The sequence below is a fragment of the Notothenia rossii genome (genome assembly GCF_949606895.1).
Source record: "Notothenia rossii genome assembly, chromosome: 6".
Taxonomy (NCBI): domain Eukaryota; kingdom Metazoa; phylum Chordata; class Actinopteri; order Perciformes; family Nototheniidae; genus Notothenia; species Notothenia rossii.
In genome coordinates, this window is record NC_136909.1 from 34,969,929 (window position 1) to 35,113,068 (window position 143,140).

The window sequence follows — 143,140 nt, forward strand, 5'->3', positions numbered from 1 at the left end:
GTGTTCCAGGCACGTCCAGCTGGGAAGAGACCAAGGGGTAGACCTAGGACCAGGTGGAGGGATTATATCTCTTTGCTGGCCTGGGAGCACCTTGGGATCCCCCAGTCAGAGCTGGTTAATGTGGCCAGGGAAAATAAAGTTTGGGGCTCTCTGCTGGAACTGCTACCCCCGCGACCCGAACACGGATAAGCGGGAGAAGATGGATGGATGGTGTTTTCCATAATTTATGCATAAGTTATTTTAATAACGAAATCCAGCAACCGGAGACATCTTTAATTTGCCTTCACGCAGCTCAAAACCCTACAGATTGGCAATACTGTCCAATTGACATGCTCATTACTCTGAATGAATGCCACCTAATTAGCTTAATATTTTAGCAAAGCTATCTTAACCTTCTGTTAAAACGTCCCATTTTCTGTAGGACATAAAATCCAAAGCTTGCTGCTTCGAATGCAAAGAGAAAGAACCCTGTATTCAGAAATAAAACGTAATGTCTGCAGTACACACCAACAGCTATTGAACCTAATCAGGTTTTCTTATTAGATTAGATTCATTTAAATGATGACCAGTGAACTTCAAAAGATGGTTGACTGTCTGAATAGACTTACTGTAATGATAATTATTTTGGCGATCATTGCCATTCATTTCCAGATCTACTTAGATTCTTCTTTTTGGTGGTGTTGGCGTGCCTTATTATTAGTTAATATGGCCAAATACACTGACATGGATTAACAACTTCCCTATCCCTCACAATTTAATATTGAAAGGGGCTTGGGTTATTCAGGTTGTTTGTTTAAGATAAACATATGTGTAGCCTGCTCATCCAACATTTATGTTGTTTTAAAGGTTTAGGAAAGTGAATGTTGAATTTAGAAAAATGAGTTTTTAATTATAAAGTCAAAGTGGCTGTAAATGGCTATTTTAAACGTAATAAAATTGCACTTCCTGAAAAATAATGGCTTTCTAGCTTGGTCAATAATATGAATATTTTTAAAGGCTGTAGTCATTGTGCTGTTTTCATTACCTAAATGTGTCTTCTAAAACCATTTCATTCCTGTTCTTTGGGACAGACAAAACAGCATGAGGCTTGTACAATGCAGTAGCCCTTCAGTAAACCTCAATTATGTCATGCCCCTAAAGCTCATAATATTCAGTTACTGTTGTGAAAGATGTTTTTAAGGTCTTGTTATTTAACTTGTTGGAAAGAAATTGCTTTACAAATTATTATTATTATTATTTTCATTGTGCGCGTAAGTTAAATGCGTATATCAAAAAAAGGATGGGACAACCAGTACAACAATTGAGTTGCATGTCAAATCTATGACATTGCAATTAAGTTTGACTGAAATGGGTGTAATTTAAAAGATGCCCGTGTGAATTATTAGGGAAATAGCATGTCATTGTTACCAACAACTGTTGTAGCAGTAAAGCATGTCTCACCCCATTCAACAAATGGTTACAGCCCATAAACATCTTCAATCATGATAATGTCCACATACAATGGTAGGAAAAGCAGGTACATGTTAAGTTTGGCTGAGTTTTTTTTGTCTCTTATTTTGAAAAAAGGTTGAGACTGGATGCTTTTCCTTCATGCACTTGGCTCATAGTTTACAGGAAGCGAACAGCAATGCCTGAATTGCACAAATACCAAAGGCATGCTTTACCATATTTAACCATGTTATTCTGTCTTTACGTTAGACATTCCCATTTTCTTTGATATTCTTATTAACAAATGTGTTTGTGTCTTTTATTTATAGTTGAACAAAACCTAGCAAGGTTAAAACATGCAGAAGCAAAACACCTTTTTTTTAAGGCAATCTGTCAGGCGCAGTTCATCGCATTTGCTGCCAAGGGACACAGTAAACACGGCCAGGGCATGGCACATGTTTTTGATAACATTGGATGCACCCAAGTACACATTTAGCCCCATCCTGCAACCAAGACTGAGCTGCTGGGTGGTTAGGTGACTGTAAAGGCAGCCGGCCAGTCATCCATGTAATCAGGAAAAATGCACTGACCGCTGGGCACACACAGGTGACTTTAAGTTGCACATCACAGAGTCTTTAGGCACGAAATGAGGCCGATGGTAAATGCACTTAATATGCCAGTCATTGCGACTTTGATACCAGCAGCCCCTTGGCTATGACTAGCCAGTCGTAACCTTACAACAACCCTGCTTAGCCCATAATATAATGTTGAGTAATACATTTAGCCAACGCCACAGACTGTCCGTGCCTCTGTTTTTGTTTTGTCCTCGTGTGTAATCCATTGACAGATTTTTTCAAACATTTTCAGGCACAGTAGGGTGCATAAAGTTAATGGCAACACAAAGACCAACTGATCGGACTAGCATCCGAACGACAACTGTCAAGCTAAACGGTGACGCTGGCCTTTAATAAATAAAGAGCAAATGAAGAACTGAGTTTGTGTTTTAATATTAAAATTGAATACGTATTGTGTGTTGCATTACTGCTGACATACTAACATTAGCTTTATTGCTGCTGTAGTTGGAAACCAACCTAGGCAAGATGCACATTCCTGCCTATGTTAGCTAACTCGCATGCTAGCAGCGCAGTGCTAGCTACCCGATCCAGGAGGCAACTGTGTATTTCGTGTATCCGAAATCCACTAACCTGTAAACAGCAATATCCTTGGGCTAGAAAGTCGATGATAACCCCCCAATATCTCAGTTACGTTTGGCACTCCTTGCATATCCATGTGTCACAAACGATGATTTACTCCCAAAGTGGTCACTGCTTCCTCTCCTTCCTCCTGGTAGCCATTTCCAAACATCCAAATAAACCAAGCTAGTCCCAGGGTAGATTTTTCTTCCTAACAGCATCCTCCTCTCAGCCCCAGCTGAGGCCGCATCTGAAAGGCAAACCTGACATCTGTTGGAAGAAAGCAAGAACACACCTTATTTTAAAAAACATTAAATCAAATCAAATAAAATCAAAGTTTATTTATAAAGCACATTTAAAAGCGATTGTTGGTCGGGCCAAAGTGCTGTACATGTAATAAATACTACAATCACATAAAAACACATTACTACAATCACAATAAAAGACAATCAATTACAACAGATATATAAAAAACACAGGGAATAGTCAGGATTCGTGCTCCGCTCTGACTAAAAGGCCAGGGAGAAGAAGTGTGTTTTAAGAGTAGACTTAAAAACCCCTAGGGTCTAGGCCAGGGGTTCTCAACCTTTTTTGGGCCAGCGCCCCCCTGTCCATTATCCAGGTCTCTTACCGCCCCCCTTTAAAAAAAAGTAGACTTATTTTCTTCCCTGAATATTAATGTTGACTAATATTCTGTGTTATATCATTTAAAAAGCATGTCACTGAATGCCAAATAATAGATTTGATTTAACTGGGCAGTTGGAATATCATTATCATTAGTTTACCAGAGAGCAGAAAAGCCATGTGAATGTGAATAAAAATGATATTTATGAGTGTTAAACAAACTCAGACAAGAGCAGAGAATACAAACAGACTGCTATGGAACAGCAGCAATTTCACACATGTCCAGTGCAGAACAAACAGTAGGCTACAAAACTGTACATTAGGCCTACAGAACTAATAGGTCGGAAAGGTGTTGCATTTCGCCAAATTGCGGGGGGGGGGAAGGTTAGTGTGAGCCCTGCGCTTGGTGGTTCTCCGCCAGTTTCTTCACTGCGGGTTGCAGAGAACTTAGTTTCAGTCGCAGTGCACCTGAGGCCGTCAAGTTCAAGCGATTGCGATACTTGGACTGCATGTGGAGGACCTGGCTGAATCCCTACTCCACGAGGTATGTGGTTGGGAAAGCCAGAAGAAGCAGCCTCGCTTTCTCCCAGAGAGCCGGGTAACGCTGAGAGTATTTGACCCACATGTTGCCCCAGCCAGAGGTGCGGAAAATAGCCTGGGCCTCATCGTCACTCTGGATGTCGATGAGATGCTCCTGTATTAATGGCTCGCATTCCGCCACGTCCGCCTGAAAGGGCTGCACCACCCAGGTGGGAACATCGAGGTCCAAAAGATCTCTGAAGCGGATCTTCAAGTCGGCATTCACCATCCTCAGGTGGTCTGTGTAAATGAGGAGGCGCTCATCGGTAAGAGCCTCAGACACCTGCAATGAGTATAACCAGGAAATTGTTATCGGTGCAGAATGTTACCATCCGATTTTAAACTGGTTATTTTATTGCTAATTAGTTTACTAATTGATGTTTCTTTATTCTCATAATACATTCAGAACATAAGTTATTTATACTAACCAGGAACACAAATATAGTGTTGCATAGAGTAGCCTACATTTATTACATGTATTATTTATTATTATCATTATTTAGTAGCCTAGGCTAGATCACCTTGGTCAACAGCGGGAAATGAGCAAACTGCCTCCTGCCTATGCTCTGCCGGTATAGATCCAGCCTGGAGGTGAGACTGTGGATGACCGCCTTGCTCTGGATCAGAGTAACTCCTTTTCCTTGGAGCTTCAGCGTGACTTCATTCATTTTGCCAAAGAAGTCTGCGAGGTACATGATGTCGCAGCGGCTGGATGACACCTGTTCCCCGAGAGCTGCATCCACCTCCTCCAGGAACTCCACGATGCTGTCAAACAGCTCACAAAAACGAGCAAGGCAGTTTCCTTTTGAGAGCCAGCGGACATCAGTGTGGAGAAGAAGACGCTCAAAGGTCTCCTGACACAGCTGTCGGAACAATCTGTTATTCAGGGCGTGGGCTTTTATTTTGTTTATTGCCTTTACTGCAACATTGAGAGACTCGTGGAGAGGTGGACTTTTAGATTTGGCCACAAGGTTGTGGCAGTGCAAGACACAGTGGACTGTGAGGACATGCGGGACCTGCTCCTTCAGCAGAGTGGTGAAGCCACGGTACCTGCCAACCATGGAAGGGGCACCGTCAGTAGCACATGTGAGGATGTTGTTGATCGGGATTGACTTCTCCTGTAGATAAGCATCCAGTGCATTAAAAATGGTCTGGCCCTTGGTGTCTGTGACGAGATATTTGGAAAATAAAAATTCCTCAGCCATCTCCTGACTGTTGGAGGTGCGATAGCGGACATAGGCCATCAACAGAACATTGTTGTCAGAAGTGGTTGTCTCATCCAGCTGAAGGCTGAATGGAGTTTCCCGCAGGATGGCACACAGCTGCTCCTCTGTATCAGCGCCCATTTCATCAATCCTGCGTGCTACGGTGTCATTACTGAGTGGGATGGATTTCAGCACCTGTGTGGGATCACGCTCCATCACAGTAGATATGACCTCTTTGATGGCAGGGAGTACCAACTTCTCTCCGATTGTGAACGGCTGCCCACATTTGGCTATCAGCAAGGAGATGTTATATGACGCTATTAGCCCGCTGGCAGTCTGGGTGGTCTTCCTAGCGAAGAGACTGCTGATGGTGCTCCTACCATGTTTCTCTTTGAGGGCCTGGAAGAACGGACGCTCCTTATCTGCCTTATCCGGGTGGATCTTGGTAAGGTGCTCCTTTAAACGTGAGGGTTTCATTCCCTCATTGGAAAATACATGTTCGCAAAGTAAACACATTGGGAATTGTGCATTGGTAGGAGACGGTATGAAGCCATAGCTAAGATATTCAATAGAGTACTGTCTGCATTTTATGTTTTTCGCGGCCATTTTGCTGATGTGATATGATTTTTGTTGTTTTATGATGCTAATATTTAGGGGGGGGGGGGGGTAGTGTCACGATATGGCGGCAAACGCTAGAGGGCTAGCTGGTGACATGACAAGACATCGTGCCGGGAGCGGACCGGAAGTCGTTGTAATTTTGAACAAACAGAGCTCTGTGTGGAGCAGCCTGGCTAGCCAGCTCTTCCATGTCGTAGCAGACATAGAAACGGGTATTATTTTCATAAACTGACCACTTAGTTCGAATCTGTTAGTGGAATTTGTCATATCAAAACATATCAAAATTTAACAAAGTGACACAGATTATTATTTACGTATTTTAAAAAAAAAAGGTTTTTACTACGCTGCTGACCTGCTTATCGAATTTAAAAGAGCTATCGAAGGTCACTCCAAGGTTCGTGACAGAGGCGAGGATATTATTTTTGAGGGAGCCCTCAAACCCAAAAGTAAACCCTTTGTCGTTTATCTTTTATTTGCTCTTATTTTTCATGCGCCCAAAACACCGAGGCAAATCTAATTGTATGGGGAAATCTACCGGATTAAAGTAACTTTAATTCATTCAATTAAACATTTTAATATTATATTTACACTCTTTTCTCTCTTTTATTTAATTTAAATAATAAAATGTTATGCATTGCGAGTTTAAAGTTAGGTTTAATCTCTTAGAATGAAAAAAAGTGCTCTTTTATATTCATTATATAATTTAGTTTTTACTCCAATTTAGTTTTTACTCCATTGTATAGGTTGCCATCAACTTTGAGGAAAGTGTTTTTGGGTTCTGGCTAATCCTCTGCATAGGTTGCATATTTTATTGCTATTTTTCTTTTACTTATCTTGAGGGAGGGTTTCCGATGCCTTCCTCAAGGGCCCAGGAGGTGAACTGGGACCTCTCCAAGTAGCAGTCCACACTCCATATGTAATACTTGTTTATTATTTCCATTATTTCATTTAATAAATATGTTTATATTATTTTGAGGCAACATAAAGATTGTTCATATAATATATATATATACTGTATATATAGATGCTTAAATACAGTTCTTTCTATTTTGCTAGGTTTATTTACAATATAGGCCTAAATGACTTATTGTCTTCCAAGGAACCAAGGAGCTGATTGTGGATTACAGGAAGCAGCAGAGAGAGGGACACGCCCCCATCACCATCAATGGGAATACGGCTTCTACAGGTGCACGCACCATAGAGAGCTTCCTGACTGGCTGCATCACGGCCTGGTACGACAGTTACACCGCCCTCAACCGTAAGACTGTACAGAGGGTGGTGAAAACTGCACAGCACATCACCAGGACGGAGCTGCCATCCATGGAGGACCTTTACTCCCAGCGGCTCAGGAAGAAAGCCGTCAGGATTATCAAAGACCCCCATCACCCCAGCCACAAACTGTGCTGTCTGCTTCCGTCTGGCAGGCGCTACCGCAGCATCAGGACTAAAACCACCAGACTCAGGAACAGTTTCATCCCACAGGCCATAAGGCTATTAAACACCTGAGCTTGCACTCTTTGTATTGTTGTTTTTTATATATTTTTTTTTTATCTTGTAAATTGAAGGAACCTGCAATGTAGTTTTCCATACATTACATAATTACTCCTTAGTTTTGTATATGTTATGACGATAAACCTTTGAATCTCTGAATCTTGAATCTTGTGGTGATCATTTGACTATTAAAATTGCAAAATCATTTAAGGGGCACTAGGTGACAGCAGATCTCCTTTGACACATGCAACACACAACAATCAAAGCCACTGCGTGGGTGTTGTGTTGCTTTGAGCAGTATAAACCACAGCGACCTCAGCCAGTGAAAGTGATACTTTGGTGTCATACATCAGTAGTTTTATGATAGATGTTATTGAAAGGTTAACTGTTTAGGTGTCGCATGACTGATTCATTGTCTCTGAAGAGCAAATTGAAGTGTATCACTCTGGTTGGACTTTAATCCTAGTGTAACTAGAAAGTGCATTTGCTGCTGAAAATGCGTGTGAATGCTTTAAACTGTGTGCATGTGTTACTGAATTTAGCTGAAAATGCAGAAAAAGCTGAATATTTTATTAGCTGAATGGTCTCTGTAGCTACTCTTAGCCACAAAAACCAAGTAAGTGTGTTGCTGAACTTAGCGGAGAAATGCAGAAAAGTGAAATGATTTGAATCAAAATTGTTACAGCTGAAATGCATTGCAATGACTTTGTTGAAAACTTGAGAGTGAAATGTTAAACTGGAAGAGTAGGAGAAATAGTGAAGAAGCTTAATATTTATAAAAATGTTTAAAAAAGGTATACACAACAAAATCTATAGCCTCAATGTCCTGAAATAGCTGAATAAGTTAATAGTTGAATGGTTTCTGTAGCTCAAAGTAGGCTGAAGGAGTTAGATATTAAGTGTAAGTAGTAGTGAATGAATGTTATCAAACACCTGCCTATGCCCAGAGATCAAAGGTTTCCATGGAGGTGCTGTGAAAGGAGAGCCTTTCCATTGTTCTGAATGAGAGATAAACCTCTTACATTTCTAACTATAGTTTAAAAACGGTAGCTGCTTTCGGTAAAATGTCAACGTGTGGAGGATGTCAGGACCGTGAGGAGTGTCTGAGTCTGCTTTTTGTGCACTTTCGGGTCAATAATGTGGCCTTTTTTGGCAGATTTACTAAAGGTGTGCAGCTGGTGCTCTGAGGACGGATCAGGCTGAAGTTACAATGGGCCTTAATGGAGACATGTTGAACGTTTTTGTCACTTCATGCCCTCAAGAGGCATTTTGTTTAATTTCTTTGCTTCATTTTTTTTTTTTTTTCAACGTAGGAGAGGTTTTCCTACGCTTTTCATGAAAAATGATGTCCAATGAGAGTAGAGTTTGGGAGTTTAAAACTTTTTTTGGGGCAAATAAGCTATCCTCCACTCTGTTTTGAGATCAAAGCACTTCAGACTTAACGAGCTGCGCAATACACATTAATGTTAAAATCTGAAGATGGCCTCTTTACCAAGCTCCAAACTAAGTCTCAAAAAGTGTAAAAAATATGAAAAGTCTGAAAAATAAGTTTTATAGCTGAACGCAGGGCCGTCCCTCCCTACAAGCAGATCACGCAGACTGCGTGGGGCCTCACCTTGTGGAGGGGACCTCATCTTGCGGAGGGAGCCCCAACTGAGCCCCAACTGAGCCGCAAATGTGGCGCACCTATGCGGCACAATTAGTGTGGCGTGGCCTATGGGTGTAGCACTAAACTTGAAAATCGACCTTATTTTGGCGGTTGGGGAAAGAGCTCATCCATTGTTGCTCATTCAAATGAGTAATAGTCTCCATTAAGTTTCTATTTCTCACTTCCTATGTATATAGAAAATCAATAAAACCATTAGGGTGGAGCATATTTATAGCATCATATTTTACTTTTAACATTCACAGTTTAGATTTTTTTCATCAACAGGAATCTAAATAGGGTAAAAAGTGAACATTTATTCGACTTAAACAATGTTTTGAATGTTGTGTATTTTTGCCCTTCTTTACATTAATATAAAGACATTTAACACATTCATAAGTGTATTTAAAATGTATTACTTCAATGTCAAAAATACCCCTTGGCAGACAGAAAAAAAATGCCTCTACCTGAGGAAAGCAGGAGGCACCAATTTTACACTAACAGTTGTTTTTTTACTTCTGCAAGCTGATAATATGTATTGGCATTGTTAAACTGGAACAGGGCCCTCCAAAGTTGCTGATAGAGTACTCTAACCATCTACAAGTTTTGTATTTAGACCCATGGATGGATTAGTAAACATCCCAAGCAGGAACAGGCCAAGAGTGTCATGGGGCCAGCTGGCCTTTGCCTACAAAATGCTACAATGACTACAAAGACACAAAAACTACAACAAAGGACATATAAAGACAAATATAAAAAACACAAACTGATTGTAAAGAGACGCAGAAGAACACACAACTGTGTCTGCGGAGGAGACTGAGGCCTTTAGGAGTGCAGGCCCTTCCTTCCTGCAGCATTCAGACTGTTCAACCACCACACCTACTCCAAAATACACTGTAATATCATTGTTGTGGAATACCACTCCTGTAAATACAAAAACTAAATACCACTTCGCAATATACACATATTTACGCAGTTTTTTCACGATATAAATATAATTTATACTGTATAATTTGTCAATGTTAACACCTGTTGGCAACAACTCAATTTATGTGTACGAAGCATGAGGATGATTGCCATATTTTCAATTCCTTAATACTGCCCTAAGTAAACAAACTGTAATCATGGAACTCCAAACTGTGGCTCTAAGCCAGTCATCTACCAGAATCATCTGTGAAACCTTGGCTGAAACATCAAAACTGTTTTATAGGAACAGAGCCAAAAATAGGTAACTTCAAACTAAAGTTACTGAATATGCTTCGACTGAAGCGTTCACTTAGTTTAGCACTGAAACAGGGGGTTACGTATTGTAACCCTAGTTATATTAGCACAGGCGGAGCCCTCTACTGGACTCTATGGGTACTACTCTCTATCATGCTGTGCGTGCTTTCACCTACTGAGTTTACGTAAACGTAGCCGGCCAATCGGGGCGAGCCTACCTGAATGTGCGCGCAGGCCCACAGTATATAAAGGCGGCTACACCCGCCGCCCACTATCCTATACACTCTTCTGCGAGCGGACTAGGAAAGACAGGGCCCCCTCCGCCTGTGCTAATATAACCAGGGTTACAATACGTAAACCACTGTTATATTTCACACAGGAGCCCCGATGTATACACGCCCTGTCATCCAACAACATCGACCCACCACACCGTCCCTGACCGGCTTTTGGCTAACATCTATTGCATCCCCACTTCCTCCCATCTGGTTGTATCCGTAGAGAAGTCGGGGCGCAATTTGGATAAGGCACACTCACACACGCTTACTTCGCGTAGAGTGTGCATGGAAAAGATCTGTGCGGAGACTCCGTCTGGAGCCTACCGCGCACCATGTTCCCCAGGTCCCTCAGGAGCATGGGAAAACATAAGTGCACCACGTCCCCCACACTCACAAACGCTCTGTGTAGAGTGGGCATGGACAATAGTGAGGAAGGCTCTCCCAGCCTGCCTCCAGCCCTGTATGGGGCTGATTGCACACCATGTCTCCCGAGTCCCTCAGGAGCATGGGAAAACACAAGTGCTTTATGTCCAGGGGGGGGGGGTCAGACACCTGCTGACCCACAGCCACCCCCCCTCTCACCAGTCATGCGTTGCCTCGGCAAGCACAGACGACGAGAAGGAGCCAGACATGTCCAGGAGATAACATTTTATGAAGGAGCCTGGCGTAGACCAAGATGCCGCCGTGTATATATCTTCTACACTCACGCTGCTGGATAAGGCTGTTGACACAGCCACAGCCCGTGTAGAATGTGCACGGACCCCAGTGGGGAGGGCTCTCCCCGCCCGTCCATAGGCATGTATAATGCACCCGCATAGCCACGCTGTTAGGCGCTTCTTGGAGAGAGCTTTTCCAGCCACACCATCCCCAAAGCACACAAACAGCTGTTCAGTGCGTCTAATGGCAGCCGTGCGCTCTACATAACATGCTAGCGCACGCACTGGGCAGAGGAGTTGCAATTTAGCCTCCCTGGCCTCAATATGGGGTGGAAGATTAAAGCCACGTAATTGAATAGCCCTTGACCTGAACGAACTCCTTAGGCTTTGTTATGAACTGAAACACAGGACGCATGACCCAAAAGCAGGACTCGAAGACAGTTGTCCAAAAATAGAATGTTCTTTAATAATAAAAACTAAATCGTACTTTCAGAAAAATAGAAAGCAGTTAAATAGCCAAAGCTAAGTTGTACAGCAACACAAAAACTCACTTGGCACAAGGTCTAAATCTCAAGGTAGGTATCAGGAGTAAAAAAAGGCCCAGGTTCTCACGACATGAAACATAACGAACTGACAAAGGAACAAAGAAACACCAGGGCTATATATAGGTGAGGGGGATGGGCACAGGTGAAAACTATCAGGGCAGGGCCAAGCAATCTCACGGGCGGGAAACACACAAAGGCAGGAAATGTGGGATCTGGAATGAGAGGAAAGATTACTTTCAAAATAAAAACAGGAAGTGACAAGATCCAAACACAAAACTAGAGTAAAAACATAACTAAACCCCCCCCCCCCCCCCTCTAGGGACGTCTCCTGATGGCCCAGGCAGATTAGGATGTTGCCTGTAGAAATCCCTGATCAACTCCTGATCCACAACGTGGCGAGAAGGGATCCACATCCTATCCTCTGCTCCATAGCCTTTCCAATCAACAAGGAACTGCCTGCCACGTCCCCTTCTCCGGACTGCCAGCAGTTTCTTGACCGTATAAACAAGGCCACCATCAACAACTCTGGGGGGTGGCGGAGGTTTAGTTGCGGGCACCAAACTGCTTTCCTTGACAGGCTTGATCTTCCCAACGTGGAATCTAGGGTGGACCTGCAGGGACCTGGGGAGTCGCAGGCGCACAGACACAGGGTTCACAATCTTCGTAATTGGAAAGGGACCAACAAACCTGGGGGCTAATTTTCTTGAAGCGACATGGAGGGGTAGCTCTTTCGTGGACAACCAAACTTTCTGCCCAGGCTGGTACACTGGAGCTGGCCGGCGGTGTCGGTCAGCCACCCTTTTCATTGACGAAGAACTCCTTAGAAGGGTTCGACGGGCATCCGCCCAGATGCGGTGGCAACGTCTGACCAGGGCATGTGCAGAAGGGACCAAGACATCCTTTTCAGTCTCAGCAAACACGGGTGGTTGGTAGCCAAAGACGCACTGGAAGGGAGTCAGACCTGTGGCAGAGGTAGGAAGATAATTGTGGGCGTATTCCACCCAGTTAGATGCTTGCTCCACGATGAGGGATTCTGAACCACCAATCACCTCAGACATGTCTCCAACACTTGATTTAATCTCTCCGTTTGTCCGTTGGACTGGGAGGTGATACCCAGAGGAGAGGCTAGCGGTGGCTCCAATGAGACTGCAGAACTCCTTCCGGAACTTGGAAACAAACTGTGGGCCCCGGTCTGACACAATATCCCTGGGAAATCCATGTATCTGGAACACATTGATCATCATCATTTCTGCCGTTTCCTTGGCCGAGGGTAGCTTGGTCAAAGGAATAAAATTAGTCATTTTAGAAAAACGATCTACCACTGTTAGCAGAGTGGTATTACCTTGAGACATCGGGGGTCCAGTAACAAAGTCCATGGATATGTCAGACCAGGGCCGTTGAGGAATGGGCAACGGCTGCAGCATCCCCGCCTGAGACCTGGAAGAAGTTTTGCTACGAGCACAAACAGGACAGGCATTCACATATTCACCAACATCTTTAGCCATGGACGGCCACCAGAAACGCTGCTTAAGTGCGAACATGGTTCCTCTAACCCAGTGGTTCTCAAACTTTTTCTGTCAGGTCCCCCCTTTGGAGAGAAAAAAAAGTTGGGCCCCCCCAAACACAAATAGTCAGGCTCAGTGGCGGCGCCAGAGATTTATTTTGGGGGTGTTGTTGGGTAGCTTGACGTTTCATAGAGGGTGCTCAAACATTTAGGGTTTCCCATTAATGTACCGGTCGCTACAGTGGAATTTTCTACTGCAACAATCCCCACGCATACAATGTACCCGCGACTGTTACAATGAAGGCTCGATAATCAGCTCACGGCATATAGGTGTAAGCAGGGTTAAAGTGCTATTTTTATAGGTGGTGTGTGGACCTCACATAGGGGGGTCCGGGCGCAAGCTCCCCCGGGAAGATTTTTAAATATTTAAGTTAAAAGCATCAATCTAGTGCACCTTGAGAGCAAAATGAAGAGATCTATGGATGCATCTCTCAACACAGAACTGTAAAGAGATTTACTATTTCTTTATGTATATTTTACAAATCACTCCCCTTTTAAACTTTGTTCATTTTTTAATGTCATATAGTATTTCATACCTGTTTTTAATTTATTCTCTTATTTTTTTATAACTATAATGATCATATAAACGTGTGCCTCGGAAATAATTGACAAAAACGTTTGAGACCCACTGAGATCACACTGAGAGAGTCCTTTAGCTCACTGAGTCTCTCAGTCTGACACTTTGTTGTTGAAAAAACTCCTTATATCCGTTAGCGTAGCTCGCTAGTACCAGAAGCTAACATCAACGATCTCCGGTACCGGTGCGCTCTCTCTCTCTCGCTCGCGCACGCACACAAAATGGCTCGTTCCACACACACACAGAGCCGAGCTTTAAGGAAACACAGAGACCCAGACGTAATAGTACTGTATCATATTATTTTCGAATCAATAATTTTTAAAAATATGACTTTTAATTTTTGTTTTGTTATTATTAATCTTTTAAAAAATAATAATTAAATAACCATTTTTCCTCCTGGTCTCTCGCGCCCCCCCTGTCATGCCTCTGCGCCCCCCCTGAGAACCACTGCTCTAACCCCAGGATGACAAGTGAGCAAGGACGTGTGAGCCCAGTGAATGATCTTGGAGCGCAAGGGCACTGTAACAAACAGCCTATTATTAGGCGGACACTCACTAGGTGCTGGGCTCTCAACATTTGCTCGCTGCACCTCTTTTTCTATCTGCCAAGTTACCGCTCCTACCACACGGTTCAGTGGTAGGATGGGTTCTGGTTTCTTGGCAGCAGGCTCAGGGTCAAACAGACGGGATAAGGCATCTGGCTTGGTGTTCTGGGAGCCAGGTCTAAATGACAAGGTAAAATCAAAACTGAAAAAAAGCGTCCATCTAGCCTGACGTGAATTCAGTCTCTTAGCCTTTTTTATGTATTTAAGGTTTTTGTGGTCTGTCCATACCAGGAACGGCTGAGCGGCCCCCTCTAGCCAATGTCTCCACTCCTCCAAGGCTTGTTTCACTGCCAGTAGTTCACGATTGCCCACGTCGTAGTTCCTTTCCGCTGGGGACAACTTACGGGAGAGATAAGCGCAGGGATGGAGCTTATTATCCTTTGCAGCCCGCTGAGAAAGAACTGCCCCCACACCGAGGTTAGAGGCATCCACCTCTACCACGAACTGTCGAAGTGGATCTGGGATGGTGAGGATGGGAGCAGAGGTGAACATCTCCTTTAGGCCTTGAAAAGCGTTAGCAGCTTTGGAGTTCCATTCAAAAGGGACATGAGGAGAGGTAAGTACATGTAGCAGGGAAGCAATAGAACTGAAATTCCTGATGAAACGTCTATAAAAATTTGCAAACCCCAGGAACTGCTGTAGTTTTTTCCTGTTAACAGGAACTGGCCACTCGGCCACGGCACTGACCTTGGCAGGGTCCATCTTTATTTGACCGAGGGCAATGATGAAACCTAGGAACGATGTGGTTTGGACATGGAACTCGCACTTCTCTGCTTTGACATAAAGTTGGTTCTGTAGCAGGCGGTCGAGGACTTGACGGACATGCTGCTGGTGGGTTATGTTGTCAGGAGAAAAAATCAAAATGTCATCAAGATATACAAACACAAACTTATTCAGGAAGTCCCCCAACACCTCATTTATGAGAGCCTGAAACACTGCCGGTACGTTTGTCAAGCCAAAAGGCATCACTAGGTACTCATAGTGTCCACTAGGTGTGTTAAATCCAGTCTTCCATTCGTCCCCCTCCCTGATTCTCACCAAATGATAAGCATTCCTTAAATCTAGTTTGGAAAAAATGTTTGCATCTTGCAAAAGTTCAAAGGCGGAGGAGATGATTGGGAGAGGGTACCTGTTTTTGATGGTGATTGCGTTCAGAGGGCTGTAGTCTATACAGGGCCGGAGTGATCCATCCTTTTCGTCGACGAAAAAGAAGCCCGCTCCCGCCGGTGACGAGGAAGGGCGAATGAGTCTGGTCTGCAAGGAGGTCTCAATATAATTGTTCATGGCCTCCCTTTCAGGTCCAAAAAGAGAGTAGAGGCGACCCTTGGGTATGGGGGAGCCAGGTACCAAGTTTATAGCACAGTCATTAGGCCTATGTGGTGGCCGGGCAGTGGCTCGGGCTTTACTAAAATCTTCCTTCAGGTCCCAATAGCAACTGGGCACCTTGGACTTGTCAGGGAAATCTTGCTCCTGTACTTGGATAGCCTCAGTCATTTCTGTACATGCAATCCGGACAACATCTTGGGTCTCAATCCTTCTAGCATGGGGAGTGTTGTCACCAGTCTTATTGTCTCTCAAACAGAAATGTTTGCAGTCCTCCCCCCCATCCCTTAACTCTCCCAGATCTCCAGTCTATGTGTGGGTTGTGCTTGACTAACCATGGGTAACCAAGAATAAGTGGATGCTGAGCAGAGTCAAATAAATGGAAAGTCATGAGTTCAGTATGTGTTGCATTTACGGTTATTTCAATGGGCATAGTACAATGGGTAACGGTAAACAATAACCGACCATCCAGAGCAGAGGCCTTTAACGGTTGCTTCAAAGGAATTACCACACAGTTCCACTTCTTGGCCAACCCCCAATCCATTAAACTTTCATCTGCAGCAGAGTCTATGAGAACCCCCTGAGTTAAATCATGTCTGTCTACTTTTACTTGTACCTGTGTCAATGTACGAGGAGGGAATCCAGATGACAGTCGGCTTACCAGAGTCCTCCTAGTCCCTGATGAGCATCGATCTTTTACTGTACAAGAAGCTAGGAGGTGCCCCTGCTCCCCGCAGTAAAAACACCTGCCCTCCTGAATGCGCCGAAGACGTTCCTCTGGTGTCAACTTTGCCCGACCCAACTGCATGGGCTCCTCTGAGACACTAGGGAGCACTCTTCTCTCAGGAGGAGTATCGGCAGGAGGTCTCCAGGCGGGACGATGGCTTGGTGTGTCCCCTTGGTGTCGAGACAGACGTGCCACATTCTTGAACCTTTCTTTTTGTCTTTCGGCCAGTCTATTGTCTATTCGAAGTGCCAGTGCAATGACAGAATCCAAGTCTTCTGGGAGGTCCAAAGGTATTAACTGGTCTTTAATGGAATCCGAAAGACCAGAAAAAAAAGGCGTCGAGCAGTGCTGATGAATTCCAGCCACTATCTGCTGCAAGGGTCCTGAACTCAATGGCATAATCCGATACTCTACGCTGGCACTGCATCAGTGCTCTGGCTGCCTCTCTTCCAGGAGTCGTGTGATTAAACACCTTGGTGAGAGTGTCTGTAAATACATCCAGAGAATTACAGGCAGGTGAATCTCTCGCCCATTCGGATGTAGCCCAGGCCGCTGCTCTCTCCGTTAAGTGGCTCACCATGAAGGCCACTTTAGAGTGATCAGTGGGGAATGCAGCAGGGTTATATTTATAATGGAGATCACAATGAACAATGAAAGGGCGACAGTCACCGGAAACTCCGGAGAATCGCTCTGGAGATGCCAGACGAGGCGGTGGAGCATGGAGTGGCACATGGTCAGCTGGAGCAGTTGGTGTGTAAGCAACAGCAGGAGACTGAGGGGATGAACCAGCTTCCAGGTGAGCAAGGACACAGTGCAGCTGTTCGGCAAGGTGAGTATTGACGGAGGCTTGAACATTTTCCTGACAGCCGGTAAGGTCCCTCACCCCCAGGTTGATGGCGCCCAGCTGCTCCTCATGCTGGTGTAGTCTCGTTCCTTTAGCTCGCAGAGCTATCTTCACTGTCTCTGAATCCGCTGGGTCCATATTTTGGTCAGTTCTTACTGTTCTGAACCGAGACACAGGACGTAGGACCCAAAAGCAGGACTCGAAGACAGTTGTCTAAAAATAGAATTTTTTAATAATAAAAACTAAATCGTACTTTCAAAAAATAGAAAGCAGTTAAATAGCCAAAGCTAAGTTGTACAGCAACACAAAAACTCACTTGGCAAAAGGTCTAAATCTCAAGGTAGGTATCAGGAGTAAAAAAAGGCCCAGGTTCTCACGACATGAAACATAACGAACTGACAAAGGAACACAGACACACCAGGGCTATATATAGGTGAGGGGGATGGGCACAGGTGAAAACTATCAGGGCAGGGCCAAGCAATCTCACGGGCGGGAAACACAAAAAGGCAGGACATGTGGGATCTGGAATGAGAGGAAAGATTACTTTCAAAATAAAAACAGGAAGTGACAAGATCCAAACACAAATCTAGAGTAAAAACATAACTAAACCTAACATATCTGTCGAGTTACAACAGGCTCTTAGGAGTAAAGGAGGGGTTCGGTCCGAGTGTCGCCCCGCTACGGTCGCCCCGGATCAAAAGGCAGCTTGGGTGCACCGACAGAGCTGTCAGCTCGGACACTTTTTTGGCCGAGGTCAAGTAGCAATGCTGTCTTCCATGACAGTGCTTTCAAGGAGGGGAGCTCCAGGGGCTCAAATGGTTCTGTGACCAGAGCCTCGAGCACCAACGGGTCCCACTGTGGGGCGGAGGTGTGCACTGGGCGCTGCCTCCTGACCCCCTGCAAAAACCGCGCCATAAGCGGCACTGAAGGCTGACCTGCCTCCAAATCCCTTATGGCAGGACGAAACGGCTGCTGCATATACCATAATTGTGGAATGAGCCAGCCCCCTGTCCACCAGTATCTGTAAGTAGGTAAGAATCAGGGTTCCTGCAGGTTTCGCCAACTCAAATTTAAGACTTTTTAAGACCTTTTTAAGACCACTATGAATCGAATTTAAGACCTATTTCACGGCAAGAAAGTATGAAGAAAAGTTGCTATAAAAGAAGAAATATGTCCCATAATTACTTACAAAGTAAATGCATTCATGTTCAACATAAGAACAATGACTGAACATAACAGCATAACAGTACAGAACTGTCTTAGCGTGTTAGACAAAAATTGTGTATGTGTGTGTGTGTGTGTGTGTGTGTGTGTGTGTGTGTGTGTGTGTGTGTGTGTGTGTGTGTGTGTGTGTGTGTGTGTGTGTGTGTGTGTGTGTGTGTGTGTGTGTGTGTGTGTTAGGGCTATGCAATTAATCGTATTTTAATCGCAATTACGATTTTGGCCTGCCACAATTACGAAAACAACATAATCGAAAAAAATGATTATTTTGCTTTGCTAGGTTGTGACAGTGCACTACAACATATTTGATCTAATTAATTTTAGTCTAATTTATTTATCATATTTATATATGTTAAGTACTGTAGCTTGTGGAAGTGCGCTCCAAAATATTTGTTGATCTTGTTTATTGGTATTTATTATTTTGATATTATTTATTTAAATGTATAATTTATTTAATTTATTTGTGTATTGGTTTTTCAGTTGAATTATACATTCAGGGTAATCAACAGTTAAACAGATACTGTTCAAACTATTATTTGTTTTAAAGTACAATAAATGGATGTTTTCAAAGTCAATGAATAATCTTATTTAATAATCAGGATATTAATTATTGACCAACATAATCGTGATTATTGCCATAATCGAGCAGCCCGTGTGTGTGTGTGCGTGCGTGTGTGTGTGTGCGTGCGTGTGCGTGCGTGTGCGTGCGTGTGTGTGCGTGTGTGTGTGTGTAGGTGTGTGTGTGTGTGTGTGTGTGTGTGTGTGTGTGTGTGTGTGTGTGTGTGTGTGTGTGTGTGTGTGTGTGTGTGTGTGAGAGAGAGAGAGAGAGAGAGAGAGAGAGAGAGAGAGAGAGAAAGAAAAAAGAGCTATATTCAGAGCTCTGCTGCCTTGGCTAAACTATTTCATCGTTGCTGATGTATGATTGGTGTTTAGCTACGGTATTTAGCGTCTACAGCACCTCCGCTTTTAGGGTTGACGTAGACCCAAATGTCTCCCGGAGGTCCCCCGGTCTTGTTGCGGGAGCTGCTGCACTAGCTAACGCTGCTCTAGCTCACGCTACATTAGCTAACGCTGAATTAGCAAAAAAAACCGCTAATTTCTTTTGCAAAAAGGTGCAGCGGGCTTCAAACACGTTCCCTCCAATGGTTTCAACGAAGCACTAAATTAGATGTTTTCCAACCAAATACGGTTGAACTTACACTTCCCCATATTTATTTGTAAGTAGATTCGAAGAGACATGAGTTTCTGACTGCCGCTAGCTGAAACTTGGTTGCTAGGTTATTAGCTGGGTGTTCTCCAATAAGGGGCCGGGGGAAACAAAGTTAGTGATTACTGGTTCCATGTTGATTTAATTCAATCCAAATTGTTGGGGGGAACTGAAAGGCTATTACCGTACTGGTTACTTTGCAGCCCGGACATTTCCCCCAAAACACATTTAGACGCTATCGTAACACAGAAGTACCTTTCAAATCCGATCATTTTTAAGACCTTCTAAAATCATATTTAAGACCTCTCTTATTTTTTTGGTCATATTTAAGACCTTTTTAAGGCCTTAAATTCAGATTATCAAATTTAAGACTTTTTAAGACTTTTTAAGACCCTGCGGGAACCCTGTAGAGCCCAGCGTGCATGACAGAGGCTCTAGACTCCTTCCTTCACACCATCGCCGGAATCCCGCCCACTTTGGCCTGTAACAGGCTCTGGTGGATTCTGCTCTTGCTGCTTGGATAGTCTGAATAACGTTGTCAGAGAGCCCCACCTGTCTCAGCCTGTCCCTCTCAGGAGCCGAGCCTGGAGAGGTTGGCCCAGAGTGGGTAACGCCCCTATTGCACCTGCTTCCTGAGACAGTGCTCCCAGACCTGAGGAATAGCCCAGGGCTGGCCCACCATCATCTGTGTTACCCCCGCGTACCACGGCGCCAGGCGGCGATCTGGGGCCACTAGGATGACTGACAGTTGCTCCTGCCTCACCCTCTCCAGGAGGTGGGGGGGGGGGGGTAAGGTGCAGCGGTGGAAAGGCATAAAGCAGCTTCCTTGGCCATGGCTCGTGTGCAAATGCATCAACCCCCAAGGGCAGATTGTCCCACCTGGCCAGGGAGAACCACAGGGCACAGTGACTGTTGCGCCGATCAGCGAACAGGTCCACCTCTGCTCTCCCGAACTGAGTCCAGACCTGCTTCACCACCTCCGGGTGAAGCCTCCACTCGTCTGGCAGGGTTCAGCCTCCTGACATGAGGTCGGCCCCCCCGTTCTCCCGTCCCGGGATGTGCAGGGCCCTTAGAGACAACATCAAATCTGTGAAACCCACAACCACAGGTTCTCTGCTGCGGTCAACAAGGCCATTTAGCGGACTCCGCCCTGCCTGTTGATGTACGCCACTGTGGCGCGGTTGTCGCTCCTCACTAGCACATGTTTGCCCTGTATTAAGGGTTTGAAGTGCTGTAGGACCAGCATCACTGCTTGCAGCTCCAGGAGGTTGCTGTGCCGAGCCTCTGTCAGAGGCCAGCAACAACCTACAGCTCTCTCTAGGCACGCCCCCCCCATCCTGTTACTGAAGCATCTGTGAAGACTGTGATATAGGAGGTCACTTGCCCCAGTGGAGCTCCCCTCCGCAGATTCTCTGGGGACCCCCAGAATCGGAGGTTGCTCTCTACTGAGTGGGGGATGGTCACCAGACGTTGTTTGTGTCTTGAGATCTAAACGAAGGCCGGTAAACCACCTCTGCATGCGACGTGCATGCATGAGTCCGAGTGGCACTACGGAGTGAGCAGCCGTCATGAGACCCAAAGTCTGCATGATGATCAAAGCTGTCACCGTCGCCCCCTGACGCAGCCTGCAGACTGCCCGCAGCAGGGATGCTTGTCTGCTTTCTGTCAGGGTGGCACGTAGTCTGCCTGCATCGAGCATCACCTCCAGATATTCTATCTGCTGGTGAGGTATGGGGGAGCTCTTCTTCCAATTGACCGCAACTCTTTTTCAACCCAACTTGGTTAGGTGTAGGATCAATTGGGCTGTGCGAAACATTGCCCATTCCCTGGACCTGGCCATGACTATGAGGTCGTCCAGATAAAAGAACACCCTCATGCCATGGTCCCGCAGCGGTTGCAGCGCCGTAGCTGAACGTGCGTGGGGATAGGGAGTAGCCGAACGTCAGTCTGTTGTACTCGTAGGCTGCCCCCTGGAAGGCAAGACCCAAATACTTTCTGTGTTTTGGAGCAATTTCGCCATGAAAGTAAGCGTTCTTCAGGTCGATGGTTGTGAACCAATCGCCTGGCTGCACCAGTCCCAGTAACTGTTTCATAGTTAACATATTATGGAACTTCTTGCATGCAATGTGCTGGTTCAGGCATTGAAGATCCAGAATGGGCCGGAATTCTCCTCTTGGGAAACAGGAAGTACAGGGAATAGTGCCCCTTCTCTCTGACTTAAGAGTGCACATGCCGAGAGGAAACCTATCTCCTCCTGGGATGGCAGATTTGCCTCTCTCATGCCTCTGAACGGAGGAGGGATGCTGCAAACCTGGAGTGAATAACCCAGTCTCAGTGTCCTGTCCATCCGCTCTGTTAATACGCCACTGATTTTCCATTCCCCATAACATTGTGTTAGGGTCGTCATAATGCCGTCTCTTTGAAACGGGCAAGTATTGGTAAGATCAGCGGCGGCTGGTGGAAAATATATTTGGTGGGGCTATGGAAATGGTGACCAAACCATACTAGGGGGGTCCGGGGGGATGCTCCCCCGTAAGATTTTTTTTAGAAATGACCGCTTAAATGATGACTTCTGGTGATGTTAGAGGGGGGGGGGGGGTCCGAACAGTGGTGCTTTGGGAACACTCAAATGAGGGTGAGGAAGTTAGTCACAGAAAACTGAACAAGAATCGACAACTCGACCCACTGCTCACTCCTTTCCTGTAAAATACAGGTCCAGCCCACACATATGCTCCATGGTGCTGCAGACATTGCCCTTTCAACTACAATAAGCATTTAAATGTTAATCTACAGCTCCGGCGATTTACTAGCACCCGGATTCTCCACCTGCAGACGCAGCCATCCTCATCAAGTACTGTAGCATCACCTTGGATACGAGTCCAAACAACTCACAGACTGCATTGGCCGCCGAAATCGGCGCCCAATGACCATCAGATCTGACGACGCTGATTGGCTGAAATTATGTTTCGGCGGCATGGTTTACAGATGGCAACAGTCAGCAATGTGTTGGATGCTGCTGCACTGGCTGAGGGCTCCTTTCTTAGCGCCCAGAAGAGAGAGGGTAATGATACCCACTGCGGCCAGGCAGGAAACATGTGACTTATCAGTAACTTTAGACATCGTAACACAATTTTAATCGAGATTTTATTGTAGATTATACATTTTACTGATATCAACTATATAATATTTACCTTGTTCATTAAAAAAAATATATATATATATTTTTTTTTTTAATATATATTTTTTTGAATGACAATCAAACATGTGGGAAGAGGGGGGGGCGGCGCCCCTATCGCCCCTATGGGCCGGCCGCCACTGGGTAAGATACTTTTTCCAAATAACGATGAACAAAACATTTTCACTGACTAATCTCAGATTGAGATGACAAAAAATTGAGAACAAATTAAAATCGCTCACGTGGTGAGGAACAAAACTTTTCTTGAGCACAAAAGAGCATAGACCTGACCATGGCAAAATACAAGACGAACTGACACTGAACACTGGGAGACAGGGGAATTTAAACACATGACAACAAGACACAGGTGAAAACAATCAGGGGCGGGGCTGGTGATGATGAGCACAGGAGAAACAAGGGGTGGACAATAAGGAAGCCTGGAATGAGAGATAAATGGAGAGTGACAAAACAAACATAAAACAACATGAAAAATGAATCTCTCTAGCATTTCTGTCGGTGCACAACAGCGCTGCTGGCCAATGGAGACCGACGTTGCCACATGGCGGCGATCTTGCCACAGCCATCTCGCTCATTCATAACATTATGTCTATGGTTGAAATAAGATTGCTAAATTTTCAACTAATTTTCAAACAGTTTGGTTTGTTATAAACATGAAAGATGTAGTTATGATACTGCATACTTAAAGTTTTGTTTTTTTCAACATGTCTTGTTGTCTCCTGTATCATAGCCATGCTAATAAAGTTTATAATAAACCTAACCGTTTGTAAATCAGTCAAGATTTCAGTGAGTTAAGAGTATTTTTGTGCAGATCACTCACCTTACAACAGCTGTTGCAGTAGTTGTTGGCTGTGGCAAGATGGCCGCCGGTGAGCTACGCTGGCGACTCCCCCTTGAGCCATCTAGTGTATAAATGTACCTTAGAGGGATATTTTTCAAGTTTTTAATACTCTTATCAACATATGAGTCGACAAATATGCTTTATGCAAATGTTTGTTTATTATCATTTAAACAATGACAAATATTCTCATGAATATTAAACACAACAACCTCCGAACATTACAAATATTCGCCTCAATTCAACCTGGAACCTCTCTCGTACAATACAATAATACAAAGTGTGTGTATTTATGTGTGTGTGTGTGTGTGTGTGTGTGTGTGTGTGTGTGTGTGTGTGTGCATGCGTGCGTGCGTGCGTGTGTGTGTGGAGACTGGAGAGAAACTGTGATGGATTGTTGGAGCTATGTACAACTCAAGGCATATGCTCGAACGGGAGCTGCCTGGACGCTGCAATCATGTTGCGCGCACTATCCGTGCTGAGTGTGCTGACTTTTCGTACAATGCCCCACTGTCTGGCCACCTGCATAAAGTCAAGTGCTCGGCGCAGTTGTCGGCGAAATGTCGCTCCTCTGTTTTCATTGAAACAGGTCCTTATATCCGTTAGCGCAGCTAGCTAGCTAGCACCAGATGCTAACAACAACAATACACGTAAGGTATGCACGTTCTCTCTCTCTCGCTCGCGCAACACATACACACACCCTCCCGGTCCTCCCGATGGCCAGTCCTGGCCTGCCGGTGAGCGTGGAAGTGTGGTCTGCCGCAAGCGGGCGGCAGGAGCGGGGCTGTCAGCATCAGCTTGTAGATGGTATTTTAAACTCGATGCGCTCTGAAACTACGGGGCGGACGAGGACAAAAAATATGCGTTAATCGCGTTAAAATAATTAGTGGAGCCGTTTCCCCCCCCCCAGAGAGTACCGTCCGCAGAACTATCCACCTTGGGACCCGTTATCGTTTGAGGGGTCTGTTTCCGCGGTTCCGTTACGGCCTCGAGTGAACGAACGGGCTATACGAAAGAGAAAAGTAGCAAATACAACCCGTTTCGTTCCCGTGTAAACAGCGCCTTAAGTTTTTGAGGGTTTTTGACAAAAATTGAATGATGGATTTATCAGTATTCATTTCAAAGTGACACAGACACATTGGATTAACCTTCAACAGCGTTTTTATCGTTGCAATGCCATTGAACACAACTTTTGATCAGAAAACAGCCAAGGTAAGACATATTTGCCGTTTTAGCTCCGTAAAGCTATGTTGTGTGTTGTCTGGGTTTGCCTTCGCTGCCCTGAGTTTTGGTCACACAGTGATGATACTTATACTTCTAGAATATGTGGAATCTCAGCTTTAATCTAATATCTATTCAGAGGCTTGGTATTACCCTTGTGTTTCGTTTCGGTAAAATGGTTCATATCGTCAGTTAGTGGAGTTTCTTCCAATTAAAGGTAGGGTAGGTAAGAATGGAGAAACCAGCTCAAGTGCGCTAGAATTTGAAACTACACAACCGTAAAAAATCTGCCCCTTCCTTCAGACTTCCTTACAGAGCCCCTCCTCCAACACACATGGACATGCACATGACCCATGTGGGCACGAGATAAGTTTGTGCACAGATGGAAGGCTGACAGGCAGGTAGGCCATCCAGTATTTGTAGCCGAGCCGGTGAAAATAATTGGTTGTGCTTATTTCTGTCAGCCCTCCATCTGTGCACAAACTTATCTGCGTAGTTTCAAATTCTAGCGCACTCGAGCTGATTTCTCCATTCTTACCTACCCTACCTTTAAGTGGGAATGACAAATTAATAGGTTGTTAAATGTTAAGAAGCCCTGAGAGACAGTTTCGTGAAAAAAAAAAGCCTGTAGCCCCTGCGGGCGGGCGCTATGGGGCTTAACAGGTTAATAATCTGTGTCTAACTTTTTACTTGATGTAAGTCTTTTTCCTTTTACTTTTGCCTTTTATCCACCTGTTATCTGCATCTTGCTGCTTTGATGCTTTACATTTCCCCACTGTGGGACGATCAAAGGCTTTCTGATTCTTATTCTGACAAAACAACAACGACAAATTCAGTGAGGGGAAAAATTACACTTCAAAAATGTTTCAAAGTGACACAAAACTACAGAGGCACAAAAGGAAACACAAAACAACAGCAAAAATAGACTAAATAAAATATAGTCTATATATATAATATATATATTTAGGAGAGGTGGTGGAACCTCTGCATGTCCGCGCACAGGGGGATAATTTTGTATCATTCTACTCATGATCAGCCCATCAACCTTTCTCTTTAAATGACCTACTATACAGATGTAACCTCCCTAAGTAATTTGAGTAGGGAGGAGGTAACCAAAAGGTTTAGCAGTTAGATGAATAATGTGCAGTAACGACCAACAACAAAGCAACCTTATGTGAGAACAAGTCCAAGAGGCCAGGCAGGAAACATATTCTCAAGGAAGTACACAACAAATAGTCAGGACTGAATGTGCTGGTGCCAGGTAATTTCCCACACTGGAGACGATTGAGAAAACACAAAAAAGATACAACAATGCTACCGTAAATGAAACCAGGCGCCACTGGCCGCATGAAAAACCTCTAAAACAAGCCCCGACATGAAGCTTACTGTAAGTGTGCTGCATTGATAAACAATGACAGAAAACAAAACTTTAGGAATTTGCATGGCACTCTATTGAAGATGCTACAACTGTCTTTTGTAAATCCCGTTCCAGTGCCCATAATTGACAAAGGTTTTATTGCAAAGAACTTTGAATAGGTGGATTTCTCGTCAGCAGACAACAAAGACGTTAGAGCAGCGGTTCCCAACCTGTGGGCCGCGGCCCCCTAGTGGTCCACGAAGGCATTGCAAGTTGGCCGCCAATTTTTAATATTTTGTATTATTCATTTTTTGTAAAGTCTAAAGACCCAAACATGGACATAACAATAACTTATACAGTAGGAGATGACATTCCCATCTCAGACACACAAAAAAGAAGAAATAAAGATAAGTCAGTAGGATCACTTCAACATTTCACAAACAAAAATAGGTTGACAACCAAATACCACACACAAAGACACAACAAGGCAAGCATATTTATTGTTCCTTTAAACCCCACTCTTCGTTAGAACTAATTATTTCTCATTTCATGGCGTGTTGAGCCACCCTTTGATTTTTTGTGGCAATCATTTTTTTTGTATTTTGAATCTACTCTTCAAACACCTTAAATTAAGATTACTCCTTGATTGACTTTTAAAAATATGTATTTTAGACAGAAGAATAGTTGTATTTATTAACTGTGTGCGGTCTTCATCTAAAAGCCCAAATAAAATATTAAAGGGTGTAAATGTAAATTCAATATTTGCCGCCAAATAATTTGCAAACATTATGATTTGTGTGGAAACATTTTCATTATTAAGATTTTTTTTATTTTAACCTCTTTTGCTTTTCTCTTTCTTGATCCTCCTTAGCAACTGTCATTACAGTCCTTGACAGCGGTCTGTACTACTGGATTAACAACGCGTCACATGTTCTGAATTGACCAATCAGAACTGTATTTAGCCTCCGTATCTTTTATGGTTGAATGTGGGCCGTGAACATTCTTTTGATTCTTAAAACCTCTTAAGCTCCACGGACCCGCCAAAGGGGCCAAAATCACAACATCTGTAAGCAAAAGTGTCTGAGGGCTTCTTAAGATTGAATAAACTATGAATGTTTCATATCTATGTAACGGGAAAAAAACTCAGCTCACTGATCTTTTTTTTTTTTAATCCAAAAAGAACTCAAAGCTGACGCTGAGCCTCTGAATTAGCCAAAATATTAAGGCTGTTAGCACAGGAACTCTAGCTATACCGATCAATATACTTATTGGATCTGCACAAACAAGTTTAGATAACATCTTGAGATTCCACAGATTATAGAAATATAAGGATCATCACTGAGTGATCAAAACTCGTGACAGGGGAAGCAAATACAGACAACACACGAGTAGCTTTAGGTAGTAAAACACGGAGATATGCACACCTTAGCTGTTATTCTGATCAAAAGTCGTGTTCAATGGCATTAAAACGTGGCTGAAGGTTAATCCATAGGTTATAGCAATGTGTCTGTCACTTTGAAAACATTATTGATAATCTATAATTCCATTTTTATGCAAAAATCGGAGAAGAAAAATTAGCTGCTAATGGTAGCCACCAGAGGCTAGCACAGCTTCCGGTTTTTCTATGCATCACTATCACTCCTTATTTGGTAACCTGTGTGTGTATGTGGAACTTTTCCTCGATTCAATTGGCTCTGATAGTTAGAAAGACATCATCAATCACCAAAATCGACCAAGGGGGGCCAGAGATATGGAAAATCCACCCAAATGACCCCAGAAGTGGGTTTCTTTTGCTAAATCTCTCTAAAAAGGTCAAATGTCACTTGTTTTGCATGAATCTTGGTACAGGGTACTTATTATATGTTGTACTTTGGATTCCTAAAGCTTTTAGTCTACTAACCCATCATCCAAGGGTAGTTTTCACTGTAAGTGAAAAATAAGTTTTGGACGGACACTATAATTTACAGTTTTTACTATGTTCAATCTGAATTTTCTTTAAAATAAAAAACATCTATATTGATTCTGACTCTTCTACATCCAACTCACAGGTTTATCATTACTTTGAGAAAAAAGATTATTAATTTTACCCTTTTAGAAGTGAAGATATGGTCATTTGTTCTGGAAATGTCCTTTTCGAGCCTGAGACCTGAAAAACAGGCTTGGGGCCTAACAGGTTAAGTGGGCCCTGAGTTGAAAAAGGTTGGGAACTGCTGCATTAGAGAATCAGAGTATGAATACATTCCTTAACACATCAGAAGAGGTTGAACACATTTCAAAGAAAAAGAGAGTTAAACATGGAGAGTTTCATTTCAGGCAAAATATATATTTCACATAACTAGATATAATCTACTTTCACTCTAAGTGTGCCCGGCAGGTCTGCTTGATCCCAGAAGTACATCCCGCATGCCGTTCAGTTTTCATGTACAAAATGTTGATGACTTTTCCACTGCCCCTGAATTCCCCCAAATACCCGATTGCTACATGTCAGCAGGACAGATCATTGATATGCATTTTAAAGGGGCCCTTTCCTCTAGTGTGTTATGTAAATGGTCTGCAAAGCCTAAAATCCCCAAATTCCCTCCGGAGGGAGTTCATCTCTGACCACGGCCCCCCATCTGAAACGCCTCCATTGGACTGCTTTGTTTACTTCGGTGCCATAATGACATCACAACATAACACTCGCGCTTCTATTGGCTAGCACTCCAACACATTGTACATGATAGCCTAGGGGGAAGGATATCTCTATGCCGTTGATTCATCACAACAGAGTTGGCCAGCTGACCAATCAGAGTAGACTGGGCTCTGGTTTCAGAGAGAGGGTGAAAACTCACAGTATGAGAAAAATAAATACCTTTTTGAATATTAAAGTATGTAAGCAAAAAATACAATTGTGAACTATTAGCATAATAGGTCCGCTTTAACACCCTCTGTCAGAAACGAGAGCCCGGTCTACTCTGATTGGTTAGCAGACCGGCTCTGTTATGATTGGTCAACCACTTATGGTGCGTTTCCACTGCAGTGCGGAGCTCGCTTTAAGCGTGCCAAGCCGTGCAGGGCCCTTCTTTGGTTGCGTTTCCACTTGGCCTAGTACCGGCTAGCGGGACCTAATTCACAGTTTTTCTGGCCCCATAAAGTCGTGGTTCTAGGGCCAGGAGTCGGGCTGAGTATGCTAAACTAGAGAGAGAATCGCTGGCAAGGGGGCTACAACTACAACAAGATGAACATATTTGACCGTGATTTAATTGTAATACACGTTTCAAAATGATGCCGAAGTAACAACATACTGATACCGGTTAGTAAAAACCATGAATTAATGCTTTGACAAGTCTGCAGACAGACGGCAGGCAAAAAACCTTTTAAAATGCGTGTTGTCTAAATGGAGAGTGGCTAAGCTAACGTTGTAAATGCTCCGACCGTCCACACTCACAACAACGGCCTATACAGAAATAAATAACACAGCGACTGTATTTACCATGACACAGACAGTCTGTGGTTTCTACTTGTTTAACTTTTGTCTAGTTTCTGAACAGATATGAGGAGCTGTGAGCTCTGAGGGCTAACAGCTAACGGCTGTGTTGTTTTTCTGGGGCTCTCATTGAAGATGACGCCACGGCTCCGCCTACACTGCGTTACTATAGATACTACCCCAGAAACTACCCCCAAACTGTAATGGAAATGCACCATTAAGTGAGCCAGTCCTAACGAGGCCTAGCCATACCGAGCGAGGCCGAGCGAGGCCTTAGGTGGAAATGCGCCATTAGAGATGTCCCAATCTCTAACGGCGGGGGGGGGGGGGGGGGGGGGGGATTTGGTTTGACGCCAAAAAGGATCTGGGCCTAGTCCCTAGTTCGCGCAAACCTTTCACCCCCAGATCGTCCCTGCTAGCGATTAAGTTTTGTGAAGCCGCCATTTTATTTGCTTGCATTAGCCGAGCGCACCAACGTCTAATCCTTTTCTTAAGGCTTTTTAACCGTCTTTGCTTTCCGAACCAGCATTGCTATTGCATTCGACTGGTGGCTCCGCATTTTTGCGTCATATCCCTAGTTGACTTAAATAACTCAGTCACCAAGCTGTATAACATGAGCACAAAAACCACAACTTCAGTCAACTACTCGTGTACAGCGGGTGGCCGTGAAGTTGTTTGTTGCCTGCCAGTAAACCCAAAGCAGAAGAAGAATAAGTGACGTCAACGACTTAATTTGCCTAATCCTCCCTCTTGGACTTATTCTGGTGAGAACGCGATCTAGTAGGACAGTTTGATGGACTAAAGAGTTTGGGGGGAACAAGTACCGGGGACAAGTACCGGGGACAAGTACCGGCTAAGTACTTGGTGTGAAAGCAGCTAGCGTGATGTCATTATGTTACCAAAGTAAACAAAGGAGTCCGATCGAGGAACTTTGGGAATTTAGCCTTTACATGCACAAAAACCTACAGATGTAGCGATTCATTTCAGACAGTTTGAAACGCGAGGGCCGTGATTGGTACGTGATCTGCCCTCGCTCAAGGGAAAACCTCCAGTTTGACTTTAGACCGCCCCCGTGATAGATAAATGTAATTATAATGAAGCCAGCTGCAATGGATCATTGATCCACCAGGGGGTGCAGTGGAGTTCCACACTGGAGCTCATATGAAATAAAGTCAGATACAGTACGCTGGATGTACAGCGGAACTTTGTTAAGATCCATATGTCACGGATATCATACTCTGTGCTAAATAAGAGACATGTAATTATTTACAAAACATCACCATTTTGTTATTTAACAAAATAATGTTGTTTAGTCGAAAAAACCGAACAGGAAGAAATGCAGCCCGGCTCTCGATTTTTAATCCTTATTTAATCATCATCTTCACCACGATCATTTATGTTTATGTTCACCGAATTGACATTAAATCACTGACACATATGAATATATATATCAACTTCATTAAAACGTTAAAACGTTATTAACGTGCCTAAACTCAGTAATTCACTAAAAATATTTATATTTGAATGTAGCCTCGTTGGCAGATCAGGATCCCAAAGCGTGGCGGAGGGATCCTGATCTGCATGACGGGTACTATTTTCCCCATAAGGAACAAGTCGCTGCAAATTATCCCGCTTATTACACGGCCACATTCTCAACAAAGTAACGACATGACTCCCAGTATTAATTGAAATACTTTTATGGATTTAGAAAATGTTTTTATTGATTTAAAAAATTGTTGTATGTATTGATTTAAATTGACATGCATCCGCTAAGAAAAATAGTCCGTTGTTACCGTTTTTTAAACAGTCTGAATGAAACGGCAGCTCTCAGCTGTGTATTTACACAACTAATGGCCCATCAACCACAGCTCTCTCCCCCCCTCCCCCCCTGATCTTTCTTCTCCAACAGCTAAATTAACGGTAGGTTACTCTGAGTGACAAGCTTACAGTTAGACACAACACTGTCATTGCAAGTGACCCTCAGTTAGTTGACTTTTATGTTCAACTGCTAAATTCGTTACTGATAAAAAAGGGCATCTACTGTACCTAATTACCTTAACACTAGAACCGCCAGAGGTTTTTGTATAGGCCTACCTAAACCCGTCAAATCCCGCTATTAGAATGCAATTTTTAACAACATAGGGTGCTACATAACACACTTTCAGGAAAAGTCACGGACTGGGAGACTTTAATATTTTATTGAAAAAAAGTTACATTGCACACACACAACACACATCACATAAATTGACCCGATTGGCGGTTCTAGTGTTAAATAAACTCACTAATTAATGAAACCAGTTCAATATGCATTATTATATTCTTATCATTCTTTCTGAGCACAGAAATAGTCTTAAAATCAGATCTGTTTTTTAAATGAAATCTGACGGCAGGCAGTTAGCTCTGATCACCTATGATAAATACGCCCTAATCGCTGGCCATTCAGCCACAGACACTGTTCGAAATGGGGGGGAGCTAGGAGGAGCTTGGCTCCCCCGAAGAGGGAGGGAGCTCCCTTGAAGGCCGACTTTGAGATAAATAGGGGGAACCCAAAACAATCGTGCATATTTGTGTCACACAGTTTAGAAATGTTGAGTTTCTGTAAATAACAGTTCTTGAAATAAATAATAGTTATTGTTCATTACAGTTTCTGAATATTTGTTTTATATTTGTGAATATGTCTGGGTGTTGCCATCTGTACGTGGCGGCGCTGCATTCTTACTTACGTTGCTATGGTTATGGCGGTGATGCCAGCGTGGTATTTGAAATGTTCATATTGATATTTTTTTAACTCTGGCTTTGTAATAAAAAATATGGCAAAACGAAAACAGCCAAGCGTCACAGCTTTTGGATTCACAAGCAAAGAAGCCTAAAAATTACAACGTGAACGGAAAACAACTTTTAGTTGGCCCGCTGTAGGCGGCGTTAGGGTCGAGCTTGACAGCTCCACACCGAGGGAGAGTCCTGCCGATGCGGAGCCTGAAGAGGCTTCAACAACGGCCACATCCGCCGGCATAGTGACACCGTCTGTATTAGTAGAAGAGTGTTTTTATAGCAATTGATCGCATCCGCGCCAGTCAACAGAGCGTGCGTGTGACATATTTAGTAGCAGGATGTGCTCTGAAAAATAGGGCTCCCCGAAAGCAAATGGGTAATTCGAAAACTGACAGAGCTCCCTCTATACAAATCAAACTGTAGACGGTGTGAAAGCACCTATTGTTTTAAATAATGGTCGGAATGTGACCTGTGAGCCTTCTGAATTACCGTGGGACAGCACATTCTAAACTAAAATGTTCAATCAATAAAGTAACATCTTATCTTATCTTAATAATATCTTCATATTAATAATAATAATAAATCATACAGTATGTGTCCGAAAGGGAGCAGGAGGAAGCAAACACAAAAATAGACAAAAAATATACTGCATATTAAAGCAAACGATTGTAAAGGTAAAAGTATGAGCATAACAAATAAAGAAGTGTAATGTAAACATTTACATTATAATTATGATTATTTAATATATAAAGACTATATATTATTGAATTACAAGATTAGATATACTTTAGTTGATCTAAAATATTGATGTGTTCAAATGCTCTTCAAAACACAACTGAAAGTCCATGAAACTTGTCTTTCTGTATTTGTGAATGAAGCGCCATCTCCTGGTTAAAACCTGAAATGGAAAATCTGGCAACGCCCTCTTGGAAAATAGTGGGAGGGCTTAACATTCCTCTATACTGGTCTTTGGCAGGTCGTAGGCAGGAAGCTGTAAGCTGGAGTCTGAAATTCAGTGCTACATCTGTACATGACACACTTCAAGAAAGGGAAAACACCCTGAAGCATAAAACGCCCCTTTAATGCACATTCAGCTCTGCAGGGGTGTAGTGCTCCCAGCAGTGCAGCTGTTAAACAACACTAAATCAAGTCTCTGCACATACTGTACAACTGCAATTACACTCTCACTACCAGGCTCCGTTAGCTCAGTTGAGTTTCGATTTCTTCTTGCCTGCTTCCTTTTTATAACAAATGCATTTCAGACTTTCCCTGTTTCCTGAAAATCAAGTGTTTCCCCGGATTTGTTTGCACTCCAATGTGAGAATTGAGGAGGTTGGCTGTGCAAGTAGAGGAGTGGTTGTCCTCAGGGTGTGAGCAGTAAATGCATAGATCATGCCACAAAGAAGAGTATTGTGATTTTTGTGTTTGACTTGGAGGTCACTTTTTGGTTGAATACCAAGACTGCGGCTCTATGCAACCTTTTGTCCTTTGACATACTATTTCGGTTTTATTTTATGTGTGGTTCAGCATTTACGTGCTTTAGTATTTTCCCAACAGCACATCAGGCTCCTGTTTTCAGCAATAAAGCTCTGATAAACCAACTGTAAACCATCGGCCTATCTGAATAGGTCGAGAGTAAACCTTAACCAGTGGTCTAACAACGTGATTACACTTCAGTCGGAGAGGGGTCGGTTTCCCAAAATCTAAAGTGTCTGAGTTCATGGTAGTGCTGCAGTGAAACTTTGCAAGCAGAAACAATGTTTTTGTTGGCAACAACTCAATTTATGAGCAAAAAGCATGAGGATAATTGCCATTTTTTAATACTAAAAAAGTAAACAAACTGTAATCATGGAATTCAAGACTGTGGCTCGAAGCGAGTCATTTACCACAATCATCTGTGAAACCTTGGCTGAAACAAGATCACAACTGTTTTATAGGAACAGAGCCAGAAAATAGGTAACTTCAAACTACAGTTACTGAATATGCTTTGACTCTGAAACATCCAGTTTCACATCAATACGTTCCATCTACAATGGACCTACAAATCACATGGGCCCATGCGGTATGTTGACACACTGATTATTCAGGTAGCCTCTGAGTGCTGAGCAGCCTCAAGCCCCGCAGCTATGTCTGGATTAAATGTGTTTTAAGATGACTGTTTAGGGAGCAGAAATAAAAGAGGAAGCGAGGAAGAAATGTTTTAATAATAACAAAATGCTGTCTTTTATGTTAAGTAATGTTGTAATCATATTCAAGATTTTGTTTTGTAATTTGATAACTGAAAACGTGGGATCCCCACAATATCAAAATAACATATAAACATGAATGTGTCTAGATGGTAACCCACTAGCTGAAAAACATTCCTTTCCTAGATGGGTATGGTTACAGTTAGGGCTTAGGGTTAGGTTTAGGAAAGGTTGATGGCTCGATGGTGACCCTCGATCTAGCAAGAAAATTGAGGTAAGCCTTTGACAAATGACATCAAAGCTTGATATGCTTCAAGTTATACGTATGTGTCCAAACCACCATGGTTTGGACCAATCAGGTCGGCATTGGTGTTTGTAAAAAACGTCAATTGCAGCTCTTTCTGAGATTAGCCTAAATGCTGCATATAATCAGTTACAGTATATGCGGCTGCCAAGTCTTTCTTTAAGTGCCTGCCCTGTTCAGTTTCCAATAACTTGATCTTTCAGATGGCTCTTTGTAACAAACCATCTGGCCCCCCATGTTATCTTAATATCCATGTCCTTATTACACCGCCTGTATAGTGGTGATCCCAGCATTTGATACTGAACTGCTTAAGAGCTTCTGCCAGTCAGAGCATCTTTGAAATTATTGCTTGATTTTCAATTTACTTTAGGATATGCAATTTAATCTCTCCTTAGTATTTACAATATGACCCTCTAGTGGTTAGGAAGGTTTGTATTTTCTAGCTCACGTTCTCACTCTTTTCCACACAAATTATGCAATATCCTGGGCCATTATGAAAATAAACAACTCCTTTGTTCTTTGAAACAAGCATAACAAAGGCTATTTGAACTTTGAGCCATTTGTCTGGCATTTAATTTCACTTCACCATGAACACAGTGGATACATTGACCAAAACCATGAACTGACACTGGCCTTTAAATGTGGCAAAAATATTAAGCACAGTAAAAATCCCAATGAGCATGTTAAAAAGTCAAATTATAAGTGGTAAACATAATCACCACCCAGTTTGCAAATAAATAATTTTACACAATGAGAATTCCAAGATGTACTGCTTCTGTTGAAAACATGTTCTCCCCCCTTTATAACCTGCAGATGCTTAGCCACATTAGTATTCAATCGGGGTCCTGTTTCTGTCCACTAACAAATGCCCAATATTCATCCTCTATTTATTTTGTTTTTGGTTTCCACCAAACTTTATAAATGGATGCCATCATATGAATGCAGAATCTGTAGTGTCACTTTGACATCTTATAGGTTAAAAGATACAAGGAATTGTATTGAGTTCTTAGCTGCTTAATAGTCTGAAATAAACAGTGGAAATATAATTTTACTAATTTTGAGTAATCTCTGATGACTATAATATTTGAAAAAGCTTTAAAAACAGTGAGAGAAAACCAAAACATTAAAACTGATGGACAAAGTTTGTGGTTCCTCTAGTTTTTAACCACTCCTTTAATAAATGGATATCTTTTTTTCCTAAGCAGTGGGAATAGACAATAAATGGAAATAAATCAAAACAAATTAATGGTCAAACATCCTGTCCAACAAGTTTATCCACACATGCCTCAAAATGTCCTCAGTTGCATCACTCTACAAAACCTACGCCTCTGGCAGGAAAAAAGATCTCCTTTTCCTCAAAAACTCCCACACTTAGAGATTGTATTCAGTATTTGGATGCATGCTCACACATGCAAAAGCGCCCACACAGACAAGCATAAATGGTGCTTACTGAACGCATCTAATGAAAAATCCCCAAACCGCACTGTCACCACTTTGAAATCAAATGTGGGATTATAACTGAAGAGACAAGATAAAGACATATAAAGATAACGTTTGGTTATCTTGGTTTACAGTTTACCATCCACTTCCTTAACCTTCAATTAAACTGTATCCCTCTCTTTAGATGTGCTTATAGGACAGATAACAAAAACGAAATCTGTACTAGCAAGCCTCAGGCTAGTAGATATATATATATTGAATAATCATTTTTTATCTTATTAATAATCCTGGCAGGGCATTTCAAGATAGACAGAACTTAACCGACCATCATGTTCCACGACATACAACAAAGAATAAAAATAAAAGAACGGACAGGTCACCTCATGACAACTTTTCGCATAGAGCCCCAATTTGGCAAATTCAGTATTTATGTAGCCTACTGTACTTCAAATGTGAAGGTCTTTTCCCTGCTAAGAGGACATGTTAAAGGGAAACACAGGAATCTTTGCAGTTTGCTGGATTGCAAAAAAATTCAAATTGAAAATATACAGTATTTGCTGATTTATGATTGTGCTTATTAATGAATTGTCTATATGTCTATAACTATAACGCATGTCTGGGTTGCATGAAGCATGGAAGGTATTTCTCATGGAATACAAATGACCTGATAAAGATCTGCCTCAGGGCAGCATCTGAAAAGACACGTTGGAAAATTCTGGCAGGAAATAAAAGAGAAAGGAGTGTAGAGGAAATTGGCCGTGCACTTTCTCCCGTTTCCCGTCATTGACCACCAATCACACTTTCACTTTCGCCACAGACTTGTATAAATACACCTGTAGATCTCCTCCTCACAGCAACACCTCTGCACTCCTGAAGAGACTCCCTGAAGAACCAACCTGAGCTCAGACCTGCGAAGAAACAGAGACATGGCCTCTCGAATTGCACTTCTCCTCTTGCTGGGTGTTATCTGCGTTGGGTTTGCATCAGGTAAGACACTTTCTTTGCATTAGCAATAAAATAGATTTGTATTTCAGAATGCTTTGACAGTGACTGTAAGGAGCATGTCTGTTCACCTGCTGTACTCTCCTGTAACTTAGGTTCAATCGATAAAGCCCCAGGTCTATGGAGACTTTCCTTAATTGAACCTGTTAAGCCCCAAGGTCCCTGCCGGCGGGGACCCTGTTTTATTTTTTCAGAACACTGTGTCTCAGGGGATCTTAATATTTAAGAACCTATTAATGTGTTATACCAGATTAACGGAAATAATCTCAGCTAACTGACTATATAAACCATTTTTACCGAAACAAAACACAAGTCTCATAAGAAGCATCTAAATGACCCCTTAGCGAAAAATGCTAACGGACATTGGCACAGAACTCAAGATAAAAGTACCCTTATTACTTATCGTAGCTGCACATACAAGATATCCGATTAAACCTGAGGTCCCACAGATTATTTAGGTATATAGTATCATCACTGAGTGATCCGAATTTGCGACAGGGGAAGCAAAGACAGACATCACAACACGTACCTTTACGTAGCTTCTAGGGAGATCGTCTCACCGTAGCTGTTAATCTGATCAAAAGACGTGTTCAATGGCATTAAAACGAGAAAAAACGCGGCTGAATCGGTTAATCCATAGGTTGATAAAGTTTCTGGGCAATAATTTGAATTATTTATAATCCATAATTCAATTTTTATGTAAAAATCGCAGAGCAAAAGTTAGCTGCTAATGGTAGCCACCAGAGTGGCTGCTGCTTCCGGTCTTGGCAATACAGCAGCCTAACACACACACATGACCAAATAAGGACTATGTGGGAGTTCCCCTCGATTCCATTGGCTCTGACGGTTAGAAAGAGATGTCACATGTCAAAATCCAGCAGGGGGAGCCAGAGATATGAAAAATCCACCCAAATGGCCCCAGAAGAGGTTTTTTTTTGTAAATCTATCTAAAAAGGTCAAATATCACTTGTTTTGCATCAATCTTGATACAGGGTACTTATTATATGTTATACTTTGGATTCCAAAAGCTTTTAGTCTACTAACCCATCATCCAAGGTTAGTTTTCACTATAAGTACAAAATATATTTTGGACGGACACTATAATTTACAGTTTTTTACCATCTTCAATCTGAATTCTCTTTAAAATAAAAAACATCTATATTGAATCTGACTTTTCTACATTCAACTGACAGGTTTATCATTACTTTGAGAAAAAAGATGATTAATTTAACCCTTTTAGAAGGGAAGATATGGTCATTCGTTCTGGGAATGTCATTTTCGAGCCTGAAACCTGAAAAACAGGCTCGGGGTTTTAATGCACATGTGACCTCCTGATGAATTTGTTCCTCTGTGTTCTTCCAGCCCAGATTGCCCAAGACTGCTGTATCAAGGTTGCTGAGAAGCGTTTGCCGCTCCAAATCCTCCAAAGCTACACCATTCAGGATGCTGGTCAAGGATGCTCCATCAGCGCTACTGTGTATGTAAAATATTTGTATGCATTTAGTGGCAACATAAAGCAATTTGATTAGATGCCCTGTGATTTTACAGGAGCTGGTTTCTCCTATTTTGTGTGTTTTTTTCAGCATTCTGTTTAGTGTTCTCACCTCTGTCTCTTATCTGCTTTTTCAGGTTTGTTTCAAAAGTTGGAAAAACCCTCTGCGTCCCCCATCCCAACGATAAAGCCTGGGTGAAGAGTTACATTAGACAGCTGAATCAAAAACATCAAATAAATCACTAATCAGGTACATTCTATATTCTCTCGCTGAACTTTAAACATAATGATTGCACCTCTGTGAAGGCATATTGCACCTTTTTTTACAAAGAGTTTGATTTTAAATTCTTTCTTTCTGCAGGTGTAGAGAGGAGTGGACTGGGGGAAAAGGCTGCTGACAAACGAAAAGGGCCGACTCTTAACTGAGGGCAGAAGACGGCAGAATCATTTCCATTTGGCTTCAGTCTCCTACTTTAGTAGATCAAACCGTTTGAGAAGATCTTATCTTTAAGATCTTTGAGGAATCATCCCCTCATCATGCCAGTGAATCATCAGTAGCTAAATGTACAGTTCTTGATATTTGTCCTCTCATTTGTGGTGAATGCGGTCTAAATACATTTGTGAATTAATTTTTTTATTTCTTTTTTATTATCTATTGAGTGAAATGTACAATTGTTCGTTTTGTTTCAACCATAAGACTGTAAGGTGCCTGAGGATAATGTCCCTAAATTATGTTCGTCAAGATGTGTTTATATTTTATAATAAGTTGGATTTAAAGTGTATTTTAGTATGACCATGTATAAAAAGTAGATTTATGTTTCAAAAATGTTTCTCAATAAAATGTGATATATTGTAACTTTTAGTGGATTTCTTTCTCCAACATCCAATCCAATACATTTTATTTCTATAGCTTGCACATTTAAAAACAACAGAGTTGAACAAAATTCTCTCCATCAACAACTTTATAAAAATAGCATAAATACATTAAAAACAGACAGGACATGAAACAAATGTAAAACACGAGACAATGAAACCAGATCAGAAGCTATAGACTGAGAAACTCTCCTACATGACGTACAAACAATACAAAACACTAGTAAGATAAAAACCCAAATGTAAAAGCACAAGAGTCACCTGGTCTGTAAATGCAAGGGAAAATAAGTGGGGTTTTAAACGAGATTTAAAAACAGGCAGAGTTGGAGCAAGTCTAACCTGGAGGGGCAATTAGTTCCATAACTTTGGAGCTGCAACAGCAAAGGCTCTGTCTCCTCACTGCTTTATCCTTGATTTTGGGACTACCAGAAGTAATCTGTCAGCAGACCTCAGTGACCGTGTCGGTGTGTATGGTTTTAAAAGATCTGCAAGGTACAGTGGGGTTAAACCGTTGAGGGCTTTGTATGCGAACAGTAAAATTTAAAAATGTATTCTAAATCTGTCTGGTAGCCAATGTAAAGAGGCGAGTACAGGCGTAATATGTTCACGCCTGCCTGTCCTTGTAAGAAGGCGGGCAGCAGCATTCTGGACCAGCTGTAGGTGTGACAGGGAAGCCTTGCTTACTCCAATGTACAGAGCATTGCAGTAATCCAGTTTAGTGGATATAAAACAATGTATTACTTTCTCAAAGTCATTAAAAGAAAGGAAAGGCTTGACCTTTGCTAAAAGTCTTAGCTGAAAGAAGCTGGATTTGACCACAGAATTTATCTGTTTGTCTAGTTTAAAATCACAATCAATCCGTACACCCAGGTTTGTGACAATGGGTTCCACATATGGGACAAGAGAATCCAGCACAGGCGGGGCATTGGGGCCACCACTGGGTCCAAATATTATCACCTCTGTCTTTTTTTCATTGAATTTAAAAAAGTTCAAGGCCACCCAGGCTCTGATGTCCTGCAGACAGTCAGACAGACGTTGCTGAGGGTTTGGGTCATTTATTTTTCAGGGGCATGTAGATTTGCGAGTCATCTGGATAAAAATGAAATGAGACGCCATATTTGTTAATGATAGCGCCCAGGGGGAGCAGGTACAGGGAAAATAAAATCGGCCCAAGAATGGGGCATTGGGGTACCCCGTACGGGAGAGGAGCAGAGGATTTACATTAAAACTTCTTTCAGACAGATACGGCTTAAACCAGTCTAGAGCAGTACCACTGATTCCCACAAAATGCTCCAGGCGAGAAATGAGAATACAGTGTCAAAGGCAGCTGTAAGGTCTAAAAGTACAAGACCTTATGTCATCTAACTGCATCCACTAGAGTTAATCCAACAAATATTAAAATAGACAAACATTTCCATAAGCAATGTGTTAAGAACTTCCAATATTTGTCATGATGCTGGTCGTTAAGGAGGGATGAGATCAATTTCTTTACCCAGATGACCTGGGTTCAACTAAGGCGTGTATTTATATTTCAATGTCTCGGAACTGGTACGCTTCAATGACATTTAAACAGTGGCGGACGGCCCATAGGGGCGCTAGGGGCGCCGCCCCCCCTCTTCCCACATGTTTGATTGTCATTAAAAATTAAAAATAAATAAAAAAATATATTTCCAAAAAATATATATTTTTTATTTTTATTTTTAAAGAACAAGGTAAATATTATATAGTTGGTATCAGTAAAATGTATAATCTACAATAAAATCTCGTTTAAAATTGTTTTACGATGTCTAAAGTTACTGATAAGTCACATGTTTCCTGCCTGGCCGCAGCGTGTATCATTACCCTCTCTCGTCCGGGCGGTAGAAAAGAGCCCTCAGCCAGAGCAGCTGCAGCCAACAAGCTGACTGTTGCTATCTGTAAACTATGCCGCCGAAACATAATTTCAGCCAATCAGCGTCGTCAGATCTGATGCTCAAAGGGCGCCCTTTCAACGCCCTGGCCTGTGTGTCTGTGAGTTGTTTAGACTCGTATCCAAGGTGACGCTACAGTAGGGGATGGCTGCGTCTGCAGGTGTAGACTCCGGTGCTAGTGAATCGCCGGAGCTGTAGATTAACATTTGCATGCTTATTGTAGTTGTAAGGGCAATGCCTGTGGCACCATGGAGCATATGTGTGGGCTGGACCTGTATTTTAAAGGAAAGGAGTGATCAGAGGGTCGAGTTGTCGATTTTTGTTCAGTTTTCATCTTCCTCCCCCTGTCAGACTTTGAGTTGCGCGCGCTGCTAAAGAGACGCGCTACCATGGAAACCAAACAATGGTGTAGCTGTATTAAAGTCCGACTGGAAACAGTTGTGAGTAAATCTGATTTTGTCAGAAATCGGGAGTCTCCCGCGAAAATCGGGAGGGTTGCAAGTATGACACACACACACACACACTCACACACACACACACACACACACACACACACACACACACACACACACACAAACACACACACACACACACACACACACACACACACACACACACACACACACACACACACGCACACTGTTCGTATTTAGTCTCCTGATTTTAAATGCCCTAGTATGGTTTTGTCACCATTTCCATAGCCACACCAAAAATATTTTTCCACCAGCCGCCACTGCATTTAAATATACCAAAGACTGGATGAGATCTTATCAACAGAGAGAAAAGGTGTTGAGCTATAGCTGTATAAATGACTGGATGTCACATCAGCAACTATTAGTGAAGCATGAATAAAGCAAGCTCTGCCTGAACCAGTATACTCTGCAACTTCTACAGGTGCACCATAGAGAGCATCCTGACCTTCTACAGGTGCACCATAGAGAGCATCGTGACCTTCTACAGGTGCACCATAGAGAGTATCCTAACCTTCTACAGGTGCACCATAGAGAGGATCCTGACCTTCTACAGGTGCACCATAGAGAGTATCCTAACCTTCTACAGGTGCTCCATAGAGAGGATCCTAACCTTCTACAGGTGGACCATAGAGAGTATCCTAACCTTCTACAGGTGCACCATAGAGAGGATCCTGACCTTCTACAGGTGCACCATAGAGAGTATCCTAACCTTCTACAGGTGCACCATAGACAGTATCCTAACCTTCGACAGGTGCTCCATAGAGAGTATCCTAACCTTCTACAGGTGCATCATAGAGAGGATCCTGACAGAGTGTTCTGTCTGCTGCCGTCTGGCAGGCGGTACCGCAGCATCAGGACTAAAACCACCAGACTCAGGGACAGTTTCATCCCACAGGCCATAAGGCTATTAAACACCTGAGCTTGCACTATTTGTATTGTTGTTCTTTATATATATTTTTGTATATCTTGTAAATTGCACTGTTGAGGAGCCTGCGATCTAAGTTTTTCATACATTACATAATCACTCCTTAGTTTTGTATAGGTTATTACAATAAAACTTTGAATCTCTGAATCTTGTGGTGATAATTTCACTAATACAATTGCAATATCATTTAAGGGGCACTAGGTGACAGCAGATCTCCTTTGACACATGCAACACACAACAATCAAAGCCACTGTGTGGGTGTTGTGTTGCTTTGAGCAGTATAACCACAGCGACCTCAGCCAGTGAAAGTGATACTTTGGTGTCATACATCAGTAGTTTTATGATAGATGTTATTGGAAGGTGAACCGTTTAGGTGTGGCATGACTGATTCATTGTCTTTGAAGAGTAAACTGACGTGTATCACTCTGGTTAGACTTTGATAGTGGAAAATAGTGACTCCAGACATTTTGTAATCCTCTTGAGCCTACAGTATAATCATCAGCTGAATCTATTGTGTTGTTTAGGGTTTGGCCTGGATTGTTTCCATCATGGAGGATACAATAATTACTCGATTATCTAATCATATCATGCATGTCAGACTTGGAAATCGACCGTATTTTGGCAGTTGGGGAAAGAGCTCATCCATTGTTGCTCATTCCAAGAAATAATAGTTTCTATAGTTTCTATTTCTCACTTCCTATGTATATAGAAAATCAATAAAACCATTAGGCTACAGCATATTTTTTTATTTTTTATTTTATTTTACTTGGCTACCAGATCTAGTCTAGCCAAGTAAATATATTTTAACCATATTTAACTTTAAGTTTCGATTTTTTTCATCAACTTGAATCTAAATTGGGTAAAAAGTGAACAGTTATTTGACTCAAACAATGGTTTGAATGTTGTGTAAGTTTGCCCTTCTTTATATTGAAATAAAGACATTTAACACATTCATAAGTGTATTTAAAATGTATTACTTCAATGTCAAAAATACCCCGTGGCAGACAGACATACATGCCTCTACCTAAGGAAAGCAGGAGGCACCAATTTTACACTAACAGTTGTTTTTTACTTCTGCAAGCTGATAATATGTATTGGCATTGTTCAACTGGAACAGGGCCCTCCAAAGTTGCTGATAGAGTACTCTAACCATCTACAAGCGTTGTATTTAGACCCAAGGATGGATTAGTAAACATCCCTAGCAGGAACAGGCCAAGAGTGTCATGGGGCCTGCTGGCCTTTGCCTACAAAATGTTGCTCAGAGAGAGCTACAATGACTACAAAAACACACAAACTACAACAAAGGACATATAAAGACTCACAATTATAAATGGATGCAAAAAAACACAAACTGATTGTAAAGAGACGCAGAAGAACACACAACTGTGTCTGCGGAGGAGACTGAGGCCTTTAGGAGTGCCGGCCCTTCCTTCCTGCAGCATTCAGACTGTTCAACTGCCACAGCACCTGGTAGACCCCTACTCCAAAATACACTGTAATATCATTGTTGTGGAATACCACTCCCGTATATATAAAAACTAAATACCACTTCGCAATATACACATACTTAGGCAGTTTCTTCACAATATAAATATAATTGGTGTACTGTATAATTTGTCAATGTTAACAGCTGTTGGCAACAACTCCATTTATGTGCACGAAGCATGAGGATGATTGCCATGAGATGCAGTTCAATGAGCGTTTCACACAAAGAAAAGTGTTTCTTCACAGTTTTACGACAACATTTTTTTTCCTTGACATGCAAAATTATCTAATTATCTATTTTTAATTATCTATACCCTAAGTACATGAGTAGCGAGGAGATAACCATAAGGTTTAGCAAGTAGATGAATAATGTGCAGTAACGACCAACAACAAAGCAAATTTATGCGAGAACAAGTCCAAGATGCCAGGCAGGAAACATATTCTCAAGGAAGTACACAACAAATAGTCAGGACTGAATGTGCTGGTTCCAACAACAATTTAGCTTGAGATTACAGGTCATTTCCCACACTGGAGACGATTGAGTAAACACAAAAAAGATACAACAATGCTACCGTAAACGACACCAGGTGCCACTGGCCACACGACAAACCTCTAAAACAAGCCCCGACATGAAGCTTACTGTAAGTGTGCTGCATTGATAAACAATGACAGAAAACGAAACTTTAGGAGTTTGCCATGGCACTCTATTGAAGATGCTACAACTGTCTTTTGTAAATCTTGTGTCAGTGCCAATAATTGACAAAGGTCTTATTGCAAAGTGCTTTGAATAGGTGGATTTCTCGTCAGCAGACAACAAAGACGTTAGAGAATCAGCGTATGAACACATTCCTTAACGCATCAGAAAAGGTTGAACACATTTCAAAGAAAAAGAGAGTTAAACATGGAGAGTTTCATTTCAAGCTACATATTTCACAAAACTAGATATCATCTACTTTCACTCTAAGTGTGCCCTGCAGGTCTGCTTTATCACAGAAGTACATCCCGCATGCTGTTCAGTTTTCATGTACACAATGTTGATGACTTTTCCACTGCCCCTGAATTCCCCCAAATTCCTGATTAATACATGTCAGCAGGACAGATCTTCATACCATTCTGATATGCATTTTAAAGGGGCCCTTTCCTGTAGTGTGTTATGTAAATGGTCTGCAAAGCCTAAAATCCCAAAGTTCCCTCCAGAGGGAGTTCATCTCTGACCACGGTCCCCCATCTGAAACACCTCCATTGGACTCCTTTGTTTATTTCTGTGCCATAATGACATCACAACATAACACTCGTGCTTCTATTGGCTAGCACTCCAACACATTGTACGTGATAGGCTAAGGGGCGGAACATCTCTATGCTGTTGATTCAATCAATCAATCAATGTTTATTTATATAGCCCAATATCACAAATGTTACATTTGTCTCAGTGGACTTCACAGTTTGTACAGAATATCAGTATGACAATACATTACATTACATTACATTGCATTTAGCTGACGCTTTTATCCAAAGCGACTTACAATAAGTGCGTTCGACCGACAAAATACAAACTTGAAGAAAACAGAATCATATAAGTACATCAGGTTTCATAGAGCTAAAACATTTCAAGTGCTACTCAACTGGCTTTAGATAAGCCAGTCCTTTATTAGTATATGAATGCTTTGTTAATAGTTCTATCGCTCGAAGTGGAGTCGAAAGAGATGAGTTTTCAGTCTGCGCCGGAATATGTGTAAGCTTTCTGCTGTCCTGATGTCAATGGGGAGCTCATTCCACCATTTTGGAGCCAGGATAGCACACCCACGTGTTTTTGCTGATGAGAACTTGGGTCCCCCTCGCTGTGCGGGTGCAGCGAGCTGTTTGGCTGATGCAGAGCGGAGTGCACGTGCTGGGGTGTACGGTTTAACCATGTCCTGCATGTAGGAATGGCCAGATCCATTCACAGCATGGTACGCAAGTACCATTGTCTTGAAGTGGATTCTAGCAGTTACTGGAAGCCAGTTAAGGGAGCGGAGGAGCGGCGTGGTGTGGGAGAATTTAGGAAGGTTGACGACCAGACGAGCAGCTGCATTCTGGATGAGCTGCAGAGGTCGGATGGCACATGCAGGTAGACCAGCCAAGAGGGAGTTGCAGTAGTCTAGGCGTGAGATGACGAGAGTCTGGACCAGAACCTGCGTCGCTTTCTGGGTCAGCTGGGGACGTATCCTCCTGATGTTGTAAAGAGTGTATCTGCAGCAGGGGGTTGTAGCAGCTATATTTGCAGTGAAGGACAGTTTGTTATCTAGGGGCACACCCAGATTCCTTGCAGTCTGAGTCGGGGAAACCACAGAGGTGCCGATGTTGATTGTTAGGTCAAGAGTGGAACAATCTTTTCACGGAAGGAAAAGCAGTTCAGTCTTGTCAAGGTTGAGCTTGAGGTGGTGAGCAGACATCCACTGAGAGATGTCAGCTAGACAAGCAGAGATGCGTGCGACGACCTGGGTCTCTGAGCGGGGAAAGGACATAATTAATTGGGTGTCGTCAGCGTAGCAGTGGTATGAAAAACCATGCGGGCTAATGACTGATCCGAGCGAGTTTGTGTACAAGGAGAAGAGGAGGGGACCAAGAACAGAGCCCTGAGGGACCCCTGTAGTTAATTGACAAGGGTCGGACTCCGACCCTCTCCAAGTAACCCTGTAGGTGCGGTCTTTGAGGTATGAGGTGAGGAAGGAAAGTGCAGAGCCTGAAACTCCAAGTTCTTGGAGAGTGCGAAGGAGGATCTGATGATTCACCGTATCGAATGCAGCAGACAGGTCCAAAAGGATGATGATAGAGGAGATGACAATACGACACCCTCTGTCCTTAGACCCTCACATCGTACCAGGAAAAACTTCCGGAGAAAAAACTAAGTTTAAAGGGGAACATGGGAGAAACCTCAGGGAGAGCAACAGAGGAGGGATCCCTCTCCCAGGACGGACATACGTGCAATAGATGCCGTTTGTAAATTGAAAAGATAATACATTTGCAACATAGGTAGTCCAAATGTTTGGAAATGCATGTGTGTATAATAGGAAGATGAATCTACGAGGATATCCATCCAGGACTTATGATCCAGGACCACAGCAACAGGCACAGCCACAACTCAAGATCCAGGGCTCGCGATCCAGGACACAGGACCGCAGCAACAGATTAATCAAAACAGAGCTGGCCAGCTGACCAATGACAGCAGACTGGGCTCTGGTTTCAGACAGAGGGTGAAAAGAGGTGCTGCAGAACACAGAGTATGAGATAAATAAATACCTTTTTGAATATTAAAGTATGTAAGCAGAAAATACAATTATGACACCTGAAAATTAGCAAAATAGGTCCCCTTTAACACCCTCTCAGAAACGAGATCAAGGTCTGCTCTGATTGGTTAGCTGACCGGCTCTGTTAGGATTGGTCAACCGCTTAGATACAGTATGTCCCACCGTTAGCCAAACAATGTGTTTGAGCGCAAGCCAATAGAAACACAAGTGTTACATAGTGATGTCATTATGTTACCGAAGTAAACAAAGGAGTCCGATCGAGGAACTTTGGGAATTTAGCCTTTGAATGCACAAAAACCTATATGACACACGTCAAGAAAGGGAAAACACCCAGAAGCATAAAACGCCTCTTTAATGCACATTCAGCTCTGCAGGGGTGTACTGCTGGTAAGCAGTGCAGCTGTTAAACAACACTAACTCAAGTCTCTGCACATACTTTACAATTACAACTGCAGTTACACTCTCACTATACCATGCTCTGTTAGTTCAGTTGAGTTTCGATTTCTTCTTGCCTGCTTCCTTTTTATAACAAATGCATTTCAGACTTTCCCTGTTTCCTGAAAATCACGTGGTTCCCCGGACTTTTTTGCACTCCAATGTGAGAATTGAGGAGGTTGACTGTGCAAGTAGAGGAGTGGTTTTCCTCAGGGTGTGAGCAGTAAATGCATAGATCATGCCACAAAGAAGAGTATTGTGATTTTTGTGTTTGACTTGGAGTTCACTTTTTGGTTGAATACCAAGACTGCGGCTCTATGCAACCTTTTGTCCTTTGACATACTATTTCGGTTTTATTTTATGTGTGGTTCAGCATTTACGTGCTTTAGTATTTTCCCAGCAGCACATCAGGCTCCTGTTTTCAGCAATCAAGCTCTGATAAACCAACTGTACACCATCGGCCTATTTGAATAGGTCGAGAGTAAACCTTAACCAGTGGTCTAACAACGTGATTACACTTCAGTCGGAGAGGGGTCGGTTTCCCAAAAACTAAATTGTCTGAGTTCATGGTAGTGCTGCAGTGAAACTTTGCAAGCAGAAACAATGTTTTTGTTGGCAACAACTCAATTTATGTGCAAAAAGCACGAGGATGATTGCCATTTTTTAATACTACAAAAGTAAACAAACTGTAATCACGGAATTCAAGACTGTGGCTCTAAGCGAGTCATCTACCACAATCATCTGTGAAACCTTGGCTGAAACAAGATCACAACTGTTTTATAGGAACAGAGCCAGAAAATAGGTAACTTCAAACTACAGATACTGAATATGCTTCGACTCTGAAACATCCAGTTTCACATCAATATGCTCCATGTACAATGGACCTACAAATCACATGGGCTCATGCGGTATGTTGACACACTGATTATTCAGGTAGCCTCTGAGTGCTGAGCGGCCTCAAGCCCCGCAGCCATTTCTGGATTAAATGTGTTTTTAGATGACTGTTTAGGGAGCAGAAATAAAAGAGGAAGCGATGAAGAAATGTTTTAATAATAAGTAAATGCTGTCTTAAGTAATGTTGTAATCATATTCAAGATTTAGTTTTGTAATTCTATATCTGAAAACGTGGAATCCCCACAATATCAAAATAACATATAAACATGAATGTGTCTAGATGGTAACCCACTAGCTGAAAAACATTCCTTTCCTATATGGGTATGGTTACAGTTAGGGCTTAGGGTTAGGTTTAGGAAAGGTTGATGGCTCGATGGTGACCCTCGATCTAGCAGGAAAATTGAGGTAAGCCTTCGACAAATTACATCAAAGCTTGATATGCTTCAAGTTATACGTATGTGTCCAAACCACCATGGTTTGGACCAATCAGGTTGGCATTGGTGTTTGTAAAAAACGCAAATTGCAGCTCTTTCCGAGATTAGCCTAAATGCTGCATAGAATCAGTTATATGCGTCTGCCAAGTCTTTTTTTAAAGTGCCTGCCCTGTTCAGTTTCCAATAACTTGATTTTTCAGATGGCTCTTTGTAACAAACCATCTGGCCCCCCATGTTATCTTAATATCCACGTCCTTATTACACCGCCTGTATAGTGGTGATCCCAGCATTTGATACTAAACTGCTTAAGAGCTTCTGCCAGTCAGAGCATCTTTGAAATTATTGCTTGATTTTCAATTTACTTTAGGAAGTGCAATTTAATATCTCCTTAGTATTTACAATATGAACCTCTAGTGGTTAGGAAGGTTTGTATTTTGTAGCTCACGTTCTCACTGTTTTCCACACAAGTTATGCAATATCCTGGGCCACTATGAAAATAAACAACTCCTTTGTTCTTTGAAACAAGCATAACAAAGGCTATTTGAACCTTGAATCTGGCATTTAATTTCACTTCCCCATGAACACAGTGGATACATTGACCAAAACCATGAACTCAAACTGGCCTTTAAATGTGGCAAAAATATTAAACACAGTAAAAATCCCAATGAGCATGTTAAAAAGTCAAATTATAAGTGGTAAACATAATCACCACCCATTTTGCAAATAAATAATTTTACACAATTCGAACTCCAAGATGTACTGCTTCTGTTGAAAACATGTTCTCCCCCCTTTATAACCTGCAGATGCTTAGCCATATTAGTATTCATTCGGGGTCCTGTTTCTGTCCACTAACAAATGCCCAATATTCATCCTCTATTTATTTTGTTTTTGGTTTCCACCAAACTTTATAAATAGATTCCATCATATGAATGCAGAATCTGTAGTGTCACTTTGACATGTTATAGGTTTAAGATACAAGAAATTGTATTGAGTTCTTAGCTGCTAAATAGTCTGAAATAAACAGTGGAAATATCATTTTACAAATTTTGAGTGATCTCTCATGACTATAATATTTGAAAACGGTTTAAAAACAGTGAGAGAAAACCAAAACATTAAAGTTGCTGGGCAAAGTTTGTGGTTGCTATAGTTTTGAACCACTTGTTTAATAAATGGATATCATGTGTTGCCTAAGCAGTGGGAATAGACAATAACTGGAAATAAATCATAACAAATTAATGGTCAAAACATCCTGTCCAACAAGTTTATCCACACATGCCTCAAAATGTCCTCAGTTGCATTTCTCTACAAAACCTACGCCTCTGGCAGGAAAAAAGATCTCCTTTTCCTCAAAAACTCCCACACTTAGAGATTGTATTCAGTATTTGGATGCATGCTCACACATGCAAAAACACCCACACAGACAAGCATAAGTGGTGCTTACTGAACGCATCTAATGAAAAATCCCCAAACCGCACTGTCACCAATTTGAAATTAAATGTGGGATTATAACTGAAGAGGCAAGATAAAGACATATTAAGATATAGGTTGGTTATCTTGTTTTACAGTTTACCATCCACTTCCTTACACTTCAATTAAACTGTATCCCTATCTTTAGATGTGCTTCTAGGACAGATAACAAAAACTAAATCTGTAGCCTACTAGCAAGCCTCACCCAGCTAGCGGGGAACGTTCTCACAACTTTGGCTAATGTTACCTACAGGTTCTAATAATGTTTTAAAGAAACGTTTTGATCTGATGTTCAAAGAACCTTTTTAGGATGTTTATTATTTCAAATAATGTTTGTAGGTTAGGGTCAGGGTTAGGGTTAGGGTAATGTTGTGAATCAAGTGGCCCATGGTGGTGGTGGGGTTATGGTATGGGCAGGCGTATGTTATGGACGATGAACACAGGCCACTCGATTCACAACATTACCCTAACCCTAACCCTAACCCTAATCCTAACCCTCACACCAGATACTGACTGGTTTTCGGACCCCCCCAGACCCCCCCAATAAAGCAAAAATGCATGTTTCAGAGTGGCCTTTTATTGTGGCCAGCCTAAGGCACACCTGTGCAATAATCATGCTGTCTAATCAGTATCTTGATATGACACACCTGTGAGGTGGGATGGATTATCTCGGCAAAGGAGAAGTGCTCACTATCACAGATTTTTTCAGATTTGTGAACAATATTTGAGAAAAATGTTTATTTTGTGTACTTAGAAAATGTTTTAGATCTTTGAGTTCATCTCATGAAAAATGGGAGCATAAACAGAAGTGTTGCGTTTATATTTTTGTTCAGTCTATATTGAATAATCATTTTATTTTAATTTTATTAATAATCCTGTCAGGGCATTTCAAGACAAACAGAACTTAACCGACCATGATGTTGCATGACATACAACAAAGGAAACGAAATAAAAAAACAAAAAAGGACAGGTCACCTCATGACAACTTTTCGCATAGGGCCCCAATTTAGCCATTTCAGTATTTATGTACTGTACTTCAATTGTGAAGGTATTTTTCCCTGCTAAGAGGACATGTTAAAGGGAAACACAGGAATGTTTGCAATTTGCTGGATTGCAAAAAAAGTCAAATTGAAAATTTGCTGATTTATGATTGTGCTTATTCATGAATTGAATATGTCTATAACTATAACGCATGTCTGGGTTGCATGAAGCATGGAAGGTATTTCTCATGGAATAGAAATGACCTGATAAAGATCTGCCTCAGGGCAGCATCTGAAAAGACACGTTGGAAAATTCTGGCAAGAAACAAAAGAGAGAGGAGTGTAGAGGAAATTGGCCGTGCATGTGCAAGTCTGTTGCCAACTTTCTCCCGTTTCCCGTCATCGACCACCAATCACACTTTCACTTTCGCCACACACTTGTATAAATACACCTGTAGCTCTCCTCCTCACAGAAACACCTCTGCACTCCTGAAGAGACTCCCTGAAGAACCAACCTGAGCTCAGACCTGCGAAGAAACAGAGATATGGCCTCTCAAATTGCACTTCTCCTCTTGCTGGGTGTCATCTGCGTTGGGTTTGCATCAGGTAAGACACTTTCTTTGCATTAGCAGTAAAATAGATTTGTATTTCAGAATGCTTTGACAGTGACTGTAAGGAGCATGTCTGTTCACCTGCTTTGCTCTCCTGTAACTTAGGTTCAATTGATAAAGCCCCAGGTCTATGGACACTTTCCTTAATTTAATGCACATGTGCTCTCCTGATGAATTTGTTTCTCTGTGTTCTTCCAGCCCAGATTGCCCAAGACTGCTGTATCAAGGTTGCTGAGAAGCGTTTGCCGCTCCAAATCCTCCAAAGCTACACCATTCAGGATGCTGGTCAAGGATGCTCCATCAGCGCTACTGTGTATGTAAAATATTTGTATGCATTTAGTGGCAACATAAAGCAATTTGATGAGATGCCCTGTGATTTTACAGGAGCTGGTTTCTCCTATTTTGTGTGTTTTTTTCAGCATTCTGTTTAGTGTTCTCACCTCTGTCTCTTATCTGCTTTTTCAGGTTTGTTTCAAAAGTTGGAAAAACCCTCTGCGTCCCCCATCCCAACGATAAAGCCTGGGTGAAGAGTTACATTAGACAGCTGAATCAGAAACATCAAAGAAATCACTAATCAGGTACATTCTATATTCTCTCGCTGAACTTTAAACATAATGATTGCACCTCTGTGAAGGCATATTGCACCTTTTTTTACAAAGAGTTTGATTTTAAATTCTTTCTTTCTGCAGGTGTAGAGAGGAGTGGACTGGGGGAAAAGGCTGCTGACAAACGAAAATGGCCGACTCTTAACTGAGGGCAGAAGACGGCAGAATCATTTCCATTTGGCTTCAGTCTCCTACTTTAGTAGATCAAACCGTTTGAGAAGATCTTATCTTTAAGATCTTTGAGGAATCATCCCCTCATCATGCCAGTGAATCATCAGTAGCTAAATGTACAGTTCTTGATATTTGTCCTCTCATTTGTGGTGAATGCGGTCTAAATACATTTGTGAATGAATCTTTTTATTTCTTTTTTATTATCTATTGAGTGAAATGTACAATTGTTCGTTTTGTTTCAACCATAAGACTGTAAGGTGCCTGAGGATAATGTCCCTAAATTATGTTTGTCATGATGTGTTTATATTTTATAATAAGTTGGATTTAAAGTGTATTTTAGTATGACCAGTATGTTTCAAAAATGTTTCTCAATAAAATGTGATATACTGTAACTTTTAGTGGATTTCTTTCTCTAACATCCAATCCAATCCATTTTATTTCTATAGCACATTTAAAAACAACAGAGTTGAACAAAATGCCGCACGTCAACAACTTTATAAAAATAGCATAAATACATTAAAAACAGACAGGACATGAAACAAATGTAAAACACGAGACAATGAAACCAGATCAGAAGCTATAGACTGAGAAACTCTCCTACATGACGTACAAACAATACAAAACACTAGTAAGATAAAAACCCAAATGTAAAAGCACAAGAGTCACCTGGTCTGTAAATGCAAGGGAAAATAAGTGGGGTTTTAAACGAGATTTAAAAACAGGCAGAGTTGGAGCAAGTCTAACCTGGAGGGGCAATTAGTTCCATAACTTTGGAGCTGCAACAGCAAAGGCTCTGTCTCCTCGCTGCTTTAGCCTTGATTTTGGGACTACCAGAAGTAATCTGTCAGCAGACCTCAGTGACCGTGTCGGTGTGTATGGTTTTAAAATATCTGCAAGGTACGGTGGGGCTAAACCGTTTAGGGCTTTGTATGCGAACAGTAACAGTTAAGAATGTATTCTAAAACTAACTGGTAGCCAATGTAAAGAGGCGAGTGTTTTGTCAGAGCTTGAGAAGTGCAATTCACATCTGGCTCCAGTCCTGCAGGTGGAGACAGGGAGCCTAGGGTGTGATTTCACTGAGAATGTGGCTCAAAGGAAGAGTGTGAGCTTCCTAATTAAGGAGTTAAATGCAACACACCTGGGAACACACTCTCAGCAGAGGACAAACAGTTCCCTGTGAGAGAGGAGAAGAGACTCAAAGATTCAACCAAGATGCTGCTGGTGAATATTTGCAAATGTATTAATCTGTTTGAACCATGTTTGATTTGATGTATTATAATTTCTAGTCCTGATGAAAGAAGCTCAAATATAAGATGCTGAAATATAATTTACTTTGTTGAAACGCATTTATTTTTGATTAAATGTTCAATTGAATTGTAAATTAAGAAATGAAAGTGCTTGTTAAAAGATGGCATGTTTTTAGTTGAAAATGTTTATGTACCTAAAGTGAATGAAAGTAATGTTTTGTTTTAAAGGTTTTTAACCTGAATGAGGCCAACAAGAGGCTGAATGAAGCAATAAGGAATCTACCACACTTAAATAAAGAGAAAAAATAATCAAATTCGAGTTGTCCTTCTGGAGTGAATCAAGCCATTTTCGAGTTTAGGCAGGAGTCAATAAAACCAACCAAATCACAAGTTGACAGGTGTAATATGTTCACGCCTGCCTGTCCTTGTAAGGAGGTGTGCAGCAGCATTGTGGACCAGCTGTAGGCGTGACAGGGAAGCCTTGCTTACTCCAATGTACAGAGCATTGCAGTAATCCAGTTTAGTGGATATAAAACAATGTATTACTTTCTCAAAGTCATTAAAAGAAAGGAAAGGCTTGACCTTTGCTAAAAGTCTTAGCTGAAAGAAGCTGGATTTGACCACCGAATTTATCTGTTTGTCTAGTTTGAAATCAAGATCAATCCGTACGCCCAGGTTTGTGATAATGGGTTCCACATATGGGACAAGAGAATCCAGCACAGGCGGGGCATTGGGGCCACCACTGGGTCCAAATATTATCACCTCTGTCTTTTTTTCATTGAATTAAAAAAAGTTCAAGGCCATCCAGGCTCTGATGTCCTGCAGACAGTCAAACAGACGTTGCTGAGGGTTTGGGTCATTTATTTTTCAGGGGCATGTAGATTTGCAAGTCATCTGGATAAAAATGAAATGAGACGCCATTTTTTTTAATGATAGCGCCCAGGGGGAGCAGGTACAGGGAAAATAAAATCGGCCCAAGAATGGGGCATTGGGGTACCCCGTACGGGAGAGGAGCAGAGGAGGAAGTAAATTCATCAAGATTTACATTAAAACTTCTTTCAGACAGATACGACTTAAACCAGTCCAGAGCAGTACCACTGATTCCCACAAAATGCTCCAGGCGAGAAATGAGAATACAGTGTCAAAGGCAGCTGTAAGTTCTAAAAGTACACGACCTTATATCATCTAACTGCATCCACTAGAGTTAATCCAACAAATATTAAAATAGACAAACATTTCCATAAGCAATGTGTTAAGAACTTCAAATATTTGTCATGATGCTGGTTGTTAAGGAGGGATGAGATCAATTTCTTTACCCAGATCGCCTGGGTTCAACTAAGGCGTGTATTTATACTTCCATGTCTCGGAACTGGTACGCTTCAATGACATTCAAATATACCAAAAACTGGACGAGATCTTATCAACAGAGAGAAAAAGTGTTGAGCTATACCTGTATACGTAAATGACTGGATGTCACATCAGCAACTATTAGTGAAGCATGAATAAAGCAAGCTCTGCCTGAACCAGGATACTCTGCAACTTCTACAGGTGCACCATAGAGAGCATCCTGACCTTCTACAGGTGCACCATAGAGAGCATCCTGACCTTCTACAGGTGCTCCATAGAGAGCATCCTGACCTTCTACAGGTGCTCCATAGAGAGCATCCTAACCTTCTACAGGTGCACCATAGAGAGGATCCTGATCTTCTACAGGTGCACCATAGAGAGCGTCCTGACCTTCTACAGGTGCACCATAGAGAGGATCCTGACCTTCTACAGGTGCACCATAGAGAGCATCCTGACCTTCTACAGGTGCACCATAGAGAGCATCCTGACATTCTACAGGTGCACCATAGAGAGGATCCTGACATTCTACAGGTGCACCATAGAGAGCATCCTGACCCTCTACAGGTGATTGGAAAATAGTGACTCCAGACATTTTGCAATCCTCTTGAGTCTACAGTATAATCATCAGCTGAATCTATTGTGTTGTTTAGGGTTTGGCCTGGATAGTTTCCATCATGGAGGATACAATTATCAAATCATATCATGCATATCGGACTTGAAAATCGACCTTATTTTGGCAGTTGGGAAAGAGCTCATCCATTGTTGTTCATTCCAAGAAATAATAGTCTGCCTTAAGTTTCTATTGCTCACTTCCTATGTATATAGAAAATCAATAAAACCGTTAGGCTACAGCATTTTTTTATTTTTTATTTTTTTATTTTACTTGGCTACCAGATCTAGCCAAGTAAATATATTTTAACCATATTTTACTTTAAGTTGACATAGTTTCAATTTTTTTCATCAACTTGAATCTAAATAGGGTAAAAAGTGAACATTTACTGTATTTGACTTAAACAATTGTTTGAATGTTGTGTATTTTCGCCCTTCTTTACATTGAAATAAAGACATTGAACACATTCATAAGTTTATATAAAATACACTGTAATATAGGGATGTAACGATATATCGAATATCGCGATATCACGGTAAATAAATGTATCAATACCGTTGTGACACTGACAAAATCTACCGCGATTTTTTTTTTCAATTTTTTTTTTAAAACCTCTTAAGCCCCAAGCCTGTTTTTCAGGTTTCAGGCTCGAAAATGACATTACCAGAACAAATTACCATATCTTTCCTTCTAAAAGAGTTTGATTTATAATATTTTTTCTCAAAGTAATGATAAACCTGTGAGTTGAATGTAGAAAAGTCAGATTCAATATAGATGTTTTTTATTTTAAAGGAAATTCAGATTGAACATTGAAAACTGTAAATTATAGTGTCCGTCCAAAAGATGTGTTGTACTTATAGTGAAAACTAACCTTGGATGATGGGTTAGTAGACTAACATATAATAAACATATAATAAGTACCCTGTATCAAGATTGATGCAAAACAAGTGATATTTGACCTTTTTAGACAGATTTAGCAAAAAAAAAACTCTTCTGGGGCCATTTGGGTGGATTTTCCTCATCTCTGGCCCCCCTTCTTCGATTTTGACATGTGACATCTCTTTCTGACCATTAGAGCCAATAGAATCGAAGGGAAATCGTCCCGCACACACTCATGTTAAAACAAAGGTTGCGTCTTTGCGCATTCAATCTTTCTACAGAGCGTAGAGCTGTCTGATATTTGAAAACGGAATTGCAGTTTTATTGCTTATAGATTATCAGAACATTTAAAAGGGGACACAGTCACATTGGATTAACCTATGGATTAACTACAGCATCGTTTTTATCGTTTTAATGCCATTGAAGACCAGTTTTGACCAGACAAAACCAAGGTAAGCCATGTTAGCGTTGTAGACTTAGCGCCACATGTTTTGATGTACGTTTTTGATGATAACGTCGCAAGTTTTGTATCTTTCAGTGTTGAGGTGGGCACCGTTAGATTCTGTGTCTTTACAATCATAAACGTTGTGTTGGATGTGCAACTAGGATAAGTAATAAGGGAGCTAGGAGTGATTTAAAAAAAAAAAACTTTATTTAACCAGATGGTCCCATTGAGATCATCGATCTCTTTTTCAAGGGAGACCTGTCCAACATGGCAGCAAGTAGTTTACAACACGAACATAAAACAACAGCAAAAAATGACATCGTATTTACAGGGCTACATGTACATACCTAGAGACATTGACAAGTACCAACAGTATATTTATATCTCGCCCTGTCAATAAGCCTCACCTTCTTGGCAAAAACTGTATTCTTTTTGAAGTGGTGGAGAGACAATGCACAGTAACCCACTGCTGTCACCCATGGCCAAAGCAGATCTCTCTGTCCCAGCAACATATACGAGCCCTGGAGGGTTCATAGAGAGAAAAATAAATAAAACGTGGCCACATTTTACTTTCTCGTTCGCACAAGTTAATAAAGTGTGCACACGAGTTAATAAAGCGTGCGCACGACGCCTCGTTTTATTTAAATTGAGGGATTCCTGTCCGTGACTCACAGTATGCTGCCCACAGCTGTTTTATAGAAGGAAAACCTCATTCACTTTATGAAATCTCTGCGGGACCAGTGGCCTGTACTACTAAGCAGGATTTGCTATTTACACTATCCATTCATGAAGTATGACGCTGCGCTCTCAGCCGGACAGAGAAACCCTGGTTGATTTACTGAGTTGATGACCAGCTTCGTAGGACCGCTTAGCGACATCGCGTTTGTTAGGGTTAGTTAAGCCGGGTAAATCAAACATTTCCAGGGTCTGTTGAACTGGCTTCGTCGTACAGGGCACTGGAGGCAGTAACGTGTAAGTCAGCAGAATCTGAGAAGAGCAGCACCAGCTGCAAAGAGCTGTGCCTTTTACTGTTTACTTCACTGCGTTTGCCTTCATTAGAACAGCTGAATAGAGATTGAGTCTGCTACGTTTAACCACACACACCTATACACACATCTAACTACCAGAGTATCCCCCCTCTTTTTATGAAGATGTCCTGTCGTGTGTGTGTGTGTGTGTGTGTGTGTGTGTGTGTGTGTGTGTGTGTGTGTGTGTGTGTGTGTGTGTGTGTGTGTGTGTGTGTGTGTGTGTGTGTGTGTGTGTGTGTGTGTGTGTGTGTGTGTGTGTGTGTGTGTGTGTGTGTGTGTGTGTGTGTGTGTGTGTGTGTGTGATTTGTTTTCAAATTACCACGAACAGCAATTTACACAAATCTGGTTCTCCATAGTTATATGTTTATTCCCAAGTGAAAGAAATTCGTTTGATCTTAATCTCGATGTGCTATAGTCCTGCCGGAGTTCACCGGAACGAATGATACTATCATAAACAAATGGCCCCCCCCCCCCCCCCCCCCCCCCCCCACACACACACACAAGCCCTGGCGACCGGAATTATTCTTCATAAAACTAACCACACTTTATTAAAGCGTGGCCTCAATTTAAATAAAACGAGGCCACGCTTTTTTAACTCATGCGCACGCTTTATTAACTCGTGCGCAGCCTTTATTAACTCGTGCGCACGCTTTATTAACTTGTGCGCACAAATTAATAAAGCGTGCGCACGAGAAGGTATCTTGTACGAACGAGAAAGTAAAACGTGGCCACGTTTTATTTATTTTTCTCTCTATGAACCCTCCAGGGCTCCGTAAACATCAGTACCAAGCAAGAGAGTTTTTTCCACAGCAGGGGATATTGTAAACGCCCAAACATCCCAGCTTCTACCTGGAAATGTGGACATGCTCATATTCCTAAAAGATAACCTTGATGATGCTGAGTGAGTGAGTTAGAGTTGAGTTACTTTGAAAAACTAAAGTGAAAATTATATTGCAGGGTCTGATTAATATATTGTTGACAATTTAAAATACTAGGCCTACTATCCTACTAAAATGCGGTACAAAAATTCATATTTTTTCCTTTATTTTTCAATATCGCGATAAATATCTTACCGGGGACTTTTTTATCGCGATATGTACGCAACTGTAATATCGTTTTTGTGGAATACCAATCCCGTGTATACAAAAACGAAATGCCACTTCGCGATATACACATATTTACTCTGTATATATATTTACGATCGCGATAAATATCTTACCGGGGACTTTTTTATCGCGATATGTACGCAACTGTAATATCGTTTTTGTGGAATACCAATCCCGTGTATACAAAAACGAAATGCCACTTCGCGATATACACATATTTACTCAGTTTTTTCACAATATAAATATAATTGATACTGTATAATTTGTACCGTCGGGCCGAACCACGCCCCTTAGCTGTGATATAATGAGCATATACCACGGCCTGTTGTGAGCTATTGCTTAAATATATCACAGGTTCAAACCCCACTGCAGTCAGCATGTCATTGTGTCCCTGAGACACTTCACCCCAAATTGCTCCTGTGGGGATTGTCCACAGTATTGAGTATGTAAGTTGCTTTGGATAAAAGCTTCTAACAAGTAACATGTAATGTAATGTAATGTAATATATAATATATATATATATGTAGGAGAGGTGGTGGAGCCTCTGCATGTCCGCGCACAGGGGGCTAATTTTGTATCATTCTACTCATGTCCAGCCCAACACCCTTTCTATTTAAATGACCTACTATACAGGTTTAACCTCCCTAAGTAAATGAGTAGTGAGGAGATAACCATAAGGTTTAGCAGTTAGATGAATAATATGCAGTAACGAACAACAATAAAGCACATTTATGTGAGAACAAGTCCAAGATGCCAGGCAGGAAACATATTCTCAAGGAAGTACACAACAAATAGTCAGGACTGAATGTGCTGGTTCCAACAACTATTTAGCTTGAGATTGCAGGTAATTTCCCACACTGGAGACGATTGAGTAAACACAAAAAAGATACAACAATGCTACCGTAAACGGCACCAGGTGCCACTTGCCGCTCGACAAACCTCTAAAACAAGCCCCAGCATGAAGCTTACTGTAAGTGTGCTACATTGATAAACAATGACAGAAAACGAAACTTTAGGAGTTTGCCATGGCACTCTATTGAAGATGCTACAACTGTCTTTTGTAAATCTCGTGCCAGTGCCAATAATTGACAAAGGTCTTATTGCAAAGTGCTTTGAATAGGTGGATTTCTCGTCAGCAGACAACAAAGACGTTAGAGAATCAGAGTTTGAACACATTCCTTAACGCATCAGAAAAGGTTGAACACATTTCAAAGAAAAAGAGAGTTAAACATGGAGAGTTTCATTTCAAGCTACATATTTCACATAACTAGATATAATCTACTTTCACTCTAAGTGTGCCCTGCAGTTCTGCTTTATCCCAGAAGTACATCCCGCATGCCGTTCAGTTTTCATGTACACAATGTTGATGACTTTTCCACTGCCCCTGAATTCCCCCAAATTCCTGATTAATACATGTCAGCAGGACAGATCTTCATACCATTCTGATATGCATTTTAAAGGGGCCCTTTCCTGTAGTGTGTTATGTAAATGGTCTGCAAAGCCTAAAATTCCAAAGTTCCCTCCAGAGGGAGTTCATCTCTGACCACGGTCCCCCATCTGAAACACCTCCATTGGACTCCTTTGTTTACTTCGGTGCCATAATGACATCACAACATAACACTCGCGATTCTATTGGCTAGCACTCCAACACATTGTACGTGATAGGCTAAGGGGCAGAACATCTCTATGCTGTTGATTCAATCAATCAATGTTTATTTATATAGCCCAATATCACAAATGTTACATTTGTCTCAGTGGACTTCACAGTTTGAACAGAATATCAGTATGTCAATACGACACCCTCTGTCCTTAGATCCTCACATCGTACAAGGAAAAGATTCCGGAGAAAACCCACAGTTTAAAGGGGAAAATGGGAGAAACCTCAGGGAGAGCAACAGAGGAGGGATCCCTCTCCCAGGACGGACAGACGTGCAATAGATTCCGTGTGTAAATTGAAAAGATAAAACATTTGCAACATAGGTAGTCCAAATGTTTGGAAATGCATGTGTGTATAATAGGAAGATGAATCCAAGAGTATATCCATCCACAGCCACAGACCACAGCCACAGACCACAGCCACAGACCACAGCCACGACTCAAGATCCAGGGCTCGCGATCCAGGACAGAGGACCGCAGCAACAGATTAATCACAACAGAGCTGGCCAGATGACCAATGACAGCAGACTGGGCTCTGGTTTCAGACAGAGGGTGAAAAGAGGTGCTGCAGAACACACAGTATGAGATAAATAAATACCTTTTTGAATATTAAAGTATGTAAGCAGAAAATACAATTATGAAACCTGAAAATGAGCAATAGGTCCCCTTTAACACCCTCTCAGAAACGAGATCAAGGTCTGCTCTGATTGGTTAGCTGACCGGCTCTGTTATAATAATAATAATGCATTTTATTTATATAGCGCTTTTCACAACTCAAAGACGCTTTACAATATGAGGGATGGTAGACAAACAAGGACAGGCAAACAAGTAAGTATAGTAAAATAAAAAAATAAAAAGGCAGTCAAGAGGAAGTTGATTGAGAGGTGGGGGGGCTTATGGGTAGACAGAGTTGAAAAGATGTGTTTTGAGGCGGGACTGAAAGACTGTGAGGGACTCAGAATCACGGAGATCTTGGGGGAGGGAATTCCAGAGCCTAGGAGCTGCCACTGAGAAGACTCTGTCCCCAAAGCTGCAGAGTATGGATGTGGGAATGGATAGGAGTCCGGCTGCGGTGGATCTGAGGGACCGTGGGGGTTCTTAAAGAGTGAGAAGGTTTGTGAGATAAGGGGGGGCCAAATGGTAGAGTGCTTTGTAGGTGAGGACCAGAATTTTGTAGTTGATGCGATGGGAGACAGGAAGCCAGTGGAGGTCTTTGAGGACTAGGGTGATGTGATGCCATGATTTGGTATGCGTGAGGAGACTTGCAGCTGCATTTTGAACCCGTTGGAGTCTGTTGAGGGATGTAGTGCTGATGCCGTAAAGAAGTGAGTTGCAGTAGTCAAGGCGGGAGGAAATGAAGGCATGGATTAGTCTTTCGACTGCGGGGCGGGTGAGAGAGGGTAGGATTTTTGCAATATTTCGGAGGTGGAAAAATGAGGTTTTGACTGTTTCGCGGATGTGAGGTTCGAAGGAGAGGGTGGGGTCAAAGATTACACCAAGGTTGCGTGCCTGATTGGAGGGGGAAACAATGGTGCCATCGATGGTGAGTGTTATGTTAGTGACCTTGCTGAGGGTGGATTTGGAGCCAATTAGGAGGAGTTCTGTTTTGTTGCTGTTCAGTTTGAGGAGGTTATGTTGCATCCAAGTTTTAATAGCTGTCAGACAGGAATCGATGTGGGTAAGGGGTGGGTTATGGAGGGATTTGGTGCTGAGGTAGATCTGAGTGTCATCAGCCTAGCAGTTGAAGTCCAGGTTGAAGTGGCGGAGTATCTGACCGAGGGGCAGGATGTAAATGATGAAGAGGAGGGGGCCAAGTACTGATCCTTGAGGAACGCCTTGGGTGACTGAAGCTGTGGCAGAGGAGTGGTTGGGGAGGGAGATGAAGTGGGATCGTTCAGTGATGTAGGACTGGAGCCATCTGAGTGCAATACCTTCAATACCAATGTCCCTGAGTCGGGTGAGCAGGATGTTGTGGCTCACGGTATCGAAGGCTGCACTCAGGTCGAGGAGGATGAGAATATTGAGGGAACCAGTGTCAGCAGAGGTGAGGAGGTCATTGAGGACTTTGACGAGTGCAGTTTCTGTACTGTGGTGAGGACGAAATCCAGACTGAAGGGGTTCATAAAGCTGGTTGGTTATGATTGGTCAACTGCTTAGATATGTCCCACCGTTAGCACATCACGAACAATGTGTTTGAGCGCAAGCCAATAGAAACACAAGTGTTACATAGTGATGTCATTATGTTACTGAAGTAAAAAAAGGAGTCCGATCGAGGAACTTTGGGATTTTAGCCTTGACATGCACAAAAACCTATATGACACACTTCAAGAAAGGGAAAACACCCAGTAGCATAAAACGCCTCTTTAATGAACATTCAGCTCTGCAGGGGTGTAGTGCTACCAGCAGTGCAGCTGTTAAACAACACTAAATCAAGTCTCTGCACATACTTTACAATTACAACTGCAGTTACACTCTCACTATACCATGCTCCGTTAGCTCAGTTGAGTTTCGATTTCTTCTTGCCTGCTTCCTTTTTATAACAAATGTATTTCAGACTTTCCCTGTTTCCTGAAAATCACGTGGTTCCCCGGACTTGTTTGCACTCCAATGTGAGAATTGAGGAGGTTGACTGTGCAAGTAGAGGAGTGGTTGTCCTCAGGGTGTGAGCAGTAAATGCTTAGATCATGCCACAAAGAAGAGTATTGTGATTTTTGTGTTTGACTTGGAGGTCACTTTTTGGTTGAATACCAAGACTGCGGCTCTATGCAACCTTTTGTCCTTTGACATACTATTTCGGTTTTATTTTATGTGTGGTTCAGCATTTACGTGCTTTAGTATTTTCCCAGCAGCACATCAGGCTCCTGTTTTCAGCAATCAAGCTCTGATAAACCAACTGTACACCATCGGCCTATCTGAATAGGTCGAGAGTAAACCATAACCAGTGGTCTAACAACGTGATTACACTTCAGTCGGAGAGGGGTCAGTTTCCCAAAAACTAAAGTGTCTGAGTTCATGGTAGTGCTGCAGTGAAACTTTGCAAGCAGAAACAATTTTTTTGTTGGCCACAACTCAATTTATGTGCAAAAAGCACGAGGATGATTGATAAATGGTAACCCACTAGCTGAAAAACATTCCTTTCCTAGATGGGAATGGTTACAGTTAGGGCTTAGGGTTAGGTTTAGGAAAGGTTGATGGCTCGATGGTGACCCTCGATCTAGCAGGAAAATTGAGGTAAGCCTTTGAAAAATTACATCAAAGCTTGATATGCTTCAAGTTATACAAACTTGACCATGGTTTGGACCAATCAGGTTGGCATTGGTTTTTGTAAAAAACGCCAATTGCAGCTCTTTCTGAGATTAGCCTAAATGCTGCATAGAATCAGTTATATGCGGCTGCCAAGTCTTTTTTAAAGTGCCTGCCCTGCTTAGTTTCCAATGACTTGATTTTTCAGATGGCTCTTTGTAACAAACCATCTGGCCCCCCATGTTATCTTAATATCCATGTCCTTATTACACCGCCTGTATAGTGGTGATCCCAGCATTTGATACTAAAGTGCGTAAGAGCTTCTGCCAGTCAGAGCATCTTTGAAATTATTGCTTGATTTTCAATTTACTTTAGGATGTGCAATTTAATCTCTCCTTAGTATTTACAATATGAACCTCTAGTGGTTAGGAAGGTTTGTATTTTGTAGCTCACGTTCTCACTGTTTTCCACACAAATTATGCAATATGCTGGGCCACTATGAAAATAAACAACTCCTTTGTTCTTTGAAATAAGCATAACAGAGGCTATTTGAACTTTGAGCCATTTGTCTGGCATTCAATTTCACTTCCCCATGAACACAGTGGATACATTGACCAAAACCATGAACTCACACTGGCCTTTAAACGTGGCAAAAATATTAAGCACAGTAAAAATCCCAATGAGCATGTTAAAAAGTCAAATTATAAGTGGTAAACATAATCACCACCCCGTTTGCAAATAAATAATTTTACATAATGAGAACTCCAAGATGTACTGCTTCTGTTGAAAACATGTTCTCCCCCCTTTATAACCTGCAGATACTTAGCCACATTAGTATTCATTCGGGGTCCTGTTTCTGTCCACTAACAAATGCCCAATATTCATCCCCTATTTATTTTGTTTTTGGTTTACACCAAACTTTATAAATAGATGCCATCATATGAATGCAGAATCTGTAGTGTCACTTTGACATCTTATAGGTTACAAGATAAAATGAATTGTATTGAGTTCTTAGCTGCTTAATAGTCTGAAATAAACAGTGGAAATATCGCTTTACCAATTTTGAGTAATCTCTGATGACTATAATATTTGAAAACGCTTTAAAAACAGTGAGAGAAAACCAAAACATTAAAGTTGCTGGACAAAGTTTGTGGTTCCTCTAGTTTTTAACCACTCCTTTAATAAATGGATATCATGTGTTGCCTAAGCAGTGGGAATAGACAATAACTGGTAATAAATCAAAACAAATTAATGGTCAAAACATCCTGTCCAACAAGTTTATCCACACATGCCTCAAAATGTCCTCAGTTGCATCACTCTACAAAATCTACGCCTCTGGCAGGAACAAATATTTTCCTCAAAAACTCCCACACTTAGAGATTGTATTCAGTATTTGGATGCATGCTCATGCTCACACATGCAAAAACACCCACACAGACAAGCATAAATGGTGCTTACTGAACGCATCTAATGAAAAATCCCCAAACCGCACTGTCACAATTTTGAAATCAAATGTGGAATTATAACTGAAGAGACAAGATAAAGACATATAAAGATAAAGGTCGGTTATCTTGGTTTACAGTTTACTATCAACTTACTTACACTTCAATTAAACTGTATCCCTCTCTTTAGATGTACTAATAGGACAGATAACAAAAACGAGGTCTGTACTAGCAAGCCTCAGGCTAGTATTATATATATATATATATATATATATACAGGACTGTCTCAGAAAATTTGAATATTGTGATAAAGTTCTTTATTTTCTGTAATGCAATTTAAAAAAAAAAAATGTCATACATTCTGGATTCATTACAAATCAACTGAAATATTGCAAGCCTTTTATTATTTTAATATTGCTGATTATGGCATACAGCTTAAGAAAACTCAAATATCCTATCTCTAAATATTAGAATATCATGAAAAAGTATACTAGTAGGGTGTTCAACGAATCACTTGAATCGTCTAATTAACTCGAAACACCTGCAAGGGTTTCCTGAGCCTTGAAAAACACTCAGCTTGGTTCAGTAAACTAAATCACAAGTATGGGGAAGACTGCTGATCTGACTGCTGTCCAGAGGACCGTCATTGACACCCTCCATCAGGAGGGTAAGACACAAAAAGAAATTTCTCAAAGAGCAAGCTGTTCACAGAGTGCAGTTTCAAAGCATATCCACAAAAAGTCTGTTGGAAGGGGGAAATGTGGCAGGAAACGCTGCACAACCAAGAGAGATGACCGCAGCCTTAACAGCATTGTGAAGAAGAGTCGCTTCCAGAATTTGGGGGAGCTTCAAAGACAGTGGACTGAAGCTGGAGTCCAGGTATCAAAAGTCACTGTTCACAGACGTGTCCGGGAAATGGGCTACAATAGCCGTATTCCCATGGTCAAGCCACTTCTGAACTCAAGACAACGGAAGAGGCGTCTGACTTGGGCTAAGGAAAAGAAGCACTGGACAGTTGCACAGTGGTCCAAAGTCCTCTTTTCAGACGAAAGCAAGTTTTGTATTTCATTTGGAAGTCAAGGCGCCAGAGTCTGGAGAAAGGCTGGAGAGGAGCAAAATCCAAGTTGCTTGAAATCCAGTGTGAAGTTCCCACAGTCAGCGATGGTTTGGGGAGCCATGTCAGCTGCTGGTGTTGGTCCACTGTGTTTCATCAAGCCCAGAGTAAATGCAGCTGTGTACCAAGAGATTTTAGAGCACTACATGCTTCCGTCTGCTGAAAAGCTCTATGGAGATGAGGAATTCATTTTCCAGCATGATCTGGCACCTGCCCACAGTGCCAAAACCACCAGTAACTGGTGTACTGACCATGGCATTACTGTCCTCGATTGGCCTGCAAATTTCCCTGACCTGAACCCCATAGAGAATATGTGGGGTATTGTGAAGAAGAAGCTGAAAGACACCAGACCCAACAATGCTAATGAGCTAAAGGCCGCTATTGAAGCATCCTGGGCATCCATAACACCTCAGCAATGCCACAGGCTGATTGCCTCCATGCCACGCCGCATTGATGCAGTAATCCGTGCAAAAGGATTCCCAACCAAGTACTGAGTGCATTAATGGACATTTTCAAATGTTTGATTGTGTTTTGCTGTTATAAATCTTTTTTTTTTACTTGGTCTGAGGAACTATTCTAATTTTTTGAGATAGGATTTTTGAGTTTTCTTAAGCTGTATGCCATAATCAGCAATATTAAAATAATAAAAGGCTTGCAATATTTCAGTTGATTTGTAATGAATCCAGAATGTATGACATTTTTGTTTTTTTAATTGCATTACAGAAAATAAAGAACTTTATCACAATATTCTAATTTTCTGAGACAGTCCTGTATATATATATATATATATATATATATATATTGAATAATCATTTTTTATTTTATTAATAATCCTGGCAGGGCATTTCAAGACAAACAGAACTTAACCGACCATCATGTTGCATGACATACAACAGAGAATAAAAAAAAAAATGACATGACAACTTTTCGCATTGGGCCCCAATTTGGCCAATTCAGTATTTATGTACTGTACTTCAAATGTGAAGGTCTTTTTCCCTGCTAAGAGGACATGTTAAAGGAAAACACAGGAATGTTTGCTGGATTGCAAAAAAAGTCAAATTGAAAATATACAGTATTTGCTGATTTATGATTGTGCTTATGAATGAATTGTCTATATGTCTATAACTATAACGCATGTCTGGGTTGCATGAAGCATGGAAGGTATTTCTCATGGAATAGAAATGACCTGATAAAGATCTGCCTCAGGGCAGCATCTGAAAAGACACGTTGGAAAATTCTGGCAAGAAACAAAAGAGAGAGGAGTGTAGAGGAAATTGGCCATGCATGTGCAAGTCTGTTGCCAACTTTCTCCCGTTTCCCGTCATCGACCACCAATCACACTTTCACTTTCGCCACACACTTGTATAAATACACCTGTAGCTCTCCTCCTCACAGAAACACCTCTGCACTCCTGAAGAGACTCCCTGAAGAACCAACCTGAGCTCAGACCTGCGAAGAAACAGAGACATGGCCTCTCAAATTGCACTTCTCCTCTTGCTGGGTGTCATCTGCGTTGGGTTTGCATCAGGTAAGACACATTCTTTGCATTAGCAGTAAAATAGATTTGTATTTCAGAATACTTTGACAGTGACTGTAAGGAGCATGTCTGTTCACCTGCTGTACTCTCCTGTAACTTAGGTTCAATTGATAAAGCCCCAGGTCTATGGACACTTTCCTTAATTTAATGCACATGTGCTCTCCTGATGAATTTGTTTATCTGTGTTCTTCCAGCCCAGATTGCCCAAGACTGCTGTATCAAGGTTGCTGAGAAGCGTTTGCCGCTCCAAATCCTCCAAAGCTACACCATTCAGGATGCTGGACAAGGATGCTCCATCAGCGCTACTGTGTATGTAAAATATTTGTATGCAGTTAGTGGCAAAATGAAGTAATTTGATGAGATGCCCTGTGATTATACAGGAGCTGGTTTCTCCTATTTTGTGTGTTTTTTTCAGCATTCTATTTAGTGTTCTCACCTCTGTGTCTCTTATCTGCTTTTTCAGGTTTGTTTCAAAAGTTGGAAAAACCCTCTGCGTCCCCCATCCCAACGATAAAGCCTGGGTGAAGAGTTACATTAGACAGCTGAATCAGAAACATCAAAGAAATCACTAATCAGGTACATTCTATATTCTCTCGCTGAACTTTAAACATAATGATTGCACCTCTGTGAAGGCATATTGCACCTTTTTTTACAAAGAGTTTGATTTTAAATTCTTTCTTTCTGCAGGTGTAGAGAGGAGTGGACTGGGGGAAAAGGCTGCTGACAAACGAAAAGGGCCGACTCTTAACTGAGGGCAGAAGACGGCAGAATCATTTCCATTTGGCTTCATTCTCGTACTTTAGTAGATCAAACCGTTTGAGAAGATCTTATCTTTAAGATCTTTGAGGAATCATCCCCTCATCATGCCAGTGAATCATCAGTAGCTAAATGTACAGTTCTTGATATTTGTCCTCTCATTTGTGGTGAATGCGGTCTAAATACATTTGTGAATGAATCTTTTTATTTCTTTTTTATTATCTATTGAGTGAAATGTACAATTGTTCGTTTTGTTTCAACCGTAAGACTGTAAGGTGCCTGAGGATAATGTCCCTAAATTATGTTTTCAAGATGTGTTTATATTTTATAATAAGTTGGATTTAAAGTTTATTTTAGTATGACCATGTATAAAAAGTAGATTTATGTTTCAAAAAAGTTTCTCAATAAAATGTGATATATTGTAACTTTTAGTGGATTTCTTTCTCTAACATCCAATCCAATCCATTTTATTTCTATAGCACATTTAAAAACAACAGAGTTGAACAAAATTCTCTACATCAACAACTGTATAAAAATAGCATAAATACATAAAAAACAGACAGGACATGAAACAAATGTAAAACACGAGACAATGAAACCAGATCAGAAGCCACAGACTGAGAAACTATAGGTTACCCCAGTTCTCAGAGTAACATGTAGTGAGATGTCTCACTATGGGATGCGCCTCATCGCGGAGTAAACAGAAGTATCAATCTCATTACGCCAATCCTGATTGGCCGGTGATCTTGACGTCAGCGTCAGGGAATCCACCTACCCTATAAGTAGCTTGCGCCACGTCGCAGAGTCATTCAAAATATGCACCTCTTCTCGCTTCACCTTAGCAAGGTGTCTGGTGAGACATCTCACTACATGTTACTCTGAGAACTGGGGTTACGTAAGTAACCTATAGTTCTCATTCATAACACTCCGTTCGATGTCTCACTATGGGATATTGAAGCTCCCGTATTGCCAGACAAGCTTATCTCGAAAATCACCAAACCAACCAGAACTTAACAGGTAGAGCTCTGACTCAACACGGGACCCAGCACTGCTCGGGCCACACTAGGAGCAGAGACGTCTAGCCTGTAAAAGCGGACAAAAGTGAGCGGCGAGGACCAGCTCACCGCTGCACAAATGTCTTGGATGGAAAAACCCTTGAACAGAGCCCAGGATGTAGCCAGACCACGAGTCGAATGAGCATGCAGACCCGTAGGTGCCTGCAAACCCTGACTCGCATAGGCCAAAGCAATCGCTTTCACAATCCAGTGGGAGAGCGGTTGCTTGGTAACGGGCTTGCCCTTCTGAGGGTTAGCCCAGGATATGAAGAGTTGGTCACTACAACGAAACTCTTTTGACCTGTCCATATAGGTGTGTAAAGCACGAACTGGACACAGAAAATTCGGCCGCTGTTCCCCGGAGGAACACAGCGGCGGAGGAAATGCCTCAATGTCAATTGGGGTACATGAACCAACCACCTTAGGTATAAAGGCAGGGTTGGGCTTCAGCAACACTCTCGTTTGCCCCGGGGCAAACTGAGTGCACGAAGGATGTACAGAGAGCGCATGAATATCACTGACTCGCTTGGTGGATGCCAGGGCCAGTAACAGCACTGTCTTCAGCGACAGGTGCTTCATGTCAGCTCCTTCCAGGGGTTCAAATGGGGTTTGAGTGAGCCTATCTAAAACCACTGTCAAATCCCATAAGGGCACCATTGACCTGGAAACAGGGAGGAGCCTGCGAGCTCCCTTCATAAAAGGGCAGACCAAGGGATGTTGGCTAGCCGTCTTTCCCTCAAAGCCCACATGGCATGCAGCAATAGCAGCCAGGTATACTTTGATCGTAGAAAAAGCTCTGTGTTTATCAATTAGGTCCTGTAGAAATGATAAAATCACCCCAACAGGACATTGAAAAGAGGTGTGCCCTTTTTTGAAGGCACCATTCCTCAAACACCATCCACTTACAGTCATAGAGAGACCTGGTGGAGGAAGCTCTTGCACTCTGAATAGTGTTTTTCACCTTCTGCGGGAGACCCACTGTATTCAGATTGTACCACTCACGGGCCAGGCCCATAGGGCCAGGCGCTCCGGGTGTGGGTGAAAGGTCCCCCCCCCCCGCCTGAGACAGTATGTCCCTGCGTAGCGGGAGCTGCCACGGCTGCCCGCACAACAGCTGATATATCTCCGCCAGCCAGTACATTGCTGGCCAGTGTGGAGCTATCAGGATCAGTGTGTGGCGTTGTTCTCTCACTCTGGCCAGAGTTGGGGGTATCAGAGCCAGGGGTGGGAATGCGTACAGGAGGACCGGAGGCCAAACGTGCGTGAGCGCGTTCACGCCTAACGGTGCGTTTAGATCGCGCATTGAAAAGAACAGCTGACAATGAGCATTTTCTTTTGATGCGAACAGATCTACCGCGGCTCGGCCGTAACGCACCCACAGCTGACTCACAACCATTGGAAGTAGAGTCCAGTCTGCATACAGTGGTACACCTCTGGACAGCAGGTCTGCCCCGAGGTTCATCACTCCTGGTACGTGCGTCGCTCTCAGAGAGAGGAGACGACCGCAGCTCCACAAGATCAGTTTGCATGCCAGCATGTGTAACTGGAGAGAACGCAAACCCCCTTGACGGTTTATATACGATATTGTGGTCATATTGTCTGTCCTCACGAGGACATGGTGTCCTCTGAGAAAAGGCAGAAATCGTTTCAGGGTGAGGAACACCTCTAAAAGCTCCAGGTAATTTATGTGCGACCGTTGGAGGTCTCTGCTCCAGAGACCCCTCACAGGTCGTCCTTCGTAAATACCTCCCCAGCCCGTCAGTCATGCGTCGGTGGTGACCACCTTCCGCGATATGACAGCACCCATAGGCACGCCCCGTACTAGAAAATTTGGGTGCAGCCAGTGGCGCAGTGCCATTACGCATTTCACAGTGACCATCACTCTCCGCGCGCCATGACGCGTGGGGTTTAGTCTGAGGGCGGCTACCCAGCGCTGAAACTCCCTCATGTGTAAGCGTCCCAGTCATACCACCAGGATGGCTGACACCATGAGCCCCAGTAATCACAGACATGATCTGAAGAGAAGATATTTGCGCAGCCGGAAATGAGCGAGACAAGCTCTGAAAGCTTTCACTCTTTCCGCTGACAGGCGGGCTGTAAAGGGCACTGAGTACAGGTGTAGACCCAGGAATAATACAGTCTGGGCTGGGGACAACATGCTCTTTTCTGTGTTTATTATGAAACCCAGGTCGAGCAGGTGTTTTACGAGGATATTTGTCTGCGTAATAGCCTCCTGTTCCGACTGTGCGAGAAGCAGCCAGTCGTCCAGGTAGGTTGCCAGGCGAATACCCTGTTGTCTTAACGGGGCTATCGCGGCTTCCGTACATCGCACAAACACTCTTGGACTGAGAGACAGACCAAAGGGAAGTACTCTGTGCTCTTAACAGACACCCTGAAATGCGAACCTCAGATATTTCCTGTGTGGGTAATATACTGGGATGTGGAAATACGCATCTTTCAGATCGACTGATGTGAACCAGTCGTTTTGTCACACGAGACGTAGCAGAGATGTGTGAGTGAGCATTCTGAATTTGTATCTTTTGAGATCGTTGTTCAGAGCTCTCAAATCCAGCCGAATTCCGTTCCCTCCCCATTTGGGAACGAGGAAATACTTGGAATAAAAGCCACTCTGACTCTGTTCGGCGGGTATTATAGATATAGCCTTCTTTTCCAGTAGCGAGAGAATCTCTTGCTCCAGAATATGGGCTGACTCTCCCCGGGCTTGTGAATACAGAATGCCCTAGAAGCGAGGGGGGATGACAGCGAATTGGAGCCTGTAGCCCCGTGTTACTGTCACTGTTACTGAAAACGCAAGCAGAAGCTGTGAGCATCTTCCACCTTTCGTTCCTTAAAGCAAGCGGAGATGTCACGTCTCTTTCCCTCTGAGTCTCTATTTGTTGTGTTATGGGGCCCTCTAGCGTCTGAACACGGCGTTACCCAAGGTTGATAACCCCAGCCGACACTGCGCATGCGCGTGGCGGTGGTGCCTTCACAGACCCATCTATTATCCGCCTTTTGAGAGAGGCCGTAGCTGCTCTCAAAAGAGGGACAGGTGACAGACTGTTTATTGTTTTTATTGTTTTTCTTTTCATTTTTTTGGACTGCGCCCTCGGCTTGAAGCCTGGATGCGACAGTGAAAATTGGTTTATTAGAAAACAACGGTATTTGTGACATGTGTTTTTGTGACTTAGGCAGATAGCAGTACTCGCTGTCTCTGGTATTAAGTCCGTTTCCCTTCTGGTGCGAACTTGAGGATGGCGTTGCGGCATCACTCGAGGCGGCGGGAAGATGGGGGCCTGGTTGCACCCCGAAAACACATCTGGAGCTGGGGAACAGGGAACTTCCAGCTCTGTCACAGAGGAGAGGAGGCAGTCAGGCCGCCCGCTTCTTCTTCCTCGACTGGTGACTGAAAATCTGAGTCAGCTGTGCCTGAACGGCTGCTGCCGAAACCGGAGATTTTCTCGGCCAGCTCGTCCTCGTCTCCTGCCTGGGCTGGGGACTCGGGGCGGGCTGTGGCCTCTGCTGCCTCGGTACCTTGAACCGGGCAGGACGTGAGGCAACTTGGGTGAAGGACTGCCGCGAGACCGTCGCAGGTAGCGGCTGGACCATTTGGGGGAGACAGAGGTGGAGGGCCTCGTCTTCCTTCTTTTTCGACTCACACCTCCGCTGCATCGAGACTAAAGCGGAGCCGAAAATACCCTCGGGAACGATAGGCATGTCGAGAACATCCTCCTTTTCCCGGTCTGGGAGGTTGGTCAGGTTGAGCCACCTGGCTCTCTCCTGTACCACCATTATGCCCATGACTTTGCCCATGGCCTGGACTGCACAGCGTGGCACACGGAGGCAAATGTCCGTGATCGCTGCGATCTCTTCCCACACGGCCGGCCCAGGTTTGCTCGACAGGTCCTCGCAGAGCTCCGCCTGGTAGGTAAGAAAGAAACGGCGAGGTAGATTGCAATACTAACTGGTGTGTTAGTATTAACAGTCTTCTTGCGAAGCAGAAAAGTAGCTGGCGAGCGCCCGTCGACCGAAAGTTAGCTTTGGGTTCAGTCTGTGGACTGTTAAGCTAGCCCGGCTACTGATATGTCGAGATGTGCTCTGAAGCGAGAAGAGGTGTTTGAATGATGCTGCGACGTGGCACAAGCTACTTATAGGGTGGATGGATTCCCTGACGCTGACGTCAAGATCACCAGCCAATCAGGATTGGCGTAATGAGATTGATGCTTCTGTTTGCTCCGCGATGAGGCGCATCCCATAGCGAGACATCGAGCGGAGTGTAATGAATGAGAACTCTCCTACATGACGTACAAACAATACAAAACACTAGTAAGATAAAAACCCAAATGTAAAAGCACAAGTGTCACCTGGTCTTTAAATGCAAGGGAAAATAAGTTGGTTTTTAAACGAGATTTAAAAACAGGCAGAGTTGGAGCAAGTCTAACCTGGAGGGGCAATTCATTCCATAACTTTGGAGCTGCAACAGCAAAGGCTCTGTCTCCTTTCTGCTTTAGCCTTGATTTTGGGACTACCAGAAGTAATCTGTTAGCCGACCTCAGTGACGGTGTCGGTGTGTATGGTTTTAAAAGATCTGCCAGGTACGGTGGGGCTAAACCGTTTAGGGCTTTGTATGCGAAAAGTAACATTTAAAAATGTATTCTAAAACTGACTGGTAGCCAATGTAAAGAGGCGAGTACAGGCGTAATATGTTCACGCCTGCCTGCCCTTTTAAGGAGGCGTGCAGCAGCATTCTGGACCAGCTGTAGGCGTGACAGGGAAGCCTTGCTTACTCCAATGTACAGAGCATTGCAGTAATCCAGTTTAGTGGATATAAAACAATGTATTACTTTGCTAAAAGTCTTAGCTGAAAGAAGCTGGATTTGACCACAGAATTGATCTGTTTGTCTAGTTTAAAATCACGATCATGTTATGTTTTGCTTGGGGTTTTTTGTTGTTGTGTTTTACTTGTTTGCTCCTTTTACTCCTCACTACTCTGTCTTTCCGTCTCTGCAGGGCTGGTGTGTGACAGGGGGGCGTGGCTGGTTTACTCCTGGCTGCAGATGAGGCACACCTGTCCTCACTCACATGATCAACCTGCTCTGTAAGAGCCTGGCCCTCACCTCCCTTCTCTGCCAGAGAATTACATGCTGTTCCGCGGTCCGGAGTGCCTTTCTGCAGCCCGGAGTCTGTTGTTGTTTCACTTCGCAATTTGTTTAGGAGTTCTTTTTTAGTTTTTGTCGCGAACGTTTTCCCGCAGCTTCGTTTTTTGGACTTACTACGGCCAGCCAGCTCCCTGTTGTCCGTACCTGCCTTGGACTACCTTTGTTTATTAAACACGTTGAAACTTTATTTTTGTCAGTCTCTGCTTTGGGGTCCAAGTAGTATCCAAACGTCACAGATCAATCCGTACACCCAGGTTTGTGATAATGGGTTCCACATATGGGACAAGAGAATCCAGCACAGGCGGGGCATTGGGGCCACCACTGGGTCCAAATATTATCACCTTTCTTTTTTTCATTGAATTTAAAAAAGTTCAAGGCCATCCAGGCTCTGATGTCCTGCAGACAGTCAGACAGACATTGCTGAGTGTTTGGGTCATTTATTTTGAGGGGCATGTAGATTTGCGAGTCATCTGGATAAAAATGAAATGAGACACCATATTTGTTAATGACGGCGACCAGGGGGAGCAGGTACAGGGAAAATAAAATTGGCCCAAGAATGGGGCATTGGGGTACCCCCATAGACTGTATATATAAATGGACGTAGGGTCCGTGACGTCACCCATAGGATTCTGCAGAGTTGCCGAGAAGCCCTTAGTAGGCGGAGTCGGCCACTAACGGCTCGACAGTGACGTCAGAGTTCAACTCCCGCCTTCTCCAGCCTGCTCCAAATTAGGACAAAGAGGCGGAGCCGAGGCGGGACCTGCTGCCACCAAGCTGAAAGTTCCAGAGCTAGCTGAAGCTACCAAGCTAAGCTAACATGCTCCCCATCTGCACACTGCCGTTGCATTTTACGTTTCTAAGGTAAGCGGACATGAAACTACTCAGCAAAACTACAAATAATAATCTAAGTTATTGATATTTTAGCATAATACTTCAGAATCTTAAAATACCTTAACATTTGTATGCAATTGTGCTAAATTCAACACTGGAATCAAGAAAATATTAATATGTTTGCATGACATTAGTTATTTATATTTTGATATCACTTAATTATACGTTTAATACATTTAAGTCAAGTTAATGTACATGTGATGGTAGCTAGTTAGTGCTCTTACCTGTGAGGCCTCCTCCAAACAGCATAATAACCAGACTGTATCATTAAAACTAAGTATCAGTTCTAGATCCTTCACTTTAGACAAACAATTCAAAAGACAAAAATTGAGCAACTCAACAGTCAACTTTATGTTTCTTATTGTCTAAAAGCATTTGTTATTTTCATTTTTCCCCTCTCATATTCAGTGTGGACGGATTGAGACAACGTGGTGTCCAGAAAGCTGCAGAGACTTCAGGGAGAAACCTCTGTGTGATGGACGTCCTGTCTGTTGGTTTGGAGAGGACTGAGGGTCTTTTCTCTGTGAGGAGGTCCAGGCCTGATGGAGGAGCCCATGATGGGCAAAGCTGATACCAACTGCACAGGCCTAGTCTGTCACTTTATTTGACTACATTTGTTTACTTTAATAGTTTTACAGCTTCTGTCCATATGTGCTTTTTATTTAAAACATGTTTGATTAAGTTTTGGTTCACATTTCAATAAATTGTATTTTTATTTGCACTCCTTTTGTCCATTATTCTTACTGAAGATTGGCCCCATTTATTTGTGACGTTGCAAACTCTGCGTTACAAGGCACAAGTGATGTGAAGCTCATAAAGCGAGGCAAATAGAAATAATCAGCTGATGGAGTGTAGATGTGGAAATAGATGCATTCGATCAGCTGACTGTTTTTACAATAAAAGTAGTGTACTGGTCTTAAAATCTCATAGCATCAGCTTTTAATTTTCCTCTTGGATGTTCTTCTTGACCCTCAGAGAAGGAGAAAATGTCATGTCTTTCAGGCATGTCCTTTCCTAACAAAAATGACAGGAAACATAAAACATATTATTGCAGAACAAGTGTGTTATTTATGAAAGCGGTGTGTTTGTGTGTTTAGGGGCTGTAGATATAATTATTTTGTAATTGTAATGTTTTTTTTTTTATTTCAACAGTGAGCTACAAAGACAATCAGATTATGAATGAAAAGTATGAAGTTCATCAACATTGAAATATATGTTATTATGAAAAATAATATTGAACTGTTATCAAAACGTAGTGCAACTGCAGAAGCTTGCTCTGTTGTCTCACTGAAAGAATAACTTTTACCACGTTTTTTACAGACAATATTGAGAGATAAATAGTAGCAGTTCTCACTATGTGTTAAATATCTTTGCCTTTAATACATTCAATTAGAAAGCTGACAAAATCATATTGCTTGTTAACATCTAAATGTAACTTTTTGCATGGAAAAAACCCTCAACTTCACTGGTGTGTAGGTGATCTAGTATTGTTTAATGGAATGTATATCAGTGTATTAAAGTCAATACTTCATTTATTTAAACCAATATCTTTCTTGATTCTTTGTACAGTATGAAAAAAAGAGTCTTTGTACCTGAGCTGAAGTTCACTGCTGTGAGGAGTCCAGTTATGTCTCTCACTCTCTGGTCCAGCCTGTCTGCATCACCTGGACACCTTAAACAAACAGATATATATGTAAAGTACCATGTGTACAAACAATATAACTGATTCTCTTCTGTTGAACATGTTGGATTGTGTATTGTCCGAGTAAGGGTCCTTTTTATTTTACTGTAACTTTGGAAGTTGTGTTACCAATGCTTACTGTTTATTTGATACCTATTTGGTAATGCAATTAATAAAAACAACAAGGTTTGGGTTTGTTCTTCAGATGACTGTGATGTTAACGTGTAAGCTCAATAATGAACTCCAGCTCAACCAACCATATTGTAATATCTAAGTAATCATCTTGAAATATGACATTAATAATTGTAATATACACACATCTTGTTGTGAGGTTGATTTCACATACACTACTTCGACATTAGCTTGTCTACATACTTGAGCATAGCCAATTTAAATTAACCTTAGCGATGCATACAGTTCCTATCTACATAATAATCATCTCTCAAAGTTACAAGGATGACCTTATTTTATCAACCTCAAACAGAAGCCGTTTGTTGTTCAGTATTATCCCACTTAACGCTTAACACTTGTCTATTTCGTTTTAACCTTTATAAATATAGTCTATGATTTTAACTTAGAGGCTACTATTAGCATCGTTAGCACCGATTTAGCTACCACTCGCTTACACGCTAACCCAAGCCGTAACATTAATTACGTAGCTTATTAAAATCATTAACACATATATAAGTACTCAAATTTCACTTACCGCAAAACCGCATTCATGCACCGTCTGTTTCAACCGCAGAGCGAGTCACAATAGTCCGATATATAAGCATGAAGAACAAACAAACACGGCCGGGGGCAAGTTGTGTTCCCTGGATGAGCTGAACAGGCAGAGTGCCTGTAGCTTCACGGAGCAGCTAGAAGAGAGACAAGAAGCTAACAGCAGCAGTCACTTCACAGAGCTGTCACTCAATGTGACCACGCCCTAATTTATGCAAAAACTTTAAAACCTAATATAAATAAAAGGGTCGTGTTAGAAAACAATTCACTCGCAGATCCATAATCATGAAGGTGGAATCTAACTATATTCATAATAATATGTATTGCATCCATGGGTAGAAACATGTTTTTTTCTGCTGTAAAGTTGGGCATTTTAACATGGGGGTCTATGGAAATTGCTCCTTTCTGCAGTCAGTCCCTATCGGCCAATATATGAACTGCAGTGTGTGCCACTTCCGTATTGGCGTCCCGGCTCTTCCACAGAGTTTGCCGCTTGGGTACCCCATACGGGAGAGGAGCAAAGGAGGAAGTAAATTCATCAAGATTTACATTAAAACTTCTTTCAGACAGATACGACTTAAACCAGTCTAGAGCAGTACGACTGATTCCCACAAAATGCTCCAGGCGAGAAATGAGAATACTGTGATCTACAGTGTCAAAGGCAGCTGTAAGGTCTAAAAGTACAAGACCTTATATCATCTAACTGCATCCACTATAATTAATCCAAAACATATTAACATAGACAAACATTTCCCTAAGGGATGTGTTAAGAACTTCAAATATTTGTCATGATGCTGGTCGTTAAAGGCCCAGTGAAGTGTGCACCTGTGCATGATCTGTTATGCTAATACGTATAGTAATGACCAAAATTGTCCATTGGAACCCATATCAAAAAATGTTGGAATAGCAACAAATTTGACGAGTTTTGAATTTTCCGGGGAAATCTGCAGTCGACCTTCGCCTTCGTGGGCGTGGCTTGCGATCTACTGCGTGACGTCACGAGATGGACGCCGCTGCTCTGTTTACATTCACCACCGTTCGTTTTTTCTCTTTTTCAAAGTCGAATTTCTCAACGTTTTTGAGCTAGTATTTTCCTGGAAAGTGTGTCGGAGTCGACTGGAAGTGATTGCCAATCGAGAAAACCTGACAATGGAGGCGACAGTGAAGAAAGAGGGATGAAAAACACAGGGGAAACGATGCATTGCTGCTGGCTGTAGTAATGTCAAGTCTGCCGAATTGGCGATGTTTCTGTTCCCAAAAGATGAAGGTGAGCCTGGCTGGTGTCATTGTTTTGTAGATTATTTGATTGATCATGATAAATAAAGGCCAGTGGTCGATTCGAGAGAGAGAGAAAGAGAGACTGACAGAGTTACAGGGTTGTTGTTAGCATCTGGTGCTAGCTCGGAGCTAACGGAGATTAGCTGTTTCAACAATAAGGAGAGGGAGAGTGCTCTCCTGTGGGACTGAGAGAGATAACGTCAGCTCAGGGAGGTAAACTGTAGCCTAAGTTATCTCAGTGGGTTTGGTCATCTATGTAAACAAATATTTCCATCTATGTAATATTAGTTGTATAAAATAGGTTAAGAAATCATTCCAATGTTTTTTGATTATTGAAATATATGTTTCATATGAGTGTTGAGAGCTGTATCCATAAATCTCTTAATGTTGCCCTCAAAGTGCACCAGATTGATCACTTTCCTCATCTATCCTGTCCGAAAAGCTGTCCAAATCAATCATTTCTCTCACACTAGTATCACTTTCCAGAGTCTCCGCCATGTTTACAATCGCAACTGGGTACATCTTGTGACGTCACAGCCACTATCGTCTGCAACTTTCGTTAGGCTCAGACGGCAAAATTAATAATTCATTAATTCATTAATTATGAATTATTAAAAATTATTTTAGCCATGAACAGGCACAATGATATGTAAGGAATGAAACTGCCATTTCATTTTGGTGCAAAAACATGCACTTCACTGGGCCTTTAAGGAGGGATGAGATCAATTTCTTTACCCAGATGGCCTGGGTTCAACTAAGGCGTGTATTTATACTTCAATGTCTCGGAACTGGTACGCTTCAATGAAATTCAAATATACAAAAAACTGGACGAGATCTTATCAACAGGGAGAAAAGGTGTTGAGCTATACCTGTATAAATGACTGGATGTCATATTACATTACATGTCACTTGTTAGACGCTTTTATCCAAAGCGACTTACATACTCAATACTGTGGACAATCCCCACAGGAGCAATTTGGGGTGAAGTGTCTTGACCAGGGACACAACGACATGCTGACTGCAGTGGGGTTTGAACCTGTGACCCCCTGATCTGAACACCAACGCTGAACCCACTGCACCACACGCCTCCCTCACATCAGCAACTATTAGTGAAGCATGAATAAAGCAAGCTCTGCCTGGACCAGGATACTCTGCAACTTCTACAGGTGCACCATAGAGAGCATCCTGACCTTCTACAGGTGCTCCATAGAGAGCATCCTGACCTTCTACAGGTGCACCATAGAGAGCATCCTGACCCTCTACAGGTGCACCATAGAGAGGTTCCTGACCTTCTACAGGTGCACCATAGAGAGGTTCCTGACCTTCTACAGGTGCTCCATAGAGAGCATCCTGACCTTCTACAGGTGCATCATAGAGAGGATCCTGACCTTCTACAGGTGCACCATAGAGAGCATCCTGACCTACAGGTGCACCATAGAGAGCATCCTGACCTTCTACAGGTGCACCATAGAGAGGATCCTGACAGACTGTTCTGTCTGCTGCCGTCTGGCAGGCGGTACCGCAGCATCAGGACTAAAACCACCAGACTCAGGGACAGTTTCATCCCACAGGCCATAAGGCTATCAAACACATGAGCTTGGACTATTTGAATTGTTGTTTTTTTATATATATTTTTGTATATCTTGTAAATTGCACTATTGAGGAACCTGCGATCTAAGTTTTTCTTACATTACATAATGACTCCTTAGTTTTGTATATGTTATGACAAAAAATCTTTGAATCTTTAAATCTTGAATCTTGTGGTGATAATTTGGCTATTAAAATTGCAATATCATTTAAGGGGCACTAGGTGACAGCAGATCTCCTTTGACACATGCAACACACAATAATCAAAGCCACTGTGTGGGTGTTGTGTTGCTTTGAGCAGTTTTCACCTCAGCCAGTGAAAGTGATACTTTGGTGTCATACATCAGTAGTTTTATGATAGATGTTATTGGAAGTATGGATTGTTTAGGGTTTGGCCTGGATAGTTTCCATCATGGAGGATACAATAATTACTCACTTATCTAATGATATCATGCATGTCAGACTTGGAAATCAAACTTATTTTGGCAGTTGGGGAAAGAGCTCATCCATTGTTGCTCCATTCATCCATCCATCCATCTTCTCCCGCTTATCCGTGGTCGGGTCGCGGGGGTAGCAGTTCCAGCAGAGAGCCCCAAACTTTCTTTTCCCTGGCCACATCAATCAGCTCTCACTGGGGGATCCCAAGGCGCCCCCAGGCCAGCGAAGAGATATAATTCCTCTACCTGGTCCTAGGTCTACCCCTTGGTCTCTTCCCAGCTGGAATTGCCTGGAACACCTCCCTAGGGAGGCGCCCAGGTGGCATCCTAACTAGGTGCCCGAACCACCTCAACTGGCTCCTTTCGACGCGAAGGAGGAGCGGTTCAACTCCGAGTCCCTCCCGGATAACCAAACTTCTCACCTTATCCCTAAGGGAGACACCAGCCACCCTGCAGAGAAAACCCATCTCGGCCGCTTGTATCCGTGATCTCGTTCTTTCGGTCATGACCCATCCTTCATGACCATAGGTGAGGGTAGGAACGAAAATGGCCCGGTAGACAGAGAGCTTTGCCTTCTGGCTCAGCTCCTTTTCGTCACAACGGTGCGGTAAAGCGACTGCAGTACGGCTCCCGCTGCTCCGATTCTCCGGCCCATCTCACGCTCCATTGTTCCCTCACTCGAGAACAAGACCCAGAGATACTTGAACTCCTTCACTTGGGATAAGGACTCATTCCCTACTTGGAGTGGAAAGTCCATCGGTTTCCTGCTGAGAACCATGGCCTCAGATTTGGAGGTGCTGATCCTCATACCAGCCGCTTCACACTCGGTTGCGAACCGATCCAGTGAGTGCTGAAGGTCGCAGACCGATGAAGCCATTAGAACCATATCATCTGCAAAAAGCAGTGGTGCAATCCTTAGTCCACCGAACTGCAGACCCCCTCACCCACGACTACGCCTCGAAATCCGATCCACGTATATTACAAACAGGATTGGTGACAAAGCGCAGCCCTGGCGGAGGCCGACCCTCACCGGAAATGGGTCCGACTTACTGCCGAGGACCCGGACACGGCTCTCGCTTTGGGAGTACAGAGATTGGATGGCCCTGAGTAGAGACCCCCTCACCCCATACTCCCGCAGCACCTCCCACAGTAACTCCCTGGGAACTCGGTCATACGCCTTCTCCAAGTCTACAAAACACATATAGACCGGATAAGCGTACTCCAAGGCCCCCTCCAGGATCCTTGCGAGAGTAAAAAGCTGATCCGTCGTTCCACGACCAGGACGGAATCCACATTGTTCCTCCTCAATCTGAGGTTCGACAATCGGCCTGACCCTCCTTTCGAGTACCTTAGAGTAAACTAGAGTAGTGTGATGCCTCTGTAATTGGCACACACCCTCTGATCCCCCTTTTTAAAAAGGGGAACCACCACCCCGGTCTGTCACTCCTTCGGTACTGTTTCCGACTTCCACGCAACGTTGATGAGACGTGTCAACCATGACAGTCCCTCAACACCCAGAGCCTTCGCATTTCTGGGCGGATCTCATCCACCCCCAGGGCTTTGCCACTGTGGAGTTGTTTGATGACCTCAGTGACCTCCCCCCGGGAGATTGGTGTTGATCCCCCGTCATACTCCAGCTCTGCCTCTAACATAGAGGGCGGAGTTGTCGGGTTCAGGAGTTCCTCAAAATGTTCCTTCCAACGCCCTAACACTCCATCAGTTGAGGTCAACAACGTCCCATCCTTACTGTACACAGCTTGGATGGTCCCCTGCTTCCCCCTCCTGAGGTGCCGGACAATTTTCCAGAACAACTTTGGTGCCGCCCGAAAGTCCTTTTCCATGTCTTCTCCGAATTTCTCCCACACCCGCTTTTTTGCCTCGGCCACGGCTGAGGCTGCTGCCCTTCGGGCCTGTCGGTACCTTGCAACTGCCTCGGGAGTCCCCCGGGATAACAAATCCCTGAAGGCCTCCTTCTTCAGTCGGACGGCTTCCCTGACCACCGGTGTCCACCAGGAGGTTCGAGGGTTACCGTCCCTTGAGGCACCTAGGACCTTGAGACCACAGCTCCCTGCCGCGGCTTCGGCAATAGAGGCTTTGAACACCGACCACTCTGGTTCAATGTCCCCAACCTCCACAGGAATGCCCGAAAAGCTCCGCCGGAGGTGTGAGTTGAAGGCCTCCTGAACTTGGGCCTCCTCCAGACATTCCCAGTTCACCCGAACTACACGTTTCGGCTTACCAGTTCTATCCAGAGGCTTCCCCCGCCACTCGACCCAACTCACCACCAGATTATGATCAGTTGACAACTCCGCCCCTCTCTTTACCCGAGTGTCCAAAACATACGGCCTCAGGTCCGATGATACAATAACGAAATCGATCATGGACCTTCTGCCTAGGGTGCTCTGGTACCACGTACACTTATGAGCATCCTTATGTTCGAACATGGTGTTTGTTATGGCCAATCCATGACTAGCACAGAAGTCCAGTAACAAACCACCACTCCGGTTCAGATCAGGGGGGCCATTCCTCCCAATCACGCCCCTCCAAGTGTCCCCATCATTGCCCACATGTGCGTTGAAGTCTCCCAGCAAGATTAAAGAGTCCCCTTCAGGAGCCTCATACAGGACTCTTTCCAGTGTCTCCAAGAAGGCCGTATATTCTGAACTGCTGTTGAGTGCATAAGCACACACGACAGTCAGAGTTCCCCCCCCCCATAACCCGCAGGCGTAGGGAGGCGACCCTCTCGTCCACTGGGGTAAACTCCAACAACGAAGCACCCAACCGGGGACTTGTGAGTGTCCCCACACCCGCCCGGCGCCTCACACCTTGAGCAACTCCGGAGAAGAATAGAGTCCAACCCCTATCCAGAAGTAAGGTTCCAGAGCCGACGCTGTGCGTAGAGGTGAGCCTAACCAGATCCAACTGGTAACACTCCACCTCTCGCACAAGCTCCGGCTCCTTCCTCCCCAGAGATGTGATGTTCCACATCCCCAAAGCCAGCTTCTGTCGCCCGGGTCTGGTCCGTTGAGACCCTCTGCTTTCACTGCCCCCCTTCTGGCAGCGCACCCGACCCCATCGCTGTTTCCCGTAGGTGGTGGGCCCGCGGGACGAAGAAGCGGAGGTGTTGCCCACGTTGCCTTTTCGGGCTGTGCCCGGCCGGGCTCCGTGGCAAGCCCGGCCACCAGACGCTCGCCGACGAGTCCTCCTTCTGGACTTGGCTCCAGAAGGGGACCCCGGGGTTCCTCCACGCCGGGTATCCTCACTTCTTGTTTTTTCTTTCATGAGGTCTTTTGAACCAATCTTGGTCAGGCCCCTTGCCTGAGGCCAATTTCCCATGGGAGACCCTACCAGGAATACAAGGTTCCAGACAACACAGCCCCCAGGTTCCTCAGGGCACACAAACCTCTCTACCACGGTGGTGCTGGTTCTTCAGAGAGGCCATTGTTGCTCATTCCAAGAAATAATAGTCTGCCTTAAGTTTCTATTTCTCACTTCCTATGTATGTATATAGAAAATCAATAAAACCGTTAGGCTACAGCATATTTTTTTATTTTATTTTACTTGGCTACCAGATCTAGCCAAGTAAATATATGTTAACAATATTTTACTTTAAGTTTACATAGTTTCGATTTTTTTCATCAACTTGAATCTAAATAGGGTAAAAAGTTAACATTTATTTGACTTAAACAATGGTTTGAATGTTGTGTATTTTTGCCCTTCTTTCATTGAAATAAAGACATTTAACACATTCATAAGTGTATTTAAAATGTATTACTTCAATGTCAAAAATACCCCGTGGCAGACAGAAATATATGCCTCTACCTGAGGAAAGCAGGAGGCAACAATTTTACACTAACAGTTGTTTTTTTACTTCTGCAAGCTGATAATATGTATTGGCATTGTTCAACTGGAACAGGGCCCTCCAAAGTTGCTGATAGAGTACTCTAACCATCTACAAGTGTTGTATTTCGACAACACTGGGGTGTACGGTTTAACCATGTCCTGGATGTAGGAAGGGCCAGATCCATTTGCAGCATGGTACGCAAGTACCAGTGTCTTGAAGTGGATTCTAGCAGTTACCGGAAGCCAATGAAGGGAGCGGAGGAGCGGCGTGGTGTGGGAGAATTTTGGAAGGTTGAAAACCAGACGAGCCGCTGCATTCTGGATGAGCTGCAGAGGTCGGATGGCACATGCAGGTAGACCAGCCAGGAGGGAGTTGCAGTAGTCTAGGCGTGTTCAACCACCACAGCACCTGGTAGACCCCTACTCCAAAATACACTGTAATATCATTGTTGAGGAATATCACTCCTGTATATATAAAAACTAAATACCACTTCGCAATATACACATATTTACGCAGTTTTTTCCCAATATAAATATGATTTATACTGTATAATTTGTCAATGTTAACAGCTGTTGCGGCAACAACTCCATTTATGTGCACGAAGCATGAGGATGATTGCCATTTTTTAAATTTAGTATTCAGCTCGGTCGGGAATCGATTGCTATTACTTTTCTCATTCATAACTTTCATAATTCCATAGATACATCCCATTTTTAACCATTGAAGTCAATGGAGAAATTCTTCAACTTCAACAAATCTTCATGCGACTTAAACTTCTAACTGTTCATTCATACTTTCACTCAAAAACCTCATTCTAACTTTAAAATGTTACACATCTTTCTGACATTATTCGTGTAACACAACTTTTAAATCTGATTCTTACTTTTAGAGATATTAAACATTGTTCAGATCTTGTTAAAGAGGTTTTCTTCAGATTTTAACATTAACTAGAGTGCGTGATGTCACAGCGAGAGGGTAGAACATCTTGAAATTTGCCTTCATATATATTTTTTTTAACTGCCATAATTCCCAAACCCTACATTCCTGAGACATAATTTTTCATGACAAACATAGGAAAACATCTCGTAGCTTGAAAAATGACAAATAATTAATCAAAAAATAATTAAACAAAATGCCTCTTGAGGGCATGAAGTGACAATAACATTCAACATTCCTCCATTAAAACCCATTGTAATTTCAGGCAGATATTTCCTCACGGTAGCAGCCGCACACCTTTAGTTAAACTGCCAAAAAGGCCACATTATTAACCCGAAACTACACCAAAATTACACTTCAGATACTCAACTTCCTTGACATGCTTCACGTTTTGAAATTTCAAAGATCTGTTACGGTTCTTCCACAAAACGTTCACATGTAAGAGATTTATCTCTCATTCAGAACAATGGAAACCTGTGATCTCTGCACACCTCGTTAGTTCAAATATAAACACCTGTGTCATGGAACACAATGATGTATGTCATCGCTCCAACTGAGATGCTCAGAGCAGCAGACTTCAGATAAAGGTTAATGGTCCTGCCCTCAACAGCTTTACGTCAATTATGGGGTGTCATCATCATATGACGAAGGTCAAGAGAAGAGAGAGAGAAGAGAGAGAGGGCGATCAAGAGAAGAGAGTAATGTAACCTCTTAATGTATTGTATAACTCAGGGGTCGGCAACCCCTGGCACGCGTGCCAGCATTAACCAGTGGCACACTATGTGGCACACTAGGAATAAGTGGAATAAGTGTGCAAAAATATTTAAATTGTATTTTCGGATCCTGAACGAGATCCCCGTTACCTGCAGAAGGAAGCCATGCACGCAACGCAGCCCCGCTCTCCTTGACTCCAGGTGACTTTCTGCCGCTTTCCTCCGTGGTGCAGTGCTGATCGTTTCACCACGGAGGAAAGCACTTCACAAATTGCAGTACCCATAAGGAGCTGTACAAATGCCGCAGTTTTTGCGTGGCTGTGTATTTAGTTGAAAGCCCAGTGGCGATCTCTCATCGAAAGTGCTCATCTCCAATCGAAATAATATGCTACAAAGGGGCGGACTGGCCATCTGTGTGTTGAACTTTCCTCTCGGCTCCCAGACCGTAGTCGAGGAGGGCAGAAGCAACAAGCTGAAGTTCAGGTTCAATAACCCACTTTAGCTTAAATGACTGGAGAGAGGCGAGCTCTTCTTCGGAGGCAATTGCATTTATTTAGCTGTTCTTCTGTTTCACAAAATACATCACAGACCTCTGTTTTTCTGCTTCCCCGTTTCACTTCCAGAAACATACACACGCTCGCTCACTGTCGCTCTACCATCCACAAACACACTTGCACAAGCCACACCCCTGTCTCTCTCTCTCTCTCTCTCTCTCTCTCTCTCTCTCTCTCTCTCTCTCTCTCTCTCTCTCTCTCTCTCTCTCTCTCTCTCTCTCTCTCTCTCTCTCTCTCTCTCTCTCTTAAAGGGACAGCGATCTCATCTCACTCTGCATGACCCTAATATCATAACATGTGTGTTCTGGAGAATCACAGAACGGACGATCGTCCTTATTATTATGCCGTTTAAACCAATTATTTAAATTTGTTTGTTAAATTCGGCATCATGTAAGTTGCGCTGACAGGTCCACACACCACTGCGAGGCTCCCCCGCCCTCCTGCTGAGCGTCAAGCTCCTCAACCCCCCCCCCCCCCGTTGATAATTATCGATCGTTGGCACGCTGATAACAATTCTTTTTTTAAATGGCACTTCATATCAAAAAGGTTGCCGTCCCCATAACTCCTATGAAAATGTTCAAAAAGTGCTCAAACTTCACATGTGAGTCCAGCCGTGAAGTCATCTGCGGCAGGGGTTCCCAACCTTTATTGTGCCAAGGACCGGCAGATACATTAAAAAAATTGTGCGGACCGGTTGTCTATTTTAACTGATTTGAATATTTACCCACCAGCAGGTGGCAACAGAGGTTAATTGTATTTAACAGCCTGAAGAAATACCAATATGCATCCAAAACATATTAACAAGATTTAAAACCAGGATACAATTAAAACAAAAAATTAGGACCGCTTTACAAATATTAATATAATATATAATATAATATAGCCTAATATAGGTGGCAACAGTGGCTAATTGTATGTAACAGCCTGAACAAATAATATAACAATATGCATCCAAAACATATTAACACAGTTTAAAACCAGGATACAATTAAAACAAATTAGGACCACTGTACACATATTGATATAAATGAAATGTCAGTGAGACCCCTGGGCTTGTTTGCCAGCAATAATAACGTCATACCGGGGCGTTCGTTCCGGTGCACTCCTACAGCATTTAGCACTACATCGAGATTAAGATTAAACTAATTTATTTTGGGAACACCCACATACCTATGGAGTTGGCCAGATGTGTGTAAATTACTATTCATGGTAATTTGAAAACAAATGCTGTTGTTGGACACACACAAACACACCGAACATACACACACAGCGGAGCTGAGCAGAGCACATACACACACACATCATACGCCTTTGTGACCAGACATTTCCTTCATACAACGAGTAATAGGGGGAATAATCGGGCAGTTCGATGTGTGTGTGTGTAGAGGTGTGTGTTGTTGAAACGTAGCAGCCTGCAGTGGGGAACACAGTGAAGGTGGTGTGTACGCGCTGGTGCTGCACTTCTCAGAGGCTGCCTCCTGATGCTGCAGCCATTTCATGAAGTGAAGGAGGCTTTACAAATAAAAAAAAATAGCTCTACACCCCTGGCTGCAATGTCCTTAAAATGAAGTCAGAGTTCGAAGTATATCTCAAATAATGTATGCACTGCCATTCCCCCACAAACATAACAGTCTGCGATTAAACGGTTGTCTCCTGTGTGCTCCACTTCCTATTGGCGCACCACCTGTAACTTTCTCTGCGCACGAGAGGCTTAACCTTATGCTAACCAATTTTGATTTATTTTTGGATGTTTTGGATGAAATAATATGAATGGTATAAAATAAAATTTAAAAAATAAAAAATAAAAAAGAATTTTTATATTTATAATTCTGCAAATATTACGATAAACTCACAGCTATTCCGCGGCCCGGTACCGGTCCGCGGACCGGGGGTTGGGGACCCCTGATCTACGGGACAGTTTTGAGATTTATTCAAATGTCGTTGCCATGGCAACACAATCGATGTTAATCCCCTTCAAGCGTGACAGTTACACGGTATTGTTAACAGGGAGAAATACCCGGAAATGCCAAGCAAATGGTCTACCGCGCCTATTGGTCGGTTTTTATTGTCAAAATTAGACGTTTTTAATTTATTTTTTAATCGTCACACTCGATTTCTCCGATTTTCTTGTGGCTCTAGCTGGTCGACACCTCTTTTAGCAGAAACAAAGGCTACGATGTTAATCCATTTGTGTTGTTGTGGAAATACCGGACGTGACGTTGTGTGATCGCTTAGCAACTGAACTCCGTGAAAAATAAACACCACTGAGGTTCAAGGGTCAAGGGTTTTTGTTATCAGATGCTAGCTACAGTGTAATTTTGGCATTTCAAATCTTAGATCCCGAGCTCCTCCAACAGTGCAACATAATATAAATAGGACATAATAAGAAAATAAATAAAGATAGATAAAAAATAGTGCAAAATGCACCACTTTTGGTTCAAATTATGAAACCAGTAGATTCATTCATTTATTTATTTTTGTTGCCCCGCTAAATCGATGTTAATCCATTTATGTGGTTGTGGAATTACTGTACGTTACATTGTGCGGTCGCGTAGTAAGTGAACACCATGCTACCGATTACTATCCGATGACCATGAACGCACCGGACATCGGCTACAACCTCCTCTCTGTCTGACTTCGCCAAGCAGGTAATGTGCTGCACCGCATGCCTCCAATATTTTAGTGTTTATTGCAAGTAAATCAGTTTTAGTTACATATCTTTTTAAAGCATGAGCTAGCTAAACACATATTAGCTTTACTTGACCGGAGATATAGTACAGTGGTGAGTCCTACAACCCGGAAGTGAGTTAGCATTTTACAACTATTGGTTCCCTCGTCTCAGAGTCAATGGGATTTCTCCATAGGATTTTGGAAAATAGCTCGAGTCGAAATAAGATCTGTGGAAAACGAACCTGCTTGATAAATGCACCTTTTGTTCAGCCGGATAATCTCCACATATCTACCCTACTTTTATCATTTTCGAATCATAAATCTAATGGCCAGAAGCAAAATGCTAACGTTATGCTATAAACGAACTACAGACCATGGATGTATAATAAGAACCTTTAGAATAATTACCTTTAGAAGTACACCAAAACATAACTGCTAACAATGTAAATGCTGTGTTGGAAACAAAGTTAATGTAAGAAAATGTTGAGTTAAATACTTTTGGCACTGTATATACAAAGCTTGGAAAAATGCCTATTGTGGCTGTCATACTTGCATACAGTGGCAACTAATAGTATTGTGAAGAAATGTCATGACAACCATCGACAGACTGTTACTGCACGCTGATTGTTGTGGTCCTATTTAGGACAAAACGTTCAGAGCTGTCCTTGTTCCAGTCCGCCCCTGATTGATTAGTGCTTTAACTCGTAAATTACACCCAATGTTAAAGCTTGTTGATGATATGTGAGGTTGTAAATTGTCATGCATTCTAAAGTGTTCACTGTATTTTTTTCTTTCAACAGATACCAAACCAAAGCAAGATTAAACAGCACTTTTAAGAGCTTTTTTCAATTGCTTCTCTTCTCCCTCCTCAGAGCTATATTCCCTACATTTCTTCCTGTCTTCTCCCCATTTTTACCATCTTCATCTCTGTCTCTTTACCACTTTCTCTTTTGTACACACACACACACACACACACACACACACACACACACACACACACACACACACACACACACACACACACACACACACACACACACACACACACACACACACACACACACACACACACACACACACACACACACACACACACACACACACACACACACACACACACACACACACACACACACACACACACACACACAGAGGTAGTTGTGCCCACAGGTAAGAACTTAAACTTTTCACGATTTATATATAGCATTACAATCGACTAACAGTGTCATATATTTATCTCTTTGTTATGCAAAACGTACAGGGACATTTAAAATGGTCTTATTCGAGCTGGTAACACAGTAGACGACGTTGCAGTGTATTATACTGTAGTACTGCTATAATTCTAGATTATATTATAAAAACAATTTTATATATAGGATTTCAACAGATTAACATTATCATATATTTTCGTCAAATTCAAGATAGTGCTTTTACAGTGCAATGTCATGGTCAAGCTGGTAAGATAGTAAAAGTTGTGTAACCTTACGTTTCGATGACATAATATTTTACCGCTGAATTTGAGCTTCGCTTTGAAATTGTACTAAAACTAAGTAAGGGGCCATTATTGCATTGATACTAAATTAATTTACTCAAATTAAATAAAAATGCAAGTGTTTTTATTCTATTCTAAACAGGATACAGTTTTTGTTGTAGCTTGGGGAGGGACTTACAGTCACGGACTAGACAAAGGAAAATTAGTCAATATTTGTATTTGATTGCATTCTGAATATGAAACCCAGTTTTAAATGACCTTGTCTTTTATTTGTCTTTATCTCCAAAAGAATGCCAGGACCAGGTTCCACTTTGAGGCATTGGTCAAGCTGCTGCATGTCACTGAATGTGGCATGCAAAACTTGCAAATTCTGCAAGGCGGTTCAGCCCCGCAAACTGCGCCTTAGCAAACGAATGGACAAGTTTGATACGAAAGCAAACACCTGGGTCCAGGCACAAAAAAAGAATAAAACTTCATCCAACCTGAGGGATCAAGCTGCATTGGTGGTATGTGATGGACTTTTTTTTTTGTTGGCCTGCATGCATAATTAATAACAGCCCTGTACTTGTTCATTCTGGATTTGGAAAAAATATTTACATTTGATACAGAAATGTAATATCTGACCATATCTGATCATAATTACGTAATACAAATCTGCTGCTCAAAGCCCTAGGTAGAAATGGGCTTTGAACTGGTGCACATTATGCAAATTTCATGACCTGCATGAACTGTGTGCCCCAAAAATGTTTTGACTATATGTACATTCAAGTTTTAAAGCACTGTGTCAGAACACAGCTAAATACATTTGCACTATTTAATCATTTATCCAATTCAACTTACATTCGAAATAGACATTTTCATCAGTGTGTCTGCTCCCTGTCAATACAACTACTGTAGACACAGGGATAAGTTATGTTTATTTAACTTTGGCGAATCATCGCTGAATTTGATTCAATGTAATTGAAAGGTACACTGTGTAATAGTGAGGTTTCTAAATTGCAACCAACTGAGTACCTCTCCCTTTATAAGCGTGTACAAAAGCCTACAGTGGCCATCCATTGCCATAACAACATGAAAGGCCTTCTCTAGAGCCAGTGTTTTTTTCTTCCGATTGAATTACTGTAGTAACACGGCAAAGAGAAGAGAGTGAAATAGACCGGCTCGCTATGTATATATGAAGGGCTTATTCTAAGCTCATCACAACAAAAAATAGTTATAGGTGATTATACACATTAATGGAAACCTAATTATGAATACCATAATCAATTATATCTTATAGAACCCCTATAAATACTCCACAGTGTACTTTAGAGATAGAGATATTATCTCAGTACTGTGATTGAGCCTGTGTGCAACAGCAGAACATCTAGTATACTTGTAAGGCATCCAAGTGAATACTCACCTTCTAGTAGTACAATTATCCCAAGCACAAGAAAAAATACTGCAGGCGATCAAAAATTGCGACGTTTATGTTGTAGAATGGCTCTAAACTTAATCCCACTTAGAATCTATGGCACTGTTCATAAACCACAGTGCTGCTCCACAAACCTAGATGATATATACAGTGTAAATTCCGCCAAGAGAAATGAGAAATGCAATGCAGAATAATGTTCAAAGCTTCTACTTGCTGATCGCAACAGTCTTAAGACTGTTAATGCATGCATAAAAAAAAATGTCTTTGTTATTGCATAGGGTTGAATATTTGTGCAAGCAGTGTATGTGATTTATGTTTAACAACTGGTTTTGCCTTTGCAAATAACCAGGGCATAATTGTTCTGAAATAATGTATATTCTGGTTTGTTGGAAGCTGGAAAAATGTCAGGCCCTTGGAGCCAGAGGCGTCTTGTTCCTAGCCTGGCCTGGAATAAAGAAGGACTGGCCCTGCGAAGTAATGATGCCAAGGTGCAATGTCAGCGGCAATGCCTCCACCTGCCTCCGAAGGATGGAGTTGTTATTTGAATTTGTTGCGAAAGGTATTGTTGTCTGTTAAAGTGAATAAAGAAATTATTCAGTTGGTAGTACTGTAACTTACATTTTTGTAGAATTAACCAATAATGTCATTGGAAATGAAATTAGACACTTAGATGTCGTTTTCTTAATAAAGTTTAGGAGGAGCCCATAGGGGTAATTGACAGCAATTAACTTACACCTCTTCCTTAAATCAAGCATACAAATTGGAGAACTAGTGAATTACATGATGTTGTTAATGCTATCCAAAGCTTATTTTCTTTAATCTAGGTTGGAGTCATACAGAGCCTGCAGCAGCCTCCGAAACCCCACAGCCTCCTGCGGAAAACTCGCCAGCCACATCAAGTAATTGCAGAAGTCTATTGTACCACTCTTTTTATTGTTTTCTGACTATATTCGTTATATTAGGATTTTATAAACAGCCAGGAGCTGACCATTCAAAATGACATTTGTTGAACTGCCTAATGAGAAAAATAACACCTAAGAACTTAATGTCATTACTTTTATTAGCACTTATGAGGACATTCCAATTGGTGGGGTTAGAGACCAATGTGTCCTTTTTCTGTGGTAAAATTATGTTTGCATGGTGCATTGAGTGGTTGTACTTGATGCAATATAAACTTGTGTTATTTTTGTAAGCTTCAAAGTCATTGTCACTTTTAACAGCAATTTGTATGTTTTACAAATTGTAACCTTTTCTTTTTCAGAAGTCGCCATTACCACCGCAGACACCCCCACCAAGTCCTCTGGTAAGTAGCACAGCATAGTTCATCGCGAATTCCAGTAAAATAGGAGGTTCTGTACATTGAAGAAGGTGGCGTACATCCATTCTACTCTTTCTACTTCTATGTAGGAAACCTATCCGAGGAGATGTACACCCTGACACTCATCCCTGTCCCAGCTGCAAGCACCTATTCACTCCTTACACCATCGGCTGCGTCCCAGCCAGGGAAGAGGAAGAAGGGTTAGTGTTTTGTTTGGGTGATTCATTACATTTTAAATAATGAGTGTTGAGTGTTATTTGCCCTCTGGCATCATGGTTTATAATAATAGCACATGTCATTTAAATGCACCTTTCAAGGAACCCAAGGTCATTTTACATATACAACAGAAAAACAAATACAACACAATCACAGATATCTTAGGGAAACCGTCTTTCCATAAATAGGGTGTGATTTGTCATAAAGTCACAGCTGGACGCTAACAAAAAATATTATGAAAGTTATTTAAGTTACATAATACATTTTGACATACTCCATATTTGAAGTCAGTAGATCAGGAACATGAAGGGCAAAAATCATCTATAGCCCACAGAGGTTGTGATGCTATCTATGCCCCAGTCTCTACCGTCACTCATTTAACTTTCTTACATCTGTCACAGGTTTGCCCACAGAGCGCTTCTCCTCTCCAAGACTTGCTACCTCTGTAGCAAATGGGTGTAGCAGTACCACAGGTGAAGGGATGAAGAAGAAGAATAAGGGTATGTTTTGTTTTTGTGGTACACCCTACTGAACATATAAATAGCTGTATACTATTCTCCCATTCACGCGCAAGTCCTTTTGCACACAAGATATCAGATCCAGGTTTCCATAATCCCTCTCTTTTTAATAACCATAGAAAACCATAAAGGTTTGCTCAATGACTTGTCTTTATTTATAAGGTGGTTAGAAATTATGTTTCATGAAATAAAACAAAAAGGAAGTTGGACACAAATAGGCCACATTGCAGATTACCTAATGTTCTCTTCCTATATGAAAGTCATTAATCAAATATTCGTCTGGAGGATGTCCAAACCTTTTCTTCATTTGTTTATAACTTCTTATTTGCACCATTTCAGGCTGCAGAAAATGCTCAAGGCAGCAGATATTCAACTACAACGGAATAAAAGACAGAAGGGTAGAGAAGGTAAGATGTTGAAACTGACAGAGCATGAAGCAGCAATGCATTTACCCGTAGTCGCTGATATGGCTAACACTTGTTTTTGTCTGTTTGTGTGCCCGTGTGTAGGGAAGAGAGGAGGTAATGGTCTGCTGGCTGCCTTGCGCATCACGGTGAGAACACAGCTCTTTGGTTAGCTTTTTTTTTAGACTGCGTTATAAATAAATGTATTACTTCATAACTAGTTTTACTATCAGGCTTCTACAAAACTGACCCTAAGTAATTTATTGTTTTATGATAACCCATGCATATGAAATTATCTTGTGGCACATGCAATGATCTTATGGTTGTTTTTATTCATTGTGTTTTTCAGTGGGAGAAAATGGGAAGACACCTGGGAGCCTGCCAGCCAATTCAGTATCGTGTGTGTGTGTGTGTGTGTGTGTGTGTGTGTGTGTGTGTGTGTGTGTGTGTGTGTGTGTGTGTGTGTGTGTGTGTGTGTGTGTGTGTGTGTGTGTGTGTGTGTGTGTGTGTGTGTGTGTGTGTGTGTGTGTGTGTGTGTGTGTGTGTGTGTGTGTGTGTGTGTGTGTGTGTGTGTGTGTGTGTGTGTGTGTGTGTGTGTGTGTGTGTGTGTACATACCGATTTGTTTTATTAAAACATTTCCCTTTTTGCAACATGGAGTCAAATGCTTCAATATTGTGTCATGAGACACTACTCCACCACATTTCAAATAGATATAACCTATGAAATAATATTATAAATATTTAGGGATTGAGATTGTGAAATCTAACAAGTACCTTTGTGTTAATCTGAACAATAAACTGGACTGGTCGGATCACTGCTGCTATCTACAAGAAGAGACAGAGCAGACTGTATCTGCTGAGGAGACAGGTATTTTGGAGTGCGGGGGGCACTACTTCAGACCTTCCATGACTCTGTGATGGCATAAGCAATCTTTTATGCTCTGGTCTGCTGGGGCTGCAACATCTCGGCTGCTGTCATGAAAGTTACATGTAGTTTGGTAACAGCAACAGAATGGACAGGGTGTGCAGACACAGGAGAGCCGAGTCAAGGGTAAAGGAGCTTTGCATTAATTGTATTTATATTGACCCGAATGGTCTACAGATTGAACGGGACTTTAGTGGCACTAGATCTAGGAGTAGGCAATGTAATTTTTTCACCTAGTTGTATCCCATAAGTGTGCATCTTACTGAGATTAAGGAGCTAAAACGATATTCCCTAGTCCTTGATAAACCAATCTGACAACATGAGAATTTCTGTTTCAGTTTGTTCTTAATGGCAAGATGACAGCAACACATGCTCTTTGTACCAAAAGGACAAAAATCTAGATCTGAAATACACACCTACATATAACAACAAAACAGTTTGACTTCCTAGCTGACAAAACTCCAACAAAGTCAACACAAAATGCGGTCATTGATCCTCCTGTTGTGTTCGGGTCAAATCTGACCGATTTACTACTTTCATCAATCAAACATTTTGTTTTACATTCGATTGCATTAAGGTTTATGATCTCCTTCACAGTAGAAATTTGAACATATACAATTGCTGATCAGCACTTTCATTGAATTTTTGATGATTTAGTCAACTTTTTAACACCAATGACCGCCATAAAGAAATGGAATTAGTAACCATCCGGATCAGATACAACAAACACACACATACACTAGATGTGTTTCCCCCCCTTATGTGCCCATCCCCCCATGTGAATCACACCTGGCACACACAAACACATACACACAGAAGTATTCTCTCCGCTATGTTTGACAAATCCCGTGACGAGTCCTCAAGCTCTATGATTGGATGTTTGAGTGGCAGTGCGCCGTGGGTTACGCCGAGCGCCGAACAGACAGCACTTTGAAATGGGATGGAACCACGGCAGACTATTCAAAACTGGATTCGGATGGGTCCACCATGCTTGATAAGCCTGAAACATGCACTTGTCAAGGTTCAGAGGCACATTTTGTAAATATGGCAGTGGCATCGATCATCTTAAGATAAGATATACTTTATTGATCCCAAGTTGGAAAAAAATTCGTTACAGCAGCATGTGTAACAGTTGTAAATATGCAGTGGTGTTTATTTGTAAACCATTTAGTATAATCACACAAATTCTGTGTTTTATATTTAATAATTCTGTGTTCTTTATTTATTGATTGTTCAATACCTGACAAGGTCGGAGATGAAAAATGTTGGTCGCAGGTTCCTCAACAGTGCATCACAAGACATCTATCAATATGTGTGTATACCTCCACCATTAAACTGTCATATTCTGCACATTTCTTATACTATCTACATACATCTTATAAGAGTATAATACATATGTATAATATCAGTTAAAATAAGTGCTTCAACATACAGTTGTTAACATTGCAGGAAAGCAATATATTAGTACTTTGTCAGGCTTAATATGTATACCCCCAAAGCTTTTTTCTTATTAAAAAGAAGACCTTAACCTAAAGTATTCTTTCATATTTAAATAAAGCTTTATTAGTGTGTCTGACTGTGTCTCCTATTAATATCTAATAATAAAAATTATAAAATGCAATAACGTGATTTAACCACTAGGTGTCCCTTTCTATCAGCTGTGCACCTTTATGGTGTAAATACAGCCTATCTACCAATTGGATCAAATATAAAAGACAGCCGAATTAGTATTGATACTGCAAGACGTATTGTGTAAAAAGAAATGCAAGATGTTGTTTAATTGCTGATATATTTATGATCCACGTCACATATTCAGTTTTGGCGGCAGTTCTTCCTGTTTGTCTAGAAGTCTTCTCATCAGGGCTCTATAAATAAGAGAACTACGGCAGATATGTAATATTTAATGCAGCCGAACCGTGTATTACAATGCCGTTATGTGATGACTTTCAAAGAGAAAAGCAAGCACACTCGGAATAAAGTATTATTTTATTCTTTTAAAATGTTTTCGGATTTCACATCAACAGGAAGTCCGGTTAACTAAAATGTCCGTGCGGAACAATACCCCAACCCATAGATCCGTGGGTGAATAATGTCAATGATAGCAATCACCACATTACACACATTCCTTCACATTTCAATTTACATTAAAGTATTTCGTGAGGCCTTCTAAAATGTTTTTAAATATAATTATATATAATATAATTAATATGTTAGCATTTTCTGTGGTATGCACTTTGTTTAGCTGCTATGCCACTTTAGCTGTAACAAGCGGAAATGTCCCCGCTGTGGGACTAATAAAGGATTTCTGATTCTGATATGAGCCAGTTGAGGTGTTGCACAGGGTGTCGGAACTTGGACACACTTGTATGTTTTCTTATATGTAGCTGAATGCTGTTGAAATTGTACATTCAGAGGGTGTGACGAACATTGAGACTCCTGTGACAAGCTGGTTGATGGAAAATGAGTTTATTTTAATACAATTAGTTATGAGAAACATTAATAAGACAAGATATGAGCCAGTTGAGATGTTGCACATGGGTGTCAGAACTTGGACACAGCTTACATTGCCTCTTATATGTAGACGAATGCTGTTGTAATGGTACATTCATAGTGTGAGAAACATGACAATAAATGTAGTATTTTGTTAACTTGTGTACCTGTTTTACTTTAAGAAAGCCAGGTGAATACCTGTTGGACTATGGGTATTGGATAACATCTGTCCAGTTGGAAGGAAGTGGGCTAAAATAGCATTTATTTAATCAGATAACAGATATGTGAACATCAACAAAGAAATTAGTGAGTTGACACGTAAACCATGGTTTGTGAACTTCAATTCATATAGAATTTTTATTTTGTGTGTTTTTTTGCGCATATATATCCCAGTTCACAAAGGGTAAACACACAAGTTCCAGGCCAATCGTTACAGAGTTTTCAACATAGAAGTGATTTAGCCAATCAGAATGCAGATCCTGCAGCACCGGAGGCAGGCTTTACTGCACTCGCAATGTGACAGTGAAGAGAGAGTTCTGCTTCTGAAGATAATAACTCAGATAAAACCGTAATAACTCAATATAATGTTTTCAACCCTAAACGGCAACACTTTGTAGTTGTAGGTAGGTGTGTGAGTGTGAGAGAAGGCCTGCTCACGGAAAGCTGGTTGCTGACACAGAAGGACTCCCGAATAGGTGAATTGTGGTAAAGAAAGAAAAAATAGAGAAAGTGCATCTCTGTCAGCAAAGCTTCTGTCAGTCAGAGGGTTAGGTAAAGGTTGAGATAGTTATCATGTGAGGAGAATTAACTAAAAATACAATACATAGCAAAGTTTGAACCAACCTTAGTCATGGGTTTGTTTTAAATACAAACGTTTACATATTCCTCACAAGCCACATTTGTAAGGATTGTTCAAGGCAATTCATTCCAGAATGTTCACTTAGTTCAAAGAAGCAACATGCATAGTAAGATAACAACTTTTTTTCACATTATTTGAAGTGAGAAGTTGTGTGTGAGAGTGCACACAATGTTATTGTTTGACGATAACTGGCCTCTGGTCTTAATACTGGTAGGAGAAGTTAAGTACATTTCAGTCAATATCATGGTGTGTGACATTAACAAGAATTCTGACTGAGCAGAGGTATGTGTGTCTGTGTGAGGGAGGGTGTGTCTGAGTGTGTGGGTCAATTATTGTAAATGTTTAGATGTTCATGTTCTATGTGTGAGAGAGACTGGCACATAGAGGAAGAGACTGAGGGAGCACACAGAAAGGAGAGAGAGAGGTGGGGGGACATACACCCAGCATGTGTGCCTATCTGTATGATGTGGCTCTTTGCAGTAACGCAGGGAAATGATTGGCTCTCAACCTCTAACTGGTTGGCCACCCCTGCTGTACACCCTAGTGTCCTTCAGGGTAGGGTGAGGGATAGAGGTGCTGTACCCCAGCATCCTTGCCAAATCTTATTGCTGTCTATATGACGTAATTGTAAAAAAGATTACAGAAACAATGTTCAATGGAATTTTTTTATTACATGACTGCAACTGAATAATAATAACTTACCAGTCGGTCTATAGAGAGGCAAGCTTTCTTTTGGCACAGCCCTAGAAATAGCTGCTCAATGGACATCTGGAGAGACTGATTGTCGCCTGATGTGTTGTCTTGGGCAAATAACAAGAAACACAGTTTGAGGACAAAGAAAACCTAGGTGTTACTACTATACGTTAGATAACAATGTTATATTGACAAGTTAGTAAACAGCATACCGTTTGTTGCCCAGTCTCTAACATCATTAACCCATTGTTGGACTTTGTCCTCAGGGCATCCAAGCTCTTCGCAGGTGTCCTTCATTTTTTGAGTCTCACCCTCCAACATTGCGATTGTCTGTTGTAAAAAAGATGTTGTCGATACAGATGTATTTTCAAGATTTTCACCCAAATTTCCATAACTTTTCATGTCTTGAAAACAGTAATTAATCATTCAAACTTTTCCAGACCTGCGCAAGCACTCCGTATCCAACACTTTACCAGCTTGGACAATTATTTGTTTGTGACAGGTTTGCACATTAGTCTTACAAATCTAATCTTGTCATGCCTATACTTACATGGCCAATTACCTTGACATATCTCTTGGCCAACACGACATGAAGGTTTTCCTGCTTCCTGTTCCATCCCATTGCATGGACAGTCAACATGTCATTGCGAGCTGTTTTTAAAAGTAAAATTGACAAGCAGATAATATAACTTGGGTATTTGAAAATCAACTCATAAAAACTCTAGTACTGTTGAAACAGACTACATCAAAGTCAAAGATAAAGTAAAGTAAGAGATGGATAATAACTTCAAGACAGAATTATGTTGGTCTAATGACAAGAGGACATACCTGATTTTGTCATGTACTTAGTTGTGATGGCACAACGTGACAGAAAGCTGTTCACCATCTCCACTTCTTCCCTGGCCGTCGAACCAGCACCCTCCAAATTTCTCTCACTCCACACAATCTAACAAATACACATATATTATATGTCATAGATTAATTAAAAAAAATTCTTACGATCACAATAATATAAGAGTGGGCCTACCTCACACTTTGTGGAATGGGCCTCGGCATGCATGACCGAGAGAAACGGTTGCATGCTCAGCAAAGGTCGCAGTTCTGGCATTGTCTTTGCCATTTTATCGAGGTAGGGCCAGTATTTACAAGCAATATCTGTGCAACAAAAATGCACGTTTGTAGCTTGAAACTGCGTTTGAAGGAACAAGAGGTAGGCAAATATTTCTCCTCTGAACATGTTGAGAGCTTTCAGTAGCACTCCATGTCTACATGTCCACCTCTAACCCCTCTTCAACAAGCCTGCTGGCTCTTCTTGCTGTCTCTCGAGCAGCTGACCACTGCCTGGTACCACATGTACCTTTTCCTGGGGTCTACAATTAAAGACATTTTAATGTTACACTCTCAAAACAAGTAAAGGTTAGAAAAATGAGAGGAAAAAAAATGTTGTGCTTACACATTTTACATTTGTTCTGACTTTGTCAACAAAGTCTGTGACAGCCGAGTCTTCCATGATGAACGGCCCTTTAAAAAGTGGTTCATCGATCCTAAATTCAAAAATAAATATTCAATTCATTATTATCATCATTGATAGGCTACTTCTTAAATTCAATTGACATACAAAAAAGATGTACCTCTGTGACTGACGGAAACGGTACTGTTTCCTATTCCCATCCACTGACACAGCCAACATTTTGGGAGTAGAAGCTGGGCATGAGAAGGGTGTCCTCACACGTCACTTTCTGGCACTCGTACTGGCAGGCCATATACTCCAGAAAGCTTCTTTGGAAGACATCTCCATGGATTTGTCCTATCTGGAAGTTTGAGAAGCAAAATTGTTACCTTACACATGTCAGAATAATACGAGGAAACAGGAAGACTTTCACAGTGGTTGGAGGCAAGAGGGGGGTTATTAGGAGTATCCCTAACACACGATATCCTGAAAAGTGAAGGTCAGGTTAGGATTGGCAGATGCTGGAAGAGAAGGAGCATTATTTCAGCTTTTGTCATATGCACCATGACTCTACTTTCTCTACAGTACAATACAATACATAATCCTATTTTTTCCCACAGAAGAGCACAATGTTTTTCATCATACAAATTGTGTTCTTCAGTAAAGAACAAAAGTTGGATTATGATATGTTTGATCTTATACAGTATGTCCTACATCTACCAGTGCTAGGTTTTTAGCTCTAATGTAACACTAGTTAAACTACTTTCAGTAAAATTGTAAGCTTTTCAATTTAGTTATTTTGACATAAACATATTTCCAATCAACATGTTTCATCTACACAAAATAAAATGCATCCTTTCACAATGCCCTCTACTTATGCAATACTCAGTGAAAGTCATCTTACCCTTCCATAATGCTGTGTCCTCCGTTCCAGCATCTGTAAAAAGGCCTGTCTGGACAAACCTGGTGCCACAGTCTTCAGGTCCTCAAAAGATTTGAAGACATCCGTGGAATATAACGTGTCTCCGTTCACAGAAGCTGGCCAGTAACCGCTTCTAATGAGGTCTCCCCAATCAGGTGTCCATTCGTAATGGCATGTGTTGCACACCCTCTTGGGGAGATGCAAATCATAATGCCCTAATAACAAATACAGTTTAGTAAAAACAATCGCATTCATTACCTGTATTAGGGTGACAAAAAGAACACTTAAAATCATACCATTAATGCAGACGAAAATGACAGGCCTGCCTATAGACTCTGTAACACCTTCAGGGTTACACGAGTGTGAAGGCCTACCAGTGGGCAGAAGACGATCTGTGAAGAGGTTAAAAATATGTCTTAAACTACCAGCACCTTAGGAAAGTTATAAAATAACCACTTGGGGCTAAATTGTGTTAAGGGAAATACCTTGGTGTCTCAAAGTGAACATGTCATTTGTCTTGACTAGTGACATTGTTGGGGGAATACATTTGAAATATCCTTCATTGAAGGACTCCCTGATATGAAGTGTGTGTATGCTGTGTTTAGAAATGTCACAGTCATGACACAACCATTCAAGGGGCATGCATTCTCTGCAGCGAAGGACCGCAGGAGTGGAGCAATGTGAGCATCTCCTTTCCGGTACCATAGTTGAAGACAGCAAGCTGTCCAAGTGATGGGACCTTGCCTTTTGCCACTCCTATTGGGCAGCACTTTGGCGCAGGCACCATGAGGAAGAGGTTGATGGTTGATCAACCAAAAGTTCCTGCAATTGCTGAATCTCATCTTCTGGAAACAAACAAAAAACAAAATGTTCAGCATCACAAAAGCGTACTCATATTGCATCACGTATTCGTTTGATGTTATGTTGACACATTTCCTAACTTTCAATGATAGTAAATGTCATCCTACCAAAAAGCTGAGGGGGTACTGCAGAGGTTGCTCCAGCTGGTTCCACAGTCACTGGACTGTCATTGGCAACAGTTCTGGCTGAAAAAAATAAATAATAATAATAGATATATTGGTAACAGATAATAATTACAGAGAACAGAGTTATGCATTAAAAGAGTTCTAACAGTTCTAACCAACTCTAACTATTTATTACAATGGCCTATTTTTATATGTACGACGGAATAACAGATATTTGTTCAATACCTCTCTAAGCTGAAACATGCTGTACCAATCATGTTGCGAACAATCAAAACAAAAATGATATGTTAATCATGAATACCTGTATACATGCACAAACCTTTAGTACGTCGGCAGGTTGCCCCACTTCTGCTCCTCCTTTTTAGAGGACACCCCTGAGCATCTTTGCCAACCCAGTGGATTCTGCTCCTGTTAGATGCTGCTCTGGCCCTGTCTTCTTCCTCCTTCAATAAAGTAGTCATGCATTTTCACAACAAGCTGCTTTTCATTCCCAGTGTATTCCTATTCACTTACAAGCATTAGAAAATTACAAGCACATAATCAATCAACCTAATCAGTACATCGGGCACAAAACCAATACAATTGAAATAAAAAAATGTACCTTCAGTTGTTTACAAAGTAAATCGGCAAGGAAAATGGCATCTTCTAGCTGTTCCTTGCCTTGTTTAGCAGCCATTTCAGGAACTAGAAATCAAAACACACACAGGTTTGTGTGTTTGCATGCGTATAAATACAAAAGAGAAAGTGGTAAAGAGACAGAGATGAAGATGGTAAAAATGGGGAGAAGACAGGAAGAAATGTAGGGAATATAGCTCTGAGGAGGGAGAAGAGAAGAAATTGAAAAAGGCTCTTAAAAGTGCTGTTTGATCTTGCTTTGGTTTGGTATCTGTTGAAAGAAAAAAATACAGTGAACACTTTAGAATGCATGACAATTTACAATCTCAAATATCATCAACAAGCTTTAACATTGGGTGTAATTTACGAGTTAAAGCACTAATCAATCAGGGGCGGACTGGAACAAGGACAGCTCTGAACGTTTTGTCCTAAATAGGACCACAACAATCAGCGTGCACTAACAGTCTGTCGATGGTTGTCATGACATTTCTTCACAATACTATTAGTTGCCACTGTATGCAAGTACAGCCACAATAGGCATTTTTCCAAGCTTTGTATATACAGTGCCAAAAGTATTTAACTCAACATTTTCTTACATTAACTTTGTTTCCAACACAGCATTTACATTGTTAGCAGTTATGTTTTGGTGTACTTCTAAAGGTAATTATTCTCAAGGTTCTTATTATACATCCATGGTCTGTAGTTCGTTTATAGCATAACGTTAGCATTTTACTTCTGGCCATTAGATTTATGATTCGAAAATGATAAAAGTAGGGTAGATATGTGGAGATTATCCGGCTGAACAAAAGGTGCATTTATCAAGCAGGTTCGTTTTCCACAGATCTTATTTCGACTCGAGCTATTTTCCAAAATCCTATGGAGAAATCCCATTGACTCTGAGACGAGGGAACCAATAGTTGTAAAATGCTAACTCACTTCCGGGTTGTAGGACTCACCACTGTACTATATCTCCGGTCAAGTAAAGCTAATATGTGTTTAGCTAGCTCATGCTTTAAAAAGATATGTAACTAAAACTGATTTACTTGCAATAAACACTAAAATATTGGAGGCATGCGGTGCAGCACATTACCTGCTTGGCGAAGTCAGACAGAGAGGAGGTTGTAGCCGATGTCCGGTGCGTTCATGGTCATCGGATAGTAATCGGTAGCATGGTGTTCACTTACTACGCGACCGCACAATGTAACGTACAGTAATTCCACAACCACATAAATGGATTAACATCGATTTAGCGGGGCAACAAAAATAAATAAATGAATGAATCTACTTGTTTCATAATTTGAACCAAAAGTGGTGCATTTTGCACTATTTTTTATCTATCTTTATTTATTTTCTTATTATGTCCTATTTATATTATGTTGCACTGTTGGAGGAGCTCGGGATCTAAGATTTGAAATGCCAAAATTACACTGTAGCTAGCATCTGATAACAAAAACCCTTGACCCTTGAACCTTAGTGTTGTTTATTTTTCACGGAGTTCAGTTGCTAAGCGATCACACAACGTCACGTCCGGTATTTCCACAACAACACAAATGGATTAACATCGTAGCCTTTGTTTCTGCTAAAAGAGGTGTCGACCAGCTAGGGCTACAAGAAAATCGGTGAAATCGAGTATGACGATTAAAAAATAAATTAAAAACATCTAATTTTGACAATAAAAACCGACCAAGAGGCGCGGTAGACCATTTGCTTGGCACTTCCGGGTATTTCTCCATGTTAACAATACCGTGTAACTGTCACGCTTGAAGGGGATTAACATCGATGTAATACATGAATGTAGCCTTTGTTTCTGCTGAAAGAGGTGTCGACCAGCTAGGGCCACAAGAACATCGGTGAAATCGAGTGTGAGGATTAAAAAATAAATTAAAAACATCTAATCTTGACAATAAAAACCGACCAATAGGCGCGGTAGAGCCTTTGCTTGGCACTTCCGGGTATTTCTCCACTGGTTAACATGGGTTAACAATACCGTGTAACTGTCGCGTTTTGAAACCGTGACATATCCACGTCTCCCAGCATGGTAAATCGTCACATGTTCACGTCTTGCCGTGATACCGGGTTGGTATTATGTGATGTCACCAAATGTCGTTGCCATGGCGACAGACCACTCGCCATGAAACACGATGTGGCTGTAAGTCCAATCAACACGGTCCAATCGTCCCCCCAATCTTCACTTGTATATCACCGGTCCATGCCTCAACAGCTCTACACCAAATCTGAGATCTCACCATATGGCGTTTCCTTGGAAACACAACCTTCGTCATAAAACATGATGTCGCTATAACTCCTATGAAAATGTTCAAAAACTGCTCAAACTTCACATGTGTGCTAACAGTCCAGCCGTGAAGACATCTACGGGACAGTTTTGAGATTTCTTCAAATGCCGTTGCCATGGCAACACAATGCTCGCCATGAAACACGGCTTTCTCATAACTTCAGTGAAACTGCTCCAAACGCCCCAAAACTTCACAGGTTTGGTAACGATGCAGCCATCAACGCATCTAAGCGTATTATGGGGTGTCATCAAATGCTGTTGCCATGGCGACAGACAACTAGCCATGAAACAGGATGTCGCTGTAAGTCCAATCGACACGGTCCAATCGTCCCCCAATCTTCACTTGTATATCACCGGTCCATGCCTCAACAGCTCTACGCCAAATCTGAGATCTCACCATATGCCGTTAGACAATAGCACGGGGTTACAGACTCCAATTCGCTGTCACCCCCCCTCACCTTTCGGGCATTCTGCATTCGCAAGCCCGGGGAGAGTCGGCCCATATTCTAGAGCAAGAGATTCTCTCGCTACTAGAAAAGAAGGTTATATCTATAATACCCTCCGAACAGAGTCAGAGCGGCTTTTATTCCAAATATTTCCTCGTTCTGAAGTATTATTTGAATTATTTGAAGTATTAAAGTAACGTGTTATGGCAGGAAACTTCAATCTGGTATATTCATTTTAATGTCACCTTATATAGAATGTGTGTTAAACTTGTGATTTCTGCATTGAGTGACTTCTGCCTAGCAGATACCAAGAAGAGGCCCCTGGCGTCTCTCTGTTAATTATCAATAGTCCTTGCAATTAACAGGGGAATTCCCAGATACATTTTCAGATATAAGGCAGTTAAAGTCTTGTAGAATTAATGATTTATCTCCTACAGACCCCAAAAGAGGCCTTGAGACTTGGGTCACCCAGCAGTAAATGAGATAAAGGTCCTTTTGAGCTTATCAATAAAATGTATTCATTCCTAGTAAGTTGACTTCAAGGTGAAAGGAAGTTCACAGAAGCCATTAAGCGACAAGAACAATTAACTTCTGTTAAAGATAAGATGTGTGTTGAAGATGTTTAGGGGGAATGAGTATGTGTCCTGTCAAAGAGTCCTCTGTCATGACTCCAAATCATTGATTGGGGGATCTGCCTAAGGGCAGAGGGACAAACACACACATATACACTGTGAAGCAACAGATGAAATCAACAACTGCAGACTCACTACCTGGGGTCCCGCCCAGAAGTTAAACCGACCAATGGAACACTGCCAACTCACTGGCTAGCTCGCTCAGAAGTGAACTCGCCAATAACAAATAGCTAGGGAAGAGCAAGCGATAAAACTCCTCCCCACCTGTGTATAAATGTTGTGATCATTTTGAAGATCGGCGCTCTTGTTTTTGACTTGCCGTTCCTGAGACGTGTCTCACACGGTGGTAGAACCTGAGCCCGGAGTACTCTGCAGAGTGCTTCGTGATTAGGTGATTGGGTGATGTATTGTATGTTTTTGCCATTAAAGCAGATTATTGTTTAACCTTTATCCTGGCTGCTTTGAATTTCTCCTTCTTTTGAGAACCCGCTCATATAGGAACGGCGCGGAGCAGAGATTCTGCTTCAACAAATGGTGTTTCCCCGACGTGATGACGTCATGACGTGGCGACGTGGTGACGTCATGAGTAGGGTTTTTTAGAGGAAAATCAGCAGCCAGCGGACGAATGGTCCGGAGAAGAGGCCTAGAATAATCTCTGACAACTAAAACGAGGATCCTACAATTGAAAGGTGAGCATACGAGCCTGTTTCTATCGAAGGTCTGTAATTGGCTAAACTACATTTTAGAGTTGTCAGAGACATATTCCGGTGTCATAGTTGTTGCGGTGGAATATACAAATACATATTTTAGATAGGTAGGAAAGTTATATAAAATAAAAGTGAATCAACGAGGTGTGTAAGACGAAGGTGAAAGGCCCCGTACTTTTTGCAAAAGTAGACGGCTAAAGACTCGTTGGGGGATGTTCAGTGGCTGTTTTCAGACGCCATCCGGAACAAATCAGAATAACAATTCTTAGGTTCATAGGAATCATAGTTGAGTTATGTGTAAAAATCCAAGAGGAGAAAACGCAAAACGTTGAAAAGCCATTTGAAACTAACGGATCTCGCTATCTCTTGTTCTGTTGGGTTTTAACTCCCATTCTGTTGAAAGAAATATCGCATCTTAAAAGCTGGACAGACAGTGAGGAGGATATATTTATGTACCAGGTGAATAAATAGAATATATTATTGAACATGAAACAGCCTTAGTCAGATAAATAGATACAAAGTCATAATAGAGGGAGAATTTGGACGAGAGGAGCGTGAGTTAAGAGCTTACGAGAACAGTGGGTTCAAGCAGAAAAATTGAATAAAAGGATAGCAGAAGTGTTAATTGTTGAAAGAAGCCCCCTTCTCCTAAAAAGGCTGAGAGCTGCAGCGGGGGAGAGAGGGGGGTTGTCAGTATTTGTCTGTGAGAGTTCCCCCCCCTTTTTTCCTCTCGAGAGCAGCAGCCCGGAGTGTGTCTGCTTGCTTTTTTCTCTAATGCCTGAAGTTGGAAGGAAATACATTGAAAATTAACAGATCAATGTGTGATTTGAAGTGGTAGATATATTGAAATAAATAAGAAACAATGATTTGCTGCTATTTAAACATAGTCTTTGAGAACTGATTGATACCGTTGCATTGCATTGTGAATTTCATGGTATTTGTCATTAACTAAGGATTGTACTTAATTATACTTCAAGGAAAATTATATTACATACAGTAAACTTAGGGGAAAGTGAAAAGAGAGTTAATGAGTATATGAAGTACATTAAAGTTAAGGCTTTATTCAAATTAAATATAATAGGTGGATTCTTCCACCTAAAATAAGACATGGAAAGAGGAACATTTGTTAGACATGAAATAACAAACTCACTGGAAGAAGTATATATTGTAATGTTATTTAGGAGTTGTTTTTATCATATAAAGTTACTCTCAGTTGATGGTTGTTTAAAGTAGATAGGAAACTGGAAACGTAAACGATTCACCACAATGGTGTTTTTAAGTTTATGAAGAAAGAGTAGAAAGTAATAAACAGAAAGGTTTTATAAGTTTGTCAGTCAGAGGTGCTGCACGAGGCTAAAAGCCATCTCACACAGTTGGAGAACAAAAGAGGTTTTGATGAGAGAAGCTTGGGCCGGCAGCTGCAGGGCGCAGTGAGACAGAAAGACAGGAGAAATGAGAAGTAGAGAGAGACAAGAGGAATAAAGTGTTGAGATGTTCTCAAGAGTAGGAGTTTTCACAATGCTTTTTAGTTTTTATTGAAACAATTAAGTAATAAGGACAGACATTTTTTCCGTGATGATTTATTTAGGTTTCAGCTTTAGTAATAATGAAGATTACATTTTCTAATAATTCCTTTAAGTGTTCCAAAAACATATTCATTAACTGTAATCAGATTACTTGTTTTAAATATATAGCGCTGAATACAGTTAGTTTTGTATTCTGTTACAAATCTAACCATGCTTGTAACACACAACTTAGATAAACAATTTGAAAAAGAATAGAATAAGCAAGTAGATAAAAGATGAATCTATAGTGGTTAAGAAAGGTGTCTTTGTTTTGCCTATTAACTTAGAACTGAAGTAATGAAGAAAAGGAAGACTGTTACCATTAATGGGTTTAACATTCACATGTTTCAGCATTCCTGACCATATAGACACTCAGCTGTTTTATTTTGTCACCCGCTGGGGGAGAGATTTACATTGAGTTTTTCTCAGTAGCTGATTTGCTGTGATTACAGCAGCATTAGATAGTTGTGCGCCACCTTTGGGTTGTACTCTGAATCAGTGTGTTGGTGAAAAGTTGCTCACTACAGAAACAGAAGAAGTGTGCAAAGAACGCATCTCTGAGGAGGTTTTGACAGTTTGCTTGTGCCTCGTTGTCAAGGCAACAGTGGTTTGAAGAGGTACTGCAGTTTTTGGGGATTTCTGCTGTGCAGAGGACAACGTGTGTCTGCTGATTGTATCACATTGATCCAGAGGTCCCTTCCCCCTCAGGACATCCCAATGCCAGAGAGAGTTTCCTTGGAGCCCACTGACCAGGGCCGGTTCTAGCTTTTTGGGGGCCCTGCCACTGACTACAGCTGAAGAGGACAATGAATCATTGACTGTTCTCAATATCCCAAGATCTTGAGACAGGCTGGTCTCAGTCTGTTCAGACTCTGAAGAAATCATGCAATGATTTTACAGCATAACTGTGCAAGAGTTTACCAGAAGGTGGTGTAGAACGATATGCTTAGTGTTTAGGAAGGGAGGCTGATTGTTTAATGATGGTCTGGAATACTGAAAAGATTAAAGTTTAATATCCTTGTTTGGCAAACAAGACATCTGATTATTTTGTCACACATGATAATATTGACATAGTAACTAGCTATGGGAAAAACATGTGGTTGTTATACCATTATTATCATGAATTAAAAATAAATAGGGAAATAGTATCTGGTTAAAGATGAATGGATTTCCTATCCTAGAGAGGATTAGTTATATTGTGAATACTTCACAAGGTATTTACTAATGTATTTTGAAGAACACATAACAAGAACACAAGTCCAGTTTTGTTTTGTTTCTAGATTAAATTGTCCTTTACCAAAAATGTTCAGCTTAGGTCTAGCTTTAGACTTTAATAGTAAAAGAGTATTTAGGCTTATTTTTGTATATCTGACATTTTTTTAAATATGTTGGCTATTCACTAGATAGAGAGATGGCATTACTCTCCATTTGTTAAGAACATTTCTGAAGATTAAATATTTGTTTCATTTCTAATATTCCTACTTAAGAAGTAATTTTAGAGTAACAAGGCTGATGCTGAAATTGGAAAATGGGGTAGTGGTTTGCATGATGTAAACAAAAAAAGGTTTTGTTTGTTCAACCACCAGTTAAATCTGAAACAGTAATAATGATTGATTTGGCCAAAGCTTAGTTTAGCATCCTGATGTAACATTATGAGGTATGTTGACTTCTAAGGGTAAACAAATTGATAAAATGGATTATTATTATTATTGTTTAATTTGGAATATTAATTCAAAAGGCAGTTTTCTGCAGGTTCACTTAAGAATGCCTTGCATGAACATTTGTCAGGTATTGTGTTTCCTAGGGGCGGTATATTAATAAAGTGTATTGATAATTTGTTTGTTAAACATCTGAAGAAAATGGTGCTGCGAACACGAGAAAAACTTTGTTGCATTGGTTGACATCAACACAATGATGTCACTAGTACAACTTCAGCTAGTAGAATATTAAAGTCTCTGCAGAGCACGACACATGGCCAAAAAGACTGAGACCAAATGACCTTTGACCCTGACTGACAGAGTGAGTGTGAACGAATGTCTGCATGTGATCAGTGCAACTGCATGATTCTAAAACAATAACTAACCGAGCATGGTTTTAGACTAACACATTATTCTGGAGCTCCAAGGGAAACGAGAGGTTTCCTAAAAAATGTTGACATGTTTCTAATATTGATTAAATTGTAACAGGTAACACAGATGCAGAATCAGTGGCCGAGGGGCTACTGAGAGAGATGTAATTCCAGAATGAGAATACCAGAGAAGGTGACCTGTGATAATGAAACAACTTTGTAATATTTCAACAGGTATTAAAGTAACTGAGGTTTGAAATCTAGAAAGAACATATTACAGCTAAGTTAAAACATAGTAATGTAATGAGATAGAATTTAATTTAGACAACATCTTGTAACTAGCCTGGTAAAGAAGTAAAAGCCATAGACTTTATTGTTTAGATCATTATTGGGATGTACATTTAATTTAAATTCATAAAAAAAGACATTTGATGCAGTATGTTGGATTTCTGTATTCATTTTTTCCGCTTGATAATATCTAAGCACTGACAGGTAGAAGCAGTCTCACCCGGAGATTATTCACTTTGTCAGTATCATGAAATTAGTTATTTTGGAATCCATAACATTAGTGTGTTTCTTTATCAGAGACATTAGCAGTTCATATTATATTTAGATTTTAAATAGGATTTCATTTAAAAATAAAAGAGAATCTTGTCAGAAATTCAGAGCTATTGAAATATGTTATTTAGTTCACCTGAAGATGTTGGAGTTAATTTTGTTGACACAGGCCAAGTATTACAATTCTGAAGCTGCACTGGCAGATAGGAGGTCTGCAACTAATTTAGGAAACCTGTTCACAGACGGCTGTGGTTTTAAGACACCCCACCAACAAGCTCCAAGCAGCCTACCAGTGGTGGGTCAAACACCTGAGGGCCCAGAAGCCCTGAGCGTAGACTGGAGGGGTGGGTATCAGATTTCTCCACACAGGTTCCTCACGCCAAAAGGGGGACCCGAGGAGCAGGAGGCCGACACAGCGGAGTTCGTCTGGCTGAAGGTGGCTCAACACCAGGTTCTCCAGCCCCCACTGAGTGACCCAGAGGACATCTCATGCCGTCCGCCTAGGAGAAAAGGGGGACATCGGGTACTACTGGAGCCAGTGTGCGGCGAGGAAATCACCTGGAAGGACCCAGACACATCAGGACGGACCTGGCTATCGTCAACGAGGACATCCCTACAGCAGACGACTCAGAAGCTGTCATCAGCGGACTGGAGGAGAAGGACCTCGCGGACATCCCTACAGCAGACGACTCGGAAGCGGCTGTCAGCGGGCTGTGGGACTTCTCGAGGCAGCAGAGGAGTCTACTTCTCTCTGATCAGATTCATCAGTTCCACGTTTGAAAGAAAGGCCGCATCTCCCCCTTTCTATCAGCTGCCCTTGTTGGCGTATTCCTTTGAGGGGGAGGGGGGGGGGGGGGGGGCCCGGATGGTTCAACACACAAGGACACTGCTTTCTGGCACTCAGGTTTGCACTCTGATAGTTCCTTCACTGACATTGAAAGTTGTGTTCTGTTCCCAAAGGTTTAAGGTTGGGGGACAGACACAGTAGCAAATAATGACAGTAGTTATGTTTCAAATGTCTTATGTGAGTTGGTCTCGTGGGGCGAGACCAAAAGGGGGAATTGAAGTATTATTTGAATTATTTGAAGTATTAAAGTAACGTGTTATGGCAGGAAAGTTCAATCTGGTATATTCATTTTAATGTCACCTTATATAGAATGTGTGTTAAACTTGTGATTTCTGCATTGAGTGACTTCTGCCTAGCAGATACCAAGAAGAGGCCCCTGGCGTCTCTCTGTTAATTATCAATAGTCCTTGCAATTAACAGGGGAATTCCCGGATACATTTTCAGATATAAGGCAGTTAAAGTCTTGTAGAATTAATGATTCATCTCCTACAGACCCCAAAAGAGGCCTTGAGACTTGGATCTGCCTAAGGGCAGAGGGACAAACACACACACATACACTGTGAAGCAACAGATGGAATCAACAACTGCAGACTCACTACCTGGGGTCCCGCCCAGAAGTGAAACCGACCAATGGAACACTGCCAACTCACTGGCTAGCTCGCTCAGAAGTGAACTCGCCAATAACAAATAGCTAGGGAAGAGCAAGCAATAAAACTCCTCCCCACCTGTATATAAATGTTGTGATCATTTTGAAGATCGGCGCTCTTGTTTTTGACTTGCCGTTCGTGAGACGTGTCTCACACGGTGGTAGAACCTGAGCCCGGAGTACTCTGCAGAGTGCTTCGTGATTAGGTGATTGGGTGATGTATTTTATGTTTTTGCCATTAAAGCAGATTATTGTTTAACCCTTATCCTGGCTGCTTTGAATTTTTCCTTCTTTTGAGAACCCGCTCATATAGGAATGGCGCGGAGCAGAGATTCTGCCCCTACAGTTCCCAAACGGGGAGGGAACGGAATTCTGCCTATACAAATATCTCAAAAGATACAAATTCAGAATGCTCACTCACACATCTCTGTTGCGTCTCGTGCGCCAAAGCCATTGGTTCACATCAGTCAACCTGAAAGACGCGTATTTCCACATCCCAGTATATTATCCACACAGGAAATATCTGAGGTTCGCTTTTCAGGGTGTCTGTCTCTCAGCCCACGAGTGTTTGTACGGTGTGCGGAAGCCGCGATAGCCCCGTAAAGACAACAGGGTATTCGCCTGGCAACTTATCTGGACGATTGGCTCCTTCTCGCACAGTCGGAGAAAGAGGCTATTACGCAGAAGAATGTCCTCGTAAAACACCTGCTCGACCTGGGTTTCATAATAAACACAGAAAAGAGCATGTTGTCCCCAGCCCAGACTATACTTTTCCTGGGCCTACGCCTTAATTCGGTGCCCTTTACAGCCCGCCTGTCAGCAGAGAGAGTGAAAGCCTTCAGGGCTTGCCTCGCTCATTTCCAGCCACGCAAATATGTTCTCTTCAGATCATGTCTGCGGTTACTGGGGCTCATGGCGCCAGCCATCCTGGTGGTACGACTGGGACGCTTACACATGAGGGAGTTTCAGCGCTGGGTAGCCGCCCTCAGACTGGACCCCGCGCGTCATGGTGCGCGGAGAGTGATGGTCACTATGAAATGCGTAATGGCACTGCGCCACTGGCTGCACCCGACTTTTCTAGTACGGGGCGTGCCTATGGGTGCTGTCCTATCGCGGAAGGTGTTCACCACAGACGCATGCCTGACGGGCAGGGGGGGTATATACGAAGGTCACACATAAATTATCTGGAGCTTTTAGCGGTGTTCCTCACCCTGAAACGCTTTCTGCCTTTTCTCAGAGGACATCATGTCCTCGTGAGGACAGACAACACGACCACAATATCGCATATAAACCGCCAAGGGGGTTTGCGTTCTCTCCAGTTACACATGCTGGCACGCAAACTTATCTTATGGAGCTGCGGACGTCTTCCCTCTCTGAGAGCGACGCACGTACCAGGAGTGATGAACCTCGGGGCAGATCTGCTGTCCAGAGGTGCACCACTATATGCAGACTGGACTCTACATCCAATAATTGTGAGTCAGCTGTGGGTGCGTTACGGCCGGGCCGCGGTGGATCTGTTCGCATCAAAAGAAAACGCTCAATGTCACCTGTTCTTTTCAATGCGCGATTTAAACGCACCGTTAGGCGTAGACGCGCTCGCGCACGTTTGGCCTCTGGTCCTCCTGTACGCGTTCCCACCCCTGGTTCTGATACCCCCAACTCTGGCCAGAGTGAGAGAACAACGCCACACACTGATCCTAATAGCTCCACACTGGCCTCCAATGTACTGGCTGGCGGAGATATATCAGCTGCTGTGCGGGCAGCCGTGGCAGCTCCCGCTACGCAGGGACATACTGTCTCAGGCGGGGGGGATGATTTTTCACCCACACCCAGAGCACTTGGCACTATGGGCCTGGCCCGTGAGTAGTATAACCTGAATACAGTGGGGCTCCCTCAGAAGGTGATAAACACGATTCAGAGTGCAAGAGCTTCCTCCACCAGGTCCCTCTATGACTGTAAGTGGAGGGTGTTTGAGGAGTGGTGCCTTCAAAAGTGACACATCTCTTTTCGATGTCCTGTCGGGGTGATTCTATCATTTCTACAGGACCTGATTGATAAACACAGAGCTTTCTCTACGATCAAAGTGTACCTGGCTGCTATTGCTGCATGCCATGTGGGCTTTGAGGGAAAGACGGCGAGCCAACATCCCTTGGTCTGCCGTTTTATGAAAGGGGCTCGCAGGCTCCTCCCTGTTTCCAGGTCACTGGTGCCCTTATGGGACTTGGCAGTGGTTTTAGATGGGCTCACTCGACCTCCATTTGAACCCCTGGAAGAAGCTGACATGAAACACCTGTCACTGAAGACAGTGTTGTTACTGGCTCTGGCATCTGCCAAGCGAGTCAGTGACATTCATGCGTTCTCTGTACATCCTTCATGCACTCAGTTTGCCCCGGGGCAAACGTGAGTATTGCTGAAGCCCAACCCTGCCTTTGTACCTAAGGTGGTTGGCTCATGTACCCCCATTGACATTGAGGCATTTCCTCCGCCGCTGTGTTCCTCTGAGGAACAGCGGCCGAATTTGCTGTGCCCAGTCCGTGCTTTACGCACCTATATGGACAGGTCAAAAGAGTTTTGATGCAATGACCAACTCTTTGTATCCTGGGCTAACCCTCATAAGGGCAAGCCCGTTACCAGGCAACGGCTCTCCCACTGGATTGTGGAAGCGATTGCTCTGGCTTATACGAGTCAGGGTTTGCAGGCACCAACGGGCCTGCGTGCTCATTCTACTCGTGGTCTGGCTACATCCTGGACTTTGTTCAAGGCTGTTTACATCCAAGACATTTGTGCAGCAGCGAGCTGGTCCTCACCGCTCACTTTTGTCCGCTTTTACAGGCTAGATGTCTCTGCTCCAAGTGTGGCCCGCGCAGTGCTGGGCCCCGTGTTGAGACAGGGCCTGTTAAGCTCTGGTTGTTTTGGTGATTTTCGAGATAAGCATGTCTAGCAATACAGGAGTTTCAATATCCCATAGGGAGACATTGAACGGAGTGCTATGAATGAGAACTATAGGTTACTTACGTAACCCCAGTTCTCAGAGTAACATGAAGTAAGATGTCTCACCAGACGGCCCTTCTTGCTAAGGCGAAGCGAGAAGAGGTGCTTATTTTGAATGACGCTGCGACGTAGCGCAAGCTACTTATAGGGTAGGTGGATTCCCTGACGTAGACATCAAGATCACCAGCCAATCAGGATTGGCGTAATGAGATTGATGCTTCTGTTTGCATACGCGTTGAGGCGCATCCCATAGTGAGACATCTCACTTCATGTTACTCTGAGAACTGGGGTTACGTAAGTAACCTATAGATTTCTTCAAATGCCGTTGCCATGGCAACACAATGATCGCCATGAAACACGGTTTTCTCATAACTTCAGTGAAACTGCTCCAAACGCCCCAAAACTTCACAGGTTTGGTAACTATGCAGCCATCAACGCATCTAAGCGTATTATGGGGTGTCATCAAATGCCGTTGCCATGGCGACAGATCATTCGCCATCAAGTTAGTTCAGAAGTTTGCAGTTCAAATATTCTGCTGCTTTTCCAAGCCTTTTTACTTTATTTTCTTCTGTTATCACACATTCAAGCCCCCAGTGTTCATGTATCATTTCAAAAATTCTAAATTCTTCACTTTCTTCTTACATATTTCATTTCAATCTAAATTCTTCACTTTGTTCTTACACATTTCATTTTAATCTAAATTGTTCACTTTCTTCTTACACATTACATTTCAGCATAGCAGTTTAGCGTCAGCTTTTCAGCATAAAGCATTCCCACTAGCAATTTCTTCAGGAATTGCATTCTCTAGTTCTTTAATACTACCCTAAGTAAACAAACTGTAAACATGGAACTCCAAACTGTGGCCTAACCCAGCCATTTACCAGAATCATCTGTGAAACCTTGGCTGAAACACGATTACAACTGTTTTATAGGAACAGAGCCAAAAATATGTAACTTCAAACTAAAGTTACTGAATATGCTTCGACTGAAGCGTTCACTTAGTTTCGCTCTGAAACATCCAGTTTCACATCAATACACTCCATCTACACAGGGGTGTCAAACTCAATTTCAGTTACAGTTATGGTTGTAACTATATAAATATATAATATATATATATATATATAAAATGATGTATTATATTACGTTATTGCCTCTGAATGGGATTATTATCGGATAGGATAATAACTTAGTAATTATTAACTACATCTGAAAGCAGAAGTCTAGGGCAAATAATTGCAAGTCTCTTTAGTGCGCATGTCACAAAACGAGATGCATTGTGAGACATGTAGTTTGTATGGGCAACCTGCTTCTGTAAAGTGGCATGTAACCGTATAATAAAAGTATTATATTCTTTGCAAGCTCTTGCGGGGCCACATGAAATGAAGTCGCGGGACGGATTTGGCCCCCGGGCCTTGAGTTTGACACCCCTGATCTACAATGAACAGACAAATCACATCACTTGGCAATATACACATATTTACGCTGTTTTTTCACAATATAAATATAATTTATACTGTACAATTTGTCAATAGAGAGCCGAAGTCCCTCCCTTTCCGGTGATCCAACATGGGACCTTATTTTGGAAAAAATATGTATTGAAGTCAATGGCGAGAGAGAAATGATCTTTCGATCCCGTTTGAATTGTGCCACGAATTACATATAGATGTTTGTCAATCTTAACAAATCACTTCCAAGTAAAAAAAGTCAAAGTTTGTCGTAAAACTGTTGAAATATAAGACTATGAAAAATACGCAACTAGAAAGACTATAAATCCAAGAGTTGCGTAACTGATGTCATAATTTATTCCCTCCACAGGAACCGACCAGTGGCGAGCCATCAGGGCCCTCTATACCCTCTGTGAGGGCCTAAGATATTCTACAAAATAATATTTAAAAACATTAAAAAAATAATATATATGTTTTTGTATATTTTTTTATATATGTTTTTTATATATATTTTTATATATATTTTTCATTAGTTTTACCAAAAATAACTTGATTTAATTGTATTCAAAATAACATTTCCAAAGAAATAAATCCTTCGAATCTGCCTATTCAGTTTCTGTTGGAATGTGAAGGGTTAAATGAAAGAAGCTCGTCTCTGCGAGTTGCTGTGAAGAGAGGAGCTGTTGGACGTCCAGGCGGTCCAGCCAAGGCCGGATTAACCATATGGGCAACCTGGGCAAGTGCCCAGGGGCCCTTGAGCAAAGAGGGCCCTCAGTGACAAGATAAAAAGAAAATATATATATATTTTTTTCTTTTCTTTTTTTCGGGCACAATCTCACTCATCATACATTGTTTTAAATGACACTCACTCTTTGCCATAAATAACACAGCTTTTCCATAGGGTCAAATTAATGTAGGCCACTGTACTGTAGGTCTCACTACGTATGCGCTCAACTTTATAACTAAGCGGCGGCGGTGTATAGCCGAATTACAGCCCCACCCTTGAGCAACCACACAATTTCACTACATATTTTACTTTTGTAACTCTCGATGTTTGTGACAAATAGAACTCCTTATGTACTTGTACAGCCAGCCAGTCATATTTGGGAATTAAGTGGGGTGCTGTTCTAAGGTTTTAATTGATATTACCTAGGTCTTCTTGAGCAGGGGCGGACTGGGACTAAAATTCAGCCTTGGAAACTGACCCAGTCCGGCCACATGAAATGTCAAATGTTAGTAATCCGCTGTTTATTATTTAAAGTTTTACGTCCGATTCGCTCTTTTTTTCCTCTCTGTACACAGCTCCAGTTTGGGCATTGGCCTGTCATCAGATTTCATTTTTAGTTGCTGCTGTTGCGGAAGTTTAGTACAATTATTTTTGATGAAATACTCCAAATCTCCACCCTCCAGAATTGCACTTGCTTCAGTTGCTTGCTACTTTTTAAGGGAGGTGATGACAGTTACAGTACGAACTGAAGTTGATGCGATTTGATTGGATTGTGAGGCATGACGTGAGCCTCATCTGATTGGTCAATCCCTCGATTTTTTTAACCAAGGGAAGCCAATTTCGGCTAGTCTCCTTTCGCAACAGAGAGTGCCATCTACTGTTTCATCATAACATCTAGAGGGGCGCTGTTTCACTCTTTGTAAAATACTCAATGAGAATGGGGGAGAGATGGGCCGGCAGAATAATTACCGAAACTAAACGAAGTGTTTTTATTTATTTATTAAAATTATAACTACAATCCAAAAAAAACAGGGGAAGCCTAGCTTCCCTTGGCCTCCAGGAGAAAACGCCACTGAGTCCAAGGGATAATTCTCACCCACCTCTTAGTTGAGCTGGTTCTTCCACCAGCTCAACTCTGTCCCTCATCATGAACGCAGGAGGCTGGCTATCTGAACTCGCACCCTCATCATTCTCTTCATAATCTTGCACTTGTTCTAAGCTGCTGCTGATAGTGCTTGTAGCAGCGCTGCTGCCAAAAAGGTCTGTCAATTTGCGACATTTATATGCTTCACCTGCGAGTGACTTCACCTTTTTTTCTCTTGCCTTCTCGGCCCGACCTTTTTCTTTTAGTTTCCTTTGATTTTTATCCATGTTTTTTCATTCTCCCTGTCTGCTGCGGCGTCTAATCCCTTCTCTTCGTGTGGCCGGTCTTTTTTCTTCTTCGTGTGTGATTATTTGACAGATAAGAACCACAAAACTGCATTAGCGTCCGCTGTCGCCCTCTGTCGGCCGTCAGCGCAACTTAAATGATGACGTTAAACAAAAAATGTTTAAAGGGCCGGCCGGCCGTCAACGGCCCTTGATGACCGGCCGTTCTGCGGTTCTCCAGATTCTACAAATGGCCAGTCCGCCCCTGTTCTTGAGCCATACACTGTCTTGAGATCTTATCCATTGTATCTTTGTCTTTTGAATTTTGACTGAAAGGGCAAAAGGCTAGACCTACTTTGGTTGAACTATGTGGCTCCATCCCTGCTTTTGACAAATGGGTGTGCGATTTGACATGCCAGATTGACTTAAAATTCTAAATATTGGTCATGTTGGTAGGATTGGGTAGGCGTGGTGCTACTTGTTGGTACGTGGGTTGGGGGGGGGGGGGGGGCATGAGTGCTCAGTGCCCAGGGGCCCCTGGAGGTACTAATCCGGCCTTGAGTCCAGCTATGAATTCACAGAGGGCCCAGCTATAGTAACTGAACAAGAGAGTAATGTCCAATGACGGTACAATTGACCAATCATATCTTCACTCTAAATGGGTGGGTGTTATTTTCGCGGACTTTATGACAAGTTCCGCCCACTGTGAAACTTTTCTTGTTTCCATAGCAACAACAACCTCCTGTCAACAGCGTTAACTCGCCTTCAAAATAAAAGCACGCCAAATTACACTTAAGACATACAACTGCAACGAAAGTAACAAACACAATGCAATATCCTTTTCAATTTCAAAGAACACAAATAGTGTTATTTACAGGTGTTGTTTTGTGTGGTAGAGGGTCGCTTTCATTGATGCGTTTTGCACCCCGGGCCTTTGTTTTGATATTCCGCAGAAGTATACGCGGTGACGTAATAACTCGAGGGAAGGGGTGGGGGTCAGAGGGCCTAGGTATAAAAGTCATGGCTCGCCACTGGAACCGACTAACTCCTCTTTTGTGTATGTACAGCTCTCAACATGCCCGGACTTGTAGTGATTTTCACCTTCTTTAATACTTTTCGCCTCATTCTGAAAGAAAGAGGTGAAATGTGCTAACGTGAAGGCCATCTTGGTATTGGTGCGAGACGGGAGATGTAGTTCCTTGAGCGGTTTCACGCAAAAAAGTGTTTCTTGACTTGCAAAATTATCTTTTAAATTGACAAACATCATATGTGTAATTCATGGGACAATCCGAACGGGATCGAAAGATAATTTCTCTCTCGCCATTGACTACAATACATAATTTTTCCGAAATAAGGTCCCATGGAGGTCCCCCGGAAAGGGAGGGACTTCGGCTCTCTATGTTAACAGCTCTTTCAATACTTATTTTCACTTGTTAAAAATAATGCTACTTTATTCTTTAGATTTGTTTTACCTATTTGTCTAAATTCTGAATAAGGTGTGCCTAACTTTTTATTTGATATGTAAGTATTTTTCTTTTTACTTTTGCCTTTTATCCACCTGTTAGCTGCATCTTGCTGCTTTGATGCTTTACATTTCCCCACTGTGGGACGATCAAAGGCTTTCTGATTCTGACAAAAACAACCACTACAAATTCAGTGAGGGGAAAAACAACACTTCAAAAAAATGTCAAAGTGACACAAAACTACAGAGACAGAAAAAGAGACAAAACAACAGCAAAAATAGACTAAAGAAAATATAGTCTATATAATATATATATATATATATATATATATATATATATATATATGTAGGAGAGGTGGTGGAGCCTCTGCATGTCCGCGCACAAGGGGCTAATTTTGTATCATTCTACTCATGTCCAGCCCAACACCCTTTCTCTGGAAATGACCTACTATACAGGTTTAACCTCCCTAAGTAATTTGAGTAGAGAGGAGGTAACCATAAGGTTTATCAGTCAGATGAATAATGTGCAGTAACGACCAACAACAAAGCAAATTTATGCGAGAACAAGTCCAAGATGCCAGGCAGGAAACATATTCTCAAGGAAGTACACAACAAATAGTCAGGACTGAATGTGCTGGTTCCAACAACTATTTAGCTTGAGATTGCAGGTCATTTCCCACACTGGAGACGATTGAGTAAACACAAAAAAGATACAACAATGCTACCTTAAACGACACCAGGTGCCACTTGCCGCACGACAAACCTCTAAAACAAGCCCCAGCATGAAGCTTACTGTAAGTGTGCTGCATTGATAAACAACGACAGAAAACGAAACTTTAGGAGTTTGCATGGTACTCTATTGAAGATGCTACAACTGTCTTTTGTAAATCTCGTGCCAGGTCCCATAATTGACAAAGGTTTTATTGCAAAGTGCTTTGAATAGGTGGATTTCTCGTCAGCAGACAACAAAGACGTTAGAGAATCAGAGTATGAACACATTCCTCAAAGAATTAAACATGGAGAGTTTCATTTCAAGCTAAATATTTCACATAACTAGATATAATCTAGTTCATCAGGGAGTTAATCTCTGACCATGGCCCCCCATCTGAAAACGCCTCCATTAGACTCCTTTGTTTACTTCAGTGCCATAATGACATCACAACATAACACTCGCGCTTCTATTGGCTAGCACTCACACATGTACGTGATAGGCTAGGGGCCGGGATATCTCTATGCTGTTGAGTAATCTCAACAGAGCTGGCCAGCTGACCAATCACAGCAGAATTGGCTCTGGTTTCAGACAGAGGGTGAAAAGAGGTGCTGCAGCACACACAGTATGAGGAAAATAAATACCTTTTTGAATATTAAAGTATGTAAGGAGAAAATACAAATATGAAACATGAAAATTAGCTAAATAGATCCCCTTTAACACCCTCTGTCAGAAACGAGAGCCAGGTCTGCTCTGATTGGTTAGCTGACCGGCTCTGTTATGATTGGTCAACCGCTTAGATATGTCCCACCGTTAGCCGAACATGAACAATGTGTTTGAGCGCATGCCAATAGAAACACAAGTGTTACATAGTGATGTCATTATGTTACCGAAGTAAACAAAGGAGTCCAATCGAGGAACTTTGGGATTTTAGCCTTTACATGCACAAAGACCTATATGACACACTTCAAGAAAGGGAAAACACCCAGAAGCATAAAACACCTCTTTAATGCACATTCAGCTCTGCAGGGGTGTAGTGCTGCCAGCAGTGCAGCTGTTAAACAACACTAAATCAAGTCTCTGCACATACTGTACAATTTCAACTGCAGTTACACTCTCACTACCATGCTCCGTTAGCTCAGTTGAGTTTCGATTACTTCTTGCCTGCTTCCTTTTTATAACAAATGCATTTCAGACTTTCCCTGTTTCCTGAAAATCACGTGGTTCCCCGGACTTGTTTGCACTCCAATTTGAGAATTGAGGAGGTTGACTGTGCAAGTAGAGGAGTGGTTGTCCTCAGGGTGTGAGCAGTAAATGCATAGATCATGCCACAAAGAAGAGTATTGTGATTTTTGTGTTTGACTTGGAGGTCACTTTTTGGTTGAATACCAAGACTGCGGCTCTATGCAACCTTTTGTCCTTTGACATACTATTTCGGTTTTATTTTATGTGTGGTTCAGCATTTACGTGCTTTAGTATTTTCCCAGCAGCACATCAGGCTCCTGTTTTCAGCAATAAAGCTCTGATAAACCAACTGTAAACCATCGGCCTATCTGAATAGGTCGAGAGTAAACCTTAACCAGTGGTCTAACAACGTGATTACACTTCAGTCGGAGAGGGGTCGGTTTCCCAAAATCTAAAGTGTCTGAGTTCATGGTAGTGCTGCAGTGAAACTTTGCAAGCAGAAACAATGTTTTTGTTGGCAACAACTCATTTTATGTGCAAAAAGCACGAGGATGATTGCCATTTTTTAATACTACAAAAGTAAACAAACTGTAATCATGGAATTCAAAACTGTGGCTCTAAGCAAGTCATCTACCACAATCATCTGTGAAACCTTGGCTGAAACAAGATCACAACTGTTTTATTAGGAACAGAGCCAGAAAATAGGTAACTTCAAACTACAGATACTGAATATGCTTTGCCACTGAAACATCCAGTTTCACATCAATACGTTCCATCTACAATGGACCTACAAATCACATGGGCTCATGCGGTATGTTGACACACTGATTATTCAGGTAGCCTCTGAGTGCTGAGCGGCCTCAAGCCCCGCAGCTATGTCTGGATTAAATGTGTTTTTAGATGACTGTTTAGGGAGCAGAAATAAAAGAGGAAGCGATGAAGAAATGTTTTAATAATAACTAAATGCTATCTTAAGTAATGTCGTAATCATATTCAAGATTTTGTTTTGTAATTCTATATCTGAAAACGTGGAATCCCCAAAATATCAAAATAACATATAAACATGAATGTGTCTAGATGGTAACCCACTAGCTAAAAAACATTCCTTTCCTATATGTGTATGGTTACAGTTAGGGTTTAGGGTTAGGTTTAGGAAAGGTTGATGGCTCGATGGTGACCCTCGATCTAGCAGGAAAATTGAGGTAAGCCTTTGACAAATGACATCAAAGCTTGATATGCTTCAAGTTATACGTATGTGTCCAAACCACCATGGTTTGGACCAATCAGGTTGGCATTGGTGTTTGTAAAAAACGCCAATTGCAGCTCTTTCCGAGATTAGCCTAAATGCTGCATAGAATCAGTTATATGCGTCTGCCAAGTCATTTTTTAAAGTGCCTGCCCTGTTCAGTTTCCAATGACTTGATTTTTCAGATGGCTCTTTGTAACAAACCATCTGGCCCCCATGTTATCTTAATATCCATGTCCTTATTACAACGCCTGTATAATGGTGATCCCAGCATTTGATAGTAAACTGCTTAAGAGCTTCTGCCAGTCAGAGCATCTTTGAAATTATTGCTTGATTTTCAATTTACTTTAGGATGTGCAATTTAATCTCTCCTTAGTATTTACAATATGAACCTCTAGTGGCTAGGAAGGTTTGTATTTTGTAGATCATGTTCTCACTGTTTTCCACACAAATTATGCAATATCCTGGGCCACTATGAAAATAAACAACTCCTTTGTTCTTTGAAACAAGCATAACAGAGGCTATTTGAACCTTGAGCCATTTGTCTGGCATTTAATTTCACTTCCCCATGAACACAGTGGATACATTGACCAAAACCATGAACTCACACTGGCCTTTAAATGTGGCAAAAATATTAAGCACAGTAAAAATCCCAATGAGCATGTTAAAAAGTCAAATTAAACATAATCACCACAGAGTTTGCAAATAAATTATTTTACATAATGAGAATTCCAAGATGTACTGCTTCTGTTGAAAACATGTTCTCCCCCCTTTATAACCTGCAGATGCTTAGCCACATTAGTATTTATCCTGTTTCTGTCCACTTGGTGGACAACAAACCTTATAAATGGATGCCATCACATGAATGTAGAGTCTCTAGTGTCACTTTGACATGTTATAGGTTTAAGATACAAGGAATTTTATTGAGTTCTTAGCTGCTAAATAGTTTGAAATAAACAGTGGAAATATAATTTAATTAATTTTGAGTAATCTCTGATGACTATAATATTTGAAAACGTTTTAAAAACAGTGAGAGAAAACCAAAACATTAAAGTTGCTGGACAAAGTTTGTGGTTCCTCTAGTTTTTAACCACTCCTTTAATAAATGGATATCATGTGTTGCCTAAGCAGTGGGAATAGACAATAACTGGTAATAAATCAAAACAAATTAATGGTCAAAACATCCTGTCCAACAAGTTTATCCACACATGCCTCAAAATGTCCTCAGTTGCATCACTCTACAAAACCTACGCCTCTGGCAGGAACAAAGATCTCTTTTTCCTCAAAAACTCCCACACTTAGAGATTGTATTCAGTATTTGGATGCATGCTCGTTCATGCAAAAACGCCCACACAGACAAGCATAAATGGTGCTTACTGAACGCATCTAATGAAAAATCCCCAAACCGCACTGTCACCACTTTGAAATTAAATGTGTGATTATAACTGAAGAGACAAGATAAAGACATATAAAGATAAAGTTTGGTTATCTTGGTTTACAGTTTACCATCCACTTACTTAACCTTCAATTAAACTGTATCCCTCTCTTTATATGTGCTTATAGGACAGATAACAAGGCTACAGGCTAGTATTATATATATATATATATATATTGAATAATAATTTTTTATTTTATTAATAATCCTGGCAGGGCATTTCAAGACAAACAGAACTTAACTGACCATCATGTTGCACGACATATAACGACATACAACAAGGAATAATAAAAAAAACAAAAAAGGACAGGTCACCTCATGACAACTTTTCGCATAGGGCCCCAATTTGGCCAATTCAGTATTTATGTACTGTACTTCAAATGTGAAGGTATTTTTCCCTGCTAAGAGGACATGTTAAAGGGAAACACAGGAATGTTTGCAGTTTGTTGGATTGCAAAAAAAGTCAAAATGAAAATATACAGTATTTGCTGATTTATGATTGTGCTTATTAATGAATTGTCTATATGTCTATAACTATAGCGCATGTCTGGGTTGCATGAAGCATGGAAGGTATTTCTCATGAAATACAAATGACCTGATAAAGATCTGCCTCAGGGCAGCATCTGAAAAGACACGTTGGAAAATTCTGGCAAGAAACAAAAGAGAGAGGAGTGTAGAGGAAATTGGCCGTGCACGTGCAAGTCTGTTGCCAACTTTCTCCCGTTTCCCGTCATCGACCACCAATCACACTTTCACTTTCGCCACACACTTGTATAAATACACCTGTAGCTCTCCTCCTCACAGCAACACCTCTGTACTCCTGAAGAGACTCCCTGAAGAACCAACCTGAGCTCAGACCTGCGAAGAAACAGAGACATGGCCTCTCGAATTGCACTTCTCCTCTTGCTGGGTGTCATCAGCGTTGGGTTTGCATCAGGTAAGACACTTTCTTTGCATTAGCAATAAAGTAGATTTGTATTTCAGAATGCTTTGACAGTGACTGTAAGGAGCATGTCTGTTCACCTGCTGTACTCTCCTGTAACTTAGGTTCAATCGATAAAGCCCCAGGTCTATGGACACTTTCCTTAATTTAATGCACATGTGCTCTCCTGATGAATTTGTTTCTCTGTGTTCTTCCAGCCCAGATTGCCCAAGACTGCTGTATCAAGGTTGCTGAGAAGCGTTTGCCGCTCCAAATCCTCCAAAGCTACACCATTCAGGATGCTGGACAAGGATGCTCCATCAGCGCTACTGTGTATGTAAAATATTTGTATGCATTTAGTGGCAACATAAAGCAATTTGATGAGATGCCCTGTGATTTTACAGGAGCTGGTTTCTCCTATTTTGTGTGTTTTTTTCAGCATTCTGTTTAGTGTTCTCACCTCTGTCTCTTATCTGCTTTTTCAGGTTTGTTTCAAAAGTTGGAAAAACCCTCTGCGTCTCCCATCCTAACGATAAAGCCTGGGTGAAGAGTTACATTAGACAGCTGAATCAAAAACATCAAAGAAATCACTAATCAGGTACGTTCTATATTCTCTCGCTGAACTTTAAACATAATGATATCACCTCTGTGAAGGCATATTGCACCTTTTTTTACAAAGAGTTTGATTTTAAATTCTTTCTTTCTGCAGGTGTAGAGGAGTGGACTGTGAGAAAAGGCTGCTGACAAACGAAAAGGGCCGACTCTTAACTGAGGGCAGAAGACGGCAGAATCATTTCCATTTGGCTTCAGTCTCGTACTTTAGTAGATCAAACCGTTTGAGAAGATCTTATCTTTAAGATCTTTGAGGAATCATCCCCTCATCATGCCAGTGAATCATCAGTAGCTAAATGTACAGTTCTTGATATTTGTCCTCTCATTTGTGGTGAATGCGGTCTAAATACATTTGTGAAGGAATTTTTTTTTTTTTATTATCTATTGAGTGAAATGTACAATTGTTCGTTTTCTTTCAACCATAAGACTGTAAGGTGCCTGAGGATAATATCCCTAAATTATGTTGGTCAAGATGTGTTTATATTTTATAATAAGTTGGATTTAAAGTGTATTTTAGTATGACCATGTATAAAAAGTAGATTTATGTTTCAAAAAAGTTTCTCAATAAAGTTTGATATATTGTAACTTTTAGTGGATTTCTTTTCTCTAACACACATCATCTAACTGCATCCACTAGAGTTAATATAACAACTATTAAAATAAATGAACATTTCCATAAGCAATGTGTCAAATATTTGTCATGATGCTGGTCGTTAAGGAGGGATGAGATCAATTTCTTTACCCAGATGGCCTGGGTTCAACTAAGGCGTGTATTTATACTTCAATGTCTCGGTACTGGTACGCTTCAATGACATTCAAATATACCAAAAACTGGACGAGATCTTATCAACAGAGAGAAAAGGTGTTGAGCTATACCTGTATAAATGACTGGATGTCATATGTTTCCTACGGTGGCCAGGAGAGTTCATTTTACATCAATTTAGAAAAAGCCATAGCAAATAAAAAAATAAGAAATACACAAAATAAAATGAACAAAATACAAAAGCAAGCAGATTCAAAAACAAGTCTAAGTTGAAATGGGCATTGGAATATGAATTTGATCTTAGACTGAAGACAAGCCATAGTTTTTATTAAATCTCCTGACTAGAATTTGCATTGCAATTCAAAGGGCCCCTAGTATGCTCATTTTCAGGTTCATATTTGTATTTTGTGCCTCTACTGTGACATGTTTACATATTTTAATGTTGAAAAAGGTCTTTATTTTTCTCATACTGCATTTTCTTCTGTCTGAAACCAGAGCCCAGTCTGCTCTGATTGGTTAGCTGGCCGGCTCTGTTGTGATTGCCGATCACCTACAATGTGTTGTGGCACTAGCTAATAGAAGCGTGAGTGATACATAGTGATGCCACTATGTCACGGAGGAAAAGGAGCAATTGAGGCGTTTCAGGCAGGTGGGGTGGGAGGATATGTGGGGGAGAAACGCCCTCTGGAAAGAACTTTGGGATTTTAATCTATGCAGACCATTTACAATTTTACATGCACAAAAACCTATAAAACACACGAGAGTGAATAGAAAAACAAAAAAGCAGAATAGGGCCCTTCTAATTTTGGTAAGCAGTCAGTTGTGCAGGCATAAATTATTTTCCCAAGAACATTTGATCTCTGCTGAAACTGAAAGCTGGGACCTCAGCGTTTCAGAGCGGTGGTCCTTCCAACTTCATTTGACCTTATGAGCTTCTTTCTACGAGTCAGTGTCTCTGGGCTCACAGCCACAAATTGTCCTCAAGGCCAAAGAACAAGACCCCTAATGTACTGTACAAGAGCATCCTGTGGAGTTCCCCACATTGCACATGGGGCTTTGTTGGATCACAGATAGGCCAAAAATAAGACATAAACTCCATGAGCATTTAGTTACCCGGAACAGATTTGCTGCAGATGTCCGTTATAAGCAAAACATACAAGAGTGTTATAATGTTTAATATTATTGGATTATTATGACTGATTCATTCTCAAATCAACATTTATGCAATAGCAACAATATCACATGCAAATGGAGTTGCAAGAAAGCATTGCTAAAATGTTTTAAACAAGTACAGCTGTTCCAAAAGGCTAGAATAACCACAGAGAATCTTTACCAGACCCTGTAGCTAACTCAAGTTCTACCGAGCGATTTAGTATCTTTAAGCTTCGAGCTATGTTTCCAGTTTCACGGGCGCTGGGTTCGTTGTTTTGACACGCTTTGTTCTCATCTGTGTGGTTTTAGGCTGCAGCAAGACCAAAAAAGGACTCAAGTTATCTTCCTTCCTTGGAACAGTCATAACAAGTTGACAACTAGCTTGTGAACTAAGTAAATGTAGCTGCTAAAGAACATTAACATTTTCCAAGGAGTTTTTTTTGGAGGGTAGCCGTAGATAAAATACTGGACCTCACCAGTTGATCTGAAATAAAACTCCAAATTAATAACTGCTGATTTGGCATTAAACTACTGTTTGTTAACTTGAGTGAGGTTATGATATGGCTATATTAGGCTTATTCATATAGACTTTATATAACAAATGGATCTAGTCAATGTAACATTTGCCATCCAGCAATGACACAAGAGGACAGTCTCAACCAACACTGGCAAATACACTTTCAGGCAACAAAAATGCTACAAAGCACTTGTACTAAGTGAAAACTACTGGGAATCTGGAAAAGTTGAAGAACAAAACGTGGATAATGCTTTGGTAGCAACCTGTCAATCACAAGGTAGCCCCACACGGACGTTGTTCTCCATTTTAACCTAAATGGGATCCTAATTTATAAAAATGGACCACATACTGTAATGAAGAACACTTGAAACTAGCGATTTAGACCATGGACTTATGTTTACCAATACACAATCCAGTGAGAAGTCTGGCGTTATTTTCAATCAGACTTACAGTAAGTCTCCCTGTTGCTTAAAACCTGAACGCAGATTTAAGGCCCTTCTGCTTTGGCTTCACTTTTCTCAACTGTTAGTCACCACCTGTTAACTTAGTGCAGTGCCTCAAGTGACCAAAAAACATTTTCTGTAGGTTTTAATTATTTGATCAATATTAAATTATCATACGTTAAAGAAAACTATTACGATTGATCTTCTTCGGCCTTGATGTCCACACGACTTTACATTTGGCTCGTTGGAAACATTAAAATAATTGTTTTAATAAAGTATTCAAAGACACAGGGAAGGTAAGACATGTCCTTTCCCATCAGCCTAGGTGACATGCTCACTCTTAACACAATAACTGCTTTCTGGATTCCTGCCAAACTTTCACTCTGCAGACAACAGCTCAGGTCAAACAACTTTGTATATCTTCCTGTAAGTACTTCAGCTGGGAAATTCCAAGAGAGTAAATACAGCTGACAGATAAGGCACACATCCCACTAGGCATTTACAAGAAAAGGAAACCTTCTCTGTAAGTGCCTCATTGGCCCTTACAGTGTGTGAAGGAACCGACGGTTAATGTGTGACTGATGATGCAATACAACAGCCGTATAATGTAATCTGATAGCAAAGCAATTAAAAAATAGTTATTTGATGTCAAGAAGAAGGGATAAAGGCTCAACTTCCAAAGAATCAGTTTCACTGCAATTAATGTTTTTCCGAGAAGTGTTACTCATATTTCACATATATACATATTATATAATACATATTTTCACCATATATCAGAAAAAAAGGATGTAAAATTGCGTAATAATGGAAGTGCTTGTTCTGTTTAACACAAAAGAGGGTATGGATTTACTATAATAACATTAATTCTCCTACCGTTATATCATCATGTGTGATCTCAAGCACTGGATGTATCCTCAAGATGTATCCTCAAGGTAGATGAAACGTGTATTTTAAAAGGACAATAAACAACGCAGTGTCATAAAGGTTACTCTACATAACAAACAATAGTCGCACTGGTAGCCCACTGCATACAGCTGGTGTCCTTTTTTATTTTCTTCACCCTTGTCTCCTCAGACAGACTGAGTCCGCCACTGATGTGAAAAAACCTTGTTTTACAGTCAAGTTTACTGCTAAGGGCACAGTGTCTTTCTTTTATCTCTTATGATAAAAACATTAAAGTGACAGCCTGTTGTTAAAATAAGAACAGTGCAGGAGAAATTATAATTTGCTGTTAAATTCTAAAAGAAGAAAAAATATAGCAGGAAAATACAGTATGTTGTTGGACAAGATGTTGTTTAAGAAGATCAATTCTAACTATGGTGAGTTAAATTATGATTGCAGCTTACATTTGAAAGGAAACCCAGATTTCGGAGTCAAAGTAGTATTACTTTAGTTTAGTATGCAGTAAAATTATAGATTGTGGGGGCATTCCAGATCACATTTTGTCATACTTTAGGTATGTACTGTACTTCAGTTGCCCTTAAAAAGTATGTTGTGTTGTAATAACATTGCATCTTGAACGTTTTACCCTTTAGCTCATATATTTGCTGTGTGTGGTCTGAAAAAGAGTCATGCTGGCTCTGTTATTGCAAAATGTAATTCGATCTAGTAGGAAACGCTGGTACTTTTGGCAGGATGCATATGAAATACTCTGCTCTTCAGTAAAGGTATTGGAACTCCTTGTATAACAAGTGGACAAAGTAACAGTGACATACAGTAACTCATTGGTTTGTGGACCTCTTTAAAGAGATTGGTGTTTTGGCCGTTACTGTCATTATTTTTGGCAGTTTATTTTTACTCTAAAACGGATCATAATTTGAAGAATTAACGTCACATCATGCTGTATCAATAAAGAACTGAAACTGTAAGTAATCTTCTGAGAAAATCTGAATAGTGCTGGGAATTGGAATAATAGGTGACCTTAGCGGCCAGAAGAGCCCGAGCAGGAGGAGGAGGGGCAGGGAAATGAAAAGTGAAACTGAGTGGACACTGATATAAGAGCAGCCATCAAGGACAGAAGCCTCACAAACTTTGCCACTGCAGGTGCTGAAAAGAACAGCAGGCTCAGCCAATCAGCTTCCAGAGAGACAAAGAGACAACCTCATCAGCTAAGCTACCAGACATGGCTCCGTGGGGCGACACCAAGCTTTTCTTCTGCATCCTCTTCATCACCTGCTGCTGCTGCACAGGTAAGGCATCCTCTCAGAGACCCTATAGGGACATGTCAATGCCAGAAGAGAACAGGATGTATCTGAACAATTCCACTTGAAGAAGAGGTAGTGGTTTAGAGAAAGGGGAAGGGAAAAAATAATATGGCAAGTTCTTCTGCTTATATCTACAGATTAAAAATAAAAATTAAGAATACAAAAATGGTCTAAGAAAGGTTTTACAGTACGTTTTGCATGGTTAAAATGATAAGAAATGTGCTAATATATAAGAGAGCATACATCATTTCAAGGTTATATCAAGTTGAATACCTTGAATAATTTCAGGTTAGGTCAGTTAACCGCTTAAATAGTGAAAATGTTCCACAATGCATTTAATTTAAGCTACCAAAACAAACACAGTGAGGCTGTAGGGAGGGAGTGCTGCTGGTTTTCCCCTCTCCTCAGCTCCTTCTTTGTAGTAAATGAAAGTTCAAGTGAACTACCGGAAACCCAAGTCAGGTGACAAGGACCAATCAAGAACAACTTTAGTTGTGTCAGTAATGACACAGCATCGTGTGTTCAAGGTACCTGCACTTGTTACTCAGAGAAGATATCATATTGCCGGAGTAATGATTAAAGCAAAATCGTAACCATTCATTTCTTCCATGAAAGGTAAACTCCAGCTCCCAGGACAATCATTTTGTTTTATTTTATTATGCTTTAAAATGTTCTTAACTTGAGGTTTTATTGTGTATTCTGCTAGAGAATTTTTTTTAATGTTAAATGTGCAGTTGCTTAAACATCGTCATTTTTGTATTCAATGTGTTGAAGCACTAGCCAATAGAAGCACAAGTGTTCTACTGAGATTTCCCTATGTTACCCATGTAAACAAAGAAGTCCAATGGAGGCGCTTCATGAAGGGGGAGAGGGAGAAACTCCCTCTGGAGGGAACACAGGGATTTTAGCCTTTGTGCATTTACATGCACCAAAAGCTATATAACACACTATAGGAAAGGGAAAACCCCAGAAAGCAAAGCGCTCCTTTAAGCTGTTGAAATATGCTCTCTTTGAGGACATTTCATGTATATATTAGTAGTGGAATCTCATTTTATACTAAACTGACCTGATCCTATTTGTGTTTCAGTGACATTCGCGCAGATACCCATGGACTGCTGCTTGAGTGTCAACCCCAAAGCAATTGATAACAGAATAGTGGTAGACTACCGTCAACAGATCAGCGGACATGGCTGCTCTATTAATGCCATGATGTGAGTTGAGGTGGTGTGTGTGGGACTCACAAGGTACAGAAACATGATCATATCTCACCTTGACCTGGATGATTTGGTGTTCTTTGCAGTTTGGTGACCAGAGCAGGCAGGAAGCTGTGTGTGCCTGTTGACGAACCGTGGGTCCAACGGGTGGTGAAGCATGTGAAAGTCCTGAGGAAATTCTGCAAGAAACAACAATATAAGGTACCTTGACTCTAGATATGTTTCAGCTCTACATTTTGAAAGGACATGGTGTAAACATTGTATTTTTGTAACCTCAATGCAAGAAAAAAATGTATGTGTGCCAATGCAAGTTACTAGAAAAGTGTTCGTTACACATTCCTCATTGAAAATGACATTACTATTTTAATTACTTATCAGCAAATCTGACCTGGTACTTGTTCCATTGCTTTTGTTTGTCTGTTTAAAAAGCTGACAAACCTGCATGTCTACACTTGATCATACAATAACAAACTGTGATTCTACGCAATTCATCCAATATTTTATAACTCTAACTATTAAAAATACTACATTTTCATGGTAAGAAAGTTTGAGTTTCAAATGTGGTCATTTAAAGCATTTTACAGAACACAAGCCAACATTTTTAACACAACATTTGACTTAAGTTTCAAAGACATGAAATTGAAATTAAAATAATCTTTTCAAGTTTATAATCTGTAATGGTTATTGTAAAAACACCTTGTTGCAAGCCTCATTAAGTTGAAGTGAGCTACAAACCGCAGCCGCTGAGTCATGTTGTACCGACGCCAACGTAATCTGTGTGTCTTGTACCTTTCATCACTTCAGTTAAGTGTTCAACACATTATTGACTTTAATCTAAATATTTGTGTACACAGAGGACCGTCTGCACTGGAGTGAAGAGGGTGTAAACTGAGAGCAACCCCTTCAGCAATCATCAAGATGAGGGAAAGGGGTGGATCACACAAATAACTGAGTGTTTCCTCTATTTAAAAATTGAATTTTATATATTCAGGTCTATGTGGCAAAAAAACTAAATATTTTTGACTTTTTTCAAATATGTTTTTATAATACTACTGTTTTAGAAGAATTATTGAAGTTATACAAGTTTAAAATGTGAAAGTTTGTAAAAGTGTGTGTCTCACTGAGCTAACTCTGAAGAACTAATAAGGCAGCACATGTTTATTTGTTTGTTTGTTTGTTCGATTGATCTCTTTGATTGTTGACGCTTTTCAAAATAAAGCCTATTTTTTTTCTAAATCATGATCAGGTCTATCATTCTTTGTCGATGACACTCTTCACACTGAAATTATCTATGTTTATCTTTTTTCTCTGCTTTGGATACTTCCACAGCTGTAAATAGTTATTGGTTTCACTTTAGGTTTTCTGAGATTCACATTGCATCATAAAATGTTCATGGAACCAGTAACCAAATATTTGACAAACCAACAAGCCAACAATCTGGTCCCTGTGAACTGTTTCTGATGGGTTTGCTGCACTTTCTGTAAGAAGTAGTACAAATAAATGTCTAAAAGTAAGCATCAGTCTACAAAAACATATTAAAATAAATATCAATATAACAGCTTAATATGTTGGTGCTTTGTGCAAATATTTTGAGGATTGTATCATGCACATGGTTTAGATTTGTGTACATTAGCCATACAATTCAAATCAAATCAAGTTTTATTTATAAAGCATATTTAGAAACGATTTTTGGTCGAGCCAAAGTGCTGTACATATAATAAAAATAGCCTACAGTAGAGACACTTTACAGCTAATGCAACAGCACAGATTGTTCAGAATATCAGTTTGAGAAAAAAACTACACCCTCTGTCCTTAGACCCTCACATCGTACAAGGAAAAACTTCCGGAGAAAACCCACAGTTTAAAGGGAAAAATGGGAGAAACCTCAGGGAGAGCAACAGAGGAGGGATCCCTCTCCCAGGACGGACAGACGTGCAATAGATGCCGTGTGTAAATCGAAGAGATAATTCATTTTACAGCATAGGTAGTCCAAATGTTAGGAAAGGAACAAAAATTGTGCAAGTGCAAAGCAAAGGAAATAGGAACCAAATGTATTCAATCCAGACAGAATTGTACCATTTAAGGATATGCTGCCGCAAACAATTAAACACCTTTCAAACAAATCAAATGCATTAAAAAGTGATTTACAGGCCTCTGAATGTACTTAGGATGTTTAAAGAAAAAATATGAATAAAACAGGACCTAAATCATGATCAACACTCACATCTGGATAAAACTGAAAAGGAGGGCAAAATCATAACGATATTCGACTGTGTAAAAATAGTAATACATAATAATATAAAATAAAACATAAGAGCCAGACTGAACAGATATTTTCGTAGTTTACACTTAAACATATCAAAACAGCTAATTTTAGGCTGCTCTAGAAATATAGTTGAAAACCAAATGTTTTTACTGACAGCCTAGTCTGAGGGGCCTTTCTGGACTTCATAATTATGTCATAATGTGTGATCTCCTTTTGGTACAAATCTGCACTTATGAAGCAGAATTTTAAATGAAATGTAGCTAGTGTATTGTAATCCTTGTTGGATGCGGAAGCGTTATACATTTAATCCTGCTAGATATCAAAGACTGGAGGAGGAGTTCATGAAAAGGAGCCAGCTAAATATCTAAAGGGCTGATGAAAAAGTGGGAACAGGTGAACAGTGGGGGAAGGATAGGTGACTGCACTGGAGGGAAAGGAGTTGTAAAAGGGCAAAGAGGGTCTGGATGTGGGGACTGGCACAGAAGAAAAAGAGAGCATTCGATGGACGGGAAGATAATGAATGGGTTCATAGTTTAATCTGTTTCTTCGAAATTGTAAAGTAATGAGAACACAGCTGTTATAAGTTAATATATGTAGCCTTAATCCACCATGTGACAGCTGTAGGGCTAAAGTGATTTAGCTGGAGGGCTAACATAAGCTAGCTGGAGGGCTGACATAAGCGTTTGGCAGATTTTTGGACCACTGGTGCTGCACTCTCCTGGTTTTCAACTACCTTACAGACAGAAAACTGTTTATTCAACTCAATAACAACAAGTCTAGCTGCTCCACTGTTTCACATGGTGTCCCCCAGGGGTCAGTTTGGGGTCCACTCCTCATCATAATTGACCTCCTTCCCCTTGGCACTATCCTCCGTCACCGTGATGCCAAATGTCACTGTTATACTGACGACACACAGGTCTACATATCCACCAAACCCAACACTGCCCTGCCCCCCACCTCTCTCACCACCTGCCCCCAGGAAATCAGGAGCTGGATGAGCCGTAACTTCCTTAAGGTCATTGGGAGCAAAACGCCTGCTCGTTGGCTCCAAATCCATCCCCTCCAAAGCTCGACCCCCCTCTGCTCCAGACCTAATCATAGACGGTTTCCCTGTTCCCTATTCCACCCAAGTCAAGAACCTTGGTGTTATTCTGGACAGCTCCCTCTCATTTGCGCCCGACATAAAAAACATCACCCGGACTGCATTCTTTCATATACGAAACATCTCCAGACTCCACCCATCCCTATCTCAATCCATCACTGAAGTCCTGGTTCATGCATTTGTAACATCCCGCATTGACAATACCATCCTCTCAGGCCTTCCCAGCAAACTCCTCAATCAACACCAAATCATTCAGAACTCTCCTCATCCAACTGCACTTGCTCTCTGTAAAGTATACGGATTGACTACAAAAATGTCCTGCTCACATTCAAAGCCCTTCCCGACCTGGCCCCCACCTATCTGGCCGACCTCCTTCAGGAGTACACCCCCTCTCGCTCCCTCCGCTCTTCCTCTGCTGGCCTGCTAACCATCCCCACCCCACGCCCAGTCACCATGGGTGCTCAGGGTTTTAGCTGCACTGCTCCCAAACTACGGAACTCTCTCCCCCCACACATCCGACAGTCTGACACAATCACCACATTCACGTCCCTGTTCAGATCAGCCTACTCACTGTAGTGCTACATGTCCCCTGTTTCCCTACATGTTCCCTGTTACTGTCCTTTTGAAGCTTTTTTAAGTATATTTTCTGAATTGTAAGGGGTCATTGGGTGCTTTGAAAGGCGGCTCTAAATAAAATGTATTGTTATTATTATTAGCTGAAGGGCTAACGTTAGGCTCCCAGCTCAATTCTTACAACTTAATGCAACGTTTTGATTAAATAAGCATTATTTTCCATTTATTTTATGTAAAACAGTTAATCTCATTATTTATTTTTTCCCAGCTTCCAGTCCCACATTGCTTAAAACACATTATCTACTGTAGATTCCAATCCTGTCCTTAAATCCCATAATGCCTTTTGTTGCTCATTGTTGCTCTTTTAGGATTATCATTTCTCATGCTGATTCCAAGGCGCTTACTCACATTCAGCTATTGTTCCACTCATTATTACGAATGCATTGTAGATTTTGTAAAAGAAAGCCTTATTTTGAATATTCCAAAATGTTTCCTTCAGGACTTTAGACACTTTGAATTCTCTGTCATGAATTGTTTCACCCGGAAATTTGGATTTCTGCAGTAGATTCTGAGCTTTTGCGGCTATGGAAAGCTACTGAGTTGGCATCTTTTGCGAGATTGCACAACTCCTATCATAGTAATTTAAAACCCTGATTAAGTCAAGCGCATACGATTTTATTTGGGTATCTCCGATGAAGGGGTTTTATATACAACATACAGAAAATAATAGATGGATTGTGAGATGAATTTTGAGAATTGCAGATTTACAGGCTGATATGAGAAACGTCTACTTGATATTTAGAAGTGGGCTTTCAATGGATTCTCAGTATGATTAAGTAGATTGGGTTCTCACTTCCACAACACACCTCTCTATCAAGGTAACCTTTAATTTGAGTTTCACCACTTCACCTTTTAATCCTCCATACACCTCCTGTAAAAAGCAAGGGATTATGTTTCACATTAACAAGGAAACGTGTTTACCAAGGTAAGGGGTTTCATGTGAACATAATAGCAGAAAGGAATATTTTTTTCTTCACCTCTTGACCTCATGGTGATGTTAGCCGCACTCATCTAAACATTGCTTTTGTTGAGTAACTTCCCCAATGTTGCCTAATCCCCTGGCTTCTTGTCAATTTCCTTGTAGATCACCCTGAATGATGCAACCCATTTCATGTTAAAATATGCCCCATGTTGTACCTTGGAAAAAGGAAGAGGAAGAGGAATATGACGCAAATCCAATTCATAAGAATAGTGAGTCAAGGTTTGGACGTGTTTCTGCAAGATGACAAATATTATCAGAAATATGAAAAAAGTCAAGTTTATAAAATACTTGCTTAAAATATAAAAAAGTCAAGACTAAGCTACTGTAACATAACACTACAAATGTCATGGAAAATCTGCTAGACTGCTTTGTACCTCATGGGAGTTTAAAATAATTCTTAGAGCTCAAAACAAACCTGTGCAACCTGTATTTTAACCCTTGTGTTGTCTTCCTATCAACTTGTACCTTCCTGGTTTGACTCTTTATAAAGCATATAGGCTATAGTATAAATAATCACCAAAATCTATGTTTCACCTTTTAGGGGAACTTTATTCCTACGTATAACCACAAGATGTACTCTCCTTTTTTAAATGTATGGTCAAAGACCTCATTTACAAAACAATCAAAGCTCATTTCTGAGTTAAAAAAGGAAAGAATGTTGAAGTATTGACAAACTTGACTCCAGAAGATAACAGATATAGCTATACATTTTAATCAAATCCAAAACTTAATGAAAGTGATCATTATACCTTTCTCGTGAAAAAACGTAGTAGGCCTATAGCCTATGAGCAAACATGTTATTTTTCTGGCACTAAAATAAAACTTTATCCATTAAACACATTTTGAATGGGTCAAATTTTAAACAAGGACAACAGGAAGGTATAGGAATAATTAAGTATTGTCAGCATAATCATGTAAGTCTCTGGACACAAAGATGACATTTTGATTCAATTAATGTTCAAATATACTGCTTTGTTTGCCTGCAGGGTTTTATGAATAATCGGATTCTGGAAACTCCATTGTGAACTCACAGACCTAACTAATCTTTTAAGCATCTGCACCATCTGGTGGCTGAAACGCATCACCACCAATGGAAATGATGTATAGATAGTATGATACTTAGTATAGGCCTACAAGTCGTGACTATAACACGAAATGCCGTGAGTCTGGGTTGAATATTAAGCCTGACAAAGTACTTAACGTCTAATATATTGCTTTCCTGCAACGTTAACTATGTTGAAGCACTTATTTTAACTGATATTATGCATATTAATTATACTCTTATGTATGTAGATAGTATAAGAAATGTGCAGAATATGACAGTTTAATGGTGGAGGTATACACACATATTGATAGATGTCTTGTCATGCACTGTTGAGGAACCTGCGACCCAAGTTTTTTTTTTTTCATTCACTTTTTGGCAGTGTCCTCGTTTTGTAAACCCCATCTGAGAAAAAGAACATGATATTTTGGAAAAAACTCATCACTTTAAAAAAGTCCCTAAAATACTGTTATCCATCCATCCATCCATCCATCTTCTCCCGCTTATCCGTGGTCGGGTCGCGGAGGTAGCAGTTCCAGCAGAGAGCCCCAAACTTTCTTTTCCCTGGCCACATCAACCAGCTCTGACTGGGGGATCCCAAGGCGCTCCCAGGCCAGAGAAGAGATATAATCCCTCCATCTGGTTCTAGGTCTACCCCTTGGTCTCTTCCCAGCTGGACGTGCCTGGAACACCTCCCTAGGGAGGCGCCCAGGTGGCATCCTAACTAGGTGCCCGAACCACCTCAACTGGCTCCTTTCGACGCGAAGGAGGAGCGGTTCAACTCCGAGTCCCTCCCGGATGACCGAACTTCTCACCTTATCCCTAAGGGAGACACCAGCCACCCTGCGGAGAAAACCCATCTCGGCCGCTTGTACCCGCGATCTCGTTCTTTCGGTCATGACCCATCCTTCATGACCATAGGTGAGGGTAGGAACGAAAATGGCCCGGTAGACAGAGAGCTTTGCCTTTTGGCTCAGCTCCCTTTTCGTCACAACGGTGCGGTAAAGAGACTGCAGTACCGCTCCCGCTGCTCCGATTCTCCGACCCATCTCACGCTCCATTGTTCCCTCACTCGAGAACAAGACCCCGAGATACTTGAACTCCTTCACTTGGGGTAAGGACTCATTCCCTACTTGGAGTGGACAGTCCATCGGTTTCCTGCTGAGAACCATGGCCTCAGATTTGGAGGTGCTGATCCTCATCCCAGCCGCTTCACACTCGGTTGCGAACCGATCCAGTGAGTGCTGAAGGTCGCAGACCGATGAAGCCATCAGAACCACATCATCTGCAAAAAGCAGTGGTGCAATCCTTAGTCCACCGAACTGCAGACCCCCTCCCCCACGACTACGC

At 41.6% G+C, this 143,140-nt stretch overlaps 8 protein-coding genes and 1 long non-coding RNA gene across 22 annotated transcripts; 7 read left to right on the forward strand and 2 right to left on the reverse strand.

Annotated features, from left to right (window-relative positions):
* Positions 1-2,942: 2,942 nt before the first annotated feature.
* LOC307043009 (zinc finger BED domain-containing protein 5-like) lies at positions 2,943-7,131 on the reverse strand. Its single transcript, XM_079687184.1, has 2 exons — positions 4,346-7,131; positions 2,943-4,107 (listed from the first exon to the last, which is right to left on the reverse strand). Exons 1-2 carry the CDS (start codon positions 5,633-5,635, stop codon positions 3,778-3,780), a joined length of 1,620 nt encoding a protein of 539 aa, XP_079543310.1. The 5' UTR covers positions 5,636-7,131; the 3' UTR covers positions 2,943-3,777.
* A 29,952-nt stretch (positions 7,132-37,083) lies between these two features.
* Positions 37,084-39,674, forward strand: LOC307043012 (C-C motif chemokine 21-like). Its single transcript, XM_079687190.1, has 4 exons — positions 37,084-37,311; positions 38,689-38,803; positions 38,956-39,068; positions 39,180-39,674. The coding sequence occupies exons 1-3, from the start codon at positions 37,251-37,253 to the stop codon at positions 39,062-39,064; spliced, it is 285 nt and encodes a 94-aa protein (XP_079543316.1). The 5' UTR covers positions 37,084-37,250; the 3' UTR covers positions 39,065-39,068; positions 39,180-39,674.
* A 12,754-nt stretch (positions 39,675-52,428) lies between these two features.
* On the forward strand, positions 52,429-53,760 carry LOC307044859 (C-C motif chemokine 21-like). The gene is made up of 4 exons (XM_079690277.1): positions 52,429-52,587; positions 52,791-52,905; positions 53,058-53,170; positions 53,282-53,760. The coding sequence occupies exons 1-3, from the start codon at positions 52,527-52,529 to the stop codon at positions 53,164-53,166; spliced, it is 285 nt and encodes a 94-aa protein (XP_079546403.1). The 5' UTR covers positions 52,429-52,526; the 3' UTR covers positions 53,167-53,170; positions 53,282-53,760.
* A 717-nt stretch (positions 53,761-54,477) lies between these two features.
* On the forward strand, positions 54,478-70,203 carry LOC307043524 (C-C motif chemokine 21-like). Of its 5 annotated transcripts, none has more exons than XM_079688023.1 (5): positions 54,478-54,589; positions 68,866-69,013; positions 69,217-69,331; positions 69,486-69,598; positions 69,710-70,203. In XM_079688023.1, the coding sequence occupies exons 2-4, from the start codon at positions 68,953-68,955 to the stop codon at positions 69,592-69,594; spliced, it is 285 nt and encodes a 94-aa protein (XP_079544149.1). In that variant the 5' UTR covers positions 54,478-54,589; positions 68,866-68,952; the 3' UTR covers positions 69,595-69,598; positions 69,710-70,203. The 5 variants fall into 5 exon arrangements, with proteins under 5 accessions (XP_079544149.1, XP_079544151.1, XP_079544153.1 ...); XM_079688025.1 differs by having other exon boundaries at positions 54,512-54,589; positions 68,881-69,013; XM_079688027.1 differs by lacking the exon at positions 54,478-54,589 and adding an exon at positions 57,885-57,903 and having other exon boundaries at positions 68,881-69,013.
* A 6,520-nt stretch (positions 70,204-76,723) lies between these two features.
* LOC307044704 lies at positions 76,724-78,624 on the forward strand. The gene is made up of 2 exons (XR_013809668.1): positions 76,724-76,853; positions 77,292-78,624. It is a non-coding gene; the product is annotated as an uncharacterized lncRNA (long non-coding RNA).
* Positions 78,625-80,503: 1,879 nt separating this feature from the next.
* Positions 80,504-98,798, forward strand: LOC307044146 (uncharacterized protein). 6 transcript variants are annotated; one of them, XM_079689212.1, is made up of 11 exons: positions 89,161-91,284; positions 92,107-92,476; positions 93,088-93,304; positions 94,606-94,771; positions 95,037-95,111; positions 95,474-95,515; positions 95,620-95,730; positions 96,148-96,246; positions 96,604-96,671; positions 96,774-96,817; positions 97,018-97,325. In XM_079689212.1, the coding sequence occupies exons 3-11, from the start codon at positions 93,089-93,091 to the stop codon at positions 97,298-97,300; spliced, it is 1,104 nt and encodes a 367-aa protein (XP_079545338.1). In that variant the 5' UTR covers positions 89,161-91,284; positions 92,107-92,476; position 93,088; the 3' UTR covers positions 97,301-97,325. The 6 variants fall into 6 exon arrangements, with proteins under 6 accessions (XP_079545341.1, XP_079545338.1, XP_079545337.1 ...); XM_079689215.1 differs by lacking the exon at positions 89,161-91,284 and adding an exon at positions 80,504-80,554 and having other exon boundaries at positions 92,107-93,304; XM_079689211.1 differs by having other exon boundaries at positions 92,107-93,304.
* A 1,245-nt stretch (positions 98,799-100,043) lies between these two features.
* LOC307044147 (uncharacterized protein) lies at positions 100,044-107,252 on the reverse strand. Of its 5 annotated transcripts, XR_013809539.1 has the most exons (14): positions 106,699-107,247; positions 105,595-105,879; positions 105,313-105,436; positions 104,976-105,053; positions 104,493-104,852; positions 104,304-104,399; positions 103,990-104,222; positions 103,267-103,446; positions 103,089-103,179; positions 102,663-103,005; positions 102,464-102,581; positions 102,186-102,286; positions 101,848-101,965; positions 100,044-101,742 (listed from the first exon to the last, which is right to left on the reverse strand). XR_013809539.1 is itself a non-coding variant. In XM_079689219.1 (12 exons), exons 8-12 carry the CDS (start codon positions 102,870-102,872, stop codon positions 101,612-101,614), a joined length of 666 nt encoding a protein of 221 aa, XP_079545345.1. In that variant the 5' UTR covers positions 102,873-103,005; positions 103,089-103,179; positions 103,267-104,399; positions 104,493-104,852; positions 104,976-105,053; positions 105,313-105,436; positions 105,595-105,879; positions 106,699-107,242; the 3' UTR covers positions 100,044-101,611. The 5 variants fall into 5 exon arrangements, 3 of the variants coding, with proteins under 3 accessions (XP_079545345.1, XP_079545343.1, XP_079545344.1); XR_013809538.1 differs by having other exon boundaries at positions 103,267-104,399; positions 104,493-104,849; positions 106,699-107,252; XM_079689219.1 differs by having other exon boundaries at positions 102,198-102,286; positions 103,267-104,399; positions 106,699-107,242.
* Positions 107,253-128,735: 21,483 nt separating this feature from the next.
* On the forward strand, positions 128,736-130,057 carry LOC307044520 (C-C motif chemokine 21-like). Its single transcript, XM_079689829.1, has 4 exons — positions 128,736-128,875; positions 129,079-129,193; positions 129,346-129,458; positions 129,570-130,057. Exons 1-3 carry the CDS (start codon positions 128,815-128,817, stop codon positions 129,452-129,454), a joined length of 285 nt encoding a protein of 94 aa, XP_079545955.1. The 5' UTR covers positions 128,736-128,814; the 3' UTR covers positions 129,455-129,458; positions 129,570-130,057.
* A 4,343-nt stretch (positions 130,058-134,400) lies between these two features.
* Positions 134,401-137,001, forward strand: LOC307044705 (C-C motif chemokine 19-like). The gene is made up of 4 exons (XM_079690008.1): positions 134,401-134,536; positions 135,639-135,762; positions 135,852-135,966; positions 136,620-137,001. Exons 1-4 carry the CDS (start codon positions 134,470-134,472, stop codon positions 136,650-136,652), a joined length of 339 nt encoding a protein of 112 aa, XP_079546134.1. The 5' UTR covers positions 134,401-134,469; the 3' UTR covers positions 136,653-137,001.
* Positions 137,002-143,140: the final 6,139 nt, after the last annotated feature.

Bases quoted from the DNA above. Each gene is read 5' to 3' on its own strand.
- LOC307043012 (XM_079687190.1), top strand. From the start codon at position 37,251: ATGGCCTCTCGAATTGCACTTCTCCTCTTGCTGGGTGTTATCTGCGTT. The intron at 37,312-38,688 runs GTAAGACACTTT...GTGTTCTTCCAG, and splicing joins CTGCGTTGGGTTTGCATCAG to CCCAGATTGCCCAAGACTGC. The intron at 38,804-38,955 runs GTATGTAAAATA...CTGCTTTTTCAG, and splicing joins TGCTCCATCAGCGCTACTGT to GTTTGTTTCAAAAGTTGGAA.
- LOC307044705 (XM_079690008.1), top strand. From the start codon at position 134,470: ATGGCTCCGTGGGGCGACACCAAGCTTTTCTTCTGCATCCTCTTCATC. The intron at 134,537-135,638 runs GTAAGGCATCCT...TTTGTGTTTCAG, and splicing joins CACCTGCTGCTGCTGCACAG to TGACATTCGCGCAGATACCC. The intron at 135,763-135,851 runs GTGAGTTGAGGT...TGTTCTTTGCAG, and splicing joins TGCTCTATTAATGCCATGAT to TTTGGTGACCAGAGCAGGCA.
- LOC307044520 (XM_079689829.1), top strand. From the start codon at position 128,815: ATGGCCTCTCGAATTGCACTTCTCCTCTTGCTGGGTGTCATCAGCGTT. The intron at 128,876-129,078 runs GTAAGACACTTT...GTGTTCTTCCAG, and splicing joins CAGCGTTGGGTTTGCATCAG to CCCAGATTGCCCAAGACTGC. The intron at 129,194-129,345 runs GTATGTAAAATA...CTGCTTTTTCAG, and splicing joins TGCTCCATCAGCGCTACTGT to GTTTGTTTCAAAAGTTGGAA.
- LOC307043009 (XM_079687184.1), bottom strand. From the start codon at position 5,635: ATGGCCGCGAAAAACATAAAATGCAGACAGTACTCTATTGAATATCTT. The intron at 4,108-4,345 runs GTGATCTAGCCT...TACTCATTGCAG, and splicing joins ATTTCCCGCTGTTGACCAAG to GTGTCTGAGGCTCTTACCGA.
- LOC307044146 (XM_079689215.1), top strand. From the start codon at position 93,089: ATGCCAGGACCAGGTTCCACTTTGAGGCATTGGTCAAGCTGCTGCATG. The intron at 93,305-94,605 runs GTATGTGATGGA...GTTTGTTGGAAG, and splicing joins GGGATCAAGCTGCATTGGTG to CTGGAAAAATGTCAGGCCCT. The intron at 96,818-97,017 runs GTGAGAACACAG...TGTGTTTTTCAG, and splicing joins TGGCTGCCTTGCGCATCACG to TGGGAGAAAATGGGAAGACA.
- LOC307044147 (XM_079689217.1), bottom strand. From the start codon at position 102,872: ATGTTCAGAGGAGAAATATTTGCCTACCTCTTGTTCCTTCAAACGCAG. The intron at 102,287-102,463 runs GTATGTCCTCTT...TTTTAAAAACAG, and splicing joins TAAGTACATGACAAAATCAG to CTCGCAATGACATGTTGACT. The intron at 101,966-102,185 runs GTAAGTATAGGC...TTTTTACAACAG, and splicing joins ATGTCAAGGTAATTGGCCAT to ACAATCGCAATGTTGGAGGG.
- LOC307043524 (XM_079688023.1), top strand. From the start codon at position 68,953: ATGGCCTCTCAAATTGCACTTCTCCTCTTGCTGGGTGTCATCTGCGTT. The intron at 69,014-69,216 runs GTAAGACACATT...GTGTTCTTCCAG, and splicing joins CTGCGTTGGGTTTGCATCAG to CCCAGATTGCCCAAGACTGC. The intron at 69,332-69,485 runs GTATGTAAAATA...CTGCTTTTTCAG, and splicing joins TGCTCCATCAGCGCTACTGT to GTTTGTTTCAAAAGTTGGAA.
- LOC307044859 (XM_079690277.1), top strand. From the start codon at position 52,527: ATGGCCTCTCAAATTGCACTTCTCCTCTTGCTGGGTGTCATCTGCGTT. The intron at 52,588-52,790 runs GTAAGACACTTT...GTGTTCTTCCAG, and splicing joins CTGCGTTGGGTTTGCATCAG to CCCAGATTGCCCAAGACTGC. The intron at 52,906-53,057 runs GTATGTAAAATA...CTGCTTTTTCAG, and splicing joins TGCTCCATCAGCGCTACTGT to GTTTGTTTCAAAAGTTGGAA.